Raw genomic sequence first — 126,575 nt, 5'->3', positions numbered from 1 at the left:
TCGGCATTACATATAGGAGGCACTGATACATTCACAATTGTGCAGGCGGATGAATGACGACGTTGCTCCCGTTGTCGCAAAACACGTTTATAGGCAGCTGTTAGGCATGAGAAACGACATTTTGGACCTGGAGACGATCCCATATGCGCCGGACGACGTGGTACAGAAGCTTCGCGAGCATCCCAACTACGGCACTGACGACCGGGCTACGCTCATTCACATGGGTGCATGAGGACGTCTTGAGCTTGGAACATTCAACAACAGTCATAAACGCATATATCCGCCCCGTAGTGATTTGCCAGCGCATAGTAGCGTAAATTTTGTCGCGTGCGTTGTCCCGTACGGGTTCTGTCGGCAAACCCGTAGTCGTTCACGGACGCCACCTTCTCATCTCGGTTCCTCGGTTTCTTGCTGGTGGATGAATGCGCGCACGGCGCTCCGTCCGCGTCTAGCCCGTGCAGGAATATGCAGCTCTCGTTCGTGGTCATGTCGAGTCAACAACGCGGGCGGATTATCTCGAGTCAATCAGATTGAGTCGATAGCCACACAGACAACTGCTAGATCTTCATTGCGTTCCTTCATCTCAAGCTCTAGCAGATCATTCTTCACCACCAGCGCCAGAACGCACGTCGCGACCATGGCATCTTTGGAATCCGTCACCCAATCGCTCTCGGCGCTCTCGATAAAACCGTCCGCATCCGTGTCGCATGTTGAGGCGACGTCCCCGGCTGCGTGGAGAGAGGCCTTGCAGAAGTCGGCCGACGCCCCACAATCTTTTGAGCTGATCAAGACGCTCATCTTCAAACCCAAGACGGCCAAGTCCGCTACCCCGGTTCCTCTGGTCGTCATCGCGAGGGAGGAGACCGAGACCAATTCCGGCGCCTTGGGCAAGAAACTTAGTCTGAAAGAGCTGCGTTTGGCGAGCGAGGATCTCCTTCAAGAATTCTTCTCCCTCGACAAAAACTCCAGTATGTCGCGCTATATTCTCGTTACAGTGGAGGAGGTGCAAATTGACCGATGATATGCACTAGTCTCCCCTCTATCCCTCGACGAAAACACCTTCCCCCGCGTTGTCACTGTGCTCGATGCCTCCCTCGCCTCCTCCTCATCTTTGTTCGCTGTCCACGCCCAGTCCTCATCACAGACGATCTTCCTATCCGGCCAAGACATTGCGTCCTACCTGAAGCATCTCGAGAAAGAAGAGCTTAAATTGCACATCGTTGACTTCGAAGCGCTTAAAGCTGAGACGGGTGTGGCTGCTCCGGCTGCAGCCAAGCCCGCTGCAGCGCAAAAGGAGAAGGAGGACGCGAAGATAGAGGGCGCGGTACAAGTGGCCATCGGCGTCAAGAAAGAGGTTGATTTCCCGGCATGGTATACGAATGTACGTCGTTCAAACAGTTGTGATATAGAATCTATCGCCGATTGTGCACATATAGGTCCTACTCAAAGCCGATATGCTGGATTACTACTCCGTGTCCGGATGCTACATCCTCAAGCCGTGGTCTTACAGCATTTGGGAGATTATCCAAGGTCAGCCGCAAGCGGAAATGCAGTGGTCTATGGATCTTGACCGATTGTATTCGTCAATACATATAGAGTGGTTCAACTCGAAGATTAAGGAGATGGACGTGGAGAACGCGTACTTCCCCATGTTTGTCTCCCAGCGCGTACTCGAACGCGAAAAGGACCACATCGAGGGTTTCAGCCCGGAGGTCGCCTGGGTGACAAGAGCGTAAGTTACATTCTATCACTACTTTGGCATATATTGGACTGTGACTCTCGTTTATATCATCAGTGGCCAGTCGGAATTGGAAGAACCTATAGCCATCCGCCCGACGTCCGAGACCGCAATGTACCCTTGTGAGTGTTCTCAGAACTGGCAGGAAAGTGGATCGTGATCTGATGATTACCAGACTATGCGAAATGGATTAAGAGTCACCGCGATCTCCCCTTGAAGCTCAACCAATGGAACAGCGTCGTCCGCTGGGAGTTCAAGTCTCCTCGTACGTCCACCTTTACCGTTCGGAGATCCCAACCCTGACCGCACGATCAGAGCCCTTCCTCCGCACGCGCGAGTTTCTCTGGCAAGAAGGTCACACCGCTCACCTCACCAAGCCCGAGGCCGACAAAGAGGTGCTCGAAATCCTCGATCTCTACCGGCGCGTGTACGAGGAGCTCCTAGCGGTGCCCGTCATCCCTGGAGTCAAGTCCGAGAAGGAGAAGTTCGCCGGAGGTTTGTACACGACCACTTGCGAGGGCTTCGTGCCCGTCTCTGGACGCGGCATTCAGGGTGCGACGTCGCATTGTCTCGGCCAGAACTTCTCGCGCCCGGAGATGTTCAATATCTTCGTCGAGGATCCGGCAGACCCGGAGGGTAAGCGCAAGACGTACGTCTGGCAGAATTCGTGGGGTCTCAGCACGCGCACGATCGGCGTGATGGTGATGGTGCACGGAGACAACCAGGGTCTGGTGCTCCCGCCACGGGTAGCGAGCGTACAGGCGGTGGTGGTACCGGTGGGTATCACAGCGAAGTTCACGGACGAGCAAAGGGCGGAGATCAACAACGCGTGCGATGCTTTGGCGAAAAAGCTGAAGCAGGTCGGCATCAAGGCGAAGGCGGACCTCAGAGAAGGGTACACCCCGGGATGGAAGTTCAACGAGTGGGAGCAGAAGGTGTGCATATATCCTGGCTGATCATAATAACAGACTCTGACGATAAACTGAACAAGGGTGTGCCACTCCGGCTCGAGATCGGTCCTCAGGATCTCAAAAAGAACTCGACCCTCTCGGTCCGCCGCGACACGGGCGTCAAGACCCCTCTGCCGCTCGACAACATCACGGAATCGGTCCCGAAGCTCCTCGAGACAATCCAGAGTGATATGTTCAGCCGGGCACGGGATACATATCACTCGCGGATCAAGGAGGTCACCAAGTGGGAAGATGTTGTTCCCGCGCTCGACGATAAGTGCGTCGTGGTGATTCCGTGGTGCGAGGAAGAGGCGTGCGAGGACGACATCAAAGAGCGGAGCGGACGTGCGTGAGTACCAGTGTGCGGCTGTCGTAAATAAAACCTGCTTGCTGATTTTGAGGTGATATATCAGTGCCGAGCCAGTGGACGAGCGCGCCCCCTCTGCAGGAGCCAAGTCACTCTGCATTCCCTTCGACCAATCCAAGTGGACCCCGATCAAGCCCGGCGAGACGAAGTGCACGGCGTGCGGTAAGGATGCAAAGCGGTGGACCATGTTTGGAAGGTCCTACTAGACGGCTCTATGATGTGTGTGGTGATTGTGGTGATATCGGTAGTTTACTCCTTTCATATTTTTGTCGTCTATGGGCATCTCTAACTCGATGCATTCTCAAGAGCCTGACCGTGACCTAACGATCCCTTTGTCACCGTCTCATAGTTTCATCCTCTTGTGTGCAATTGCGTTCTCGAACGGCCACACTATCTACGCGCTCAATGCATCGAGCTATGAACTCATACTGGAACGACTTTGAACAGCGACGCGCAACGTCGAGAACATGGACGAACGTAACATGCCCAACGGCTTGGATTTGAATGTGCCAATCGAAGTTGTTGCACCGCATCATCCAGCGCATATGGACCTTCATCGGGATCAAGGAATCCAGATGAGTTGCTGAATAGTTGCTTGTATACCGCGCCAGAGATAATGGACCCGTCGACGTCCCCCGTTGGGCTGATGTAGAATACAGTGTATATCCGGGAATATGTAAAAAGAGACGATGTAATCTGAACACCTCACGCCTTGAGCGCAAGCTGCATGTATCGGCAAGTGTACGTAACCACCGGTAGGGCACCACTAGATTGCAGGGACGTTATCGTCCACTGAGTCGCTGAAGACCTCGTGAGCTAAATTCTGTGATTTCAATTCAGCTAGTTCACTCACCTATAACCCCAGGGCTCGTAAAATGGGCCACGCCAGGTTTGTCCACGATCTGCCAAGGATCGTTTCCGCAGTTCCACGTTTCGAGGGCTTTGGCCGCTTCTTCAACATAAGTCTATCGTGCAGCGCCGAGCGTGGTTCCACGATGGATGCTCGCCAGATTGCGTGTGAACGAATGATCCACGAATCGGTGAGAGAGGGCAAGCTGTCGGCCTTGCTGATGATTTGCTCTCCAGTTGTTGGGCGAGGACAGTTACTCTCTGGCGGTACTCATTGGGGACTTCGTCGAATTGCGATCGTACGTGTAGCGCGTGGGTCCAGAAGGTTGCACGACCCTGAATCTCTACTGCCTGTTCAGGTTGAACAACATACAGTGCGTGGACTGCACCGCCGAGGACCGTACTGTCCGAAGAAAGTGACACGGGATAGTAGGCCAAGCACACCGCAATGGATGTCCAGGAGCGTATTGCAACCTGAGGGGTATGACGATAATACGTCTGGACGATGCAAGGAGCCTCTCATAGGGTAAGCATTGACACCTTCGCGGAGGCAAGGCCGTGGTTTCGTCGCTAACTCGGTGATAGTCTTGTTCAGGTGAACGAGAAAGCTTTCAGCGCATACATGGCTATATCGGTCGTAGCACTCACGGCTGAATTCCGACACCGTCACAAGAAGCTCTAGCTCAAAGATTTACTTGTGCGGGTTTGGTTATCTTGAGCACTAACTCAGGCGCAACTCCAGTGGATATCCCTCAAGGTTGGTTGGTGGTCGCCCGTCCATACGGTGGTAAGGGTTGCCCCATCCCGCATCCTCTTCTATATGTCACCGGAAACAATGCTTGCATTGAGACAATTTCCGAAGGTATCGTGGTGACAAGCCTATATTTCAGCGGTGGTCGTGGTTCGTGGTCAAGGCACGATATAGTCACGGGAACCGAGGAGCCGATCACGTCATTGATTTCAGGCTTACTGGACTCGAAACTCGACAATTGTAAGAGGATCACCAGCTCCCACTTCAAGGTCCAAGATGACTGCAGCTCTCATATTGATTGCGGAAGGTACGGAGGAGATGGAATTGTGAGCAACAAATGATTGCTGTGGATGCAGTCGCGAGCTCGAACTCAACTTTCACCGCATCTTTCTATAGCGTCATCACTTACGATACTCTTGTGCGCGCTGGCGTCCAATGCACGTCTGCCTACGTTGCAGCCGGGCCTGAAACCACTGACACACCGCATGCTACATGCTCGCGAGGCGTCAGGATTGTACCCGATGCGTTCTTCAACGATGATATCGCAAGCGATGCGCTCTCGCGTTTCGACGCAATCGTCGTACCGGGAGGCGCCAAAGGCGCGGAGACGATCAGCGGTAACTCCCGCGTTCAGAGCCTCATCAAAAGTTTCTATGATCAAGGCAAAGTTGTGGGCATGATATGCGCGGGAAGCCTTGCTGCGCTCTCAGCTAAGCTACCGAAGCAACAGATCACTTCCCATCCGAGTGTTCGGTCCAAATTGGAGAAAGGTCCCTTCGTAATTATGAGTCCAGTGTGCCAATTTACTGACAAACTTGCGTTCTCGTCAGAATTTGAGTACTCCGAAGACCCAGTGGCACTTTCCGGAAAACTTGTTACTAGGTGCGTTGTTTTCCGGTATCATTCGTGTTGATCATTATATCTCATTCCTCGACCCTCCACAAACCAGCCGAGGTCCCGGTAAGTTCACCATGCAGTCTTTTTGTCGTCACGGAATTAACGTGATCCCGATATAGGCACCGCCTTCCCATTTGCGTTAACTCTAGCCGAACTGCTCGTCGGCAAATCCAAACGAGACGAGATCTATGGCCCGATGGTGTTTCCACACGGGACTCCATTCTGAGGCTTGAACTCGGATGCCACGAAGCTTGTGATATATTTAGACAGAGCTGGTATCGCGAGCCACGGTGGAGCGAGCTTCATTTCAGCTTGAAGGAGTTTAATGCAACTGACTAGACTATGTATGTCCCAATATACATATGGTTCCAGCGCTGTCAAAGGCCCAACAAACTCAAGCTCTACTGCGGCAGGCATGCCGGCTCTCCGTCTCCCCTTTAACGGTCTCGTCAACAGTCAAAGACGAGAATACGGCTCAAGGCCGCACAATTACTCCACCGACTTAAGCATCCGACGGCATGTCAACGTGTGCACTCCCCCAGAGTACTCAGCAGAACTATTCCTGAACCATGGCTACACCAGTAGCAAATATGGCGCTTTCAGGAAGCAAGTTCTTGTAAATCTTCGTCCTCTCTGTAATCGTTCCGAGGATCGAGTAACCCATGGGAAGAATGCCAGCTCCTGGTCGGACGCTCTGGGTGTGATGTAGCAATGTGTCCGTCGATCTATCCTGCGTTCAGCTCGTTACTGCGAGTATATTCACGCGTTTCACGGTGCCGGAGATAGGCACTGAGCACACGCCCTGGGTCGGAGCTGGCAAAGGCGCATTGAAAGAAGGCGATCTGTACCCCCCCCCCCCCCAAGATGTTCCTAGCGAGCTGTTCGGTGCTTTGAGAGCAATATTAATGCTGTAACATGATCGGGTGTAATCGAGCTCTGCAGGGAGAAGACTTTCAATACAATCGCGGCGAACTGCAATGCTTCGAGAAACACATCCAGATGAGGGACTTTCAAGACCTCTATGTAACGGAGTTAACAACTGTCTACAAGTGCCACATTCATGGCGTACTTATAGCCATGAGAACCTCGATTAGGTCGAGTTCGCCGTGCTCTCGTACTTTTTACTATCGACGATAGTAAGTTGAAGCTCGTGAAATAAGAGGAAGTGCCCACGTCATGGGAGCGAGAGAGGAGGTCAATGAGCCGACCGTGGCAGTAGTGTGGATTGGCATAAAGATAGGATCCGTCTGCTGCAGCTAGATGCGAATTTCATGAGCATCTGACACTATCAATACTTCACAGAACGCAAGCAATCCAGGGACCGAAAGCGCGCGAATACGGAAAGATGAGAGATTCGGATGTAGCACCCTCCGAATCGTACGTACCGTACCGTATCGATTCCATTTATCCACTGATCTCTGCGGCCCAGTTCGCAATGGTCATTATCAAGCGGCCGGAACACCTGCGCCCGCCTTAGCAGCATGGGCAATGCCTCAGTGCCGTTTACTTCTGCCGCAGTCGTCGGTGACAATTTCACCGGGCTGCCAGTGGCGCGGCCGAAGGCTTATCGAGCTCTCCCTTCCCGCACAGACGGAAGGGGAAGGTAACACCGTGGTCAGTGCGCAGCATCGATGAGGATTCGCGAGACTCCACATACCGCATATACGCCTGGCTTGCGTCAGGTCTGAGATATGTCGCTTGAAAGGCATCTGTGCGGCAGCAGACCGTGTGGTTACCCGGATGTAACGCGGACAACGTCGAGCCTTCACGGCAGGCAAGACCCACTCGCTTGCTGAACGGCAAATGCGAGCCAGCTAATAGCAGAGGAAGTAGCGAAGATTAGAACGCCGTCTAATACTTGCGAGGTCTGTGAAAAACCGTGTCCGAAATGCATAAAGTAAGGTGAAAGTTCATTATATGCACAAATTCCACGAGATGGCGCGGTAACTGCTCAGTTCTGTGTTGTGTTATGCACATAGAGCTCCAAGGGTGTGCCGCCGGTCCTGTGTCGATATGATTTACGTGGTCCAGAGCCTCGGCTGGGAACCGTAGCTGAGAAGATAAGAAGCCAGCGTGACTATTTGAGAATATCTTCCAACAATAGTTTGGTTCACATAGCATCCCTCTGTGGTGAAAGATGGCTTAAGCCCCGTCGATGCTACGGGCCGTTAACGGCCCGGGGCCCTCGGCTAGAGCGCACGTTTAAGACGTCTAACAATAAGCAGCGCAGGTTCTAACAGGCGATGGAATACATTAAGACCTATTCTACGTTCTCATCGACAGGAGACACGTACATGGCAGGATATGATCAGAGAAAGATCGGCAGTATTGAAGCATCAGACAAGCTCTGGATCCGGGGACTAGGCTCACGGTGAGCATGTCAACACTATCAGCCTACAACGCCTCGGCCATGATCGCGTCGTACATAAGCACCCAGGAAAGTAATAAGTTAACCACGATTCCCAAATGACGAAGAGTGCTTGGAATTCTAAGTCAAGATGGCGTACATGGGAGGTTTTACGTGCCAGTCAGCCGGTACTCTTCAGTAAGAACTTGACGGTCTCGTTATGGACTGATCTTCCGTCGCGCAGTGATGGAACCGAGTAACAGCAGCCGTTTACTGAAAAGAGATACATATTGTTGCTAGATAAAGTGTAACCCGCAGGCCGAGTGAGAAACGTCGCCGATGTTACTGTGGACGAATTTTGTCAATGATTATTGTTGGGACACAGCCCTAAGACAAGGTTGAAGGCAGCGAGGGACTCGACCCCGTTGTCGACGACGAGCAATGGGAGAAGATCCACGAATGAATGGTAGGGACTGGAATAGCGATCCTGTTTGCATTCGTGATACGTCCGAGAGATATTGCATGAATAGGCGGCGATAACTCCAGGGTCTAGTCCTAGCTGCAACACCCTTCATGGAGACCACACTCAAGCAGAGCGGGTTCTCAGGGCGGAGGAGTGAGAGTGAAAGACTGTTTCGAAGTTTCGAGGCGTTGATTAAGGATGAACATCGTCGGAAATTTCCCATAGACGCAGTTTCGTTGGTACCGTGGCGGCGTAGCATCTCACCTAGGTCCGCACCACCGTTGCCAAGATTGAGCCCTTCAGTGTTTCCAGCGAATCATAGAACAGCGCGATAAGCCCGTGCGTGCGCGAATTAGAATAAGCTGATGCTGCGAGCTTGCCAAGTCGTGATCGACGCGTCTCGTCCGCCACCCTCTTACTTAATCAACACAAGTTACCAGTAGTCGCGTGCTATAACGCCAGATACGGATTTGCGGTCAATTGGTTTACATTATACGTGCAGAGTATAATATAGCATGCACTATATATTCGAGCTGACTCTGGGAGCGCGTTCGGACAGCATGCGGCGACGGGCTAGATGGGCGTGCCCTTCGAGGGACATGGACAGTCAGGTAGCAGACTCCTCCGCCGCTGCTCTGGGTGATGGTGCCGAAGCAGCTTGATTCGAAATTCGCTCCTTCCTTGCTCCCGCAGTGCCTGGTGGGTGTCTGTTCGGGTTCGAAAGGATAGTTTTCGGCTCGAAGGGGACACTGGCAGGGTTCAGATCTGATGCCGAGTTGGGGATCGAGCTCGTGCTCGCCCCGGTTCTCATTCCAGACCCTGAACTGTTCGCATGCCCCCGCCCCGATGGTTCGAAGGGAGCCGCACGACTGGACAGCGTCGACGAAGGCGACGTGGGGAAACCCGAACTAGAGGGGAGTGATGTTGCAGAGGAAGCTCCTGGCCGAGAGATGGAAGCTGATAACGCAATACCCGGCGAACCGCCGTGTGATTGCTCAGGCGCGCCACGTCCCCTAGGTTCCGGGGCGACATGACTCTGCTGCGCACGCGAGACAAAGGTACCTCCGCCAGCGACGGCATGCTTTGAACCTGGAAGGCGTGAATGTGTGGAAGATGAGGATCCGCTCGCAGTGACAGCGGAGGTCGTTGGACGTTGAATAGGCCCCGGGCGATGAGCTGCGCCGGAAGTCCGAGGAAAGTAGGAGGCGGCCGAGGCATGCCCATGGCTTGAATACCGTCCGTGTCGACGAGAAAATGAGGCATGACCGCCGACAGGGGCGCCATGATAGCCCTTAGGCGACTCCAAAGGGTCTGTCGGAGGGTCATGATCTATGTCTCCGCCCGGAACAGCGTAGCTGTAGTCCTCGGCTTCCGTACGCTCTACCTCCATCTCCAACTTCTTCAGCTGTTCCTCTAGATTGCTGATGACCTCGTTCTCCAGCTTCTCCCTCTTACCGTGCAATTTGTCGAGCTTGTTGCCGAGCGTCGTCAGCTCGTTCTTCATCCCATCTGCTTTCTTGCGTCGGCACTTCTCTGACTTGTCCCGTTCCTGTCGTGCCTTGTCCGCCGTCTGCTTCATCTCTTGATACTCCTTCTCCTTCTCCTCCTTTTGCGCTCGCAGATCCGGTAATTGCTTCTCCAGGTCTTTGACGAGATCGTCCGTTTCACGAGTGGCAGAAGTAGCCTGCTTCACGGCTTCCTGTAAAGCAAGGATCTTCTGGCGAGCACGATGTTCTGCAGCCGCCTGCTTTTCGGACGCTCGCTTGAGCGCCTCGATCTCGGCGCGGAGGGCCGCGTCTGCCTTTTGCGCATCCCGACGAGCAGATTTTAGGTTGCCGGTCAGCGTATCACGCTCGTTGACGAGGGCCGTAAGCGTCTGTTGGAGCTGGGAAGTACGTTCTTCGACAGTCACGGGGGGTGCAGGAAGGGGTGATGAACTGCCTGGTGACGGGAGGTCATGGGCGGGTAGAATGTAGTCGACAGTATGCACGTCCGCTTCGCGCAATTCGTTTTCCACATGCGGAGTATCTGCACTAACAATCATGAGTACCACCATTGGCATGCAATTACAGTACGTACGAGCTTCGGTGGTGATCTGTTCCCTGATGTTATCATCTCCCTGAATGAGCGCCAACTCTATGTCGTACTGCCTTCCGGGCATTAGACCATAGATTATGATGATAGCTTCGTCGGCATGCTCGTCCACCCGCATGATGACTCGCTGCCATGGAGCGCCGTTGACATTGATGGATAGGCCTTTCGATAGAGCATCCGCGATGAGCCGCTCGTCGTACTCGTCATCTTCATCAAAGGAGAAATCCGATAGCTCATGTTCAGTCGCGAGTACAAAGACTGCGAGGACAGATGTGATTTCTCGCACTGTCAATGCCAGTCGTGGGACCCAAGGGGGCAGGTGAGAGCCATCAAGGTCGTCCAAGTCCATGAGGGGTGATAGTGGACGATCGTTCTAGAAAATTTCGGACTCTCGATATATTGTAGAGCACAGCGCAGTTGCGCCGCAAGCCTGTTGATGGCGCCTTCATTCCACCAACCGAACAATAAATGCAAGCCAACATACGCACCTCGGGCAGGACTTGGACAACCTGGGGAGGAATATGATGGGGTCACGTGCGTCAAAACCGGCTTGAGACCGCATTCGTCGGCGCGGCTGGTTGACGCTGGAGTCACTAGATGCAACTTGTATGAACACGTTCTCTGTTTGACATGGCGACCACCGGGCTCGACCTCCGTCGAGTACGCACTATGGTCTGTCGATGGGTAAGTTACCCTAGTTCGGATGACTCCTTCCAGAACACGAAACACGGAACTTCTTTGAGGGTGTCGGAGCACGCGTAACCCCGAACGCCCATATCGTTCCTGTAACGGGAACAGAGCAGAAGAGGAACAGAACAGAACCGCGTGCGTCCACTCTATGCGACTCGGAAGATGCAACAACCCACGGCCGATCCCGCGCGAGAGGCCATTGAGTGGCACCATGGCTCTCGGAGGGAACGTTCGTGACCGTTAATCTGTATCATCAGGTTGATTTGATCGCACGAGGTAATTAACAACTCGGGCGCGGGTATGCGCGATCGGCGGAGACCGTCTGGATCATTCGCCGCGTCCATCGAACGAGGATGCGCGTGCTGCATGGGGAGAGCTCGGTGTTCGACAGTCCACGCCCCATTGGGACCCTGAGGATTCTACCGCAACTGGTGAAGCCAACACATCCGAAGGTGCACTCAAGTTCTGATGGACTGCGACATCTGTACCTCGTCGACGCTCGGACCAGGGACGTTGGGTAAAGGAAGGATTTTATGCGCACGAAAATGCAAATCGCTTCCTTCTTCTAGGTACAGCTGGCACATTACGATTTCGAGAGAGAAGGAGGGTCTGACCGCTCTCTAGGATAGGTCACCACTCGCCAATGTTCGGGTAATATGGATATTTCGAGCATCCTACTTAGGATCTTCTCTACGTCGCCACGAATGGCAAGAGACCCGCAAGTGATGGAGGAAATGGAGTTGGAGATGCCAATCACCCGTGGATCTCATGTGAGTCTAAGAAACGGCGAGTGTCTCGCCTGCCCCCATGATTCCCGCACGATAGTATGGCGGAGGAAATGGCGCTGTGGCTTCAACTGCATTGGGGTTATTACTCGTCGTGCATCTTCGACTTTGCCCAAATTTCAGTTTGGCTTGACATCTCCGAACCATGGATTCTCCGAGGCTGGACACGACGTTCGCGCCCGAACAGAACGTCGCATCGGTGACAAGCTCGTAGCAACCTCGATACTCCGTTTATTTTCTGTCAATGCGCATGACGGACTCTTGCCTGGCTGGTCGCTGAGAGGCTGTTTACGGCCATTTATCGGATCACTCTAAACTAACCAGGTATTTTGGATGCCCCTTCTCGAAGCGGAATTACCTCATCGAATGCCAATCACCCTCCCTGTAGACGCGCCAAGCTCAGTGTCCGCATCTGCATCCGTATCAGGCAACCCAGCGCGCCTCGCGCCTCCCTTCTTCGCTTTCCCCAGGTGCATGTCGTCACGCCGCCATCTGGGTCACTAGACTCGCTACCGACATCCCCCCGTTCCAAGATCCAAGTCGTATCGTTGGCTCTGCCCGACGAATCGCCGGGAGTTGGCCTGGCCATCGACTATTTCCTGTTGCCTCAGTTACCTATGAGACGTAAAACAGGGTTCACCGGGTCTGGATGCCCGCAAGTTTGCAACCCAATCAACATGCAATGATAGTCGAATAAATCCTGCTCCAGGTTTCATACGGTGCATGCGGCACGCGACTTCGAACAATACGGCAACACTGAGCATGTGCGCTCCATCGCAGCACGCATCTTGAAGTAGGCACAACCGAGCTATGTTTCGCAGCGATAGCCGGACTGCAAGCTACGCTAACTTTCAGGAGAGCGCCAGAGAGAGCCGAAAATGCGAGCCAAAACGATAGAAAGCATGTGATTTGGTTCCCACGAAGGCCCAAACAGGGCCAAGCACCGTGCCTCGCCAATTGTTCACGATCATCGTCGCGCGGAGCAGGCCGTCTCGGCGACAAACCTTGAACAATAGCGCAACGTCGTGTTTCAGATCGTTGCCGTGCAGCATAATCAAACCATGCCATGTTTGGTTGCGGGAGCAAAACACAAAACAGATTAGCGATACATCGGGGAGGCGGAAGCATGTCGAAAACGGAAATGGGAGGATGCAATGCACAGCCATGGAGGGCAGGTACTTTCCAAGATGAGCCGGTGAAACAGAATGCGCGTGCGTTAGTATTACAGGTGCGATACGGGTTTGCGTTTGTGACGGAGCACGATAGTTCATTTCTTCCAGCGCCCAAGAAACGAAAACGATAAATAAAGTCCGTGCGGGTGTGTGCTCGGCGTTCAGAGGCGCGGGAGGAGCCGGTCCATCCCGACGCCCTGGCCGTACGGGGATAAGCCGCTGGAAGGATCTGTGTCGCGCCGTGTAAAGCGCGATCATGTCTTCGTTGGCGTTCAACGCAGCGACCGAGACGGAGGTGACTCCCCGGCGCAAGCATAACGGGGGATTACGTCTAGCGGAATCTTCTACTTTTGGAAATTGACCGGCTGAGCAGATAGGGGGTGCCAACAAGGAGTTATGCGAAACCATCGGCGTATCAGCCGATCATGCGGAAGCGACGAACGAGTTCCTCGTCTGTTGGGTCCCTGCGTGGACCATTGCTCTGCTGTAGATCTTGCAATGGGACGAGGTTGACTGCGCCGGTGGGAGCGGCGGACCTAGGGCGACATGACGCGGGAGACGCAGAGCCCGAAATCCCGAGACGCGCCGATGCATTGTTGTCCGAGGATAGGGAGGACGTCGAAAGAGAAGGAGATGACTGGGGACTGGGTGGTTCCATTTCCTGTTCCCGGTATGGGTAGCGCGGCGCATACGACCCAGAGCTGTACTGCGCAACCGCCGGAGCACCGGGGTAGGGCTGTATAGCAACATACCCGTTGTGGGTATACCCGGGTGCTACACCGTGGGCATAGGGTACCGGGGCGTTGTAGCCTGCATATCCCGTCGGCATGGAGCTGCCTGGCATAGCATGAGAAGAAGGCCCTGCGATGGGCGCAAATCCGTCTGGACCGGGAACGGGGTCCATTCCACGCGCCTCTGCTCGCCTGCCGCGATTGCCTGCACGGGCGCTCCGGAACCAACCTTCAGGGACTGGAACGTTGCCGATCCTGGGTATGCAGTCGACCGTGTTCAGTGTATCGATGCTCTCCTGAGAGAAGTAGGCCGCTGCGAGACGAAGAGGGTAAGAGCGCAGCGTGACTCGGAGCGGTGCAGGACTGACTGAGATGCCATTTCCTGGTGATGCCCTTTGCGCGGTCGAGGGGAAGCGAGACGTGGACGCTGTACGTCTGTTTGATTAGCTGTTCTCGGGAGCCGGGCGTCGACTGCGAGCGAGCTGGCGTAGCCACGGGTCTCGAGCTGCTTGGCGAGGAGGTCGGCGACGGTGGTTGTCGACGACGGAGCGCCCATCGTGTCGACGGGTCTTGCGTATCCTCGGTGGTATCGGCATCCTTCTCATGGTAGAAGAGGAACTCCTACGTTATCGTCAGAGTCGATCAAGAGATGTAATAAAAATTGATTCACTGACATCACGGACCCTGCTGGGGCCCCAGCTCATCCCGTCGGTCCTAACGTCCGAAATTGTGAGCTTGCAGTGGAGCAGAACGATGATAGGCGCTCACCATCGTTCCATGCCGAGGCCAGTAGCTTCAGAGTTTGCGCCTCGTTCCTCCCACACGTAGACATTGCCGGCAACGATGCCGCTGACCGAGCTATCAGTATGAGGGCAAGGACAGGTCATACGGGGAAGGGACGCACCGTCTCTCCTCGGCGTCGAGCCTCCTCGTCACCATAGGACAGCGACCGAGGGCGACACCATGGAAAATATGCATGGCATCGCGCGTGGAACGAATCCACACCCCGCGCAATGTCGGCTGCTGCTGCATGGATAAATCTGGTGAGGATGAAGGAGGGGGATTCGAAACGGTGACGAGGCAAATGCCGCCTGGGTTATTATAGGTCTCCGTGACGGATACAAAAGGATTGGCCTCCAGGAACAGGTGAGATAGAAGCCGGTGCCGATTTAGCCTTTCATAATTAATCGCTCTGGGACCAAAAGGTTGGAACCGGCCATCCATAGCAAACCTAAACGTAAGCTTCTCGGCAAAATTCTTGAAATACGGAATGAGTGACCGGCGGAAGATGGGTTTTAGTACGGAAGGTCACGCTCCTATCGTCATCGCTCGCTATCCGGGCTGTAGCATGTGGGCGCACTCCGCTTCGTATTCTGTGGGGAATGTGACTTGATATGGCTCGACATTGGCGAACTCTGGATGCCGCTGCTTATGGCAAGAAACGTGAAGGGTTCCCGTTGAGTACGTACAGCCCTCAGATGGGATGCTCGCAGGCTGTCCCGCGGCCGGTGTTGGGAGTGAATTCTTGATGAAAGCAATCAATAGCCTCGTGAGTCGGCGGAAACCTCCATCGCAGCGTCTATCTGAGCCAGATGGAAGTATATGAAATACGCGCAGGCGGGCGGCGGAGATGCGACTTTCGCGTTATACCTTTCAGGTCGATCGCCATGTTGTTCTCCGGGAGAACAAGCACCTGATACGTGTGGTTCGCAGCTCTGTGCCGTTGCCCAAGCGGGAAATGTCGGCAGACATGGCCGTTTCTCCTCCAAAAGGCCGGAAAGGAATCGAGTATGCCAGCCGTTACCTCCGTTCCTGGAATCGCCGCGATCGGGACCTTTTCTAAATCCGCGGCTCTCGACGAGGACGAGCACTGACAGCAACTGGTATGTACGATGCCGTACTCAATCCCGCCCTCTCCCATGGTCCAGCCTTGAGCCCGACTCTCTTCTGAGTCTTCTTGTGTCAAGACCAGTCCATATTCCAACATCGCCGCGCAGCTTCAACGTCGGAATACCGGGAAGATGTCGGCGGCCATTCAAAGGTGTTGTTCGTTGCCGAGACGGGGATGCAAGGTTTCCGGGCCGTGATGAGCATAACAGGGTTAGCCGAATGGCCTCGGCCGAGGCTAAGCATTTGTAATGCCCAAACCCAATCTCACGGGAAGCACATCGGTACCACACAGCTGTTGGCTGTTGGGCCCACGCCTCCTTTCCGATTCCTCTCACTTGACGGCTGACGCTCTGAACACAGCGCTCACGGTGATCCTTACGGGGCATAATGCCCTGCGAAAAACTAAATTGAGTCGGACTCGGTTAAAGCGACTCCCTCGGGGGATAAAGTCTAGCATGAGAAGACACCTCATCTGCACTCCAATCTTTCATCTATCTGGCGTCTGATGTATGATGTTGATCATCAGACTCGTCCAGCAAGAACTTGATTCTCAGGTCACCGATACGAGTAACGCTCCTACTGATCTCATGCCGGTGAAAATCAGACTAGAGTGAAGGTGGGTTAAGTCGCCGGCGTGACCCTGTCGCCCTCAAGCTGAGCTCGCGGAGCCTAGGCGCACGAGTGTGGGATGAACCGCAGTCTTAGGCGCAGACGCAGAGAAAGCCGTATCCCATAAACGGGGGCTTCCCATGGGCGAAGTTAGGCTTTAGAGACACGTTCGGATTCCCTGGCGAACTCAATCAAGCGCCGGAAATTAAACGCAGAGTTCGTTCAGCGCCGCCATTGACCGCCACCTAGGATGGTAGACAGCTTCTGGAGAATTACGATTGGCGAATCGGGACCAAAACCATGGCGGAAGCGGCCTCGTCGGATATGGGCCAGACGCCTTCAGGCGAATGAGGCAGACGCGTTCACACCGCCGTCCCTTTTGAATCGCCGCTGACGTTCCCCGAATCTTGGGGCCGAACGGACAAATTTTGCCGCTGACATAATACATAAACCTTGGGATCGCAGAAGAACCTAAACGGAAGCAGACCTGCCTGGTCTAGAGCTCCGTGCTACCTGCACTTCGGAGACGAGCGGGGCATAATGCATAATTGAAGTATCCATCAGACAGTTGGCGATGAAAGGGGGTTCCTGCACCAATCAGCGGCCGCACATACTTCTTGGGCGTCGAGGTCGACATAGAACGTGTCTCCGCACAACGGAAGTAGTACTGTTGACAAGTCAACGATGGGACAAAGGCGCAATCGTCTGATCTGTAACCCTCACGCACCCCTATGGTAATAGCCGTCACTACTCGCATGAGATTGATTGCAGAGGTCGTCACGCATCTACATTGAGCATTTCATGCTGCAAGGTCGCGCCAATGAACGGTGAGGGTAGAGAGCACTATCGTGCACATGGGGAACGTAAACTGTGGGAGGGCCGAAACTGCAGCCCCTGAAACTTGGACGGGATAACGGGCCCTTACTTGAGGCGAGCCGATTATCCGGCGTACCCGCTCGCGGGTCTGGATGCGTTCAAGATATCACAGAAGAGAGGAGGCGTGGACCCTGAGCGGCGTTCACGGCACAAAAAAGGTGTGAGAAGGGGTGAAAGACCGGTGGAGTCATTATCATGAGTTGCTCACCATCGATTGAGGCTGTCAGCCGTGGGAGGATAGAAAACAGTATCTGTCGACGCCGAAGCCGTGGTATTTCGAGAAGTATACCGTTTCTGTCGTCAGCTGTACACCTTCTGCCGGTGTTCTTCGATTCAACGACTATCGGTTGCATCATCGTGCACATGTTTGGGGACACTCCTGCGGCTTTTCATCGGTGTGGAAGGACGGCCTCGAAACGGAGCGATGTCGGAGGAGAACGATGGCGAAGGGGGTTTCGCCTGCCCAGACGGGCGGATTGCACTCTGCCTTGTTTGGATGATGAACCGCTGATCCTTCAGGAGTCCGAGATACGTTCATTGACCCCACAACTTTTGCGAGTCGACCCCTTTCAGGGTTCTGGAGATGCCGACTTGAAAGTGAAACACCTGCCTGCATGGTGTCACGGAAAACTTATGATCGGGATCTTACGCACCAATGGCATCAACGACAAACGTGTGGTGTCGCAGCCTAGGATCGGCAGTTCATTAGCTCCTTGGAAAGTGATAGAATCTTGACTGGCGTAGCTAGACCGCCATTAGGTCACAAACATGGTGTCATCAACTGTGTGCGAAGGTCATTTGTTGCCGTGACGCTACTTTCCAGAATCATGGGAGAAGGTTCGAATATTTTTGAGCTGGTGAGAAGCTGAGTGAACACAGTTGGGAAGCGCACGAAACAGAGTTCAGCCAAACACGCAAGTCACTGATGGTAACACTCACGCTAGACAACAATCGCTGGTATTCAGACCGCAGTGCGCCAAAGCGAGCCGGTCGCCAGACAAACTGCAGTATCCTGTCAAGGCCGCGCAGGCGCCTAGCGATGCAGCATATTACACAGTGACGATTGGTTCCTCATTCAAGAGCTGTACGTCAACCACTGCGTAGACAGGTTTACTCGCTGGACTGAAATGAGCCAAAAAGAAACAACTTACTCCGTCGAGGAAGCGGATCGGGAAATCGAGCGGTAAAAACTCACTAAACCCCCATTATGCGACGACTATTCCCAGCATCAGTGGAGGTTCTTCAAGGTAACGCTGGCACCGCTATCGCCGGGTAGGGGTATTCGACGGACGTAACGTCAAAGACGTCAGGTCCCGCGAGAAGATATCCGCCAGCTGTTGGTGATCGAGTGCCGCAATATGGCACTGCGCCTGTGACGGCACATGATCATTTAACATACGGACAACGAAGAGCCATAGTCGGTCGGATAGTGCGGTGCCTATTATGCCATGCGAGTAGCTTCACCCCGACGGCACATCGGGTCTGGTGCAGGGTCGTAAGTCGGAGGTAGTGCTAGTATGTTTCGAACAAGTGACGAAGTCTTACCGTAACTCGCTCCCAGACAACCTTGTCAGGTCCCGAATCTCAATTGATAACCTATGGAGCTAAGCAGAGAGAAGATGGTTCGTACTCCGAGAGTTCCATACCTTGCCATATGTATCAACCACGGAGCCGTAGGGGTTAGACCTTCATAGCTAAGTCACTTTCCTGAACGGTGTCAAGATGGGTGACGCGTGTTTTCATGTTTACCCGAGACATGTCAATGAATCTGAGGGCGGGGGGCGAAGACCAGAATGCCGGAACTGAACGAGGCTCTGACACGAACCTCCACATGCCTCATCCGCTTGACAATACACGGTCATGTAGAATCGGGTTGTATTCTTAACTTTATGCGAGTGCACGAGAAGAGATCTAGTGCCAGGTTGAATGGTGAGTGAGTCGGCCTCCGAGACGTCCGCGGACGAGATGAAAGTGTTCCTAAAGAGATGTGATTCAGGCGCGCATCGCGACCAGTAAGGACATGCGGTTTCCAATCCGGTTTGTGACGTTGCGGGCGTTTGCGTGTGGTTCCCGTTCGGGCCTCCTGCGGTCCACTAGACAGAAGCGGTGGTTCCATTTACCGAGGAGCTACGAGGTGCTCGGAGCTAGCCGTCAGCGAGCGGATGTCGATGTCTCGGTGTCGTCTAGCCCTGTGTTGAGAATTCGCAGGAGAGTGCGAAGGACCCTACCTGAGATTATTCATTGCTGAAGGCGGCGTTGTCAGAAGCGGTGTACTCACATGCCACTGGATACAACTCGGACCCTCGCCGACCCTGGTTCAACATAATCCGGTTCGGACGTCTTGTTTGCATGTTTCAGGAGGGCGCATATATCGATGGAAAAGCAAGCCCTTCCTAACTGGAGCCACCCCAGCGTTAATTTGCCGACGATAATCATTCATGCGACATCACCCAAGGCTTCAGCTCCTGCACCGGAAGATTGCTAGCTCTCCGGATCAGAGCTAGCATCATCCCAAGCACAAAAGCGAGCAAAAGCCCACCTCATGGCGTTTGCTACTGATGTTAACCAGGCTGATTGTCGACTTTTGGGTACAACTCCGCGTTGATCACTTTTGATGGTGCTCGTCCAACGCCTACCATGAAACGCGAGGATTGCAGTGCCCGAGCAAGAAGCGGTGCTAAATTTCTCACGCTCTGCCACGTACTACGCTTGCGTCTGGCGGAGACGTGCAGCTCGAACATTCCTCGTTCTTTGTTCTCCCTTCGTTTTCACCATGACCTCCCGCATCTCCATTGCCCGCCCTCAGGGATACACCGCGCCCCCGGCCTACTCGCCAGACCCACTTGGCATGGGCAACTCTCGGCCTTCGTCTGGTTACAGGGCCGCCAACCCCGACGATCCCCTCGAGAAACTCCGGGCGTTTGCTAAGCAAGTGGAGGACTACGTCGAGATATACACGCAACCGTTGAAGCCGCATTTACCAGCCATTGGGCGGTTCTTGATTGTGGTCACATTCCTCGAGGATGCGCTTAGAATTTTGACCCAATGGGGTGACCAACTCTGGTACCTGCAGAGGTGCGTATTCCCTTGGAACTATGCGAAACCAGTTCTAAACTCCCAACAGACATCGCAAATTTCCTTGGGGCATCTCCCATTTCTTCCTACTCATCAACGTCATCGTGAGTTGGCGATGTTGTGCCCTCGTCTGACCGTATTTGTGACACATATACAGACCATGCTTGTCGGATCCGGTGCAGTCATCACGAAGAAACACACAGAACTCGCAGTTGGCGGCCTCTTGGGCGTTGTCATCATCCAAGGCTTCGGCTATGGCCTCATTTTCGATCTTAACTTCTTCCTCCGCAACCTTTCGGTGATCGGTGGACTGTTCATGGTCTTCTCCGACTCGATGGTCAATAGGAACAGGCGATTTGCAGGTCTTCCCACCATTAGCGACTCTGATCGCAGGAAATAGTACGTTGATGTTCTACTTCACAAGTTTACCATGGTGTAACCAAGCCTATCACAGTTTCCTTCTCGCGGGCCGCATTCTCTTGATCTTCCTGTTCCTCGGATTCATTATCCAGGGTCAATGGTCCTTCGTGAGGCTGTTGGTCTCCATCGTCGGACTGGCGGCGTGCGGTATGGTTGCCGTCGGATTCAAGGCAAAGTGGAGCGCAACGTTCCTCGTCTTGGTCCTCAGCGTGTTCAACGTTTTCGCCAACAACTGGTGGAGCGTGCACTCTGCGCACCCGCAGCGCGACTTCCTCAAGTGAGTGACCTCGACCCTCCTGGCTTACATGTAAAGTATACTGATGTGACCTCCCTAGATACGACTTCTTCCAAACTCTGTCCATCGTTGGTGGGCTTATCCTGCTCGTCAATATGGGCCCCGGTGGCTTGTCCGTCGACGAGAAGAAGAAAAACTACTAGGGTGACGGCTGTATATATGTTGGGAGTCTATGGCCTATTCCTTCTGTAATCCTGGTACACCGGTATTCCCGAACCTAGTAGCGAACGGCATCCGTTCGGTCTTGTGGAGGCAGCTACGATGTGGTCGTTCCATACGTGGTTTCCTGCCAGATGTGGCTGAAGCACGGCGCACGCGTACTTACACGACCGTGGAGTCGCTCTGATCCCCGTCCATTCGTTTCATGCTTTTAGTCGTGTGCGGTGCCGATCTTCCCATGCGCGAGGATATAGAGATGCTTGGCGCTGGTGATGAAATTCTCCGAAGGACAATGCCACGCTTTTCGCTCCCTGCGAAATCCTTGTTCGCGCAGCAATTCCATTATCGAATGCTCGAGATACCATTGGGTCCGTGCTTGCGAGCACAAGATCCGATTTTGTGTCCAGGATTTGCACCCGGGCCTCTTCACGCGGCGACACACGACACGCGTAATCTCGCGTGACGCGCAGCCGCGAAAGTCAGTAACGCGCTGAACCTCGTGACCGAACGGTGGGTGAAGGTAAACAACTTACAAGTGGAGTTACTCTCTGACTGCTGCAATATGTCCACCGACGATGACTACGTACTGTCAGACTCAGAGGAATATAGACCCACTAAGAGACGGCGCACGACGAACGGTTTACAACGAACAACACCGAAAACAAAGAAGGCCGCAGCGAGCCACGCAGAATCAACCTCTGACATCGACGCTGCCAGTACACATGGTGTATCACGACATTCTATCAAGTACCCGGAACGTCTGGAAGAAGCACTACTACAATGGTATGGTACTGTGCACGCAGCCCGCGGCATGCCCTGGCGCAAACCTTACAACGCGTCATGGACACCCGAGGAAAAGGCTCAACGCGCCTACGAGGTATTGAACCGCTCTCTGTGTTGTACATATAAGATAAAGCGACATTGAAGGCTTTTATAGGTGTGGATATCGGAAATTATGTTGCAACAAACGCAAGTCGCGACCGTCATACCCTACTACAACAGATGGATGTCGAAGTGCGTAGAGTATACATACTAGCCTGTACAATCACTCACACCAGATTATAGGTTCCCAACAATAAAAGAACTTGTGAGCCCTGTTTTTTTGCGTCTCCGATTGCATGTTCATGTTCTTCAGGCGTCCTCTGACACCGAGACGGTCAATGGTCTCTGGAAGGGCTTGGGCTACTACTCGCGAGCTGCGCGGCTACTTGCAGGCGAGTACGTATCATAACGTAATGCTTGTCTCTGACCTGTCACCACAGGAGCTCAAAAGGTTGTGTCAGAGCTGGGAGGTTTCCTTCCCGACAATGCAAAGGATATGGAAGCCAACGTCCCAGGGATCGGTCGTTACAGCGCCGGTGCCATTTGTTCCATCTCTTACAATGAACGCGTGCCTGTGGTTCGTATCATCGGCAGTATGATACCTTATTTTTTTCTGACCCTTTTCCCAGCTAGACGGCAACGTCCATCGACTTCTATCTCGCGTGTTGGCCTTACACGCACTCCCTAAGGCTAAGACTACCCTTGATATACTATGGGCCGCAGCAACGAGCCTCGTTGAAGTTTCCGAGCGACCCGGGGATCTCAACCAGGCATTGATCGAGTTGGGAAGCACGGTTTGCAAAGTTCGCGATCCGAATTGTCAGGAATGCCCGATCAGAGAGGAATGTGTCGCTTACCAGCAGGAAACGCAGTCACAGGTAAGTAGCTTCGATGTAAGCATAGGCATTCCCCTGAATGTGCTCTTGTCGACAGTATGTGGCTGGCAACTTGATCCCGGACATCGAGGAGCTTTGTAAACTCTGCGAACCTCTGCCTTCGCCTTCAGGAACACCTGTCACGGCGTACCCTATGAAGGCGCAACGGAAGAAAGCTCGAGAAGAAACCGATATCGTTAACGTGATCGAGTGGCGCCCCTATTCAACGCATTCAATACCGGTCGATCGACATTTTCTCTTAGTGAGGCGGCCGGACGGAGGTTCGTGGTGGGCACATCCACTTACAACCCTGAGCTCTGCGTCGAGAAGTTCAACCCCAATTCACTTGCTAGGTTTACTCGGCGGCTTGCACGAGTTTCCAACGATGCCCGATGTGAATCCGAAGATCGCGGGTGATGAGCTGCTCAAGGTGCCTCACACGCTGCTGTGCGACCTTCTCGCCGTGTCTCCACCACCCTTCACGAACCCGAGCCAAGAACACGGCACTGCCGTAGTGGCTGCGGAAGACGGTGTTGCGAACGGTGGCGTGCAGATTACCTCCGTCCGAACTGTCGGGGATGTGATCCATGTGTTCAGCCACATAAGGAAGACCTACCGCGTGCAGTGGGTCATCCTAGAAGGAGGACAGACGCCTCCTGCGCTGAAGAGTACGTCCATCATCGACAGGACGATCAAGCCACGGAAGGGCAATAAGACGGCGGCAAAGGGTAGCGTTGTCAACACGGCAGCGCCAATCAGCCGATGGACGACGCTGGAGCAGGTTTCTGATGCGAAGTACGCCATTACTGTCCTCATGTCCAGGCATGACACTAAGCCTCGGACTCATTACGCAGCGTGGGCACTGGAGTTATGAAGGTGTGGAACTTAACTCGTAAGTTATGGGAGAAAGCGTGAGCACGCCTCAGAAGAGAGCTCACGCACAGAGCTCCTCGAGTACCACCATTCAACGATGTCTGTCGGCATAGACATCAGCCAGGACCATATAGGCGATCCATAGACATTCTTCAGATGGCCTTCCGGTGGATAGTATACCCTCATATACGTATATATCCATTTTGATTGCCTTGAACTCAATATACCAGATCACTAGGTCGCAGAAATGATGTACCATGGATCCCCAACTGCTGACGCGCACTCCGACATCAACTGCAGAAGAAAAGCGCCTACAGTCGGTACTTGCTCGGTCATGTTCGTCCAAAGATGGCGTTCTTGCTCCCGCTCCGAATGCCCTTCCTCCTTTGCGTGCGACCTTTCCGCTCGCTTTCACTCATCTGGTCCCGGCGCCGCTCTTCCTCTCCGCCCCTCTCCAAGCCCGCCCCAAATCTTTCTACGCTCTTCGTTCGCCCTTTGCCCTTCCCCGCTTTCTCAGATATACCTTGGTCTCGCGCGGCCGATGCCGAGGGGACCCAGGTCATTTCCACGTTGCCCGATCCTCCGCCACCGTGCGACGATGATCTGCCTTTTGGCTTGGCTGCCGACTGCCCGCTTCCGCCGCCAGAACGCCGTTGGCCAAATGCAGCGTTCCTGTCTGTGCGGGCACCGCTGTCGGCCTGGGCCCGAAGGGGGACGAACTGCACGTTCGGCTTACGCCGCGCCGAGTGCGGCACTTGCTCCTCAGGCACAGGGAGCTTTGTTCGAGGATCGTCAAAGCCCAGGTCTGCGGAAGGCGGGGTTACCGATAAACCCCATGAGCGGGAATGGTTGGACATACCGCCAGCATCACTGCTATCATCACTTCGAGCGTCTTCGTCGTCGCTTTCGCCAAGGCCGTCGCTTGAAGAGCGGTCGCTCTCTTCTTCCTCTTCCTCAACTGCGGTCTTCATGCGCCGGCTAGCAGCAGATCCCGAAGAGGCCTCAGTCTGGCGGTGGGCCGCCATGGAGGGGTTCATCAGAGCGAACTCTCTCGTCGTCTCATCCACCTGGAACTCAGGATCCTCGAACAGCGCAGTGAAACGCGGGTCGTTGAGCAGCGTCTGCTTGCCGCTCTCCGGCGCAGGCTCGTCCTGGTCGATGACCATCGGCTCATCAGCCCCTTCTGCCGCCGCCGCCTTCGCTTTCAAGCGCTCCAACTTCTTCTCGCGGCGTTTCCTCTCCCGCTCCTCCTCCCTCTTCACGCGTTCAGCGAGCGCCTTATTGACCTTTACGCTCACGTCCTTGCGCGTTCGGATGCGCGTGTCTGCGAGCTTGTCCATCTTCTCCTTGATCTGCTTCTCGCGATGTTCCTCGTACGCGAAAGGATTCGCGATGACGCGGGCGGTGTCGTACAGCTTGAGCGACAAGAAGTAGCCATGCATGTATGGCTTGAGTGCCGGTGTACCAATGAGATGATCCAGACCCAGACTAAAGATCGGAAGAGCTTCAGAAGATCGTGCAACCGCAAGACAAAGCGAACGCACCTCGTGAGTTCCCTCCTCTCGACGAACTTGTAGTCCTCGTAGGCTGTCCGAGTAGTTTGGTCCTCCATCTCTTCCGTGATGTTTTCAAGGAAACTGCACCAACGAGGAGCAGGTCCGAGCTGGGGAATAAAGAACGTGTTCATCTGAATGCCCTCGTTCGCACAAAGCAGGAGACCGCTTCCGGGCACATGGTGGACATCGTTGAGATCGGTTGCAGGGGTTATGGACGTGAAGTTAGTGGAGGGCTATGTACGCGCGTCAGCGTCGGGACGACAGTCAGCTAGATCGAGGCTAAGCTAACCGTATTTCGGTCCCATATTTTGATGACCTTTGTGTCGGCGCTGAGAACAAGGCCGTCGCCGGCCATGCGACTGCCACCCTCAATCCAAGATAACCTCTTGATTGGAAGTCCGTATCCCTGATCCTTCAAAGCAAACGGCAAAGCCGACCGTATGTCGTATAACAAAGTATGTCCTGTGGAAGTTCCGATGGCGTATGACAACCCGTCCGACCTTGACGAGAGCGCCGTTACCGATATCCCATCCGCATCTGCCACGTCATCCAAGCCAGGTAATACTGTAGACCGAGAGCCCCCGAGCCTCTGCCTTGGTAACCGCAGGACGCCAACCCTCGCTCTTGATCGTGGGTCCCAGAACTCGACCGTCGCGTTGGTCTCTGTGCCGAATGCTAATAGTTGATGTGCGGGGTTAATGTCGATGGTGTTTACTCCGGGCACGACCTCTCCACCGTCGCCTTGCAGGTTTATGGGGTTCATGAAGCGGCCTTGCTCAAGGTTGAGGCGGTATACCTCGGAGCCTGACGCAGCAACGTATGCATCACAGGAGGGGAAGTGATACGCTAAAGCGCGGCCGAACCGGGGTATCCTGGTGCGATAGTGAAAGCCGCCCTGGGTATGGAGTTCTAGTGTTCGGTCATTTTGCAAGTGCAAGCTTTTCGTCCAGTCGTCAGACAGGCACTGTCGGAGGACAAGGTGACAAACAGGATCATGCTCAATCAAACCCGGTAAGAACATGGAAGAGCGAGACTCACTCACAATAAAGTCAACGTTTTCCGCGTCCGTATGCCGCTCGAACTTGAGCGTAAGTTGGTCCAGATCCCAGACTTTCATCCGGGGTTTGTACGTTCCCGTCGCAATCGCATGGTGCCCATCCCTCGTCGTCTTTATGCGATTGCTTGCCTCGGGGAACTCAAAGCCTTGGATTAGCTCAATGGTTCCCTCAATATGCTCTCTTCGCGCTTTCTTGCCCTTGCCCTTTGCTGCTCGTTTGCGGGTGAGCCAGTCAGGAAGGGATGAGGACGAGCCGGCCGTCTGGCCGTTAACGGTATAGACCTTGACTGCGGTGGGGTCGGGTACAGCCATCTCGTAGATGTTGCGCTGCAAGTAGGGCTGTAATATATATCACAGAGCCACGGGAGCAGGAGAGTTCAGCAGGCGAGAGATAAAATTAGATCATGCAAATTATTGTCACGTGAAGTACGTTTCCCCGTCTACAGCGAGCAGCGAGCAAACACCGAGGATAGTTATCGAAGCCCGAGGTGCAGACACTGTACTTATCACAAGCTGACTCAGGGTCGGCTGCGAAGCTCCTGCTTTACGGGGAAAATCACCACCTTTTTCGTCGCACTGAGTTCATCGCCTACGTCGGTACGACGGGAGTCTCCTCCTCCGGAGCGAACCAATCGTTTCAGCCAACGATTCACCGGGGCTACAAGTAATGAGCAAGCCGTCTGCTGAAGGTGGTGAGAGGCACTTACCCGAAGTCAGCCTTGCCGCCTAACGACTCAAAGGCGTCACCGATGTAGTTTGTGGGCTTGATACCCTTCTCGAACTCTGATTTCCACCCGGAGAGGATTCCTTGCACGATCTTGATTCCAGCCTTGTAGATGTTCGCGACCGCAATATCGAAACCATCTTGCGGTGCGAACACAAGGTTGTACAGAGCGCTCTCGCCTATTACTTCAGCGTGAGCAGTCGAGAGGGGGGCATATGGCATGCTGATCGTACCAGGATATGGCCGATCAAAGTCAGAGATGGTGCGCATTACTGTTGGTGGTGCTCAGCTTGGCGAGAAATCAGTGAAGCGCACGTGTTGGCAGCTTGCTCACCGATGATGCGACTGAAGTCGACCAAGCCGGCCATCGCACCACGCATCAAGGCTTCCAACGAGGCATTATCCTCCTGGGCAGTCGAGCAGTACACACCAGTACCGTTCGTGATTACCGACGTGTAAATAGCAAATTGTTCGCAGAGAATGTCGCCGCTGAAGTAGACGTCGGATGTTGCGACGTCGCACTCCACCACCGACGGAGGAGAGCTTCCTGCTTTGTAGGATGCGTTGCTAGCATAGTTCGCGCGGTACGCTGCTGCCCCGTTACTGTCGACCAGAGTCGCCTTCCGGGCAAAAGCGACGGCCTAATGTCCACGCATCAGTAGGGATTGAGCAAACTGACCAATGAGACAGACGAACCTTTTTACGCAGAGCATCGTTCACTTCGAAGACCTCCGTTCCGTACCACTCCTGCGGGAACGTGTTCGGCGCATCGGTGTCAAACGCGAAATACCCAGTGCTGAAATTCGACCCAGCCTCTCGGGGGTCGATCTCGTACTGGAGGGCAACCTGAACCGCATAGCGGGCGAACGTGACGCTACCGGTGGTTGTGAGGGTCGGACTGCCGCCCGCGATACCCGCGATGAGGAAATAGGTGGACCTCAGATCAAAATGAGGCGACGTCACGAGCGACATCACCGTACTGGCCGCATTGATCTCTGTATACACAACGTATGATCAGCGTATGTACGAGAGCGAGGGAAAACCTGCAGGCACCTGATTCTCCCGTGGTGAGCTGGCAGATCTCGCCATCCTTCGTGCAGTGCACTTGCGGGAACAGGGGAGAGAAGCCAGGAACGGTGATGTTATGCTCCAGCACGTTGAACTCCGGGATGCCGTACCAAGTTTCACCTTCGGGGCTGAACTACAAGCATCGTGGACCCTGGTCAGAACACTTTCGTCGTCGCTAAAGGACAGATGGGCACACCATGCTGATGATGAACACCTTTGGTTTTATGGGTCCATGGCCGGCTTGCTGCTTCTCTACGCCGTTCGAGAGGCTACCCGATGCTGGTCCGGTCGCGACCAACGTCGCCGCAGCCAATAAAAGCGCACCGAGTCTTGCGAGCATGGCTAAAGTCGATTCAGCGAGTAGTGGGATCCCGATAGAACCACGGGGCACCAAGATCTATCGAGTCCGACTTATATACGCCATGGTCTCCGAGTATCGCCACGGGGCCCTGCCAGAAATTAGCGACATCTCGTACCGTAGGCGGATCAAGCGCACCTCGTGGTTACACTGTTGTATCGCGATAAGCAAACGGAGCAACCATGGTTGGCAACGGCTCCTACGCCGGTCGGAACATGTAGGAAAGAAAGCGATAGCTTCCTTGCGGCGCCAACAAAATCGGCGGAAGTCTATCGGAACGAGCGCTACGGGAAATCCTTTATTGGGTTATGCGCCGCCTTGATATGGATAATGCCACATCCGACGGTGAGAAAAGCGTGGTACGCCATTGATCTGTGGTCTCATGTCATTCTGTTACTCCCATCGGCACCAAGTACCGTGTCAATGTAGTTGCCTCCATCCAAGGCGGCACGAGCGGCCGGACGCTTATGAACTGCCCAGGATCTACGCAGTGGCATTAAGACATCTGAGCTGGATTTGCATTGAATGCTACTGTACAGCAAGCGACTACGGTTTACTCCAGAAGCCCTTAACGATATCACGTCCAGCACACGACTGCAGGCACGATCATTCCATCGTCGGGTCCAGATATATCTCAGGCTCCGTGGCCATACCGTCCTCGTCCACGATGATAAAGCGCAAGTCATACGGTTTGAGCGCTATGGGGATCATCATCGCCCCATCGGCGTCCTGAGCTGTAGCCGTAGAAGAAGGCGTGGGGGTCGATGCCGAGGGTGAGTCGCCGGTGGGTGTCGCGCTCGGCGCCTCCTCGATGACTATGGTTGACGACGCCGAACCCGAGGCTGGGGAAACCGCAGCAGCAGTGGCTACAGCGTAACTGAAAGAGCTTGGGGAGAAGGATTCCGTTGAGGCAGAAATAGGCGTAGCTTCCGCAGTCTCGGCCGGGGAAAACGTGGCCGAGCTGGTATCCGCAGCATAAACAGCCAGCGATTCAATCATGGCGGGGAGCATGTGCTCTGTCTCCGTAGGCGGCGCTGCCTCGAGTGCGATACCCGTGGGTGTCGGGGTCGCAGTCGGGAATGTGGCGCTCATTCCCGAGGTCGGCTGCATCGGCGCTGCGCCCTCGTCTTGCGCAGCAGAGCCCTCGCTTTCGTCCTCCTCCGCCGGATATCCCGCCACCGTCCACGAGTCCGGGCCGACCTTCTTGTAGTTTCCATAGTCGTTCTGGCCGTCGTCTTGCCCCTTGTACCACGTCGGCCTCAGCCTGTCGGTGCTCCGCTGCCACACGAAGATCCGGCTTCGCTGCGCGTTCTCCTCGTCACACTTGTCCAAGACCAGCTGTCCTTGATCCTCGGCGGTTGGGTCGAACGCGGCGCAGAGAGCGGGACCCGGCGCCTGCTGCTCTTGCTCCGCGCCGGAAAAGCTAACGGTCGCCAGCATTTCGTCTTCTTTGAGACCAGACGTGTCGACGGTGGTGTAAGCCGGAGAACCGGGTTGGATCAGGCTAAGGGTCAGTGTCGACCAGCTCGATGGGTCGAACTCGAATTGAGGCTTGCTGTCGGGTGAGATGACGCCAAGCCTTGCCATGAGACCAATGCGGCTGTTGATACCAGCACCCTACGAACGATATGGGTGGGGATCAATTGCTGGTACGAGATCATAAATCAGAATGGAAATACGAACGTAAAGGTCGATGTACCCGGTGATGTTGCCGCTCTCGGGGGAGGAAGGGGCCTCCTGACGAGGGTGGTGCAAGGAACTGTCTACGCCGGGGACAGACGAGTTGTGTAGGTCACGACTCTCCTTATCCTTCTTCGACGACCCTTCTGCCTTCTCCTTCTTATGACCGTGCTCGCCCTTGACGCGCGTCGCGGCTGCCGAGGGACTAGGAGTCTCCTCAGCCGCAGATGAGGACATCGCGGGGACGGAAGGTGGGATGGGTTGAGCAGGGAGACGCTCGGCCTTCTCCTTTATGTCTGGCTCACCGGACGCGCCATCATGCGTTTCATTCGCCACACTCGCGATGGACAGCGAAGACGCCTTGCCGGTTTCCACATGCAGCGCTGCTGCACCTACCCTGGTCCGAGCGGATGCTACTGCGTCTTTAGCTTTAGGTTTGACCGCGGTGGGTGTAGGGGCGCTCATAATCTTGGGGAGTCCAAGAACGCTCGGAGAAGCCGATGCCTTATGAGGCGCTTTCGAGGCCGCGGTTGCTTTCTCGTACACATATTCGGTATGGTGCGTGAGCGTTGTAGCGGAGAAATGGGGGGTTTTGGCGACGCCTTGAGTCTGTTCCGGTTCATCCTCCGCGACAGTTAAGTGACGCGTCGAGGTAGCCTCAAAGGTCGCATGTGCCCGGCGAGTGCTGAATTGCGCTGATTCTTCGTCGTCTTCTGCATCCCATGCATGAGCACCAGATTTCGACTCGTTCTTATCTGAGTGGCGGGCCTGTAGGCCGGGGGAAAGAGGAACGGGCAAAGCGTGCACCAGGGATCCAGAGAGCGTGACTAGGGCGAGTAGGATTTGGAGGCGCATCGTGATTGCCGCTAGCTCAGGTTGTGTAGTTTTGGGATAAGGTTGTTGTATGAAACAGGGAATGACTGGCAAGTTGAGTGGGGGCGACCAGTCGCGAATAGAACTGCGAGATCCGGCCATTCATGTTAGCATTCCCTTGAGGAGCTATGATTCACATAATTACAGACCTGTGAAGAGCAGCGACTAGCGCTGAGATGGGTTGAGAGGAAAGAAAGGATGGAATTGCAGTCAGCAAACGAACTCCGGCTGACCCGCTCCATGGTTGAAGGTTATGACAGTTCGCTGACGGCTTCAGGGTGGCGTGTGCGGCCAGATCCTCGCGATACACGCAGATCTTCCTACTGTTAGACCGATAGTGTATCTGGAGGTAATATCTGTGCACTTGCGTCTCGAACCCCTTCAGGCGTCGTGGTCGCTGCCGGGGAGAATGCAGGCTGGTCAATGGTCATCATATGGTATCGTAGAACTATGGCTGAACACGTAGAATTATGTCGACTGAAGTGATCAGATCACGGATACGCTGTCTTTTGCTACGAGCCTCAGGAATCGTGGCTTTCTCCGGCAGCTATAGGGTGCGCCGCGCACCCATCCGTAGGATGTCCTCGTAATCTCAAGCCGAGTTATCGTCCCTCAAACGTTCGATATGCCTCAGAGTTAGCGAAGCGGGATCCAGTTCATTGGCAGAGATACAGTAGAAGGGACAGTAGTGAGCAGGTTGTATCGTCCAGAGCGCTCAGGAATTCCGCTGTAGGCGATAGCGACTGGCCAGCGGCAGAGTCGGAGTCCTGCGCAGGAGCCCAGTCCGACGGTCACGCTTTACTCACGTGACAATGCATTGATCCAGTGGTCCCATGGACAAGTCTATGGACCATCCGTCATAGTGCTCTCAACCGCTATCAATATTGACTGAGGCTCCTCTGCCACAGAAGGATGACCAAACGTAGAAGAATATCCACTCATTCGGAGACTACCACTCCTGCAGTTGAATCAACGCAGAGGCGGAGAAGGACACGAGTGACAGGTAGACTTGCAGGACTACTCATCCTGCCCCTGGATATCATGGTAGAGGTGAGAGAGCACGTACTGTGACCATGTTCTTGTTTCGCTGATCGTGCCCAAAAGGTTTTTCGGCATCTTGACCCCGTAGATCTGCTACATCTCTCGTGGGCATCCAAGGACTTTCACGCGCTGCTCATGGCGCGCTCTTCCGCCTTCATATGGAAGACCGCATTCGCGAACGTCCCTGGCATGCCGAGCTTGCCGCCCGACATGAATGAGGCGCAGTACGCTCGTCTCGCTTTCGTGCCGTTATGTTCGGTACGTCAACAGTACGCCTTCAGAATCGGACTTCACGCTTACGCACCTCGCAGCTGTGTTGCAAGGCCACGGTACGTAAGATTGACTGGCCTTTGCGATGCCGCATATGTTCGAGCTGTGCTGAGGCCGAGTAGGTGTAATACGTTCCGTGACGATTCACGGTTTACTCACGAGATAACAGGCTCGAGGAGACCGAGGATGACATGTCAGAGGTACCCCACCGACCCCATATTAGTATGTCAATTTGGACTTCGATACCTTCGGCACCGGCTTACATCCTTTTCTACCCCTTGAAGAGAATAATGGCATCAACGTATATGTTGAATCGGCTTATGATGATTACCGCGCGGCGCTCGATGGCCTTCCGACAGATGAAGACAAGAAAGCGTTCAGATCGCAACGCAAGCAAGACGTAAAGATTATACTGGAAGTTCGTAATATGGTTGTCGCTCCTCGGACCCTGATACGAAGGCAGCAATACGCAGCACGCGAGCCTTTGTGAAAAGTGGTCCGAATCTCGCTCGCTAGATCGTACGGCGGAGCTGCGTGAGATCCGCAAGCAGAGGTACAAGGAGTACGTTCTCATGAGCGCGCGCATATATGCGTGTGCGCGGTCGCTCATCAACCTATAGTGTCATTGCAAGACTCACAGACCTGGGATGGGGGGATGAGATCAAGGTGTTGTACCCGGCGGACCTCTTGTGGCAGGACAGCCGCGTGAAGCAAAACCGGAAGCTGACTGACAGAGGTGAGCCGGAAAATGTGCCCCGATATCCATAGAATATAACGCCAACGTCAAACACAGCATGGAACAACATCCGCGATCCCCTTGTGAGAATGATGGAGAAAGCCAGAGATGAGCGCTTGGCTCGTGATCGGAAATCGCTCCTCTCCAAGAGAAGGCTAGTGGCCGGCCAGGCGCTTAACCGCTGGAAGGTTGACTTCCTAGCGAAGCAGGGCAAGCTTCTTCTTTTGCCCGAAGTGGCGGACTTCGTATGCTTCGAAGAGGTACATTCCATTATCAAGGCTCCTGTATCCCAGGAGATCACGATCGAGTCGTTCGCACCCGTTCTGGAAGTCATGTCGGATATCATCCCCCGCTGGCGCCAATCCATCACCAAGCAGCTCATGAAGAAGGTGTATTCCATCATATACGAGACGGAGTATTCGTCCCTTTCACGCGAAGGGAAACTGGAGGCCCTGGACATGACTCTCAAGGAGTGCAAGTTAGCCAAGACCGTTTTCAAATGCCCATGCTGTGAACCGGATGAGGCGGAGAATCCCAACTTCTTCCTCTTCGCTGCGATGGCCGCGATGTTGGGTGCCTATAATGCCGGCGCTACCGATGAATTCTTCGTGACACAGGCGCCGCTCTTCTATCCAGCCGTCCTAGGACACGAGTGCCTGAGGCGCTCCCCGGAATCGTGGTGGGACATGACCATGCACCACAGGATCGAGGAATACCGCTGGACGAAGATCGCGCCGGAACGCCATTGGGACGAATCCGACGACGACTTCGACCCTTATGATGACGAGTGGATGTGCCGCGTCACCTGGACACCGGAAGATTTGGAGCTGGACAGGACGGCGGGGAGACTCGTGACGCGATTACTCGAACAATGCGGCCTGGATCCGGACACGACGACGGCGGAGGAGATGGACAAACTCGATTATCTGTTTTCCTGCGGGAAGTGCGACAAAGTCATGGGGTGGAAGATGACAGTGAGAGCGTTCTGCAAGCTACGGGGAGATAGAAGCTGACCGTGACTCATTCAGATCGCACATCAGCGCAAACACGCGGGCAGTGAGATCAAATGGACTCGCTTGGACGACGAGGAGGCTGAACGTTATCGACGTGCAGAGAGGTAAGAGCGATTCGAAGGACACGTTGCGGATGTCCTAAATGCTGATGATTCTTCCGTTAGACACGTCGACAAGGAACTCGCCGAGTGGAAATGCGTCCATTGCATCGATCTGCCGACAGAAGTCTGCCAGCAAGAGTTGCCTTGCATTCGGCAACATCTGCACGGAAGGTGGGTGTCGCTGATTCTGCCCCTACACCGGATATTCACGTTGATTGACCTACGGATGTTGCAGTCACTCGATCAGAGCGCCAATCGAGGGACGTGATTATTTCCGTGTTCGTAGCCCGCCATATCGTCATCCAGTTGCATACACCTCCGACGGTATGCACGTCGAGAAGACTAGAGCTGGGGTGTTTGTCGAAGAGGAATGTTCAGATGAAGAATAAGGACTCCTGCAAGATGAGGACAATTGATGTTTGAAGGCAGCGGGTCCGACCAAAGCGTAAAGCACACCTACGATAGTATAGCACTCACCTACCTAATAGATACTGCTATCTGTCTACCTACAAGTCGTACATAGTCTGCAAGATATAGTTAAGCCCAAGTCGTCTCATAAGTATCAGATCAGGCCCCTGCGGATTGCAATTGCAACTTGCAAGGCGACAACGTGCGACTCGGACATGAGTATATCGACGTCACGAACACAGCCACGCCAATTCACCGTTCTCTCAGGGTTTGAGCGTCCACCAAGGCGAACAACATCAGCGGCACCGTAACACGCCGATCAGCCATAGACCTCACCATGGACGGCAAGAAAAAACCGGAGCGCGCGAATAGCACTGGTTTGTTCTTGACGGAACCCAAGGCTCGCGGCGCGAACCGTAGCACGAAGGTCGCAGGGAAACTGAAGGTGCTGCCCGATCAACCGACGCCGTCAGGTAGCGTGGTAGCGGCGGGGACCGGGACGGCCCCGCAACAGCCCGCTGTGGTCCATATCCCACCTGGACCGGAGAGTGCACCACCAAGACGCGGTGAAAATGGGAAGGAAGATGAGAGCGAGGACGATGAAGATGACGAGGAGATGGGGGATGAGATGAGCGAGGAGCCCGAAGCCGAGGTACGTCTTATGCGTATATACACGGTGCAGTGGAACTTTAGTTGATAGTGCATGAGGATAGGTGTATAACCAGATTGCGATGATACCTGAGGGCACCGCTCGGCGAGACGCACTTCGTCTCACGAAGAAAAAAGCCAAGTCCCTGCCGCGTGTCACCGCATATGCGACCTGCACGTAAGATATCACTTACTTTCAAAGTCTACGAATTCTGTGACCTGATCGCCCGCACTTCGTACGAACACATGCAGATCTTACCGCTTCCACGACCTGATGAAGTTCTTCCACGCCCGTCAGGCAGCTTATCACACTGCCCCCCGGATTATAGACGAAGTAATCTACACGCCCTACGTCTATGATCCCAGTCCTCCACAATCCTCAAGCGAGCAATCCAATCCGCCTCCTCCTCGGCGTTCAGCCAAGTACTCTAGCGATGGTGGGGTGCAGACCGGCGATCTCCTCGGCATCCCTGAACTGCGGGATGAGGAAGCCGCGTCGGAGCGCGAGCCAGGGGAGACCAACGGCAAGACACATCCCAGCGAGATCGATGTCGGGGCTAGCGCCACCGATGTTGCCACCGCGTCTAATGGAGGCTTGAAAGGAAAACGCAGGCGAGCGCGGAGCTCGAAGTTCACTGTCAAGCCCACCGAAGCCGAAATCTTCATTTTCAAGTACGGTACGGTGGTCATCTGGGGCATGACTGAGGTCCAGGAGAAGCGATTCCTGTCGTCGATGTTCGTCGTTTCTTGCCTGCCTAACAACAGCGCGCATTGACATCGTTGTCTTCTTTTAGCAAGAGATTCGAAGTCGAGAGACTCGCTCCAGACGATATTGAAATGGAAGATTTGAATTATTATTATGCGAATTATTCACGGTACAAAACAGTTCTGTCCTCCCGCTGGACATTAATGTAACGCATCCCTCCAGGATATACAACGACGTGATCACGCTCCGGAAAGGATCGTCATATATGTGCGCGTTAAGATCACTTTCACTGTTTGCATCCCTCACTTATTCGGCGCGTAATTTAGGACCAAACTATCCCTGTCACATGCGTTATCTCAATCAGTCAAAATATCTCTGGTATGTTAATAATCTTGTGTATGGATACGCCTTCAATAATGTCCGATGCAGTTTGAGGCGCTCATCTCGTCGACAATTGAAGAGACAAAAGACATACCCGACCAAATTTCGGAGGCCGGCAAGATTAGGATGCCACACAGAGGTAGGTTCTCCACCTTTGTCTCTTGACGAGCTATAGACTGACCGTACTGATGTCTAGAAATAATGAGGAATATTGGTGAGTTATTCCTCCTGCGGACGAATATCAACTCCGTCGGATCCGTCCTCGACTCTCCTGTGCGTTTTCTTAGCTACACATGTTTTGCACCTTCACTGACGTTGTCTTTCTCGAATGCTTCACGTCCACAGGAAGTTTTTTGGGTAAGGCATAGTCCATACTCATACTCTAGGTTCATAGTCTGCACAAACTGACGAATTCCGTACAGAGTTACCCTGATCTTCAACCACTTTATGATGCTGCCCGCTCGTACCTCGAGATCCCACAACGGATCAATCTGCTCAACTCCCGTGTGGAAGTGTTGCAAGACATGCTCCAGCTGCTGAAGGAATCGGTGTCCTCGCGGCACTCCGAAAGGCTTGAGCAAATTGTCATCGTCCTGATCGCCGTAGAAATTCGTTAGTTCCTTCATCCATGCTCCTATCGCTCGATTGCTGATGATGTCGCGTCAGTTCTCGGAATCATCACTATATTGGTCGATCTCTTTGCATGAGTCGGCACGAGTGTTTGCATATATATACCCTACCTCGACGTTACGCGTAACGGTCACTATCGGAAAACCAAGTGACCATGGATAGGCCGTATCCGTGTACAATATTACATGATTTCCAGAGTGTCAATGTATATACAACAATCCGCCCAACACTTGCTTCCCATCCGCAATCAGCAATACAACAACGGCATCAGAACCGTCCGGCTTCGCTCGTCTTGGACCCTGTACTCCGGCTGCTGATCGTCCGATCGCGTTCCTTCAGTCTCGGTGGAGCCAGTTTGTCCCTGTCCCTCGCTTTCTCCCTGTCCCTGTCCCGCTCCTTCCTGCTCTCCTTGCTCGAGCTCGACTTGTTCTGCCTGAAGCACAGAAACTCGACTGCCGTCGCGCGTCGGGTTTCGGCCAGCGTCCGTTTCACGCCATCAAGGTGTACCTGCAAGTTCTCGTCGCCTGGACGGCGCGAGTATGTCTGCGAGATCTTGTTGTAGATCTCGGAGAGCGTCTTGGCCGCGGAAGGCGTCACGAAGCGCGAGACGGTTTGATGCAGGAACTCGATCTCGAGTGTTGCCTATCCGTGTTTTATTACGACGCAGTAAGCCAAGAGAAGAGAAAGAGAGGACATACCCGAAGCATCCCGCCCATGCCGAACCGCTTGACTTGCTTGAAGCACATTAATGCCTCGTCCGCCATGTCCTCGACGAGGGCGTTGATGATACGCTCGAGCTGCGGAGGCGCTGTGCTGCTGACTTGCGCGTGTACGCTAACAAGATACATGAGGGTTTCGTACATGTACGGTCGGATTTCTATAACCATGGATAAATGATTGTCCAGAATGGCAATATGCAGGAAGGTTACCGGTTGGTTGAGGAGTTTCGTACCAGTCCATGTCGCTGTCGAGAATTCCGCTGCGCACGAGGCCCATTACGATCGCTGCTTTGGGTTTGACATAGCTGTCGAAAAGCGTCTTGTCGAGCTCTTGTACAACAGTCATCAAAGTCTAGAACAGAGTTGAACAACATCGCTGTCGCCATCCGGTGTAATGATCGCACCTCTTTATCGTTGGTCATGGTGATGCCTACTCCGGTTTCGAGTTCGTTCACCATGCTGGGTATCATGACGCGCGAGAGATATTCAAAATTGGAAATCACTAAGAGTAAACGTGTGTTCTGCATGGCATGGCATGGGCATAAGTAACACATTACTGAAGGGCAAGGCCGTATGAAAACGTACCGCGTCAGACAGATCCAATAGCTCCAACGGATTCGTCCCCCCAAGCACAGCACTACCTCTTCCCATCGTTTGTGTCTTCCCTGAAGTAGAAGCCACGCCTACTGCGGGTGACTCGTCCGAGGCCAGGTGCACGAGTCCGTCCAAGAACGCGTACATCGAGTCCAAGAACGCCTTCGTAATCTTGACGACGAACTCTTGCGCGACAGGGTATTGCTTCGCGGGCCCCCTCGACGACGAGGACGTCAGGTCCACCGCACCGGCAAGCTTGAACGCGGATGTGGTGATTTGGCGCTGGAAAAGCTGAATCTGGTTGAGGTAGAGCGTCGTCGAAGGTTCAGACGAGTTTGCCGTCCATGTTTCTAAGTGGTAGAAGATGTTCGCGTCTGCGCCGAATCGTTTGTTATCATTCAGCGAGCACGATAGGCAAGGATAATGGACCGCACCTCGTTGCCACGCCTGCACAAGCACGTCCTCGAATTTCCATCGCGCGCTCTCCAGCAGATTCTTTAACACCGAGCTCGCTTCGTTTCCTAGCTCCATTCCCAGCACCTCGTTGACAGTGTCTTGTATTTCTGCAAGCGCCTTCATCAGGTAATGGCCCGTCGTGATCACGTTCGAGTGTTTGGGTAGGAGCAGCGGCGTGACGCTACTGCCCGCAGAGCGCATGTCCGTCAACACGAAGGCTTCAGAGAGGAGCGAGATGTAGAGCTTGACGATGTCGAGCGCCATGGTCCGTACTTGGTTTGGGCTGCGCCGCGATGTCGACCCAGAGGACTAGTAGTGCGCATGTGAAGGATCACTTCGCGAAAAGAAACAACAGCCTGACCTTCTTCAACTTGCCGTCGAGGAAACCTCTTGAAATTCGCCAAAAGTTGGGGAACGCGGAGAGCATCGCCTCGGAGACGCTCTTGATCAAGTCGATGATCGCCGTCCACACCTCGTGCCCCCCGGATTGTGCTACGTCAAGATCTTAGCTAATGGGAATGAGACGACACAGCGAGAGAAAAGCACCGATAACAGTTTCGGCCTGCTTGGTCTCTGATGCGCTGAGGCATTGCGAGAGTTGTGCGGACAAAAGCGAGCTAAGGATATCGGGCCCACTGATATTTGGTGATGTTTTATCTTTCACCGCTAGATGAGGGCGAGTGTCAGGCATAGTCTCACCAAAGGCAACCAACGCTCACATTCCACCGTTGCAGTGGAGACACGGTAGGCCCTATTCATTTTCTCCAATATGTGCTGGTGTTGGCTGTCCAAGTATGTCCAAGCCGGGTCCTCCGCGGTTTCGAGTTCGAGGAGTATCCTAACCACCAGGCATCAGCGATCTATAACCCTCAAGAACGATAGATTTGACGCGCTCTATGGTCTTCTCCTGTTCCTCGACACTGCGTTTAGGATCCCGTAGTTTGGCGTAAAGCATGGAGCGCATTTCGCTCATGGGCTTTTCGACAGCACCCCAGACTTTGTCTAGGATGCGCTTCTGCTGCTGCTCCGCAGAAGCTTTGTTTTGACCATCCTTCTTGGCGCCTGAGTAAGACGTGTCACGGGTTGCTCTTTGCGCATAAATGGGGTGAGGGCTGTTCACCGATCGGAAGCAGTTGGCCAGGACGTGACTCCAACATGAATTTGCCCTTCTTGTAGTCTCGCAGCGCAGCGTCGTATTTACCCTGTGATCCATGTGATGAGATTCCATCGGACGAAACGAGACAAGTGCGCGAACCATCGCAATCAGCTCGACCAAGGAGCCGGGAAGGTTGAAGAAGAACTTCGATCGCTCGAAAACGCCCAGCGTTGTGCGCAGCTTCTGCGCTTTGGACGCGTTCTCGAGTACAGGGATGAAGACTTGATTCGCCTTTGTCGCAGCATCTGCATCGCGCATCTCGATTCTTCGGTCACGGTCTTGAGCATGGAATGAACAAACTCACGTTTCAGCTCTTCGCGAAGTTGTTTGGACCCGAACTCTGCATCCTCTTTCAAAGGCCCTTCCTTCATCTCAGCATACAGAGCTGGAGAACGTATTGTTGAATGCGGGGCCATGAGAGATGGAGGACAATCGTACCATCAGTGGATGCTTTCACGGCGACGAAACGATCGAAGTTGTCTTCGACGAGGACGCGAATGGCTTCTGAGCGAGCGTCAATGGTGCGTTTGAGATGCTGGATACCGGATGAGAGGTCTTGGTAGCTTGCGTCAGGGTGTATGACGGAGAGGAATTGTTTCGGGTCAAATGATTTTGAGGAGATCAAGGTCGCGGCCTCTGTGCGTTCATGAGCGCGGGTTGCGAGTGATTTCATGCATGGTACTGACTGGTTTGCGTGTCCATGGACTTCAGGCTTCATCGTTCCGTCAATGCACTGGTAGGATACGAGTGATCGAGAGTTACTCACTCGATGACCGCACCCAAGCCTAACGGATCTGCGACTTCTGACTCGCCGCCAGCCGGGCTCATGACGGCGGCATCGTCCAGTTCACGATCAACTTCTTCCCATTTCCTGAACAGGGGCGTATCTGTTGGTACATTGCTCGAAAACGCGATGAGGCTGCCAACCTTACCTAGGGTTCAAGGACGAGAGTTTGTACGTCTTCAGTAGCGTCTCCTCGTCGACATCGAAGTTGAGCTTGCCCATTATACACGGGCAATGGGATTATCGGCCTAGCGGTCTGCGTGGAGTCGGTCACAGGAGGTATCGAGGATCATGGACACCGGGGTGTCTGCGAGATGACCGCAGCGTAGCGGCTCTGCAGCGGTTACCGCAAACGAATTTGATCACGAATTTGACGCGCGCACGTCGCGCTATATAAGACGCGTTGATCGCGTTCGTCTCGCCTTCTCCGCGATCAACCCACCACCTTTGCTATGAGAAAGAAATGGACGTGACCAGGGAGGACCACCAACGCATCTCGATTGATAGCGTGCAAGACTGGAAAGCTATGAAACAGTCCTACAGGTCTGCGGCTCGTGCACAGCTGGATGAATTGCTTGCCACGAGCGCCGATGTCGGGGCTCAACACCGGGAGTTGATGTTGCAACATTTAAACCGAGTGCGTGGCTGAGTTGTATGCTCATATGTACGTCTGTGCTGATAGATGTTGCCTCACCCCGCGTAGTTCGTGGACGATGTTTTCGAGTCCACCAAACCGAACATCCGGGTGAACGGGATGAAGCTAGAGGACGTGCTCGAGGATGAAGAAGGTATGTATGTACTAGGTCACGCCCACACAACAACAACATTCTCTTGGTCTGCTCTGACCACGATATTAGATTCGGAGCCCTTTGACGAGGCGCTTGATCGCCATATATGGTCGCTCGCGGACCAGCGCATGAAATGGCAACAAGAGGTTGCGAACAAACGTCGGACCGTTCCGGGGGAAGTCGCAGAGCTGGTTGACAGCTTGCTCGAGCGCCAACGGTCCGCCGACGCGGAACCGGCGTTGGCGGACGAAGACGTGGCTGTCGACAGCGAGCCCGAGGTTGAGGGTGAACTTGGTTCGTGCGATGCCGTATCGCCGCGTCGCCCAGTTTGACCGAGTACTTGATGCAGGTATTCCTCCTGAAGCCGAGTTTAGATTTAAGTTGACAACTACACTTGCGGGAGAACTGGAACAGGTAGAGAACAATCGTTCGTCCTCGTCAGGGGCATTGCTAACACAAATTTGTGTTCCAGGAACTCCCTCTGCAACGTCAACGATCGGAGCGCGTTCAGGACGTCGCCCGTACGCTACGGAGTCGCAAAGAATGAACTTAGTTGCACCATCACGCATCATCGCCCAAGTTGGCTCTGGACTGCGTATATGGTCTGCGATCGTCGATGTTCGTCCTCTTAACTGGGGTCCATCTACGAGGACTCAGCTCGGTTCGATGCATTCGGGCTCGCTGGTCTCACTTGCACGACATCCGCGCTTCACCATGAGAACGCGATATTCCCGACGTGATACCGCTATCTACTCGCCGATGCATGGTGCCTAGCGCTAACGAAGGCTTGTTACGTTTCTATCACAGTGGCTGTCTCTACCGATAACCCTTCTCCCACCAGTATTCTTGGCGGTTTGATGACGTTCGCGTTGCGACTCGGCTCACGAGCTGATGCATCAACGTGCTTTGAACGATGAGTTGACTTGTCCATGATCTTATCTTCGGCCCATGGCGGCCATAAGCCGTACAGCTGCAGTACGTTCCGCGGCACATGCTCAGTGCCATGAGAAAGCGACACGGCAACATGACGACCCAGCGCGCTGAGACGAATCTGCGCCTTTCCACGCGCACGTCGCAAGAAGGTCAGGGATCGTGATCACTTTAGAGCTTCCTGTTCCAAAGGGGGAAAGTGCATATCCATATCGATACTGGGTCGTATGACGTCATGCTTCGATGCACTGCCGGGCGATGGGCCGAACATCGCTGGCAAACTTCGGTGACCGGCGAGCGTGCAGATAAAATCTTCGGCCTCCTGGAATAATCGGCACCCCGTTTTCTTTATCTGAAACGACCACTACCACCGCCAGCGACATCAGACCACATTCTCAATCGTATATCCAAGATGAAGGGCACTATGAAAGCGCTGTGGTACAACAAGGTTAGTAGATGCTGCGCGATCTGCGTGGCGGCGCGTCTAGATTATGGCTTGGTTATCGGCGCGGTGTGAGCCTATGATCATCGCGAGGGTACTCCGTTGCGAAGGTACTCAAGATCTGGCTCGCGCCGTGTCACGGTTTGGATCGTGCGGAACAGTAAGCTGACGCGCAGATATATAGCCCCAGGACTTCGAAATGAAGGAAGTACCCATCCCGGAGGTGGGCGACGACGATGTGCTCTTGAAAGGTACGAGACCCTCGAAATCCTATGCGACCTGCCCGTTGCTCATCAACCCTTATCTGCCCATAGTGACCTACTGCGGAGTGTGCGGCACCGACGGACACATTCACGACGGCGAGTTCATCGCCAAGTTCCCTCTCATTCCCGGACACGAAGCGGTCGGCACCGTGGTTGAATTCGGCAAGAATGTGAAGGGGTTCGAAATCGGTGACCGATGCGCGGCCGACGTGGGCATTTCGGTGAGTTGCCTCTCCCGCCTCCCATACAGTGCATATACTCACTTAATTCGGCAAATACAGTGCCAAAATTGCTTCTACTGCCGACGAGGGAACGGCTTGCTCTGCGAAAACTTCCATGCGCGTGGTGTGACGATGCAGGGTGGTTTCGCGGAATACATCGCATAGTATGTCGTTGAACTAGACAAATCTGGACGTGCTTCTGATTTCTGTCAAGCCCCCAGAACAAGCTATACAAGATCACGCGGATGACAGATGAGGAGGCGACCCTCTTGGAGCCGGCAGGCAAGTCATCACTCAAATCAACGTTTTACTCGTTCTTGTTCAACCTGTAGTATACAGCATGCGCGATCCACGGCCTTGACAAGCTCAACCCGCCAGTCGGTATCGAGGTCCTGCTCCTAGGTGCCGGTCCGACCGGTTTGATCCTCGCTCAGCTCTTGAAGCTAAACGGTGCCTCGAAGGTGAGCCACATTTAGCGTCCCTGCAACCTCCCCATGCTCAATGAGTACGCCATGTCTAGGTCGTCATCGCCGCGAACAAGGGCATCAAGATGGACCTGGCCAAAGACCTCGAGTGCGCGGACGAGTACATCGAGCTCGACCGGTCTAACCCCGAGCCGCAATGGGAGCAGCTGAAGAAGGACAACCCGTACGGGTTTGACGTCGTTGTCGAGGCGACGGGCGTGGAGAAGCTCGCGAACGACTCGATCAACTATGTGCGTCGTGGTGGTACCCTCATGATCTATGGTGTGTACGAGAACAAGGCGCTCGTGCATTGGCCGCCGAGCAAGATTTTTGGTGACGAGATCACGGTAAGTGGAATCCTAGGAACACGTGTTAGTGAACGTTTGGCTCACCCTTATTGAAATGCAGATCATCGGCTCGTTCTCGCAAACCTTCTGCTTCCCCCGAGCGGTCGCGTATCTCGATAGCGGCAAGATCAAGACGAAGGGCATGGTTACGGACATCTTCAAGCTCGAGGATTACCAGAAGGCGCTCGACAAGATGAACAGCCGTACTGCGCTCAAGATTGCTATCAAGCCTTAAGCGCGGCTTCCTCTGGGAGCAATACCAGGTGTCGAGGGGCTCGCTGTTGTAGAACGATGGCGCTGGAAAAACCTGGACAGAATGTCGTTGGCCAGAATGTAGCTGTAGCACCGTTTACAAGACGATAACTTCATGGGAACCTCGGCCCTAACTCCGAGATACCGCCGCGCACCAAATAATTGTTGGCGCGCCTGTCGCCTACTGACTCTAGTCATCCTGCATCCACCTCTCCATAGCTGTACTACGTCGTGCTTGAGGCTCAGGCCTAGGGTAAATCGTTAGTCCGCCGGCCACAACCCGCCAGGTCGTCTCCGCCAAGACTGATGCACTTGCCGAGAGCGTTGTTCCTCAACTTTTGGCTCCTCTCTGGCTCGAGCCTCGTCACAATTTACGCCCAAGGGTCGGAGTATCATCTGGACATCGACCCGCAAGCCGCCGTCGCGAGCATTTTGATGGCAGGCGGACAGGGAGCAGCTGTACGTGATGCTTAAGATTTCCGACATTCTGTTTTGCGTCTCCAGGGCGCATACATTCATGCACATGTGAACCTTGAACTAATGTTCGACTCTTCTGGATATGTGCAGGTGCCGCTGGATGTGGAGAACTACCCCGTCGCGCCGGCCGAGCTCGAGCTGAAGCAGGTCCACGTGTTCGTCCGTCACGGCGAGCGCACGCCCGTCGGCGTCCGGATGGCGGGACCGCCGGCGTCGATACCGGAGCATTGGATGATGTGTAAGAACGCGAGGAGGTTTAGGGCGGCGGTTGCGGGGTGGGCGCCGAGTGAAGATGCGGAGGTGGCGAGTAATAAGGGTGGGGGGAGGGAGAGGGAGGAGGACGCGTTTTTGAGCATGAAGAAGGTGGTGGAGAGGGCCGACGGGACGAGTGCGGAGGGGGAGTGGTGAGTGGATGAGACGCATGTTTGGGGATAAGTGTATGTTGGGCTGATATGGGTGTTGGTTCAGCTTGTTGGGAGAGTTGACGGATATCGGACGTCAAGTACGTGCTTGTCATTCTCTTGAAGGTGAATTGTATTCTAACCTTCTCTTGCTAGACGACGTATAACTATGGTTCCGCGCTTCGGAAGCTATACGTAGAGAAGTGAGGCGAAGAATACATTCACGCTTACCGGGCTAATCTCCGCTCAAGGCTTGCCTTCCTGCCTGACGTCTTGAAGAGCGAATCGGAGACCTACTTCCGGTGCGTCTACCTCAACGTTCTTGACACAAGGTGTCTAAAGCCGTACTCAGGTCGACGAACATGCCACGAACAATAGAATCCCTCCAGCAGATCATTCATGGATTATACCCTTTACACAAACGCGACGAAGACGTCACTGCGAAGGTGCTGATTCGGTCCGTTGCTCGTCTCCGCCTTTAGTCCTTGATATCGCTGTGTTCACCTGCCTGTCCACCGATCCGGTCGTCCATTAAATATGTTTGCACGGCTCTATTCGCCACCTCTGATGCACCCTCAGGAACGGCAAGGACGAGAACCTCATTGGTAACACGTACGCGTGCAAGCGCTTAGAGGTGTTACTCGCCAGCTTTGCTCATGGTGGGTGACAACCGCGTGCTGCTTGACAAACATATGTTCTGACATAACGGCCCTGTAGCCGCGGCGACCGCGTTCAATCCTGCTCTGCAACGTTTGGACGAAAAGCTGTCAAAATACATTGACGGCCATCCATTCCGGATAGATGGAAAGCCAAGAGCGAGCGGCGTACTGGATACGGTACGAATGGCCATCAAACGGGCGGGGGCATGCGTCTGAACGCGGATATGCTAGGTTCGCGCCGCGGCTGCCAACGGCTTCAAGATACCTCCTGAATTTGAAGAGAAGTCTGTTATCGACATCCTGGTGTGTGCATGCTATCCGATATTGAACGTGAACGGCTGCTCACCTCTATACTAGGAAAAGGCCGTCGTGACTGAATGGTTCGCAGGATGTGAGAAATTATAACGAGCTATCGTTGCCCTTGTTGCTGATACTTGGACTGTCTAGATAAGACGGAGGAGGTCCAACGTCTTGGCATGGGCCGTCTACTATCCGACTTGTCAACGAAGATGCAACATAAAGTAGACAGGCCAGAGGAGGAAACGCCCAAGATTCTCATACACAGCACACATGACACGGCGCTGGCAGGGTTATGCACTACCCTGGACGTTTACGACGAGAAGTGAGTGGTGACCGAGCATCGCTAGGCGCATGCAAGGTATATTGAGCACGCTCTACAGATGGCCGGCTTTTACCGCTGGGATCACCTTTGAGCTATTCCGGAGACGGGAGTCGCCGAATGGTCAATCCTACCTACAGGCGTTCTTGGGCGGTCTCTCGTGGAAACGTCCCGAGAAGTCATTCGATTACTGTAGGTTGTCACGATACCGTCATTCTGCGTCGTGCTAACCCTGAGATCATAGATGTTCGCATGCGGTATCAGAACAAGAACATGATTCTTCCTACCTGCGCAGACGAAGGCAAACATCTTCCCGGTTCTCCCGAACTCTGCACCTTCGAAGCATTCCGGGCCCGTGTCAAAGAACTGACTCCGAAGGACTGGGATATGGAGTGCGCGGCTAGCACCCACAGTGCGTGAGGTTCTAAGTATGTCGAGGGTGCTTGCATGGGTTAGTTCTAGATGCGATACATTGCGGCACCAGTACAATAGATTGCATAGTATACCACGTCCCCGTTATTCCACGATCACGACCATCGCGAGCGTTCCGGAGTCGAGCTCCGGCCTGATCCAGCTCGCACTCGGTCAGCGAAAACGGTGGCGAGACTAATCGTGAGAAACTGCGCGTCGGCACGAAACATTTCATGGAGCGCAACCGCGAGCCGAACTGCGCTCCCTCTCCTCGACCATCCTCTCCTTCCCCTCTACCGAACTCCCCGCCCGTTTACACCATCCACTTGTTTGCGTGGCCATGTCCAAGAGAGTTCGCATCTTTGCTGTCGAGGACGTCGAATTGCACAAGGATCGCGCGAGCTGCTGGGTCACCCGTCATGGCAAGGTGTACGATGTGACCGAGTTCTTGCCGGATCATCCTGGCGGAGACGACTTGATCCTCAAGTACGGCGGCAAGGACGTGGACGAGGTGATGCGTGACGCGTCCGAGCATGAGCACTCGGAATCGGCGTTCGACATGCTGGGCGAGTACTTCATTGGCAGGATAGGGTCCGGGGAGGCAACCGTCAGTGACGGTAAGCTTGCTTTTATACGCGCTGCATTTCGCGGACTCACGAGGCAGCAGACTGGGTCGCGGACGAGAATTTCCATCCTGAGGAAACGGATACCACTGCGGACTATGAGAGGAGTCAATTCCTCGACCTACGGAAACCCCTACTCAAGCAAGTTTGGTACGCGAACTGGAGGTATGCTAACTTATCCCTGACCCTGGATGCAGCTGCATGTAGCTTACGTCATTCTAGCAAACATTATTACCTTCAGCAGGTTCACCAGCCCAGACATCTTTCAGAGCCTGCTCGGTTATTCGGACCAGGCTACCTTGAGGTCCGTTCCTCTCCCAGACCGAACTTGAACAGCAGCTGATCACCATTGATAGGTCTTCACACGAACGAAGTGGTTCGTTGTCCCGCTGTTCTGGGGGCCGATAGCGGGATACCTCTTCGTTCGATCTCTGCTTCAGTGGACAACTCCTCTCCCTCTTTTCAGCACCAACCCCTGGCTGCCCGTTCACCTTCTCTCCTCGATTGGCACGGACTCGATCGCCAAGACGACGCTATGCTTCTTCGCCGGCAACATCATCTGGACGCTCCTGGAGTACACGCTCCACCGGTTCCTGTTCCACATCGACGAGCTCTTACCCGACACGCCAGCGTTCCTCACCCTGCACTTCTTGCTGCACGGTATCCATCACTACCTGCCCATGGACCGCTTGCGGCTCGTGATGCCCCCGACGCTATTTGCCATCCTGCAGGCGCCCTTCACCCGCTTGGCGCATATCCTGTTCCCTCCGGCCATGGCCAACGGTATCATCGCCGGATCATTCACGTTCTGTAAGCCTCGTCACCATCCACGCATTAATGACACTGTGCTGACATCGGAATTTCCCCAGACGTCCTGTACGACTGCATGCACTATGCGCTTCATCACACCCAACTACCGCAATACATGCGGGAGATGAAGAAGTACCACCTTGCGCACCACTACAAGAACTTCGAGCTTGGATTCGGCGTCACCAGTCAGTGAACTTGTCCTCGTGTCCATGGGCCTCATGGCTGATTATATTATAGGCAAAATCTGGGATGTCGTGTTTAACACTGTTCTACCCGTTTAGATACATCGGGATCGTAGTTCGCATGGTGGCACATTGGACGCATGTTCATTCTCTTGCAGGATTTGTCGCCTACGTTATGCATGTTGTAATTATCAATAATTTGGGTGATCGGTACTTGCAGTCTGCGCCATCGTTGGGCTAAAATACAACAACCCTGGGTGGATCTCCGTATTCGGTGCCACGTATTCCGTCTTCGTGAAAGAAAAACGCAAAACGTTCTCTCTGGCGGGGAGTCGAACCCCGCTCTCCCGCGGCCCGTGATTCGGAATGAATGACAGGCGGGTGTACTATCCGATATACTACCAGAGAGTTGGGATGGGGTGCCTTCTTGCATATATCATCTACTCACAAGAAAGAAGCGAGCCCGAACTAGCTGTCTCTACACTCACTGTCTGTTCCCTGGTCTACACCGTGCTATAGCGTCGAGTATGACAATCCAAGCCAGATTGCGCATCCAACACAGCGCAATGGCCACAGCAGTGAGCAGGAATATGAGTGTCGTCGACACGCTGCGCACTGCATCCACGCCCCATTTGTAAATAACAAACCGTCCTCAAGATGTATTCAGAGAACATACCACAGACCCGCCTCGTGCTATTCATCCAGTGCCCACACGCCGGCTCCGCTCCCTTCCTAGACTTTGCCTCCTCTATCGCGCGCCGATATCCTAAAAACAGCTGCTCCATCGCGTCCCCCCACGTCCCCCTCCCCGCCGCCTCTCGCGCCGCATTTGCGCCCATGGTCCGTCTCCACTGCGGGTCGCAGATCAGAAGCATGAGCAGCTCGGCGTACCGCCTTGCCGCGTCCGCGAACTGAGGCGACCACGGGTGAGCGAACAGCGGGCCCCAAGAAGCGGAGGATTGCGGGAGGAGGAGGCCGGTAACGCCGTGCGTGACGAGGTCGCGGGTGCCTTCAACCTCTAGGCCGACAACGGGTAGGCCGGATGTCAGGGCTTCTGAGACGACTTGACCGAAGGTCTCGGTGAAGGAGGGGAAGCAGAAGACGTCTGCAGACGCGTAATGACGTGCTAGGTCTTCTCCGCTTTGATGACCTGTAAAGCAACATACAAGCTGTATTAACCTCATGCGGAGATTACAGGCGGGCAGATCCAAGATTGCGAACGGTAAACCATGGTGACAGCCACGCATACCTGCAAAATGCGCGTCTATACGTCTCTCAGCACAGAATTCTTCGAGGAAGGTACGATAAGGCCCGTGTCCGACGAGAACGAGCTTGTAATTGAGCGATCTCGGCAGAAGCGAGACAGCTGTGAGGAGGAAGAGCAAGTTCTTTTCTCGAGATCTATCATGACATCCACCGGTAAGCGGAGCATTCTTTCACATCAATAAATCAACTCACAGCCTTCCAGCATACATCAGTACCACTTGTTCGTTGGAGATACTCGCGCCGTCCTGAGCTATGTCCTCCATCGAGCCATGGATTCTTCGCTCCCGCGCCCATCGCTCTCTCAACTTCATCGACCGGTGCCTCGCCCCGAACGCACGGCAGTCCGTTCCGCGCGACCAAACTTCAACGTTGGTGAACTTTCTTCCAACGAGCGCGGAGGCCATCGAGGGTGACGGTGCGTATACTGCTTGGCACTTATTGTGAAGCCAGCGCAGCCATAGCCAAGTGAAGTATTCGGAGCATGATAGTGCAAACATGCGGGTATATCTGGGACAAGTCAATGTTATGAACTCGCGGGCTGGTTGTGAGGGCTCACAAGGCCATGTTGGTATGATCTAGTACGAAGTCATCGGTGAAGGCAGTGCGGGGAGACTTCCGAACGCACAGCTTGTGACGAATCCAACCCCGGACTCAGTCCAAGGGCCAACGCCGCCGAAGCCCAGTTCAGCGGCCAGGAGAAACTGCGCCCCGAGGAAGTTCGGGTCCACAAAGTGAATCACGTCCGGTCTCTGGTAGCGAATTCATTATTCAGGCTCTAGCTTCGTTAAGACAGAAAGACAGAAAAATGCGCAAACTCACAAATTCCTTCAGTCGAGAGAAAAAGTATGGTCTGACGAAGCCTAGCTGGAGCTCGGGGTAGAAGAGCAGGGGGACGCCGAAGGTATCAGCTATGGGCTGACCCGCATAAGCGGGCTGGAGATTGACGTGCGTGTTAACCTTTCACTTCCGCGTATTGAAGCGAAGGATGATACCATCTGGGTCTTCGGTACGAATAAGATCGCTTCATGCCCTTCCCGCTGGATGTACTCCAGTAGGCGGGCGATGGTCCGCGTCACGCCGTCGACCTTCGGTAGAAAGTTCTCTGACCAAATGTTTAGCCATAAATGATATTGTACAGTGCAGTCGGGAGTACACACCGGCGACGATGGCAATGCGGAGCTTGTTGCTCTTCTCGCACCGCTGTATGAGAGGAGACACCGGAACGACCTGCTCCTGATGCTGCGCTGGAGAAGGAGCGCCCATCTCGCAGAATGGGCGTGTCAGCAAGTATGGGGGTTCCAGTCCTTCATCTCCGAGCCCGACGCGATGTTATACACGTTTCCCGTGTACAGGCTAACTGCACTCTACCGGTTTGCTCGGCCTTGCTACGACAGCGAGCCGAGAATAGAAAGAGCGGTGGTTTGTGGATCATAGCGCCTTATCGCTGGTTTAGCGCACGTTCGCGGAAAACGTACCACCGATCTTCCGGGAGATGCACGTAATTCGGCCAACCAATGAGTATACATAGCAGGGCGACAGAGACCTCCGGCGTCTAACTCAAAAGCCGCGGAGGAATCGTAGTTCAAGTCCACAACGTGCTGGGCGCGGCCTAGGGTGGTGTTCCTTCATGTCGTGGAAGATATGGTCTAGCCAAGATAGATTCGGTCCGGAAGCCGCACGTGCGTGGCTGCTACTCTACTTACGGGAAGGGCTATTGAGACACCCAACAAACGTGTATGTCTGATATGCCACGTACGTCAGGATTATTTCATACCCCTAGCTCCTTCAGGAGTGAACGTCAACCGACATCGTCACGGTGAACATTGATGTCGTGAGGAAGTATGTAGCTACAGTCGCAAGAGGCGAGCCGAGTGGCAACGGTTCACCGACTCGCACTCCACGCCTATGGCCCCTTTGCGGGACCATATATTCATCCTGACGATGTTCAAGGTAGAGATAAGTTAGCCTGGCGGGTAGGTAGATTCATGGAACAGTTCGAATCCCACTCTCGTCACCACCTGATAGTGATAGTACCCGGCGGTTTGGTTATAAGTTAGAGCTGAATAGCTCGCAAGCTGGCTGGCTGAGAAGGTTGAAGCAAAGCTAGGATGCAGTCTCGTGACCGCGACTCGTCTATCATACAATGCTAACGCTAACGCTGCCGCGATGCTAACAGCATCAGCGACAAGAACTGAACCAGTCGAAGATTGGAGCTTTAATTGGTGACCCAGTTCGCGGAGTTCCATTTGTTCCAGTAGCAGAGCGAGACCGTCCCAGCAAGCCAGATGCTGGAAATAAACGAGAAACGCAATAGAACTGATTCCGCGTCTCTCCACTAGCCATGCCGAAGGCACAAATCGCGAGCGTGAACTGCCACACCGCTGTGAAAAAAGCGGTGCATGTCCACAGGCCCCGCACGGATAAGACGGCAATTGAAGGTCAACCCCGCGACTCGTTGAAAGGCCATCGTGCATGTGCCGAGAACTTTGAGAAGCTGGAAGGTCATTATATGCATATCAGCAAACACCCTAACGCTGACCAGAAGAAGACGTTGATGATCGAGCTTGGCTGGTACTTCATCTCCTGAATTTCATGGGCGGACTTAACCAATAACATGATACATGAGGCGTGCACTGACTATAAGATGTGTTGGTAAAATGTCCACGGTCCTCCTACGACTGATCCGATGGGTATACTTGATCCAGTAGATTTATAACGGCATTGTCAGTTCAGAACGTCAAAACAGACTGCCTGAGTGCATGCATTCCATGAAACCTTAAGCCGGGTGAGCGTCCCGCCCGAAGGGACAATTATCTAGAAAGAATGTTGCGTATGGATATCAATGGCGGACACGCAGAATATGCTGGAATCCCCACCTTTACTGCATCGAGCACCCTCAGGGCATTGGTGACCGAAGATGCATTTCTCTCCAGCTTTACAGGTTCCATCTGCATTTGTCTTTCGTCAGTCACTGTACGACGATGAGCTCATGGGGTCACGCGCACTCTTCGAGAAAAACCTGCATGGACGTCTCTTCATGTCACTGCGCAGGAGCTCTATTTGCCTCTCATTGAGCTCAACGTCATGGTAATATTGGCATTTGTTCCCGACTGGACAATGGCCAAGGAGATAATGTTTACCACAAGGCTTCTCTAGAATAACAATCAGCATAGTTACCAACCATGACGTATTCAGCGGCGTACCCTGCATACGCCCACCCCTGGTAAACGTATAATCATCCGCCCGCGGCACGGGCGACAGCGAGGATTCTGGTACAGGATTCTCTAGCTCCTGTATTGCCCCCGGTCCCAGCATTAGGCGCAGGCCATCGTCAGGCAACGGCGAGAGCGGGTTCTCGGAACCATCGGAGAAGACACTCTCAAGGTCCTCGTCTCCAGCTTCCGCCCGAAATGCGGCTGTGGGCGGCAGTGGCGATGCCTTGAACGATTGCAACCGGTTCCTCGAGCGTGGAGAAAGGATCTTCTGCGGCTCGAACAAACCGTCTACCCGTTCCTCTGGTAATTGCAGGTCTTGAATCTCTGCCGCAATGTCCGAATATCCGGGAAGCATAATGAGTTTGTGACGCAAACCTGCGGTGATGATGGTCCGCAGGTCGGGTGCATAACCGTTATCGTGACAACCTAGATAGATGAAGTGCGGGCTGAGCTGCGGACGAATATAAGGCTGGATCTCAAATGCTCACCTCCAAAGAAGATCATAGGGCAATGAGGAGAGAAAGCATGTTGACGGAGGAGGTCTGAGGGTCCAGCCTAGCATGGCATGATCATGTATTCTCGGAGGTAAGAGACTTACGCTTGATTCTGTGGTCCGCTGCCTCCTTGCCTGTGCCAACGTCGACCATGAAACACCGCGGGTCGGCACGGTTGCAGGCCGCGATGAACGTGTCTACGATCTCATGGGTGAGTTGTAGCGCTCCAGTAAGCCCTCTTTTATTCATCACGCAGTGTACCCATATGTCGCAGTTCGGGTGCTTCTCCTCCGAGCGTCTACGAATCGCATTCAGGAGGCTCTGGATGGCGCCGAAGGCGCCGTTACGTCCCTGCAGTATCGTTTCTCTGGTGAAGATGGCGCCGTCGCCATCTATGAGGCAGACTACTCGGGGTCGGTTGAACTGTCCGCTCATCAGGAGGCGACAGAAGATAACAGGGAAGGTGCACGGCACCTCGGGCTTCTCCGCGATCTTGAGACGCTCCTGGAGTCGCCGGTTCTCCTTCTCCAACTAATGATGACGTTCAGATTCGACCGAGGAGAGGGAGAGGGGTATACAGGGAACCTACTTCTATGATCTTCCGCAACTGTCCGCTCAATATCTCCTTGACCTCGGCAGCATCGCCTGAACATTGAGCGAGATGTCAGCGACGCGAGCGAGAAGTTGTGATCGCTTCGCTTGCCTCTCAATCGTTCCAAGTCTGCGAGCCTACGATGGCAATGTAAATTGTTGGGTAAGGCTCTCCTATACAACAGTTTAATGGATTTCGTACAGTTTGTTCGCGACCCGCAGCTCAGCATCACGGGGAGGAGAACCCTCATCGTCCCCATTGAGAGTTTGCCCGTCACCGTGTCCCATGCTCTACGTGATGGGGGATTATCGTGCTTGTACGGAGTGTTCGTCCTAGCACACCGTCCAGTATGAGGGGAAGCAACGGCAGAGATAGAAGACGCGTTCCGTCGCGTGAACGGCCATTGTTCCCACTGAGGGAAATCAAGGATGAATGTCGTAAAAGTCATCATGCCATATATGACCTGAGCACGAGGTTAGGGTTTGATGGGGAATAGAGGGAGCGCCGCTGAACGTCAGAGAGTACAAGACTCACCCGATAATCTATACTAGAATTATAGAGAGGTCGTTTGGACTAAGAGTTCTTCGAAAGAAACAGCGCCTTTCAACTTGGCCTAATGGGAAACCAAAGGCGCATCCATCCGTTGGGCTGGGATTACAGACAGTTAAGGTGATCGGAGTCCACTTCAGTGCGGTATGAGAGCCATCCAACAGAAGCGTAGCGTCTCGTGGTCAATGGATGGTCACGGTAAAGCAAGAGTCGAACGTCAAGCACCATGCTAAATCGAATTGCGGGAAATCGGTGGGAATATACGACCACGTGATCAATCGGACGTGTTGAACCGCGTTCGACCGCCGGTTGGCGCTCTTGCTTTTCGACAACCATCGGTCACTAGAGACGCTGCCCGCCAACCATGCCGCTCACCCAAGTCAATCCCAACCAGTTTCATATACCCCAGAGTGCACCCAACTCTCCTTTAACGACCAAGACCGCACGACAACCGAAGGGACCGCCCGTAACACCGCAGCGGATCTCGCGGAGTGCGCATCAGCGTGAAAACATCCTCAGGTCGCCGCTAACGCCCGCGAGCACGGCCTCAACCCCGTATCATTATGCGCTGGACGGCGGTAACCGATCCTTTGCGACGGAGTCTTCCAACGCATCTATACTCGTGACGCCTATTCACTCGCAGTCCTTCGCTGGTGTTCGTACGGGATTGAGCGTATCGCCCGAAATCCCATTGGCGGTACACAGGAAGAACAAGAGTATTGCGGATGCAGCCGAGAATTGGCGGACTCGAGCGTCGGAGAACGGCATTAGAGTAGCGAGCGCTGAGTCTCAGTTCGGCGACGACGAAGGTATGTGCATATATGCGCCCAGCAGGCGGATATTGGCTCGTCCTGGGTCTCATTTTTTGGCGCACTTGTAGATGACGAATATGGAAGAACCGAAGGTTGGTATATTCTCCATGACAAGCGCGCACAAGACTCAATATCTCATGCAGGCAATACACATCGCCGTCGCTCCAGCGAAGACCGTGAGTGTCTGGAATTTTTGAAACTCTTCACGCGATATTGATATCTCAATGGCGTTCTGCGCAGAGCTCTTGCCTGCTCCGTTCATGTCGACGCAGAGACGCTGCCGGTCGCATTCAATTTCTCAGACTCAAGCTCCGTCAACGCCAGAATCGTATCGTCCGAAGTCCACCAATGCAAGGCAGGCTATGATAACGAGAACTCCCGATCGCCGTTCGCTATCCACCATTTCAACTCTCAACACCCCGCCTCCAAATGCAACGATCATTAGTAGGCTGAAGCAAAAGGGGATTTCCACAGACCCAGTACCAAGAAAACGTAATCTCACTCAAGTAAGGCTGCACTAAATTGATGGTGTTCATACCATTGATTGTTTCCCAGGTTCCTGCTGCGCACCTTTTCGATATTGATGAAGATGACTTCGGCAGTTCCGTATCATATCATCCGGAGCGCTATTTCGAGCTGGAGTCCGTTGACATGGGATTCGACGACTCTATGACTTCCAATGACGCCGATCCGTTCCATGTCCCCCTCGCTCCCATGATAGAGCCCCAGTTCCAGGACCGTCATCTGGACCCGCGTCTTCATACCTTCTACGATGTTGGTACCCTTGACTTGCAGCATGGCAACGAGGAGCTGCCTGCCCCTCCTCTGGATGAGCCCTCGTGCGCCGTGTGTGGCCTCGAGACGCGCAAGCTGGCGATACTTGACCCCTGCGGGCATGAAGTCTGTTCGGCTTGTTTGACCAGTGCTCTGAACATCGTCGGAGAGAAGGACATGCGGTGCGCCGTTTGTAACGAGGCTGTAGAAAACTTCCACCTCCAAGTGGGCAACACCTCTGGCGACACATCTGGAACCCCAAGCAGCGCTACGTCCACGCCGCCCTCGCGCAGCAGAGCGACTAGCGGGACGCGGAGCAGGGTCCCGAGTGCCAATCATTCCATTCTCCTGCCGAGCGCGTTCGACAAGTCCGCGACATCGGAGAGGAAGGTTAGCAATGGTGGTAGTATATATGACCACGCTTCCCCTGCCCGTGGCGCTATGACTTCCACTCCAGTGATGGGAAGGCAGCTTCGCGGCGGAGAATGCGTAGTCCTTCGGATTGATAATGTCCCATGGGTGAGTTATCTATCGCTCCGCTTGTGATGAGACCGAGTCTGACACGCCAACGCAGGACATCACTCCGCCGCAGATTCGCGCTTGGCTCAAGAACCCTGAGGTTGAGCGCGTCCATGTGCTGCTTGATCGCAAGGGCAAGACGCTCAGTCATGCATATGTGGAGCTTTCCTCCGAAGAAAGCGCCAAGGCTGCCTTGAGGACCGCCCAGAACTCGGTGCTTGGCAAAGGCAAGCGGGCTCGCGGCGTCACCGTGACGAGGACCAGCCAGTCGGAATTGATGAAGGCGGTAAGTTCTCCCCTGCGCGACATCGACTCGTACGGTGACTGACTAGAGGTGCAGCTGTTCCCTGGTTGGCAAGGCCATTTCGACGGGTGCCGACCATCCCTGCAGGGCTTGGCAAATGAGCATATTGTCGCAGCTCTTGAAAACGGGTTGATCTCGGACGGCGAGCTTACCTCGTTAATGCACCTGATCCGTTCGCCAGATGTAAGTCGAAATTCCTTTACTCTGAGCGATACGTTTACGAACAATTCTTAGTCTCACTTCCTCAAAGTGCCATCGCTGCCCTTCCATTCTTTGATTAGCATCCTGGCCAAGTTCCCTGCGGATGTTGACAGCGCGGTTTTCTGGACAGCTGCACTGAGGGACAAACTCCATGAGCTCGCTATCAGTAAGGAGCGAGCCCCGCTTTCGCACCGTAAAGACTGAACCTCCCCGTTACAGCGGCGATTCATATCTTGAACGAACGTGCCCAAGATAACCCCATGTCCGACTACCCCGAGTTGCTATCGGAACTGATCATGACCGCTCTCCGATGCAAGGGTAAGCATATCGTGCTCGCTTTTCGGTCGTGATGCTGACCTATCTTAACAGCGTTCACTCCCCAGCAACTCCAGGAGGTTGTCAACGTGGGCGGGCCGACGACACAGAAGTTGCTCGAATCATCTGATTTGTCCACCAAGCCCGTCCCTGCCGATCCCGCTATCATCGCCGCGTACTCTGCGCCCCGCCATCCTTCTGCTTCGTACGTCGTCTCCTCCAGCCCTGCCCATCAACCGCGCCAGCGCATTCCGAGCGCGCCAGTTCCGTACGCCGTTCCGACCCCCGAACGCCGTTACCGCCAACTATCGCAGTCGCCGGAGATCGCCTATGCACGCGCGCTTCCGCGTGTGGTGCCCGAGCGCCGCTACCCGCAGATCAGCCCCGAGCGCCATTACGTGCACATTAGCCCGGAGCGGCACTTCGTGCCCAATGCGCCCCAGAACGTGCATTACCCGCCGCTTCCTGTGCAGGGCATGGCCATCGACCAGCTTGCGCGCGAGTACGGGGTCGACTCCGGGCTCGTGCAGGCGCTGGCGGAAAGGCTCGAGATGCTGTCTGGTCATTAAGATTCGCACGTTCAGGCTCGCAGCTCCTCTTCTGCAAGATTGTCAGCGCAATTGTTTCCTGTATCATTATCATGGACCTCACAACCCGCTCGGACGGAATCTTTCTTGCACCCACTCAAGCCCCAAAGGCATTTCTCCTCTCGACCTTTCTTTCACCTTCACGCTGTTACGATAACCATCGTCGCTCGGCGAGCGTATAATGCCCTCCATGTTCATCGACGCCGTCCAGAATGTTCTCTTCGCAATGGCTTTCTCCATGCTGTCCCTCTTTCGCTGCGCTTCCCCGCTGTTCGTCGCTGCCCATCGTCGTTATGCTTTCCAGGATCCGAAGACAAGACGCTCGATCGTTTTTCCTTTCCCCCCGCGCCCCCATCCCCCACGCAACGAGACCGTGCACGCATGGATAGAAAAAAGTAACGTGTATTTGTACTCGCGCAGACCGCAACCGATAATACATGTGCGTTGGGCCGTGGCCTAACACGGTATAGCACATGCGCATAGGCATTCACGAGTGCATGGTGTGGGTGAGGTGGGAATGCAACCGGCAGCGAAGCCGCGTGCAGCTGGCTGGCCCAGTGTGGTGTGGCTGCTGACATTCGCCACTGCGCCGGTGTGGATGATCCTACGCATCTGTGGTCGGTTGCGATCAGAGTTAAGTACACTTCTTGTCTGGTGATTCCACGCGATGTCTCCACCCGCAGCAGGGTTTGATGCAGATGCCAGACAAAAGCTTGAAGCTGAAGCGAGCAATTATGTCATACTTAGTCCCCAGGCGGGTTAGGGCAGCCGTTTTATCACATGCGGCGCGTTCAGCCGCAAGCGCCATGATCTTGTTAGGGACTTGCAGAATCCCATGCCTCCGTCCAAGTACGATAGGTGAATCGGTCGTACTACTTACTATCTCGCAACGGCAAGCTGCCGGGAGCGACGACACAGAGGCACGAAAGAGGCTGGAGCCATGGGCGCCGGCAACGAAGAGGCGAGAACACGCGTTCCCCAAAGAAGTGGTGGGCGCCACTACGTCGCCGCCCCAACGTTTCGAATATATAAACTTTCCGGCCGCTGCCTCCCGTTGCTCGTTGGATTTTCCGTTCCCCTCCTTCCTCCCCGACCCCCCTCAAGCACTCGTGTCTAGCGCCGAGCGCATACGACTGGGATGTCTACCGCGGCTTCAGCACCCGCCCCAGCGGCGCGGATCACGCCTCTCCCTGTGGACAAGGCTCAGGACTCGAAGGAGTTTCCGAAGCCGGTCGTGCCTACCGATACTCCGGCCGACATCAACATTCCCGACAACTACGTGGCATACACTCTGAGGTACGCGACCTTGACGTGCTTTGGATCGAAGGCAGATGATAATGTTTCTTTGCAGGAACCAGAAGCCACTCCCTCCCGTCACCTGGGCCAACTGGTACAAGGAGCTCGAGTGGATTTCGGTCCTCGTCCTCACCCTCGTGCCGGCGATGACCATATACGGTGCCCTGTACGTCCCCCTCCAGACGAAGACAGCCATCTTCGCGGTGCTCTATTACTTCGTCACTGGACTCGGCATCACCGCGGGTTACCACCGCCTATGGGCCCATCGCTCTTACAACGCGTCCCTTCCCCTCCAGTACGCGCTTGCGCTTGCGGGTTCCGGTGCAGTCGAGGGTTCCATCAAATGGTGGTCGCGCGGCCATCGCGCGCACCACCGCTACACCGACACCGATCTTGACCCGTACAACGCCCACCGCGGCTTCTTCTGGTCGCATATCGGCTGGATGCTCATCAAGCCGCGGCGCAAGCCCGGCGTCGCCGACATTTCCGATCTGAGCAAGAACCCCGTCGTGCGATGGCAGCACAAGCACTACGTGAAGCTGATCATCGTCATGGGTTTCCTCGTTCCGACGATCATCCCCGGCCTGCTCTGGGGCGACTTCATCGGCGGCTACTTCTTCGCGGGCGCCGCACGGCTGCTCTTCGTCCACCACAGCACCTTCTGCGTCAACTCGCTCGCTCACTGGCTCGGCGAGACGCCGTTCGACGACAAGCATACCCCGCGGGACCACATGATTACCGCGTTCGTCACCATCGGCGAGGGCTACCACAACTTCCACCACCAGTTCCCGATGGACTACCGGAACGCGATCAAGTGGTACCAGTACGACCCCACGAAGTGGTTCATCTGGGTCTGCCACAAGCTCGGGCTCGCGAGCCACCTCAAGCAGTTCCCGGACAACGAAGTGCGCAAGGGGCAGCTGACGATGCAGCTCAAGCGCCTGCGCGAGGTGCAGGAGACGATTACGTGGGCGGCGCCGGAAACCGATCTGCCTGTGATCAGCTGGGAAAGTTTCCAGGACCAAGCGGCGAAGCGGCCGCTCATTCTCATCGCCGGCTTCATCCACGACCTCAGCGATTTCATGGACGAGCACCCCGGTGGACGGCACCTCATCGTCAAGTACATCGGCAAGGATGCCACCACGGCGTTCTTCGGCGGCGTGTACGACCATTCGAACGCGGCGCATAACGTGAGTTTTCGCTGCGCCCCCGATATGTGCGGTGATTCCTGGAGGCTCATCTCCTCTCTTTCTTTGCAGTTGCTCTCGATGAAGCGCGTCGGCATCCTCCACGGCGGCCACCCACACGGCCTCGACGAGAAGACTATCCCGCCCGCCCAACGGCTGCGCATCGCGCGGTACAGCGAGATGGGCAACTACTCGTCCAGCGCGCTTTCCGACGGCGAGGCGGGTCTCCTCGGATAGAGGGGGACTCGTACTCATGTCGTCGTCGTGTGTCGTTGTGTGCTTTTCTGATGCTTTCTGTGTTTCAATCCGGGACTACCGCTCGCGCAATTGTAGATATAGTTAATGAGACAATATAGGTGGTAAAGGGTAGGTGACGTCGCGTCGCGTCGTGCGGCGTTCGCGTTGTAGAGGGGAGTCGTTTATAGACAGACGGTAGCGATCCAATACGAATTTTTATGCCTTTGCATTCAGCACGTTTCGAGTGCTATGAATCGTCCGATGGAGATAAGATGCTGCTACAATTGTACATTCGGGATGTTGTTACTAATACTCGTAAGTGAATGCAGTCGATCAAATCGCCTCCGCAAGTATGTGCTTGAAGTTCGAACCTGCGTTGTGTCGTGCGGTGAGTTTAAGCGCGCTGTAGTTCGCGACAGATTTACTGACTGACCTGACGGACTGTAGACGCGGACGATCTTCCACCCCGAGTCGGCGGTGATCCGCCGGAAATCGCCGATGGTGCGTTCGTGTCCGTCTATGAGCATCATCTAGCCGTGGGCGGAAACGTGAGGGGTGCGCGTCGCGCGCTCGAGATGTCTGTAGAACGTACCTGGAGGTCCATCAAGTACGCCATCGCCGCCGCGTACCCGCCGTTGCCCAACAGGGGCTCCGGTACGGCGGCGCCTTGATCTTCCCCGTCTTCGCCGGTGCCCGCGGTGGAACCCCTGCACGCGTACCGGGGCATGTTCTCCACCACGAGCAGCTTGGTGCGGTGCGGTGTTGACGCGGCGCGGAGGTGCCGGAGGATGGCGGTGGCTTTGGAGGCGGGCCAGTCGTGCAGGACCATGCGGAGGACGAAGAGGGAGGCGTCCGTGTTTTGCGCGGATTGAGGGGCGAAGAAGTCGTGGCCTGTGTGGACGAGGTGGCAGCGGACGTGAGCGAGGTAAGGCGAGAGGGGAGGACGCGGAGTGGCAGGTATTTTTACCTTGGAGGACGACCTGACCGGAAGAGAGCGATTCTGGCATGCGGTCGCCCCAAAACTGTATGGAGCACGTTGTAGCACCGGACTAGCAAGAAATGAAATGCGAGTCGACGCACCTGCTTCGCGGAGCCCTCGATCACGTTTGGCAAGTCCTGCACCACGAGCCGCAAGCTAGGATGGGCCTTCGCGACCGCGAGACTGAGGCTGCCCGCGCCGGCGCCGACGTCGACCACCTTCGCGCCCTCGCCGAGCGACTCCCAGGGAAACCCGCGCAGGATCGAGTCGCCGTGGTCGAGCCGGCTGAGGCCGGTCATGGCGACGTCGAACCGGGCCCGACGGAGCGAGTGCGCCGGGAGGGCGTACCACGAGAAGAGGTCGAGCGGGGTGTCGAACGCGCGGTTGAAAGCGGTTGGGTAGGCGGTTGTGGTGGGGACCGATGCGGTGAGGTGTTCGGGGAGAACGATGGAGACGCGGAAGAACTCGTCGGTGCTGCTCGGTTGGAGTGTTAGCGCGCATGAAAGAGCCATGGGGCGGGGAGGCTCGTACGCGTGCTCGACGAAGGCGGCGAGGCCGCCGGTGCCTTGGTATTTGAGGGCGCGGTCCCTGTTAGAGCGCATGATCACATGAGGAACCTTGAAAACGGCTCTATATCGGGTGCAGGACTGACTGCGAGAACAGCTCGGTGGACGACTTTCCCGTGTCGAGCATGGACGATAGCCTATTGTGCGTCCAGACGTCCGGTTGGATTTCGCGGAAGATGTGGTGCGTCGCTAGCAGGCGGAGGCACCTAGCTGTTCATTGAAGCCCTCAGCTAAATGGCGGCTGCGTTGTGCAGATATGAAACCTACACAGCTTGTCGGAGTCTATCCCATTTTTCTTGGACATATGAGAAGAGGATAGGCCCTATGATATGAGGAGTTCATAGGTAAGTTGGCTCGAAGCATGGCGAATTGTGATAATGGCGTACCTCCGGTCCTGCTTCTCGCAGGAGTTCGGCTACGTTGCCCACAAGCACCGTCTGCAAGACCGACGGGAGGTGGTACTGGAAGGCACACCGCCCTTTCAGCCGGTGCGCCATCTCGTCTGAAGAACGAGCGACTAACCGCGAGAGCGTGCTCCATGATAGCTATGGCCGGTACCTTGCACGCTGCCGCAAGCTGGGCCGCTGCAGAAACAATGAGAGACAGGCTCCGAGCGACATCCGGCTCAGTGCTCCGCTCCTCTGCTGGACTAGACGGATCGAACGGCGCGTCCAAAGAGGGGAATGTAACGTTCGCGCTGGTGTACTGCGCCTCGACGTCGTCTATGGCCGCAGATATGACGGCGAGGAGGCGTCTCAGTGAGCTCGCGGGAGACGTCATGGCCCTACTTGCCGATGTCGCGGCTTGCGATACGCGCGCGGTATCTTGTACATGGCCAGTATGCATTGCGGTGCATAACCCGGGGTTCGCGGCGAATGGAATATCATGGACAGAGTTCGTTCGACGTTAGGCTCGGCGTAAGTGCAACACCAAGAGCGCCGCAGCCAGTGCTTGCAGATCGCGTGCATCTTCTCGCCTGAGGACTAGCGCGGACGGCCCCCATTATCTAGCACGTGCGTCGTGCAATGCGCTCGTCATCTTCCTCACGGCCAAGGGGCCATGAGCAATCCATGCATTGTCCGGAACATTCGACCAACGACAGTCGTTTCGTTGCTGGATAACACCTCTGCTGTGGCTCGTGGGGGAGACGAAATGGTCATCGTACAAACCAGCGGGCCAAGCGCTCGGTACCGGTGTTGCCGTCGGCTGTGGATTTCGCACGCTTGGTTCTTGCTAGTTACGCCACAGGTCCCGGCCCTCCAGGTGTCCGTCCCATTTCTCACACTCAAAGCAGCGGATAATATCGCCCACGCCGGAAACGCAGAAACAAAAAGCCATATGCCCTTGCTCGTCCTTGCACCGTTGCCGTTCCACACCGCAATTCATCCCCTGTACAGCTGCAGAGCAGCGGATCCGGCCGTCCGACATATCTCCGGATGCGGGTTTCATGCAACACGTCCCCGGTCTTAGTCAACGACGCAACCGGCTACTACTAATACATACGATGCGGCCTGATACCCTGGCCAACTTAAACACCCCCGAAACGAGGCATGGCAACCGAAGGCTCATATCGCCCTGACTGGAATTGACCAAAAATGACGGCATCGTTCTGATCTTCCCCCGCTAACGTTAACCGGTTCGACGCGCCGCGATCTGCAGAAACCCGAGCATTTGCAGATCGGACTCCCTCGTTACATACGAGCTCTCGAAACGGAAGCACCGGTTCTCGCCCTGTACCCTCCGTATCGCCGACGCCGTGCCAGCACGCAGGGGGGGTCTCTCCTGCATGTTTCGCTCTAACTCCATCTATCAATGACCTGAGCGGGCTAGGTGGTTCTTCTCGTCCCTGGATTCCCGACGACCGTGTCGTGACATCTGCTGAGAGCCCTAGCGTACGATCGCTCCAAGCTGACGTCGCCCCGTTGCGCCGTACAAACCCCAGCTGCGGCCTTACTTACATGCACTGTTGAGATCCGGGCCCCGCTCCAGGACTAGAATCACACCCAGGACAGCATGACAGACAGAATGAACATGGGAAACCGGCGACCTACCATACGCTGACGCGGTGTGTGAACGAGCCGTACATGTAAAGATCTACTACACTCACGCTTAAATTCCAAATGTGCGAGACAAAAGGCGTTCCAATGTGCACGCATTCCGCGGACGCCTCGCGACCCCGTACCAAATACAGTTTTGTGCATATTGATCAGATGTTTCTTCTATCTAGCCGGATTCGCAAGGGTTGACCGGGAGCGGGAGAAAAGTGAACCAAAACACGACAACAAGAGATGTGCGACATATGACGGATGGGAGATGTAACGGCAACGCGAAAGAAGATGCATGAGATATGGGGAATGTGGACACGATTGAGGAGAGGTATAAATGACGCGACGTTTCATCTATGACAGGACAAAGGGGGATAATCAGACGACATGGCAATATACAAACACTCTTGTGGATGCCGACGACGAGAAGAATCGATGACGAGGGAACGTCCGAGATGACCGATCGAACAACAACAAACGAGGGTACTGAGGCGCTGACGTTCTGGGAAAAGGTTGGCAACGCGCCAGCCCGCCACCGCTCCACTGACGAGAGATTACTAGGCCTAATCCATGAGATAGCTCCTCTTCAGATTATCCCGAATGACGGTGTCTTGCACGTTTTCGAGTATCACAAACGTCGATTTCGTATCCTAGGCCCCTTTCAGCATAATGATCAGCAAGGAGAAAATCAACAACACCTACGGTGACACAAGTCGTATGGCAATAAAACGGCCTCGTCTCCGGCGAGTTTTCCTTGTGCAACGTATGGAATTTTCGCCTCAAATCTAGGGACGGCGAAGTGGGCAAAAGGGGCGCAAGTCAATCCAGGGCTCATGACGTCAGTTCGAGAAAAAGGACCGTGCGCAAAGCACCGTAAGGAAGACAAGGTTTGTGATATATGTATCGAAAACGATGACCGGGGTGCTCACATTTTGACACGCTCTCGAAATCGTTCGGCCGCCCGCCGTACGAGACGACGTAATCCGCGAACCTGATCCCCGCCGCGAGCTTCGCGCGGAGGATGTCCGACTTGTTCAGGAACAGGACCAGGTTGGTATGCGCCAGCAGCGGATTGGTCACGATCGACTTCCAGAGGAGCACCGAGTCTTCCTGCAAAAGAAGGAAACGGGCGCGATCAGAAAACGCGTGTCGCGATGAGAGAGGGCAACGCACTATACGGTTGACACTGTGATCCTCCTCGAGCACCTGATCGAACGCGCTCATAGGAGCAAGAAAGATGATCGCGCTGCCAACAGAAGCACCAAAAATGGGAGATGTCAGATTCAAATCCATAAACAGATCCCGGGGCGATCATCCGAGCTCCAAAACCATAGAAACAGAAGGCGCGAGGGAGGGTGACGAAGCCATAGGCGCTGCTTGTGGCGGTGGGACCCAATATTAATTTCGGAGATGAAGGGGATCAATGTAGGGAAGGAACGAATGAAAGGGAAGGAGGTGGTTACCACACCGCCCACGTCCCCAAAAGCCACCGCGAGGCAATTATAACCGAATTCGTGCACTCACTTCATATCGTCAAAGAACGGTACCCACGCCGCTACACACACGAGCAACGCGCGGAGTTACCGAAATCGCACGTCAGGAGGGCACGTTGACGCAATAGAGTTTATCGAGAGTGCATACCTCGCTGTCGATCGTCAGCTCAGTTAGTCCATACTCGTGTATCAGATAAAACGAAACTTCATAAACGAGGCATGGCGGAAAGGGCGCGTCGTCCCGATATCCGACGGAACGGGAGAGCGGAAGGGTGCGCGAGGTGAACTCACCAGTGATCGATGTCCGCCTACGTCGTACACCCTCCAATCTCGGCCGACGCTGCCGTTCGTGCCGAGCGTGAAGCGGTATTCGGACACGCCAAGCGTCTTGATACGTGCGCGCAGGATGTCATCTGAGTATGCCGCCACGATACAAGCGAGCGTATCAGTACGCGATAGACACCAATGACAGACACCGCGTACCATCCGTCGGAATATAGTCGGGCGCCGTGACGCGCTCTACGCAATCGAGAAAGCTGCCAACGTCAGAAGAAGATACGTTCATCAGTCAAGCGTCACTTTATCGATCGCACATGCGCAACACAGGGCTGTACAGGGTACTCACAAACCGCCCATGTCTTCCAGTTGGACCTGCTTTTCGCGTAGTACACTGCGAATCACCGGATCGCGGTACAGCCGTGACATGTCCTCCGCGCACGCATGAAGAACCGCAGCAGGACCATCTGGGTCCGTATCGTCTCGCGTTATTTCAGATGAAGCGGGGATCGAGGCAGAGGAGACAATGCTTGCGCGGCGACTGCCGCCGTCGTTGACAGTGCTGGTGTTGCTCTCCCAACGGTCATGGTGATGGTCGTGAGTGCTGGGAACAAAGGCTCCGTGCCAGCCGGAACGGGCGTTGACGTTGACACAGATATCACGGGGGTGTTTACTTTGTAACGGGACGAGTCGACCGTCGGGGCGGCCGACCGACGTAGCTGCTGCGCCAAGTAGGGCGGGTTCGGAGAGAGAGGCGTCTACAGACAGCTTTCGAACGAGGAGGGTTTCCACGTGTTGGAGCGGAGAGGAAAGACGCGAGCAGAGATGACGTTGGTGGGGCGTTAATTGCGGTGACGACGAGGGAGCGCTGAGCGTGTCAAGAACGAATCGGACAGAGCGGACAATGTTGAGCTGAATGACAGCACGCCAAGCGGCGCGGTCCGCACGAAATACCTAGCATAGGGGCGTCGGTGAACAAGTCCGAGGTGGAAGTAGGTGGGCGCGGATGTACCTTGGGCGAGTTTTTGAGCTGGAAGTCTGTCGATGCGCTCAGTAATGGTATCGCGTTGTGTGCAAGGATCCGCAGCGGGCGTGCTCACTCTTGAGTGTGGTCGACTTGCCGCTCTCGCTCTGACCTGCGCGACATTACCGAACGAGTTCATATCGCGTCCAGCACCGCCACACGGAGACTTTGGAAAGACGTTGACGCACCGAGCAGGAGGAGCTTGACGGGTTTGCCCCGCTTCTTCTCAGCGGTGCGTTGTCGGTCGAGCTCGGAGTCGATCTGGGCGGAGCGCGCGGCGGCGGCAGCCTCGTGCTGCAACCGCAGCAGCCGCTGTGGCTCGGTCTCGTCCGGCGGAGGCTGCAGGGCCTGCGTGAGCGGGTCGTGGTCGGCCGGGCTGTGTTTGCCCTTGCTTTTGGGTCTTTGTTGCTTCATGCCGGGGTCGTGCTACGGTGACCGAGAGGACAAGACCGAGAAACGAAAGAGAAAGCCGGGGACGCGGGATGGGGCTCGGGGAGACTGGGGAGGAGGGTATAAGGAACACGACGTTAATTAACCATGAGCTTCTGGCGTCGCTGGCGTGCGTCGCGGTGCGGTCGGCACTTGTGCCTAATTGGGCCGGAGGGAGGACTTGAGTCGAGCCTGGCGTTGAGTTTCGATCCGGAGTTTACGTGGCAGGTGCCATCACCCGGTCCACCGACCGTACCCGTTCCACCTCCCCAGCCCCCCAAGCCCGCGTTCCAGCATAATTATGCTGCGTGGACGGGAGCGTCGCTGATGGAACACAATACACGCAGCGTTCCTGCGACTCGGCGGCGTTGATTGGCCTCCCGAAGCCCTATTTTTCGCTCAACTGGACCGCTTCCTCTGGTGTTCTTGGGCAGGGCATCAGGGCGGACGGGTAGGTAACCGGGTTCCCTGGACGTGTACGTCGTGCTCAACGATTGTTCCATGATTCGCATCCCCGGCGGCGTGCCGGCATGGAAGGCGTAGCGGGGTGGGGGCCCTGGCGCTCACAAGCCCTTTGTCCGGGACTGGAATCGGCACACAACTGCAAATGTGAGAGAAGGGTTGGGGAGGCGCGGATGGCGCGCGCGCTTCCCGAACAAATCTATCCTTTCTTGTCCGCCTTTCTCTGATATAACGTCGAAAGCGGTGCAAATTAAACGTTCCTCTGCAGGTCGCCTGGCTTGGCTCCCCTCATCTTGCCAGATCCTGCCCTCGCCCGATATTTCGGCTGTCCAGATCGATATCGGCCGTATATCGAACGATAGGGGTCGTGGCGTTCGATGAGCTGGAATGTTCAGCACGTTGTTGAGAACGGTGGCTTCCGGAGACGATCAGCGCGGGGCACGAGGCTTTCTTGGATATCTAACATCTGTCCGCCGCCGAACATTCTCTCATGCGTGCATATGTTACACGTACAAGATCGTGGTCGCTAAACATCAAGAAGGAGAGACAAAACCAAGGTGCCAGAAAACAGCATTGAATTTGATGACCTCATGACACATGACCAGCTGGATCGTTCGACTCGAAGGCAGGCGTTTCATTTTGCTATCATTAGAGTGTATCTGCAGGTGGTAAAAGTTCTCGGCAGTAGCCAAAGATGTCCGCGGGGAGCCCCGCAAAAAAATGCAGTGCATGGTAAAAGTTCCACCCCACCTCGCCTGTGCTGCAGATACACTCTATTCCTGTGTTCCGCCGCCGCAGATCAGATTGCTACCTCAGGACGTCCAGCCGTCCTCGAGTCGCTGGCAATTCATCGTCAAAACGTGCCGTTATAATGAAAGCCTTCGTTAGACCATACCCCCGGACCGGCATGCGGTAGTAGCGTGCGCCATCCTTTCGGACTCGATCATATGTTGCCCGAAACCCGGACTATGGGCGGCCCGCTCCGGGGCATCCAGGCTTCAGGCTCATTCGCGTATACTTTGCTGCCGCTTCTCGAACGAGAACATTGCCATGGTTTCAGGCCTTGTAGCGGAGAGGTCGCCTCAATCGCAGCAATTTCGAATAGGTACACCTATACAACTCAAAATATTGCTTCGTGTCAAGCGCAACCACCTGTCCGACCGTGCCAATCAATGTCCTCGTGTCTGTCGATAATCTACCGGGCGCAGATTGGGAGCGTGTTGTTCGGATCGGAGGTGTCCTGCGTCGGCTCATGGAGATCCGCCGATTCCCCAGGGAGCAATAGCAAGCATGCCTCACGAACATCGAACATCGCGCGGTACTTTGACATTCGGCGGCAGGCAGATCGGCCTAACTACAGACACTCGTCGACTTGCTTAATGGCGATATCTCTTCCCGACACTCATGCGTCCCGGGTGCAATATCTCACTACTCGATGGCATGCAGATTATTGATCCGACCAGCGCCTTACAGCGACCCATCTGTAAGCGGCGTCCTTGGACCCCTCGTGCTCCGGCATTCAATTTCCCGCGAACGAGCTGTCTCGAACCATCTGCAATATTATTACCACTCGCGAATCGAGCTCACCGCTATGTACGACGCCCCTGCATTACACTCCTCCCGGACCATCCGTCCATGCGTTTCAGGCCTCGCACGTCTACCGTCTATTCAAGGGCATACGGTCGAACGCCACCCGGCATGACGCCGGAGGAGATCGACGCTTGCAGCGACACCAATGCGACGATAAACGCTGATAGCGTTGGTAGGTAGGTAGGTATATTCCCGGCGCGGTCCCAATAGCGGAACAACCGGTTGCCGCACCGCACGTCAATACACACGGTGGGTCCTGGAAGCCGATATGAACGCTCCATGCTCCAGGAGATAGGGATCAGATCGCCCCGCTGTGTGGCCGATCGCGTATAGCTCATTTTCGTCCGAGTGGATATGTATGACCAAGCAGCCTCGCGCCTCTTCTCGTCTCGATCCACCCGCGAGGATGAACGCATTGGTGATGCTCGGGGCGGTGAGTTGAGTTTGTGGGGCTGGGCGAGGGCGATACCATTACAGCTAACCCACGTAATTGGCGCTCTGCTCTCCCTGTGACATACGAGGTTGCTATTGGTATCAATCATCGCCGAACGATCGGTCGCCGACGACATATTTGCTTTACCACGCCCCATCTCATCTCGAAACCTTGTCCTGTACACCGATCGTCCCCGGCGGTAGGCATACCGTCTTCAGGTCTATACACGACTCAAATTCGATGCCCACGGCGAGGTACCTGGCCTTCCGCAGCACGGTCTACGTCACGGGACCGTGCATCCGAGTCGAAGAAAGCCGCAGCGTACGTACAGACTATCTTCAAGGTAATCACGGCGGGAGGGGCAGGGCGGGGCTCCGTCTCAGGCATGTGAATCCGGCGACTACGCCAATCCGGGTCTCGTGCATTCGCTCTAGTCCGCGGGGCGGGATCGATGCAAGATGAACGCTGGTCCTTGCAATGGCTACATTACGAACGCGACCATCACCTGCTGTGGTGTGGTATGATTCTATGTGAAGGACGGCCCTGCTGCTACATAGCGGTCACCGTCATGATCTTGTCAAACTGCGTCATCTCTACGAACCGGCGGTTCCAGCAGTGGTGCGCACAACCTCCGAAATGCTCCGTGGCGCTCGCTCTCGCTGAACGGATGAGGTTGAATTATCGGAAAACGAGTGGGCCACGTCGCGAAGGTAGGTTTTACTACGATGGCTTCAACAGGCAGATAAACTGACCACGGTCTGCACGGCGACCCTGCAGAGCGTGGTGCATGGAGTTGAGCGCCACATTAATCCTTTGTCGGTAAGGACGCAGGAATTTGGAACGGAAGTCCATATGTGGTCGCCTGATGAACGAACCTTGAACTTCGTGCTCGCGTCTTGTCTTGGCCGTCGCGAACGGCCGCCTGTGGTAGAGAAGGCTCGCCATTATCGGCTTTGCTTCCGGATGGCGTCTCGGATGTATGTTATACCAAAGGTCCAAGTTAGGTCCGGGTCGAGAAGTTGCTTCCTCTCCTGCGCGTTCCGGAACCGCGGAACCTGAAGAAGCGAGGGAAATAACAGAAGAAGAATCGGTTGCTGCTCGTAGATGTCTTGATGCAGGACATTGTCTCAGTGAAATAGAAACACGCCCGATGCCTGGTGCCGGTTCATGCCAGTACCGTTCCTACCCGATGGAACAGGCCGACTTCGGTCGTGGGTGGCGCCAAGCGGTCGCTAGAAGGGCCAGCTGACCCGTACGAGTCTGAGAAAGCTTCCCTCGTAGACTTCCTAGATGCCCAGGATAAAGCCCATCTTCTGTTAGCAATATATCAAGACGTAGTTTTGGCGCGGCTCACCTGCTAGACCGCTTTCAGCATACGTTTACGAGCCTTCTTCGATATCGACCTGTTAATGTGGTAGATAGAAGGAGAACTTGCCGAGGGGCGTGTGCGGTTCGGAAAGACGTAACTTCCAGCATTGTAGACGCAGGACTTCCAGCCTGTAGGGTGCGGCGATGACAAGAACATCTTCACCTTCGTAAATCAACGAGGCGGGAATTCATCAACTTCGGACGTCAACGAGTTCAGTAGTATACTCATACTACTACTCGTACCGCGCTGGGTGGATGACAATTCCGAGACACGCGCATGCGCTAGCAAAGAGCAACCTGAAGTTTGAACGCCGTGGAGTCGGGCGAGTTCAAGTGAACATTCCACAGCAATGCAGGGACGTGGTTCTGGTCCAAGGGCGAGGACAGCTCGCGGGCAGCAGCCTCTCCCTATTTGGACGGACGGGAGTTGCCGGATTGTTGTCTCCCGCCATCACAATAGTAATCATCGTCGTGGAACTGCAAGTAGACAAATCCGCCCACCCGAGAGTCGATGGTGCGGCTCAGAAAACGGAAATATCAAGCGCGTCGCGGATTTATCAGTGTTCACATAGACGGGACTACGACCCATGACGGTCGTTGCACGAGTGCAGTACGGAGGCACAAGATCCGATCAGAGGTGTGTGTAGACAAGAACTTGATTCGGAACCCGTACTGATGCAGGAGCACCGCTGCGCAGGTATGACATGCCCGTCGTGTACACGACAGCAATAAGTATGTCGACAAAAATGCTAGAAAGAGACGCAAGATAAACGAACTCGCCTCCGGTTCTACACTGCTTGATCCATGGCCGAGAAAGTAGAACCCAGATTGGAGATTGTACAAGTATACCAGGCACCGGTATCATCGCGGTGAATTACCGCGAGAGGCAAACCTATGCGACCCCTGAAAAAAGAGATCTTGTTCAACAGTCCTCCGGCGCAAGATAAGAAGTGACTCACGATCATTGCCGCTCGCACAACATACTACACGGGCGATCCGGAGATGAAAGCAGCTCATACCAATCCTAAAAAACCTTGGATCTGGAGCTGTAGCTAGGGCTGCGTAGGTATGCCACTGGCGAAGTGAGCGTCAAGCGTCAGTTATCGTGGGAAAACATTACTGCCCCAGTGAGACCAGGGGTCCCCACAGATCGTAGATTCTTTCCCCCAGTAACCCCGCCCAGTTACGAATAACTTTCATCAAGTCTCCCAAGCTTATTGCTGCGTCGACCCAGAACAATGTTGATGCTTCCCTTCATTGTGGCCTCGAGCGCGAAGCTATATATTCCTCCTTGAGCTGGACGCTCCTTTCCCTGGGCAGGCCCTACTTTACGAAACTTCGCGCTAGAACGCCTTGTTGATCCGTCTTCTGGGACTGCGTCGCCGGCCGACCAATACACCGCGTCATGGGTGTATACGGGGATACTGCTTCGATGCTGGGAAGCTCTGTTCAGCTCTACTCTGGGTCTGATGAGGCAGGTGTCTTGGTGAGTGCCCAAGTTCGATACGTTGGTCCGTTCATCTGACCTTGTTCGACACAAGGCCATCGTGGTTTCCAGCGCGCTTTCACTCCTCGTGACGCTGATCATGGCCGTTATGATGACCCCGGTTTGTGTTACGCACTGTGTGGTCTTATGCAAATGCTGACGATCAATTAGGTTTTGCTTCACCGCCCGAAAGGGCCCAGGAGTCATGTCGCTCCTATACTATCGTCACTTATGGCAGCGACCGTGCTCCAGGCGGTTGGTTCACTCATGAACCTTCGTTGGGTGCTCCAAGGGTATGCCGACAACAGCACGTTTTGCAGCGCTCAAGGTTAGGACTTAGTCCACACATGGTTATACCCCGGGTTGACAGAAGGACTCTCAGGTGCATTAAAGAACACGGGGAACGTTGGAATTGCCGTATGGTATGACTGTTCAGCTCGATGTCGATCTGTGCATATATTTGACACCCGTGATTCATCCTAGGTCTTTCCTCACGGCAGCATACTCTTTCGATCGCCTGTTCTTGCGAGATACCTGCACTAGACTTGGAAAATGGCTCCTACTCATCGGAGGATGGACTGCCGTCGCATTTGTTCCTCTCATCGGTCGCGTGGCCATACAGCGCAAATCCAATGGTCCTTACTTCGGTGTATCTGGTCTGTGGTATGTATTAAAACGCAACTTCGTCCGCTTCCAGCTGACACAGAATGCGTTAGGTGTTGGATCACAGATGAATACCCGGTCGAGCGCTTCATGCTCGAGTACTTCATCGTACGATCTCCGTCTTGTTCTATTGCCTATCTCCGATTCCGATCACATTTGGACAGGAATTCCTCTCCGCGGGACTGTCGTTCATCCTCTACATGGCGGTACTCCTGCGCGTGCGCGGCAATCTGGCGCAGAGCAACGGAAAATGGCGCTTGCGCTGGGTGTCCAAGGAAGACGCGTGGCAGCTCGCCATCAGCCGCGACCTCATCGATTCGCTCATGCAAAAAGTCGCTCTGTTCGCTGTTCTGTGCGTATTTATAGCCTTGCATGGCCCGCTATATTCGATCTGACGATCTGGTCTTCTTCAATAGGTTCCCGGTGAGTAAAGTTAACGTATATGGGCGCTGTTGTTGATGCACGAACTGACATCCATCACCAGGTTGCATACGGTATCTTGCTCGTCCCTATCGCGCTCGCTCGCTTCACAGAGTTTGCGGGCAAGGACGTGCCGCTTTGGGCGACGGTGCTGGCTGATATGATCTTCAACTTGACGGGTGAGTGATTCATCTGTCATCTCGTCTGGTCCGCTGCTCCGCCGTGGTCCATCGACCCGGCGCGTTGGCTGGTCGCTTCCGAACGGACGGCACCAATGCCCGATCCTCTGCGTGATCTAGATGACCGAAGAGGCCGGAGCAGCGATGGTCTTGGTGGACCATACATGCGCCTGAGCGCAGCGCTGGGCGCATCCCCCTTTTGATTTCATTATCATACCTCTCCGAAGATCCCTCCGCCCTTATCACTCGCGTCGTTTCGTCGTCGCCCAAGCATCGCCCCGAGCTCCCTCCAATCACCTCGCTAACTCCCCTTCTCACACGTTAGGGGCCGTGGACGCGATCCTGATCCTGGTCTTGCGGCGCAAGCTTCCCGAGATGGCGGCACTGCCTGACCTGAGCACCAAGCGCCAGAAGGTCGACCTCGACGATCCGCTGGGAAAGGTGGGCATCACGCCCTTCTTCGTCCAGCGCCCGACCGGCGGCGATGATCTCGAGCGTATGGTCACCGCGGAGGAGAAGGAACGCGATAGGATGAGCCTCAGTTCTGTCGATATGATGTCTCATCCACCTTTGAAGGCGCGCGATGTCATTTGATGATCACGGGCCTGCAGCCAGTTGCTTTCAGCTGGACCTGTTTGATTGTCGTATCGGAATGTGCTTACGATACCCTTCACTATATTGCGCTGGCGCGTACTTGGCCCATTCATACCCTTGCATTATGGTAATCGACAACGTAAGGTAGATGTCGAGCAGCATGTAAAGTACCGTGTATGTAACTTTGGATAACAGCCGTGTCCTTATAGTTCGTGCGTGATGTCACCGAGACGAGTCTAACAAACATGATACAGGCATAAATAGAAGATAAGTGATGCTTATGATACATACGAATGGGCCGGTGAATGAATGCAGCGCTGAGAGGGTATCGATGGTACTGAAAGCCCAGTGAAAGGAAGAGAACCTGATGGGAAACACCAGAGAAATAACAAATGAAGAAAGCATAGAGCAGCGCCCCAAAGCGGGCACAGCATCAGGCGTCGTTTACCATGCCGTCGGAAGGCGATGGATAGCGTTGCATCTCCCACGCTGGTACTTACGGGATTTCGAGGAAGGTCCGATAGCCATCAAAGTTCGTCGTCTTTACTTCTCCCGCCCGCTCTCATCCTCTTTCGCTCGAACCGGCCACCCCGAGATGGTTGCGCGGGCCAACCCGAACTACACGGCCTCGGCCATACAGAGCACCGCGTTCTCATAGATCGTCTCCACCCGACCGCTCACGCTACGATGGTGCGCGAGAAGCCGGATGCGGTCACGACGCCAGAGAGGCGGATGCCGGAGCAGGAGAGTTGCAGCGCGCGCAAAGCTGTCGAGTCGTCGGTGGGGGTGTAGAGCGCATCATCATCATCCTCGTCGTCGGAGATGGGCTCCTCTTCGTCAGGCACGGCGGTGACGTTGATCTCCTTGATACCGTACTGGGCGAGGACGGCGGCGGGGGAGAAGACGCCCTCGAGCGCCTCGCAGCAGTCGTCGATGTCGTCCTCGTAGCACTTGATCGAGAGGCGCTCCAGGGGCGAGTCGCTGAGCGCGGTGAGCGTCGACTGCAGGGGCGACTCCTCCTCCGGGTGCAGGTTCGCGAGCGGGAACTGCTGCGTGAGGTTGACGGTCTTGAGCGAGGGAAGGCGGGGCTTGGCCGGGGACGCGGGGACCGCGGCCGTCGGAAGCTGGTGCCGCTGTTGCCCGCCGCCGACCAGGCCCAGGACGGCCTCGGGTGCCAACGGGGAGCTGAGCGTGAGCTCGGAGATGGAGACGGAATGCGCGATCGCCGGGTTGGCGAGGACGGCGTGGAGGTGCGATTGGTTCTCGCAGGGGGAGGCGTGCGCGCAGCTGCCGAGGCGCAGGCGCTGCAGCGGACCGTGCACGGGCGCGGAGGCCCACTGTTCGTCGCCGAGGTGGGTGTCTTCGACTGCGAGCGAGACGAGGCGGGGGAGGGAGAGCAGGGACGGCAACGCGAGTCGCGTGTCGGCCGGGGCGAGGATGCCCTCGTCTCCGGCGCAGACGGGGACGCCGGTTCCGACGAGCTCGGGGGCGTACGAGGACGAGCGAGAGATGCGCCGGAGGGAGAGGTGGGTGAGGGACGGCACGGAGAGCGCGATGGAGACCACGAGCCGCTCGCTACTGCATGTGGAGGGTGGCGACGTCAGTACTCTGTTTGCGTGAGCGCGAGGAGGACGGAGATGGGGACGTACATGGGCATCTGGGCCTCGTCGCCCCAGTTGGAGATGCAGAGGCGCCGGAGCTTGTGCAGGCGCGCGAATTGGGGCACGACGCGCGAGGCGAGCGACTTGGAGAGGGTGAGCGAGAGTTCTTCGAGATCGGGGCAGCGGGCGAGCAAGGTGGCCACCGCGTCGGTGCGAGTTGGAACCTCATCGGAGTCGGTTTTGGAGGAGGAGGAGGCGAAGGGGCCTTGGAAGCAGCGTTCGTCGTTCGTAGACTTGGTGCAGATACTGAGGCGCCTGGTGTAGCGGGTGCGATCGGCAGGCACGTTGGCGATGAACGATCGCAGGGACTCGTAACTGGTCAAGCGCAGATCCTATGGCACTGTGAGTCCTCGTTATCGCTTTGGCAGTAGCGGCCGATCGCAGCATACCTTGTACATCGCCGGGATGCACGTCGTGTAGGTCGTAGAGTCTACCCGGGCCAGCGAGTTGACCTCGTTCAGGCCGAGGTAGTCGATCACGGCCAACTTCATCTCCGCTGGGAGCGCAGCCCAAGATACAGCGAGGGTAGAAGACATGGGCGAGGAAGTTCGGTCACTGGGGATGTTACGGCGGTGGCTGAGACGTGTGTCTGTAGGTTCAACGGGGCAGCCTCATGGATGTTTTGTACCAGGCGAGAAGGCCAGGTGGCGTCGCCGGCGGGGGTGGAGAGTATCCGCGGCCCTTGATTGTCGGAATTTCGGTTGGGCTCGAGAGATGATCAGCCTTGGGCGAGCGAAACGTAAGTCGCCGCAGGCTTCGGAGGCAGCCTCCGCCGGCGCTTCCATTCCGCGCCTCGTAGTAGCCTTGCGCACCTGCCCTCTACGTTCGCTGGCAGTCAGCTTCTGCGTCCTGTGCGACCAGAGACATGCCTATTCGCCAGCGTACGCAATACATATCGCAGGCGGCATACGGCAGCCCTTGGTCGCCAATTTCATACGTTCGGTACCTGCCCTTTCGGAGACCCCGAGGGAAACGGAGAGATCGTCTGCACGAGAAATTTCCTGATCTTTTCCACCATCAAGCGTCTTCGAAGGCGCATGGACGACGCACGGATCAGCCTCCCATCCTCTCGTCGTCATCAACATGGCTGCAGCCTGTCCGTCGCGAGTTGCAACCGGTCTGAAAACATCACGCATTCTTTCACGCCTGCGCCGCCTGCCATCCGACCGACACGGGTGTACCTGCGTGCCTGCCTTTGCGGTAGTCCTGAATGTATCCCACCTCTGCCCCTCCAGACAGGGCCCCGACGTGCACCGCGAACGCTGCTAGGCTCGGAACACGCGCGTCGAATCGGAGCGTTACCTCCCCCGGGGCCCCGAGCCTCGTCATGCTCCGGGTCGTCGTCCCACTCTGGCGTTCTGGACTCTGGAGCATTGTTGACGATATCTCAAGACACCGGCCGACGCCGAGCCACACCCCCCGAAGCGCTCACTTTACCCCGCCTTTCACCGCCAAGCGCACCCTCCTATTGGCGCGGACCCGCCCCCATGCATGTCGCCAAAGGGTCCAAGCACCGGTACGCGGCACAGGCCGGGCTAAATTTGGGCGTGCGCGACTGTGCGCCGCTTGATATTCCACCGTGAGCCGGCATCTCAACAGCGGTGCAGGCCACTGTTCCCAGTTACTTACCGGCGAAGACGCCGGAACAAATTCCCCAGAGAGCTCCCAGAGGGGGGTGGCCTGCCAAACACGCCCACGCAGATGCAGATCGCGACCTGGCTTCTCGCAGCTGTGTTCCAGGCGCAAGGCTGTGTACGTATGTACGGGTATCCCCCCCACTTCCCACGTATGCCTGCATACGCGACCGGTGGTTATCGACTGCCGCCGCCGCGAGGGGCAAAGCTCGATCTGCGACTCGTTCGACGATGGACTGACGTTCACACCGGACGGCGTTCAACGTTCAACGTTTCCCCATCCCATCAGCGTGCGCAGGGACGCGCCGACGAGCGCAATTCCCGGGCGCGCACGGAAGTTCCGCGCCCACTCACCCGCTGCCACCGGAGGACGAAGCTGCAGGGAGCGGGACGCCGTCCGCAGCCCCGATGCTCCGTTGGGCAACTCGGTCTCGTCGAGGCCACGCCACTACCATGCTGAACCCTCCTCTCCCCCGTCCGTCCCGCCTGCGCTCCGTGCGTCCGCCTCCGGATTCGTCATCGTATATAGTACGTGTCGGACCCGGAAATAAAGTGACATATCCGATATACTCATCCCGACGTTATCGGTCATCCGTGTTGACTCGAGTAATATGTCTGCGTTCAGTCCCCTTGGGGCGTCTGCTCGCTTGAACGTTTCGCGGCGAAGGATCTATCGAACTGTCTGTTGCGATGCCGCTTTGCGTCGCTCTCCTCCGCGAAACGCGTCTGTCGCCCCTACGCCATCCCATCAGCTGGATACTTTTGCATCAAGGCGTTCAACCCCCCCGTTTGGTCGTGGTGATGGCGAGAACGAAAGGAAGGTCGAAAGCTATCGATCGACTGTGCGATCGAGTCTCCCGGGCTGTGCAACTCCTCTATAGCTTGGAGCAAACGGCGATCTCTGGGCTGGAGGGGTGCTTCATGATTCATCGGCCGAGTGGGGACTACATGGGAATCTTGGTGCTGCCGTTCGTCGCTCGACCAATCACGCAGGGACGTCTCACAAGCGATTTCCGGAAATTTCTGCGCTCTGCAGCCTATGACTAAGGCCTGGATCGAGATACGCACCATTGCCCAATATCTCCGTCGTCGATCCCGTATGAGCGTTGTGTTCCGTTTCATGTCTGGCGTCATTACAGCCGAGTACCGCGACAACGTATGCATGCGCTTACTGCTGCCTGCTCCGTGTACGACGTTTTTGTCTCCCGCCAAAGGAGTGCCGGTGCTATAATATCGCTCAGGGTCACATCACTACAGGGTGCAGATGAGTACAACTACTGCTGAAAAGATGCTACGGTCCAACAGCGCTCTGCGCAGAGTTGACGGAAGATGTACCTAGCATCTGTACCTAGCATCCCGATTCGATGTAGTTCAGTGCGCAGCATTCAGAATCCCTGATATCGCGCGAACATCCTATAGTAATCCGTCTTTCTGTCAAATGACAGTGGTATGGAACGGAACGTAGTCAACCCGATACGGGCGGGGATTAGGATCAGAATTTGGCAGCGCGAGCCGGCGGAGACTGTCGTCATGTTCTTACAAATGGAACACGATTATCCATACACTATACTTTACACAGTTGCTTCAAAGCTTAGTTCAGACAACACGAGTGTGGATATCCGCAAAATATTACGATTAGGGGTACATCGGTAGAATAGCCTACTATATAGATGCGATGATGAATGGGATACAAGTACAGATATGCGCGAGTTTCCGGATGAGATAACCTAATAACAGGGATTCAGACAGCATTGACAAACGGCACATGATAGGTGGGCATTCACGGTCCGCATGTTCCCTCCTTCAGTAAAATCAATGTTTCCGCAGCATCTAGCGTCTCTAGAGCAGCCACAACAAGCATCCTGACGGTGTTCCCGAACGCAGTGGATTTGGACGTAGCAGCAGGGATCGGATTGAAGAAAGGCCGTAACGCCACGGGAAGACTGGCGGAGCCGAATTCCGCCATAACCTTCGACGGTTCGTCGGTCTCGATAGACGTTGCAGACAACGAGGTGGCAGGAGTGAGCGGCGTCATCGAGTTGGACCGGCTTGTCGCCTGCGACGAGACCGACGAACTAGACGCGTTCGACGCGGATTTAAGTCGAGCCGTGGTTCTTGTATCTCTCTGCCGGCGATTTTGGAACCAGACAGTAACCTTCTTCTCCGTCCTGAGCGACATGTTTTAGCATCATTGGAGGCTTCGTGAAATCCAGGACATAAAAGTACCAGCCAATCTCGAACCCGAGTCCCACCTTCTCCTCCGTGGTGGGGTATGGGTTGGCCGCAAAGAATCGCTCTAACTTCTCTGCATGCTCGGGGCTCGCGCGATGGCCTTTTAATGAGTCGCGCGATTGACCTTCGGTCGCCGCCGCGTTCGTGCGGGACGCATGAGCACGAGTCGCTTGTTTCGCGGCGGGGCGACGATTTGCGCGCGGAGCTTGCACCTTCGGCATAACCAAGTAACAAAAGAGATGAAAGAGGTATTTGGGTATAGTGGGAGGCAGGGATGAAACCGCTGGTAGAATGACGGCGCTTTTGTATTGAGGCGCGTATGGTCTCTTTCATCATAGTGAACCCCGCAAAGCCACGAGCCACAATGGGTAGTTTTGTGTTGGCCACAGTCGTAACTATATGGCGACATGGAGATAACGACAAGACCCACCGGACGGTCAAATGTTGCAGCACTCTGAACAAAGTTCATATTCAAGATCTGATACGGCCCTAGTAAACGAATGAAATAGCCAGTCTGAGAGCTGAATCACCGATTTTGAGCCAAGCTGGAGCCGGTCACGGTACCCATGCCAGACCACAAGGCGGCAGTTGGTATGACAGTCGTCAATGGGGGCCATGCACAATCTGACAAGAGGCCAGGGTTAGTTTCTCAACGATTCTTACTATATCATGGGCATTCAGACTTCATTAATACCAGTCAAAGCGTGGCATGAGCTGGTTATTGGGATGACCTGAGAGATTTCCGGGTGACCGTTTGGATGCGCGATGCATTGTAGAATATGCGGTGGCCACGTGTGAGAGCAACGTCGATCCCATAGACCCTTGAGTGTACAAGTTGAAAGCAACATGATCAAGGAACGAGACATTGAGGGAATACCGAGTCGATCAAGTACTTGAACACGTACCCGACCGACCTGCAACTTGGGGGCAGCGGTCGCGGGCGCTAACATAGTGGGGACCCGCAACAATGCGTCGCCGTGTAACAGAGGTCTTGGGTTCACACGCCACAATTACCTTTTGACGACCAAATGTGTGGTTCCAGAGCAATAGCATTATAACACTGGATGGGATCAAGCTAAATAAAATCGAAGATCCTCTAATCGCTACCAGAAGCTCTATAAAATAATTATGAATGATGCACTGAGAGCAAGTTACACGCCTACGCAAGCTAGGCGTGGGACGAGTGTTTCCATCCCCGACATCTGAGGCATCAACCGCCAAAGTTTTGCTGCACCACTGTACCGAATAAAATCATTTCAAAATGCTAAAAATTTGCTTCAAGCAGTTCTCATACGAATGGGCGCGTTAGAGTATTTTCGAACCCCACCGTACCTCCAAAACAGGTGCAAGCAATAGAGGTATCTGGGGGTGGAGAAGTTTGACCAAAAATCTATCGCCCCAAAAGCATTCAGTCTACTTTATACTTCATTTTATCTCTCATATTCATCTCTTCAAAGGTAGATCCTGAGCCTGTGGACATCGGGACCATGTTTCTGAATATTCCGTAGTGAATGTGACGTGGGAACCCAGAGGCTCTAGTGGTACTAGTGCTAGGCTCACGTGACGTCCACTCCTTTCCGCACTGGCCGCGACGCTCCGCGACGACGCGACGGCTTGAGCAATAACGACGCGTCTGTGTCGTTCAGAATCAGAGTCCATGTCCACCGTACGAGTGAATAATGTGGATCTATATCCGCTCTTTCTGATAGAAACACTGGCTAACAGTGTGCCAAAACATGGCAAATACACCTACGCGGCCTGATTCGGAATCGCCTCCCCCTCCCGGACCTAAACCCATACAACGCCTCCATGAGACGCTCATCAACCGTATAGCAGCGGGCGAGGTGCTTTGCTCTGTCGCTGTCAGAGATGATCTTTTGCCGACCCATTCTACCAGATTATACAACGGCCAGCATCGGCGCTCAAGGAGCTGCTGGAGAATTCGCTCGACGCAGGGTCGACTTCCATTAAGATCACAGTGAAAGATGGGGGAATGAAGCTCCTACAGATACAAGATAATGGACATGGAATTCGCGTATGTTCGCTTCTTCCTCTTCCTTCTCCAATAATGCTGGTTGCACTAAATGACTACCTACTCGTGTAGAAAACAGACCTGCCCATCCTTGCCGAACGATTCACGACCTCGAAGTTGCAGACCTTTTCGGACTTGTCCGGGTTGACGACTTACGGGTTTCGAGGCGAGGCGCTCGCCTCCGTATCACATGTAGCGCATCTCTCGGTGGTCACCAAGACGAAGGAAGACAGCTGTGCGTGGAAGTACGACTTTGCCCTTCGTTTCTTAACCTGAAGCCGCTCGTTCAACATCCGCTTTGCCTATCACCTTCCAAGTTATTGTTATTCATTTGTTTCATCCCTCTAACATGATTCACAGGGCTTATTATTCCGATGGTGTCCTAGTACCTCCCAAGCCCAACTTGACACCTGACCCAAAGCCATGTGCGGGAACAGACGGAACAGTCATAACTGTAATATGTTCATCCCTTTACTGCGCATTTTAGTTCCTTATTGTGTTGTCAATCTCTCAGGTCGAGAATTTGTTCTACAATACTCCTACCCGTCTCGCCGCGCTTCGTAGCTCTTCAGAAGAATACGGCCGCATATTGGACGTAGTGACCCGTTACGCCGTGCACAATCCGCATGTTGCATTTACCTGCAAGAAGGTATGTTTCATGTACTTTATATCTCCTCGAACTGGTCATTGATACTGCATTCAGGTGGGAACATCTAGTCCGGACGTATCAACACCCTCTGGGTCAACAACCATGGGGACCATCCGCTTGCTTTACGGACACACAGTCGCTCGCGAGCTTCTGCATGTACCGGTAGCTGCTCCTCCAAAGATGCCCAACGCCAAGAAGCGCAAGCGTCTGGCCGATGAGACAGGTGCTGTCGCGTCAAGCAAAGACAAGGGCAAACAGCGCCAGACCGAACCGGAAGATATGGTTATGGACGAGCTGGAAGGCGGCACCGAGGAGCAGAGTCGAGCGGCGGAAGAGAAGGGACTGGGTGTCGAGCCTGCAACATGGACGGCTGAGGCGTACATCTCGAGCACGAATTACCACGCGAAGAAGACTACGTTTTTATTGTTCATCAACCGTAAGCATATCATTTACTTGTGAAACTCTTGACTCGCTCAACGCCATCATCAGATCGGCTCGTCGATTCTTCGCGCATACGGCGAGCCCTGGAAGGTATTTACAATGGTATACTGCCGAAGGGCACATGCCCGTGGATCTACCTCAGGTTCGTTCACCCTAGACGCTTTCCCCGCTCTTATACCCGCGCGTTCATTCGGCTCACGATTCATCATCACTAGTCTGCAACTCGATCCCCGCACAGTAGACGTGAACGTGCATCCAACCAAACGTGAGGTGCACTTCCTCGACGAAGAGGCGATCACGTCGCGCGTGGCGGACGCGTGCAGCGAGATGCTCGTCAAGAAGAACGAGAGCCGGACATTTACATACCAAACAACGCTCAGTCTAGCACCCTCGGCAGCAGTAGGACGGAAGGAGAATAGCAAAACGCAAGAGGAGCAGGAGGACGGGGTGGACGAGGAGGATGATGAAGTCGACGAGCTAGATGCAAGTCAACACCCGCAACCATCCAGTGAGCCGCCACCCAATCTCATGTCCACCGGATGGTTGGTAATCAGTCTGATCACCATAGCTTCGACGGCCGCAAAGAAAAAGGTGGCTTCGCAACACAAAATCCGCACATCGATGCAAGACCGAACTCTCGACTCCATGTTCTCCGTAGCTGGCCCAAGTCAGCCTCCGTCAACACACCTTACCAAGACGCGGAGCCAATACCATAGAGGGGATGAAGGTGATGATGCCATCGATGTAGACGCGGACCAGCCTCCTTCTACTGCACCAACACCCACCGCGACCGTTCATAGACGGCACGAGATTAAGGAAACGGAGTGCTGGCTCTCATCAATCGCGGCGCTACGTCAAGCTGTTCAGAAGGATCGGCACAATCGTAAGTTTCTACGTCCAATGCGTCTTATCCTCTTCTCATTGGTCGTACCGATCTCAGTGCTCACGGAGATCCTTTGCGCGCCTGTCTTCGTCGGCATCGTCGACCTCGACAAGTGCCTTTCGCTCATCCAGCACGCGAAGTGCTTGTACCTCGTGAACCATGCTGCGCTCGCCGAAGAGCTTTTCTATCAGCTGGGCTTACGCCAGTTCGGCGGATACGGGCGCATGCGACTCGAGCCCGCGCCCGATCTACGCGCGTTGATCCAGATTGGGATCGAGGTTGAAGATACGAGCAAGAGCAAGTTGAGCAAACCAGAGCTTGTGGAGGTGTGTAGCGTTGAATGTTGGGGCCAACACGTCGAATCGCCGCTGATTTTGTGACATAGCGTATTGCGGATTCGATCATCGCGAGGCGTGAAATGCTCGGGGAGTACTTCGCCTTCAACATCAGTGCAGATGGCCACGTCGAAACTTTGCCCTTGTTGTTGCGAGGATACACGCCCAACTTGGATAGGTTGCCGATGTTCCTCATGCGACTTGGGCCTCAGGCACGTTGATGTCCCCATGTATTGAACTGTGTCTGATTGGTCAATGCAGGTGGACTGGTCCGACGAGATGATGTGCTTTGATACATTCCTACGGGAGCTAGCCTATTTCTACACTTCCGAACCCTTGGGACCGACCGCCGGCCCTGGGACCGCCGAGAATGAATCACCCGAAATGCAGGCCGCACGCTGGCAGATAGAGCACGTTCTGTTCCCCGCCATGCGTTACATGGTAGCACCCAAGAAGCTGCTTGAGCGGGACGTCCTTCAAGTCGCGAGCCTTCCCGAGCTGTATCACGTTTTCGAGCGTTGCTAGTCATGATTGCACCGGGATGAGTATGCTACGAATTACATGGTTCCTTCCTTAATAAGATCTCTATGTTAGTTTGATACAGTGCGTAGATATAATCAGATAGCGTCGAAAGCGTAGCGGAGAGGAGATGAACGGTCATGCAGGAGAATAGCGGCCCGACAGCTTGTCGAACTCGAAAAGGTCAGAGGACTCGGACTCGCTGCCGGATTCGTGCTCGGAGGAAGAACTATAATACATCGATCCTACCCGGAAGACGTCGACGAATGGTGTCTGCGGAATGCTCGGGCCGTCCGTAGATTTGGCCAATATGGCAGCAACTCGAGCCTCAAGCCGCTGGTTCGGTACGGCATCGGTGCGGGGCCTCGCGAATGAATCCCGGCGTTGGAAGAAGCTGCTGAGCTCGTGAAGGTCGCTAACCAGCTCGCCTAGATCGTCGCGCTCCTCTTCTGCATCGTATGTTGCAAATATGTCGTCCTCGGGCTCGAAATCGATGGCAGAGGGCCGAGATTGAGGCTGAGATTCATTGAACACTGCTAGGACGTCGTGGCGACACATGGCCTTAGCTTGCTCGGGTTTGGCGACACTCCACCCTGACTCCGCTGGTAGACCGAAAACCTCACCTAGAGGTTCCGGTCGAGGGAGCTGTCCATTTGCGTGTATGCTCATGCGGAGAACATGCTTAGCAGCTGGTCCGCCCGAGATGGTGAACGGTTCCTCGAGCACCTCCAAAGCTAAGTCAGCCAAGTCGGTCTCGAGCAGTCGCAACAACGGCATCAGCATCTCCGAGCCCGCGAGATCGATACGGTGTAACTTGAACAGCGCCTTGAGGATCTGTAGAGTGTGCAGACGAAGCCATCGTTCTCTATTCAGCAGCAAGCCAAGTAATAGAGTAACGACCTCCGGCCACTGGTTGGCATAGTGTTCTCGCAAACAGCTCACGGAGGATCGCAAGAAGTCGTCCTTTGTCCTAAAGCGCGCCTTGGCGAAGGACGTCATGATGCGACCAAGGCTGGAGCGCTCCTCTTGCTCAGCTAGATCTGCTATGTCCATGGCGAACTCCTTCAACCGTTCTGCATTGTCTTCCTCGGCCATGGCGTGCGCGCACCATGGCAGAGCGAGCACGTATAGATCCCGCAGGCGACCATCCGAGTCATCGATTAGGCGTTTGTCATAGACCTTGGCAAGGCGCTGCAGAACCTGCATCGACGCCATCAAGGTCTCCGAAGATCGCAAGCCAGGAAGAATGAGAGGTTGCAGACCGCTGGGTCCGACCCAGTCTGCGGGTCGATGGGACAAAATCACGTCTGTTGTGGTGGAGTCACCTAGATCCAGTCGCTGTAACAAGGTGCCGACAAACGCCAACGAAAGCGAGAATTCACTTTCCACCGACGTCAACAAGCAGGCGCAACCACCCCAGAAGCTTTGAGGCAAGAATGACAGCTCAAGCGTCTCCGATATAGCCATGGACGTGAAGATCAGGATCATCTCGGCGGTGTACACTTGAATCGGCTCTTCGGAATCTGATATAGTCGTAGACAGTCGGCCGAGAAGGACAGCTAGATTATGCTTGGTCATAGGCGGAGCCAAAGCACGGTAGATCTGCAACGACCTCAACGCGATGATCCTCGTGGGGCATGTGGTACCCCATTGCGCTGCCAAGGTCCCCCATTCGTGCGCTAGTCTTGGATGCAGAGGGCATAGTAACGCCAGGACTTGTGAAGACAACTTCCGCATCTTCTCCACGACCTTCGATGCTGGTTCGTCCTCCTTCCACAGGCGTGCCTGGAGTTGCTCCTCCATCTCCAGGATGCTTAGCTTGACCTGCTGATACGATGCGTGCGTAGAGCGATCGGGTATCTCATTGTATCCAGGGGCCCATGACCGCAGAACTTGAAGCAGCATACGTCGGGCGTGGTCTTGGACGAAGGGTATGCGATGATCCAGATGAGTGAAGATCACATGCAGAAGCACCGGAAGCTGGGGCTGCATCTCCCACTGTCGCTCAACAGCTACGTCGGATAGGAATAAGAAGGCGAACTGTGCCTGGCCGAGAGCGAAGCGCTGCTGCTCAGGAAATAGGCTATCGAGGACAATCCAGAGATCTTGATCTTCGGATTGTGGGAAGGCTAGTTTGTGCTCCAGGTTTGGCAAAAGCCTATCGGGTCCGATCAAGCTACAGATGTCCTCGAATATGGAAGGGCCAATCGCACTCTCGCAAAGTGAAGCCACTATCTTTGCGGCCGCGCGGATAAAACCTTGATAGTTAACTTTCGGTGCCTGTTCAAGGAGGAATCGAATAGTTGCATGGCCGTTATACTGATGCGGAGGGTCGACGAGTCGACACCATAGGGTACGAATTTGCTCCGGAAAGGAGTCACCGTAGCGCACGGTCAGGGCCATTAGGTGATAGAGGGCGAATTGACCTTCACGGGATATAATGGATTTGTCCTCGTCCATGAGGTTGATGTGTGAGCACCAGAACTCCAAGCACTGCAAGAGATGCAAGGCCAATTTGTCAGACGATCCGTCACAGATCCGAGGCATCCAGTCTGTGAACTGAACAAGTACACTGTGGGATTGTCCCGGGTGTTCATTCGCGAGGAGATCGGAAACGTGTCGGCAAGCGTGGAGATATATACTGGGAGATGAGCTTCCGATTGCCACTTCGAATTGTCCCATCGAAATCATTCCCGAATGTTGCTCGTGCAGAGCCTCAAGCATTCTGAACGCTTGTTGGCGTACCTCCACGAGGGGATGGCAAAGGTTGGACAACCCGAGGATGACGATTTGGCCGAAGGAAAAGGGATGCATGTCGGCAGTGCATATGACTTCGGCTACGACCTCGAAGAATCGACCGTTACTCGTCCCTAGACCACTAGCAGTCACGAACGCCCGCTTCAAGGCTTCGTCAGTGAGAGCGGGATCGGAAGATCCATGGATGAGCAACAGCCTCAGGGCCTTCCTGTATATATATCTTGTATGAGGATAGAGTATGTCAATGAAGTAACCCTCACTCACTTGCCAAGCGCCTGTATCGATTCTGTGAAAGAAGCAAGGATTGACATCAGGCGGTCCAAGGTGGTCGAAGCTTGAAGGGGCTTCAAGAAATCGCGAGAGCTGCTATCCGTAGGCGAACCAGACGACATATCAGGAGGAAAGTAAGCCTTATGCTGTATGACGTTATGTTAGCTTGCATTGAGGGTGGGTGGGAGGTTACATACGCAGAGGGCCGCCAAGGCTCCAACCGCAGCATTTGAGAGGCGACGAGTCTCCGTCTGAAAGCGTTCAATATTTTCCCGTTGTGATACCTCGGCCCGGGCAGCGTCCATCTGCATCGTCACTAAGCGCTGTTTTACGACCGCAGATTGTGCCCCGAATTGACACCATTCTTCGCATAGCCGATAGAGCGACAAGTGCATGTTGGGAGGGATGAATCGATCAGAATCCATGAGGGTAGCTAGGCCGTCAAACACCTGTTCGACAATGCCACAGAAATACCTTCGTAGGCGCTGCAGTTCTGCCCATTCCCGAACTTCGGGGTGCGAGAGGAACGACTGGGTGTAGCGCACGAACTTGAGGACATGGGTGAGCGCGACCTGTCTTTGAGCGGATCGCTGACTTTGAAGGTGGTGAGCTGTGAGATAATATACTCGCGCAACTGCAGTGTAGAACTGTTCCTGTCTGCGGGTGCGACCAATGAGGGTGGGCAAAGCGGACTTGGTTCTTGCATCATCGTAGAAGTTGCGACCCGCAAGAGCATTAAGGTCCTCGAGGAGTTGAGAGTATGCAGCAGCCGGCAAGGATCCGATGCAAACAGCCGCAGCGCTACGGAAGATGGTGTACTCGCTTTCGAGGAATGGGACCATGTAACGATACATGCCACGGCATGTTGTCATCGCATCCCTGTCGATGGCCGATGTCGATGGCGCACGCGAATGTTCTCGGGGTGTTCCAGGAGCAGGCGTTCTGACCTCGTTCACAGTGGCGGTGATCGCAAGGAGCTTGACCCAAAAGGCCCACTGCTCTATCGAAGGCGCGTAATCTTGAACGACACGGACGTCGCTGATTGCACCTGGCGCCCGACTGGCGGACACCGGAGAGCCTCGATGGGGAAGATTGCATAGGTGAGCCATGGCTGGATGCAATTTGGTGACAGATGCGACAAGCGTTTCCCGAAAAAGGCTCAATGCTGGCTCTTGATGTATATTGCAAATCTCCACCAGTCGAGCAAACGTAAATTTCCATATCTGCCTGTCGAGGCGATCGCTGCTTTCAGCCAAACGGAGGATCATGTCGTCCTGTGGTGCCTCTCGAAGATTTTGCAGGCGCTTGAGCGTGTCTCGCCCGACGAGTTCATCAAAACCTTGCAAGATACGTAATTGGACTTCATCGGAGCCACGCAGCATCTCCAAGAGATCAGATTGGGGCCTGTCCACGGATGCAGCGATATGGGAATCAAGAGACAGCGCCAGACGCAGCATCCTGACTCCGGCAGAAGCGACGCTGGGGGTGTCATGGGCGGTGAGGAATAAACCACCGGCTTGCATTTCGTCCAGACGAAGGATCATTGCATCCTTCTCGTGATTTGGGAGAGAATCGAATGGTCGCTTGACGATCTCCGCAATCCATCCATCGAAGAGGCTGATCCAAAGATTGCGCAACCTCCCGCTTTCGCAAACCAGACGCAACCCCGTTGATTCCTGTAAGATCTGTGCCGATCCAAAGAGGAACTCGAAGAACTTCGCCAACGTCATCCTGGCGTGCTCTGTGTCGCCCATGAGACGGCGCAGTGCTTGAGAAGCAACGTCCGCAACGCTGGGCTCCACGTGTACCATGCCACGCAAAAGCATATCCAGCGCCTCTTCTATTGGGAGAGAGGAGTGGAGTAACCTAGGCCAAGAACGAAAGCATGTCTCGAGCATGATGATTTGTGGGACGAATTGGGCGTGATACATGACGCTGCCTTCAGGATGTCTCCGGACAATATAGTTGTGGGCCTCCTCGTAAGAGACAGTTGATGCCGCCAGCGAGTACTGCTCGTCGAACAGGCACATCTTCCCGATTGCGTTGGCGCAATGAACAGCGATGGTAGTCAGCGCAGGCCCCAGTCGGCTCAGAAGGTCGGGAATGCCTTGCTTCGATGTGATGAGCGCCTCCGACGGATAGTCCGAAGAGGTAGGGTAGTCCTCCCAGGCTGCCAACTCCGACATGTCCCATCTTGACGGCCAAGTTGGCGTAGCTTCCTCACGCTCGATGCGATGCAGAGTCAGCAGGATCGCTTGCACGGCTACGGACAGCCTCTCCGCCGACACAGTTGCCCCAATATTGGTCATGTTCGCGGAGCGAAGAGCATTCTCTTGCATGAGCTCCAACACAAACTCTGTGCCATACTCGAAATGGCGGGAGAGAACGAAATGCACAATAAAGACGAGAGGCTCGAGATGGTCATCGGCCGGGAAGATTGCTAGTTTGTTGGACGGGAAGAAATGGGTGAGGATGTTTTCGAGCTTGGAGGTAGCGGTTGATGACGGCTCGTGGCATCGGTATAGGTAGGTCCATATCAGACGCATGATACCATTCATCGCGATCATTCGAAATGGCTTCTCCTGTGAGAATAGCGTGCGTCAACGACAATTAATGCGGCTACGCAACTTCAGGCTAACCTTAACCCTAACGATGCTGAGGTCAAAGCAAGATATCCAGTTGCGAAGGAAGTACTCGGAGGGAGCCATGCACAGGCTTGCGATTGCAAGCGGGTACGCCACTTGCCAATACCTCGGCTTCGACATCATGTCTTTGGCTTTGGGATATATGACCTCGATTGCCTTCGCCCATAACGGATGGTTTACTTCAGCCTGAGCTGTCTGCAAACCGGATTGTGATCAGTCTCGTTTGATCTGAATGCATCAGATTTGTAATATCGCACCTTGCCCATGGGGTGTAGCAATCTGACGAGAACCTCGGCAAACGCGGTCTTAAGGCGAGCGCCATGGGCGTGCTCGAAAGACCTGGAGAACGTCTCCATGAATTCGGCCCCATCCTCAAACGCTTCCGGCGGGTACACCTGTAGCAAGTGAGATACATCCGTGGTTTCTCGGTGATAAACCGCTAAGCCACCCACCTTGATCTGTATGTACTTAAGCCCCCGCACAAGGTTCTCGTACCGTAGATCTACATCCTTGGATATCTGTCCGGCGGCTATAGGGGCTAACTGCGACAGGAACAGGTCCGTCACCGCCATAAACCTTCACACGCAGAAGTCAGAAAGACTGACGGCAACGAGAATGAACGACGCTGACCTGACTTTCGCAATCTCCCCCAACAATCGTGCATATATCTCCTCATTCTGTCTCAGATTCATCGAGCTCGCAAGGGACCTCATGTCCGCATCGACGTAGGCCCTGAATGTGCTCCGCGCGAGCGTCACGGCTGTTGTCTCGTCTAAGGCTGTCGCGCCCTTGCCCTCTTTTCCCCCAGAGATCGCCTGCATTATGGAGATCAACGCTTGCGTCATGATGTACACAGAAACCATTGTCTTCCTCTCCAGTAACAAAGCAGGAACGTCCATACGAGCGCGGGAAGGTGTGCTGGTGGCGGGCACACCACGGGTGAGGGGCGGCGACTGGCTGGCGTGCAGTCGAACCAGCTCAGGCGAAACGGGCTCAGACTCCTGCGAGTTTCGCCAGCGATAGATCGAGTCGATCACAGGTTTGGGCGACTTCTGCGCCACCTTGCCTAAGGAGCGCAAGATGTCGTCGAATTTGGGATCGATGCCAGGCCCAATAGTCTCTGCCATCAGCGGCTCCGCATCCTGAGCGAGTGTTGTTAGCTACATGGAGATGTTGCTGACAAATGACGTACAAGAGGCTGACGAAGGAACGCGTCAACTTTGATCTCCACGGCCGTAGCGAACCGTATAAATATAGCATGGAACGCCCACTCGGACGGAGTCTTCGGATCCAAAACGACCTTGTCGCTTGGTTGGCTGAAAGAACCATAATCTCGCGCGCCTTCTGGCATCGGTGGCACCGGCGGTGGAGACACGGCGCGCGAATACCCAAACCCATGTCCGTGATCGCTACCACCATCTGAACCGTGAAACAAGCTTCCGGACTGCGAGTGCTGAGGCCGGAACGACTGCGTCTTCTGCTTCGAAATAGATGATCGCCCGAACTTGTAAGAGCTGGGCGTGGAAGGGCGTGCGCCGTCAGTAGAGGGTCTGCGACCTCCTGCAGATTTGAATGGGTTCTTCAGGGCGGGATAGGAGGTGTGATCTAGCGCAGGAACGGGAGGCGTATCCGAGGGTGTGGTGTTCTTATTGCTCTTGAACGCGTTCCGAAGTGACGCAAACGACGACTTCTTCGTCACCCCCGTCGAGTTCTGTGAAGCATGTCCAAAAGGGCGCGAGGAGGACTTAGTGGCTAAGGAAGGAGTCGTTGGTGGATAGCCGATGGAACCGGGCCCGATGATGGAGCCAGGTCCGATGTTGGACGCGCCGCCAGAGATAGCAGAGTCCTCCGAAGCTGCGGAATCGTTGCGACTGTGAAAGTACCCTCTATCTTGCCGCTCGGAAAAGGGCATCGGTGTCAACGATGACGGGGAATCGGCGCCCGATGCTGTTGCACCGAAGCCACCGAATCCACCAGGCCCAAATCCACCGCCGCCGAAACCCCCTGAGCCAGCACCGAACCCGCCGTTACCGAAGCCTCCGCCGCCGCCTCCGAATCCACCCGCATTTGTTGTAGAGCCACCGAATGCAAAACCATCGTCCTCTCCTAGGTCTTCAGATATTATCGGCCAATAAGCGATCCGTTTATGCAGACGAACGTCTGGACTCACCTGGGATAGTGATTTGAAACCCGTCCGAGCCCATAGCAGCCGAATTGAAGCGCTCTGCGACTTCTACGCCAGCCTCCTTCAGCTACCGGATGGTTGCCAACGCCGTAAGATAACGATGCTCGGGTGCTGGAACAGTTGGACAGTTTTGAAGACTGCACCGGTATGCACAGCAACCAATTGAAGATGAAACGAAAACAAATATCGATGCTAAGGCCGCCGGAGAGTGCTCAAAAGTCTCGAGCTGTCGTCACAAGCATACACCCGAAGGAGAAACAGCCAAAGAAACCTGAAAAGTTGAAGTCAACCGGCAAGCGGAGGCGGTCGCCGTCGTGAAGGTCAATGAGTATGGCTGTGTACGGCGCTTACACGCGAAAGCGCTCGTCGAGGTAGGTCACCGTCGAGGTTCGCAGCGGCCGCGCGATTTGCCATCGTGAAGTGCACCACTACTGCTGATTTCGACGCAGAAGACTTTTACTACATGGCAACTGCAGCAACCAGCTCATACTCTCAAACCTCGTCGATATCATTTACTGGCAACACATCGACTCCATCGAACGAACACTGGAAGATGGCCCCTGGGCTCACCCAGGACAAATACCGCGGCGCAGTCGTGGAGGATCTGCAACTGCCTCCCGCATTTGCATTGCCATACGACGAGGCCATCTCTCGCGCTCTCGAACTTGCATACGAGCGGGACTTCTCACATATCCCGTACGTCATCAACGTTTGATAGCGCAATCGGGACATGCTCTAATCGAGCAACTGCTCCTTGCTCTCTTATAGGGTGCTAGACAGCAACAGGAAGCCATTGGGATACATTGACGTGGCCGCCTTGAAGGATAAATGGCAAACGGGTGGTGCCGATCCGGTATGATGCATCTTCGTCGTCGCATCACATCAACGTCGACTAACTGTTCGGCAGAGCGATAAAGTTATCGCACATATGACGAAGTTTAAACGCACTCGCTCGCACCCTTATACCGTCATCACGCCAGATACACCGCTTTCGGAACTAGAGACCTTCTTGCAAAATAACTTATTCGCTCTAGGTTCGTGGCTGCTACGTTTGTATGCATCTTTCCTTCGTCGACTCATGTTCTTGCCATCCCAGTCACTGACTACGACCGCAAATTTGTTCTTGGCTTGGCTACCGCCGCTGATCTGGAGGTTCGTCGTCATCGTTCCCCGGCCGACTTATTTTCTGAACGTTAGCGTTACACAGAACTTCGTCACCAGACGCGGAAGCGGCTACTAATCGTACTGTCCCCATCTCATTTTTACGCGTTGATTTCTATCGATCACTGGGATATATTATACGGGCTTACGGACTGATAATATTCAGTGTTCGCCTCAACGCTGAACACTTACGCACCGCAATGTCATATCGCATATCTAACACATTCACTTGTAACAGAATTGCCAATGAAAATACTGATGCATTCGGGTTGAGTGACTGCCTGAATCTGAATGTCCGACGGTCTGTTAAGGTGCCTTGCTGGTTCTCGTAAGCCTACTTCCGTCTGCCATGTCATCTAGCGCTCACTTGTCTTTCTCAAGTACGGACATGTTCCTCGTTGTCAACGGCATGACTGTCCTTGGGGCATTGTCGCCGTGCCTCATGAGCCTTGTGTCTCGCCGATTCATATGGTTGGCCAGATCGTGCCCACGGTCACGAAGGACCCCCGCCCATACGCCCCTACAAAGAGGCGCAGGGGTGGCCCTTGCCCGATTGGCGTTCCTGCCATTTCCTAACTACCACGACAAAGAAGACGTATATAAACCCAACGAATCAAGCTCAGCCCGCCACACATCCCTCACATCCCTCACATCCCACCCGAGCTCAATCTTTCGCATTTACCACCTCTCTTCCTATATTCCTTCCTACACTACACGTCATTAAATTATCCAATGGTTGTCACTCGCTCTGCGAGCCGGCTTAGCGAGGTCTCCAAGACCGAGATTTCTGCTCCCAACGGAACGCGCACGTCAAACTCCGGGACTAACACTCCCGCCACCGACTCGCAGCAATCGAATAGAAGAGGTGATAGACTGAACACGGACGACGGGGACAACATGGTGGTAGACGCTCTAGATAATTGCCGTCCAGCCGCCGGTATCAGTACGCCTAAGAGCAAGGACACGGTCGGAAAGGCGACAAAGCCAGCCCGGACGGCCAAAGCCCATAACAAGGCGGCGACGACGGTGGCCAGAAAAACGGGAGCCAAAAACAGGGCAAAGCAAGCCGCAGTGGCGAACACTCGAAAGACAAAGCAATTGACCCGAGCAGCCTCAAAAGGATCGAATGAAGACATCCCGGTACGACCTATCCGTACTTGTCCCCAGTCGACAGTAACTGCATGTCTCGCGTTCGAGCCACTGACTATACCTACAAGATGCAACTTGACGATACTACCGACCCTGCCGACGCAAGTGGCGTAAACGACCATGCCGCTGCACCTTCTGGCCCTTTGACAGACCTGACGAATCAGAGTCAGATCGCGGAAGCGCCGGTTGCGTCCTTCTTTTCGCTCAGTGGAAACCTCCATCTTACCCCCGAGTTACCAGAACGATCTGACACCTGAGTGGGATTGTTGCCTGCCGCCTAAATATCGGCACAAGGATCTGCGTAGGGAGCTTTACCAAACCCTCCGCAAAGAATATCAGTGGCCCCTCTCGAACGAAGCGCCGCTCACCGAAAACCAGTTGCCTTCTTTTGACGAAGATGAATTGCCACTGGTGTTTTCTATGCCAGACTGTGTGCAAACTGCACCCGCCGCAACCGAATCCGCCGCCGAGATCGTGGTCGCTGCATAAGTGACTCGATGCCACCACATGGTTCATACGCCCTCCGGCGACTGGTTGACCGTCGAAACCATGTCGCAGTAAATTGGCACTGGACTCCAGCGAGTGACCAACCTCATTTCATACCGCACCCCCTCTTCTATCGGAACTGAAATAATATTCCTCGCTTCTTACATTTCTGTACGCTCTCCCCGCTATCATACGTGCTATCTTCCCGTGTTATGTATCTATCACCGATGATCTCGAATTCTGTTATACTCAATTGTAGATTGTATTTCTACAGGCAAGCAGCGGGGACCTTTTGAACTTCGAAAATCATTACAGTCCCGATCAGCACCTCCAGATGAGTTCAGAAGTGTTCGCAACTCACGTTTGTAATGTAGTCGACGGACCTCAACAGCCGCCAGCATTCGCAATCTGAATCCAGGTTTCGCATATCGCATATGGGGCACAACGTCTCGTATGTACGCGCCAAGGTCGCCCCGATCTCAGCAGATGCACAAGTGACCGTTGTATCTGCACTCGGCGAGTGATCGCTGACGAAGTCTTTATTATATTATGGCTTTCCTGTATTATACAGTCATGACAATGTTACCAATAAGCGATAATTGCTGGGCATAAAATACGATGATGAATGAACGAAAATGCATGGAGGGTCGTTACGAATTAAAAGAAAAAAAGAGGGGATGTCATTAAGTAGTGAGTCTTTCCGGAGAGTGGAGGCTACCGCCCCCGACCCCAGGTAGTCGGGATGCCTTGCCGTCGTTTATCTCTTCCGGACCTGGAAGCATTGTTCGCGAACAGGTATCGTTCTTCTTCTTCGTCGTCTTCGCCGCCCGGTGTCCTCCGCAGCCCTCTACCCGTCCAAATACCGTCTTCATCCACGTCTGCGTCCGGTTGGTCCCGCCTGGTTGCGGTATCGTACACGGACACCTTTCGCGGGCCGGGAAGGCGCAAGCTTTGACTCCGTTCGAACTGCAGGTGTCGGCGCAAGCTGCGAATTGACTGTTGTCTCTTGGGAGGCACAAGAATTCGCGCGAGGTCAAGCTCTCCCTCGTCATCGTCGTCATCATCCTCCAGATCATTCGAGGCGTCCACCGACGGCCTACCACCATGCTTCGTCCAGATGTCGCCTTCGGTATGCGTGTCCGCAAGGACGGGTAGATCGTGCCCGTGATCGATCTTGCGTTTCCCGGAGCTACCTCGTCTCCCTCTGAGGCTCCCTCCACCGATCGCACGGGAAAGTCCCGTTTTGGGCCTCGCTCGTGACGCCGACCTGGATCCTGGAGCACTCCGACACACCACTACCGCGGCCGTGACCTTCCCGGGCGAGTTGTGGACACGCTGCATGAGCAACGTCTGCGGCGGCGCGAAGGGTCGTCGGTTCGTGCCATCCGAGAGGGCGGCGACGCGATGAGGTACCGGTGTTTTCGAGCGAACCGGACCGCCGATGTGACCTTGTTCGGGAGCGCCGAGCACCGCACGCGCGACGGTCTCGAGCCAGCCCCGCGGCAGTGGCGGTTGCTCGTCTCCTCCATGGTCTCTTTGCGCCAGATTCGAGCGACGTCTACGGATATTCGGGGCCGATGCGATATGACGGAGATACACATGAGCTTGAGAGGCATCAGCGTATGTGCGCGCGTTGGGATGTGCTGGGCGGGGCCGGACGGATTGAGAGGAGCTCGCTAGGCTCTCCGGTTCAGGCCAGGCAGCGTCGCGAGGCGATCCCTTGAATGATGAGGTGTTTGCTTCCGATTTGTGACCAGCTAACTCTTGAGTTGGCGAAACGCGAGGCTTGGCGGATCCAAAAACGCCCGAATCCGGAAGGGATTGTTTGCGGATCGATGGACTGGTCGTAGGCGAGTCCGCAAGAGGAGACGGTTTGTGGTCATGCTCTGCCTTCGAGTCGTCCGTTGTGGCCGCGGCTCCGGGAATAAAACCCGCCAGAAAGCCTACCACGGCGCCCACTCCGCTCTGCACCGCATTCCTCGATGCCTCTCCGGTCTGAGATTCAGACCTCTGTGCGGCCATGCGCTCCGCGTGGGGCGTCACAACTCGGGTTTCTTTGTAGCCCGCCTCTCGGAGAAGGTCTTCTAGGCGCTCATACGTCTTGGATGTTCCCCTGCGATGCAAAGGCACGCGCGAGGAATCGCGTGCGAGATCCGTGGGGTAGCGTCGACCGCGAACGGGCGTTGATGGACGAGAGGGCGAACCTAGGTTCAGCGGTGCGGGTTTCGTGTTTCCTCTCGGAGTCATCGAACCTGACCCCGAGGCATTGTCCGTTGCCAACTTGAAAAACCCATAAGCAACCCGACGAGGTGGTTTGAACTTGATGTGCGTACCGTGTGATCATGTGCTTTGCGGTCTCCGGACATTTTCGCATCGAGTCGGACGATCTGACCAGAATACGAGGGACTGCAAGGAAGGCCAAGACGAGAGAGTCTGCTCAGGTTGCGATCATGGCCGGCGTCATGAATTCGTCTGGGGTAACGGTTGTGGCTGAATACCACCGCGGAAAGCCGGTCATGTGACCAGCGCGTGGGGTGGCCAATGGTGGTCGCAGAGATGCCGCAGGCCACCGTGCTGTGTGCCATCTCCTTCCTGACGCCCGCAGCGTGCGGCCTGGCAACAAGCTTGATGACCTCGGTGCTAGTCAACGGCCATGTACACAGCGTGAAATACCTGCAGCTTTGAGCCTCTTGGCAGGGCATATGTAAGTCAAAAAATCCAACGACCTCACAGGATAGCATCCGAGTACCGAGTAAGTTGATATCCTCCATGATGAAAATAAGACGGCCAGAAAATCGCTTCTTTGGGCAGACACCATCGATGGACGACTCTAGCTTTCTTGTACTGTACTCGGCAGATTTAATATTCAGCCGCCCACTCGCGCCCGTGTGAACGGTTTGCAAGATGATAAACATTCTTCCATACTCGACTCCTGGACGAACTACAACGTATCCTGCTTGCTACCGTGAATCCCTCTCATCAATGTTTCATCCACCCCATTTATCTTGTTTAGCAGGTCTTCAGGGCGCACACAAGACTTCAAAAGCTATAGCCTCTGTCAGCGACGCGCCCGATATACGTGATTGCGGATACATACATGCATTCGGCGCAATCAGGTTCTCCATCAAAAAACCCGCAAGTTCTACAGCCGCATCTCCCCATGCAGATGCTCTCCCTCGGTCCAAGGGCGGCTGACAGTCCGTCGCGTTCTGCGGGTATGGCCATAGCTCCGATGCCAAGCCAGAGGAGGACGGTGGCGATGGAAAGAATCTGGGTGCGCATCGCGTTCGCTTCCTCTACGACTGGAGGGGAAACAAAGGATGGGCGAGATGGTCTCAATTACCCTGTCGGTCGCGCTTTTATTCAGCGCCAATGTCTTACACCGCCCACACGGGGATCATATGCGCCTTGTGCGCCGGTGTTATCTTGACATTGCCCTGACATGACCAGGGAACGCAAAGGTCAGGCGCATCCGCACAACCCACGCCTATCGGTTGGCGATGGCGCACGCCGACAAGCCGTCCCTTGCGTTTCACCCATGCATGTGCGCATTCCGCTTCACAAGGATTTTTCAGTTCTGCAGTTCGGCCAGATGACTGCTTGAATTACGCTATATACAATAACAGGGATAGCAGATGCACAATACAACGAAGGCCTACAATTCCATTCTGTCTTCCTCCCAGCCCGGATTCTTCTGCAGGATCACGAAGCCTTCCAGCACAGGCGCGAAAGGAATAAACTCCTCCGTGGCCAGTTCCGCTCGTTCCGTTGTCCCGATTCGCACGGGTGTCGTGTGTGTCTGGAAGCCGGATATTGTGCGTGGCTTGCCCGCTTGGCCAACGACGTCGACGGCCTAGGGAAACCGTCAGTAAATAGCAGAGATCACAGGTCTCATCAGCGTACCTGTCCAACCCGCACAGTCACAGCCTTGTTCTCAAGGTTCTCGTCGAGCGTGATCAGCATTCTTGGGTACATCGCCGGGGTGAGGAAGTACAACATCCAGTGGCACTTGTCAAGGATGACTGAACGAAGATCGCCATTAGCGAATGCCAAGCACTAATACCTCGGCTCACTTACAAGCTTTCGCGTCCGTGAACGCTGTTATTGTTGCCAGCAAGCCGGCCACGGCAGTCCGGCTCATGACGCTGCGGTCAGAGAAGAAGGGGTTGATGCCTATCGTGCCCTTGCCCATATGCACCAGTCCCTGGGCAATCCGAACCATGAAGAGGCAGTCCGGCTCCTTGTAGTAGTAGCCGGCGAGCTGTCGGAGCATCTGCGCTAGTCTGGCGTTATTCGTGCCGGCGCCGACAAGACCCATCGCAAATATCGCGTTGAGTGCCACAGCCAAATCGTTGTCGTGGCTGTACTTCGAAAGGGTGTCGAGGATAGGGAGTTGCGGGTTCGACGCACTGACGAGCCCGAGGGCGAGCGGGACGGCTTTCCGGATGACGGGCTCGCCATAGTGCATGAGGTGGTTAAACTGTCTGAGAGACATTTCCGCTCCAATATCTTCGCCCATCGCGACCAATGCGATGCCGATGACGGCGAAGGCCTGATAGGTGTCGTCGACTGGTGCTTCCTCCTTGGCCTCCTCCTCATCCTTCTTCTCGTCCTTCTTCTCATCCTTCTTCTCGCCCTTCTTGGTGTCGATGTGCTCGTCGCAATGGTGCAGCATTGCTTGAACCTTGAGCACGTTACCAGTACCAGCGAACGAGCAGATGTCGACGAGAATGAGGGCCTGCTTCGCCACGGGATGTTCAATCGCCTTCAGCGTCTCGATAGTGGCGTCCGAGGCGTCCTGCATGCCTGGGAATACACGAAAGCAACCGTCAGCGCGAGGGCCATCTTCGAATCCGGCCAACATACCAAGGTAAAGGAGAGCCAGACCAAGGGCCATGAACCTCGCCCACTTGTCGTCCAGCTGCTTGTCCTCCCTCTCCATCAACGTCTGCAGGATAGTCCCGGCAATCTCACCATTCGCGCTGCCGACGAAGATGAAGCCCAGCGCAAGCGCAGCCTGGCTGGCAATCTCCATCGAAAGCCCCTCATCGCTGACCAGGGATACAAGCAGCGACAGCAGGTCTTCCCGATGTGAGCCGGAGTATGCAAGGCCGAGGCCGGTAATCGCAGCCGTCCTCAGCGGTACGGACTTATTCTCGATGTGCTCGCCGAGAAGCGCAAGGGCAGCGTCCGCTTCTGAGCGGACACCGGTGTGGAGGATGCCGGTGGCAAGAAACGCGCCTGCCTAATCCAATGTCAGAGTCACGTATAGTCCGCACGCATGTTCTGTACCTTGATGTACTCTTCCGAAGAGTACGTGTACTTGTCCACTTGACTAAGGCCGACATCCGGATCCCAAAGTAGACTAAGGCCTAGACTAGCTGCAGCGCTGAACATGCCGTGTTCTTTGTTCTTGTAGACCCAGCTGTTTCCTTCCTCCGCTTCGGCCATGAGCTTGTCGTTACCGAATCCAGCGTTGACAAACGCGTTGACGAAAGTGCCCGCAAGATTAGCCCTTGCGGAGTCCACATTCTGCGTAGCGCCCGCCCCTGAGGATGGTCAGGAATATTCCAACAAGGTAGCGTTCCATGCTTACTGGTGTTTTCTAGGTGTGACTTATATACGTCTTCCAAACTCTTCGGCTCCTCTACGCCGACTTCCTTGCCGAATGCCTTGAAGTGCGTGCTTAGCCGACTGTTGCTCAAACACTCGAGCAAATCGTCCGGGAGCTCGTCTTGGAAGTCGGCCGCATCGTCCTCCTCGGCTGATGGGGGCCGTAACCACTCGATCGGAATCTGCGCGCGCGCAAGGATGAACGCTAACTGGCGTTTCATGAGTCTGAGCGCGATATCGTCAGCCAGGTCAACTAAAGAGCAGCCGAAGCGTAACGCACGGATTTCCGGGCGCGTTGAAGTCGTCCCGAATGAGCTCCTGATCGTTCAGTCGGATGGCGAGGGTGAGCGCTTCAGGGAATTTCTGGTGCTGGATGTAGATCTTGTGTGCGGTGCGGAGGAAGGCAACGTCGTCGGGAGGAGGGAGGAGATTGACACAGCTATGTATAGGTAAGATCGACGCCTTGCAATGTCATACATAGGTACATACCGGACCATGTATGCACATACCCGCCCGTATGTGTTCTCGTCGACCAGTTCCGCTATGCGGTCTACAATCTCCAACTCCTCCAATAGGTCGACAGCATCCGGTTCGGCATTGTGTCCAAGTAAGAAGGTAGCACATTGTAACGCCAAGGCATGTAGTTCTTCTATGGTCCCGAGTACCTTGGTAGCGTCTTGCTTCTCCTCCAACCGGTCAATATACTCTTCACCCAGCTCAGCCGCTAGATGCCGAACATACTCGTGCCCCCAGGAGCCAGGGTCGGAGAGGGACGACGTTGAAGGGAGAAGGGAAGCTGAGAGAAGGCGATAGCGGAGCGTTCCCCGTGGTTGGGTGTCGGAGTAGGTCATGGCCAGGACGGAGAGTATGTCCGCAAAGAGGCTCTGTAATAGAGAGATGGTAAGACGGGCGTTACGGTCCTGCATACGCATCCTTACCTTGTCTTCAGACGCAGGCCATGAATCGTACAGAGCTTGTAAATCTGGATAATGTGGCCGGAGGAATTTGAGTGGTTTCGGCACGGACGTCATTGACGAGGTCGATGTTCGTATTAATGTTCGTAGCGTCTCCAGTGCTGGGCGATACAGATCCGTGTTTGGCTCCTACAAGTGGTTCAGCGGGACAACATCACGCAAGTCGAGAGTGAGCACACCTTCAATCGTTCCACCAGCATCTCAAGCTCTCCCTTCAGCTGGAGATCCTCATCCGACTGTAGCAGGCTATGGTCAAATCCTATTCCTGACTAGATCGCGTGTACAGGACGCACCAACTCCTGCTCCTCCTTGGCGTCGCCATTGGGTTTGGAAGGACCGTCCTTAGGATCTTTGGTTTCTTTCTTCTTAGGGTCCTTAGCGGGCACCGCAATCGAAGCAACCGGTTTTTCTGCCATAGGGAACGAGGAGAGGATGAGATGAACACAACAAGTAGCGGACCGATGCGCGCAAGCGCGGTACGCGTCAGCTTCAGCTTATCCACGCGTCGCTTTCAGACATTCTTCCCACGCTCACTTTGCTCGATCACTGTCCTGTTCGCGCTCGAACTTATCGAACTTCGCGGCGTTTGACCCCGACTCGAGACACAAGCTGAAGGGAGAAATCGCCTAGAAGTCGAAGCCATAGCATTCCTATGTTACAGATGGTACAGGTACTATATTCCCATATGTATCCACGTCGCCCATCGGCTTGGATGTGCGCCTTCAGCACGCAGGTTACGGACAGCGGCATCCAAGGCGCGTGGTATCGCCTCATAATCAAGATGGTTGGATGGGCTCGCAATGAGCTCGCGGTAGACATGCTCCGCTATCTTCGGACCGTCGGCATCGTTCATAGACCTGTCCTCCAGATTAGCACAAGCCAACTGGACGATAAGCAAGAGACGATCTACCAGAGCGTCCCGACCACGCTGCGAAATCCGATGAACATCATCACCGCCGCCAGATGCATCGTCTCGTCAGGCAGCTTTTTGTCGCCCATGGCCGATTCGCAAGCGCTCAAGAAAGCCAATGACGCATTGGGCACCTTCAGCTCCATCAGCTTCGATAACCTAAGCATGCCGTCCTTCAACATGAAACCGCTGCTCAGAGGGTCATCCTCGTCCTGCCGCCCGTGACAAGCGAGGTGGAGGATCGATGTAGAAGGCAACATCTCGACCACCTTTTGGAAAGTCGCTTCGCCAACCTCAGGGCGAAGCACCTCCGCAGTTGGCAGAATACTGACCAATCGGTCGATTTCCTCTATCGTATTCGGCAGAGGAGCGTGCCCGGGGGCTGAGGGTTCGGCGACCAAGAGCACTGACATGTCCGGTCCATCCGGCCGAATGGAAGGTGGATTGCGCTGAGCGCTGAGAAGTGCCGTGATGGTGGGTGTATAGGACGAAATGAGGTAGTCGGAGGCGCATTCTGGGTTGGCTTGGTGATACAATCCAGCGGCATGCACTGGAAGGAATGCGGTGGGTCCCGTGAGACACCACCAGACACGCGGACGCGCGGCAAGATCCCCTGGCTTTTGCGCAAAGTGAGCGCGCCGATGCTGATGAGTGACAGAGCGCGGGCGTACCTTCAACCCCAGCGCCTCGACGACCGGGTGGACTATGAGGGTCCACAATACCGAAAGCACCTCCTCGTGCGTGTAGAGTGGCGGATATCGTTGAATACGAAACTTGCGCAGTTTTCTGGTCTCTCCACCATCGTCGCCAGGCAGGGACCAGCTGCGAGCATGCTCGTTGCACGTGTGCAGAGAGGTGGAGACCCGCTCGAGCGCTGCGAGGTCGGCGCCCGGCAGCGGCAACGCCTGCACATCCTCTGACGCATGTCTGATGATAAGCGCGTGCGCAGACCTTTCGTCCGCGACTAAAACGACGATTGGTCCAGCCCGTGTTGCTTCCTGAAGCCTCGACATTGGCAAGGCACGGAGAAAGTGCTCGAAGCCAGGGGTCTTGCGGGCCTCCCCCACCAGGCGATCGAACTCGGACGTGAGCTGTCGCCTTCGGCTCATCATGCTGTCGTCTTCCGTATGATCCACGTCGATCTTGCTCGAAATGTCCGTGAGCTGTTCGACGAGTGCATTAGGCAAACCCTCCATTTGCTGTCTGGATGTGAGCGCTCGGCTCCAAAAAACCGCCCTTCCCTGCTCGAGCAGCTCGATGGCCGTGCGGGGCTGGTTACGGAAGATAGCGTGCTTAGCCGCATCGCGTGCGAGACCGGGGCACTGTCGGAGAGCATCCAAGCGCCACTTCAGATTCGCCCCAAAGAGGACAATACGAGGCAGCAAACTCAAGGCGCGCCCGAATGCCTTCGAACGCACATCCGGATCGGCATCCGTGGAGCTAGAGCACCACTCCAGCGCGTATCGCAGACGAATATGCGGGGGTGTGCTTGATTCGCCAACGACATCCGCGAAACGGCTCATGGCAAGGTGAAGATCCTCTGCGCGACGCCGAAGCTGCCAAAGGCATGCATAATCGGAGGCCAATCCTGCCACCAATGCGGAACGAGTGGAATGGGTGATGGGAACGAGCTCGAGAGCTTCTCGATGGAGCTCTAGAGCTTTCTCGGCATGAGAGGGTTCGCAGAAATGCTCTGCGAGTAAGCGGAGTGTGGCGGACAGAACATTGAGCAGCTCGCCGCGGCGAATGTGTTGAGTCGGTATTCGGGCCAGCTCCCCGCGGCCCAAAGCCAGAGCCTCGTGGAGATCGCCGACGTTGAACGTTCGCACGTAGCGAGCTTGCAGAGCCTCAACGGCGATCTTCACCATGCCCAGCGTGTACGTCCAGTCCTTCTCCCCGATCACGGGGATGCAACGGCGGTAATAGTCGATGGCGTGGTCAATGTCCTCCACTTCCCCATGTCGACGGAAATTTAGTAAGCGCACAGACGCAGCCAATTCCATGTACGGAATTTCCCCCGGCCTCACTGCACCGGACGAGGGCACGCATGTCTCCGCGAGCTTAAGAGCTTCCGCGAGGTCTTCCGTTCGCTCTGTCAACCGATAACGAGAAAGCAAAGCCTCCGATAGATTGTGCAACAGAGGTCGGTTGGCGTTGGCCTCAGCGTTACAAGCCTGAACGACGTCCCGTCCGACCTTGATCTGCTCATCGAGCAATTCTGGGTCTCCCGTCTGGGAAAATGCCTCCGAAAGCGCGGCTGTCAGTCCTGTTGCGCTGGACGGGAAGAAGATATGTGATGAGGGACAGATAATGAAAGCCTGCCTCGAGATCATGAGTATCTCTTTCAGGATGCAAGGGCTTCTCGCGTGTTCTGCGCGTTTCCGCAGGATAAAGGACAACGACCTCAGGCAGTGAGATTGGTAGGGATGTCGTATTTTCAACGCAAGATCGCACGTATAATGGACTGATCGTAAGGTCTCGGGGCGGGAAGCCGGGTCGGATATGACATACGTCATAGCCAGTGCCCAAGCTTGTGCGATGAGGGAGAGCGCGTGGTCTTTGTGTCCCTGAGGAGACAGTGCAACGGCTTCCCGCGCTGCTTCGAGTGCGGGGAAACACTCTTGTGTCGTCGCCGCGGCTTTGACTTTAGAGAGGGACAAATACGCCAACGTTCTTGGCCGCAATGGGTCTTCTGGCGGGCGAAGCTCGGACGCTTCCAGGAGTGCATCGACCGCGTTTCTTGAGTCGGTCACTTCACTGTGCCTCCGCGCTATAGAACGAGTGTAGAGAGCGACCCCAAGGCCATGCAAGGAGGGGGCTAAATTCAGGTTACTCTGGCGGCGGGACTTCAGGGATCTGTTGTGCAGGAAAATCGCCTCCAGAATGTCATGTTTGTTGGTGGAGAGCTCATATCGAGCGCGAAGCGCTTCGCCCAGCCCATCAAGGATCGCGACGTAGGAAGGCGCATCGAACGGACACGATGCGAGAAGGTCGCGAAACAGCTTTATAGCTTCTTCAACGGCATCCGGGTTTTCGGAGATGGCATGGCACTCCAGCAGATCGCAGGCGAGTTCCTGTCCGTCCGCCACGGGGATGTGGTCGCGCCCGTCGCTGCCAGACTGGCCGACCCGCTCCCGAAGCTCCGCCATTCGCTCCCCGAGCTTGCGAAGCATCGCCTCACAGATGTGCGCAGACTCCTCGGGCGAAAAGACGGGCTCGCCCGTGCCTCCACATTCACCGCCTGTGTTCGTCATCAACATGAAGCGTCGCAGCGGCGTGTGACTGGGTGATCGCACCTCTTTCCTCGGTGGTGCGGTCCATTCTGCGGTTGCCAGTACTGGTGGTCGAGTCCGTCGCACAGTTCATGATAGTGAAGTGAGCGGCGAGGATGCGCCCCACACGCTCGCAACCATCTGGACGGAGAGTTCATGCGGTCAGCTACCCAGGGAGGGCAGATGATATCCGGATCCTCTTCGCGACATTGTCCGGCGCCCACGGGGTTCTTCGAGTTCCCGGTGGCTGAACGTCATCTATACACGGCAATGGGAGATTCTCGGCAAGGTCCCCATCGTCTCACGGGATGTCAATAGCTGCAGAATCCACTTCAATCAAGGCAGATCCAACGGCATGTCGCAAGGAGAAGATGGTCCGCAGTCTTCGACTGTGCCGCTGGCACGCAACTAAGTAACGGATATATGACTGGTTTTGTCGTCAGCAAGCACTGACCTATCAGAAGGGTCTAACCGATTGGACAACGCAGCCCGCTATCGCATGGATTACACGGTAATCGATGAGGCTAAGACGTCGGACGACAGGAAGACGGTACACTATAGTACTGCCAAAAGTACAGACAAGTCATTGGATTGCCATTGACTTACTGCGCACGTGACTGCCGGCGACTCAGATTTGGCCGACTCTCGCGCCCTTGGCCGTCCTTGTGCTCGACGCTCATACAGAAATCAAGCTGGGACCGAGCGGACGATCATCCATCATCGGTCAACGTAACAACAGCCATACATATCATTGCTGGTATGTATCCCACGTTCAGATAGGATCCTTAAAGTTAGCGCTGGCTTCAATATCCCACAGATTCACATCAGGGACTTCTCTGATTCCGGTCATGTCGTGCAGGCGGTCAGTCGCTATCAAGCTCTCTCATGCTATAGTTTATGCCGACGCCTCTACGTATGGCACTCGGACGGCTCTAGGAGCGATCGCGCCCGATTCATTGGCTGCCACGTTGGCGCCGTAGCCATTCGAGGATGTTCTCATGGTTGTTGCCCGTACGCCACCACACCCAAGGGAATCGAAGAGAACGAGCGCTATAGTTATCCGTCCGGCGGTAGCAGCCCTACTGCCGCCATCTCATCCGCTCCGAGTCGGCCATCATATACGTGCCGCAACAGGTACAGACCGAAATACGTCTGCCTAGGCTGCAGACGGACGTGGAAGCCGGCCATCGTTGAGGGTAACGAATACCAGATCGACGAATGGTGCGACTCTTGGCTCGTGCGCAAAGAAGGCACAGCGCAGCGCATCTCGGACGAAGTCTACGCTCGACGCGACGCCATTTCCAGAGACGCCGCCGATGGTTACGCCCGCGATCGCGCGTGCTGGGAGCGGCTCCATTCATACCGGGCGGACTCTGCTAGCTTCACGGAGAAACAAATCGCCATCGCGAGAGAACACGACCCGGAGATGTGGTGGACTTCTCTGAACGTGTTGCGTTGTTCTACATGTGGGACGAATGGGACGCGCGTGGGCCCGGCGTTTCGAGCTCCCAAGCAGAAGGACACCAAGGGCTGGGACCGCGCGAGGGCGCTGTTGGGCCAAGGAGAGGCGTTCTCATTCTGTATGACGCCCGACGAGGAAGCGGAGTTGACGAAGGAGGCCGCGAGGGTTCAGTCGCGGCTGAAAGATGAGAGTTGGTTGGCAGAAAAGGAGCGGCGCTTGGTCGCACTGGGACTCATAGGTATCCTATCCTGAACGAAGTTGTATTTATTGAGGATATAAGAAACAATGAGGGGTGTATTACATCTGCGCTGGTGACAAGTCCCAAGATGGCCGTCCACAACGTAGTGATAGAACAGTATGAACAACGTGCTGTACAAGACAGCGAAGTGAGTATATACGCGACAGAGTGTGCTTTGCATGGATGACGGGCATGCGACATAGGTGTGGTGTGGTGGCCATTGGGTGTTGGCAAGAAAGCTCCGAAAGCGACGCGCCACGAGAAAACATGGTGAGGTAGTCTGTAATGATTATGATTGCACAGGACTGGCCGATGAACATGCGTGAATGGAAGCGGGGGTCGATGAACAGATGCGTGGATGCGGCGGCTGCGGGCGTAGGTGTAGCGTACAATGCGGTGCATGACGGGGCATAGTGTTAAGGGATGATAAATAAGGGTACCTGCGTAAAGGAGCGTCTGCTGGCGTCGGGGGAGCGACGAGGTCCTCCTGAGCGTCCGTCCAAACGGCGTCTTTCAGTCGTCGGCCTCTCCTAAGAGCTCGGCAGTGCGAGCGTGCGCCTCAGCGATGGCGAGCTCCTCGCGGGTTTCACGAGCCATCTCGCGAAGTGCCGGCAGATCCGCGTAGAGGTCGACCTTGGCACCCTCACCCCATTGGCCGACTGCCCATTTCCGGACGAAGTCACTAGCCTACGAAGCAGAGAAAGGATACACGATTAACCACCAGCAGAAGCCACATCAAACAAAAGAACCACCTTCATGTATTTGCGCGACGCGTACTTCTTGAAGAATGATTCATGTACAACAGGTTTGAGTATGTAGTTCAGCATGATGTTTGCTGTTGGGATGAGTGCCTCCTCGGGGTACGACGAGTAGTGCGCGAGATTCGGTGTCTAAGGATGGAAGATAAGCGTCGATGAACAAGGTATGCCAGGGCCACTTACCCATTCTTCCCTTCCGAGGATCAGCCGCGCGAGCCAGATCGAGGCAGCGGCAAGAAGAGAGGGCGGTGCAGGCAACAACCGCCACTCCAAGCACGAAATCTCGAGCAGGTACTTGCCAACGGTCCGCGCCTGAACATCGTAGTTGTCCGCCTTGCTGATACGACGGAGGAAATGCATGGGATTAGGGTAACTGAGATCCCAGTCGATGGTCTTCAGGATATATTTCTCCGCCTGCAGTATTTCGTTCTCGGTGTAGGTAGAGTCGGCGCAGTAGAGGAAGTTCGATGCAGAGGGGGCAACGACCTCCTCGACCTTCGCCGCGATGAACATGCAGACGATGCCGACGAGCTGAAGTTTTTGTAGAGACACTACTCGCGCAGACAGGAAGCGATCGATGATGTTGACCGCGAGGAAGAGAGTCTCCGGAAGGAGGCGGAAGCGGAAGTGGACCTGGATGAGCCAGTCCGTGAGGATGCCCCGCATCTTCCATGCGAGTTCCTTCTGAGAGTCCATGTAATGGGGACTAGGCATGGTTTTTTGCTACAAAGAGATGAGTCGAAAAAGGTAGCCGCGTCAAGGGAGAACATTACCTCGACCTCCTTGAGGTACGCGAAGATCTCGGCGACGTACTCGCTGACCATCTGAGGATCGTCTGCGTCTTCGGCATCGAGATCGTCCCAGCCCTGATCCCAGTCCTCGACCTCCCCCGCAACCTCCTCAGCTTCCTCGGCCACGTTCTCCGTCAGTTGCGCCTCGGTTTCCCGGAGTTCCTCGTCACCAGCCTCCGAGGACGTCCTCCGCTTCTTGTACGCGCGGAGATCCTCCTCGTCTGCTTCGGCCTTGGCAGCCGCAGCCGCCCGTAACGACGCTCGTCGCTCATTGGTTGCCCGCAAAGATGATAGTCGTGCCTTCGAAGTTGAAGGATGCATGTCGACTTCCATCTCCTCGACGATTTCGGCCAGGACCTCCCGTTTGACCACGGCATGATCAGTCGCTACGGTGATCGCGCTCGCAGCAGCGGCTCGTGTGGTCCTACGAGAAGCGGGTGCATGTCCACTGAGAGTCCTGAGAGCGGTGCGAGCGGTGCCGGTGGACGGTGGTGCGACAGTCGTCTGCGAAGTAGTCGCGGTCTTCTTCAACACGACGCCGTCAAAGACGGCTTTACCCTTCGTTGCAGATTCCTTGGTCGACGCCGGCTTGGGTTTGTTGGGTCCGCCGACCTCGGCGAGGGCCTCGCGCTTGCGCTTCTGCGCGGCGGCATCACCGTTCTCCTTCAGCTTGGTCGACGCCGACGCCTTGGCTCGCGACGCCGCCGTCGCGCCTGTCGCGCGGGTGGTGCCTGCGGTGTTCGTGGATGATGATGATGGGGGTTTCGCGCGGGGAGCGGTGCGTCCAGGACGGGCGGTCGCGTTTTCGTTATCTTTGAGTGCGCTCGCGCGTGTTACGCGCGTTGTACGCCGCGTCTGCAAAAACAATGAGTGCACAAGAACTCATCGGACGGCAGCGGGAAGTCGTACCGGTATCGAGGACATCACCGCTATAGAGATATTAGGGTATGTCCAGGATATCTAGTGTGATGAAGAGACGATGGTAGAAGGAAGGCTGGCGGTGAGCGGTGACGCCGGTTTTGGTTTGGTGTCAACCACAAACAACGCACAAACAAGGACATCGCGCTCAGTCATGTGATCTTACAATCGCGTAACGTGAAACACGCGTTGGACGCGTTGGACCTGCTCCCTCCGTGCATCCCTTCGCAAGGAATGCCATCATCTCCCCTCCGTACGATTTCTGAAGGCTCTCGGACGCGACCATGATTATATATAAGCGGATCTTTCTACGCAATGTGCGCACAGCCTTGTTTGCCACCGTTCAACGCCTCGCGCACTGCACGTGTTTGACTCGTCTGCCCAGGACTAAGGTTAGGGTCATCAAACGCACCCTTTACGCGCGTATTCGCGATGGCGATGCAAACATTCTGCAAAGCTATACTGCTGCATGCGAACAGCGTGCACAAAACTCTGCCAATGAGTAGTACAACCTTGACAGTGCGGAGTCAATCAGATTCAGTCCCGGACCCGAGTCAATCACTCCGTATATACAGCGAAGTCTGATTGGAAGGAGCCTTCGCATACGCCCTTCCCCCGTTGTATACCCATGGCCCGCCGTACGGCCAAGCAGTCTCAGCAAGCCTCCGCGTCCGGGTCTACAAACAAGCCTGCCCCCGCCAAGCAAGCTACGTCAGACCCCAGCAGCTATCCCAAGCAGTCGGGGAACTGGCTCAAGCACAACCACCTCTGCTTCGGCGGGAAGAATCGCCAGTCGGACCCCAATGCCAATTTCCTGTCCAACTTCTATCCTGCGCCGTTCGAGCTAGACGGGATCCAGCATTATCACGTCGAGGGCGCATTCCAGGCAGCCAAGTATTTGGATTTGTCTGAGGAGGGCAGGAGCCCGACTTACGCCCGACGGATCGCCGAGACCAAGGATCCCGCGGAGGCCAAGAGGTTGGGCCGGCAGAAGCGGTTGAGCGCGGAGGACGTGAAGACGTGGCAGGAGGGAGGCGCCGAGGCAGCAATGAGGAAGGCGATCGCCGCCAAGTTCGCTCAGGGGTCCGAGCTGGCGGCCAAGTTGCTCGACACGGGCGACAGGGTGTTGGTCGAGGCGACGAGGGACAAGTTGTGGGGCGCAGTCAAGGGTGTCGGGAAGAACAAGCTGGGCGTGATTTTGATGGAACGCAGGGCACAACTGGCGGAAAAGCAGAGGGAGGATGTCGATGCCAGGAGCGCCGCTCAGGAATAAACCGTGCTATTGTCGCGATCACAGACGGGATTCGGCCCCGTGCCTGCGCCGCGTGAGCACAGGAGATTGTTCATAGTCCGTAGGCGCCTCCTGTAGGTCTATCAAAGTATTTAGATTCAGCAGTCTTCGGGGGAGGGGGGGTGGATCATTATTGGTACTCGCCATGTGTCGATCTATCTCGCGAAGACCACACAGCTCACCCTTGTGGGCAATAACATTCGAGCAGAGGGTGCACGACTCGAAATTTGTGTATGGTTGCATTCGATAGCATGATAAAGCAGTCATTTTCCTAGTTCCATCACGTACTGTAGGACTCAGCATACGATTCTCAGTACAGGCAGGGTGCAGCACATCATGGACGAGAGCAAAAGCGTGGACCCACGGAGGGCGAATTCTGCTCCCGAACTTCGCTCATGTTTATGAACACGTCGAACAGCCGGCACAGGGCAAACGACCCAAGACGGCGCCAAATCTCGGTCGGACACTCTAGAGTCTTCCATTCGAGAGATGTGAGCTGTTAGACGGGCTCATCAGTAGGTTCAACTTGTGAGCTTGCAGTTGCCACTGTGACGCATGCCAGTGACGAGGTCGCATGCTGTTTCATCACTGTCTTTCCTTTTCCTTGTCATATCATTGCACCGAGCTGGTAACGTCGGGTACTCTACATATAAGATCTATCAACATAACTGTGATGTTACCTTGAAACCCGAGGCTTGCGGCTTGTCACCTGCCCCACTAGTACTGTCGTATGTCTTCCTGTCAGGACAATGAACGCGCCACCGTAGGTCTTTCTCTTGATCTACCACCTAGTTTCCACGGATTTCACCGGCGCTTCAACCAACATAATCTGCAACGACGCGTAGCTGGCTCTGGCAGCAATAATGGAAGGTATGAGCCCGTCTCGCTGCTCGCGTATATACGCGAAGAATGAGCTGTTCAACTTGACAATGCCCGCGTACATAGCCTTTCGCGCTCCGGATCGGTCGTGTAATCCTTACATGTCAGCCCACAATCCGGTATTGCGATCGCGTATCCATTCCTGAGCTGGTGTGGACAGGCAACCGGAGAGAAACCCGGCCATTGCCAAGGCGCCATATCGACGCTTGCAGGATCTCAAAGGCGAAGATATCATGAGAGCGTGCTGGCAAGTCATCGGCTGTACGTCGCGACTCATACAGTACTTCGTGCGGGCCCTCTGACGACATCCGCGGCAGGCCATTTTTTGCTGGCAGACAGTCCGGTGAAGATTCTCCACCGCAACATTAGCCTCCACAATCTGATGTACAGGAGGGACGAAAATGGGAACGCCTACGGTGTGCTCCTCGACTTCGATCAAGCCCGACTTGATGGGCCGGGGGGATATATGCTGCTCTTGGCGCTGGAGCTGATGATGAACGGACGGCTCGAGAGTGAATCCAGTTGATGTTTGGCATGTTAGAATGCTTGGTCTCCGATGGCGTGTCGGCGCGGGCGGAAAGCACATCTGTGAGCCCTACGGCTTGAAACCTGTGCTTGATCTCGCCTGACCTTGCCGCGTTGGTTCAAAACTTGTAGGAACTTGCAACGACGTTCGCACGACGTTTCCAGAGCGGTCGTATGGTTGCATGGAACGAGTTCGAACCGAGGTACCGAAGGATATCTCCTTGAAGTCAGACGACAATGACACGAAAGAGTTTGGTACCGCATGTATGTTAGTGTACAATGATAGCGTAGAGCCACAAGCGATCGTAAACATCACTCGTCCCGTTCACCGTAGTACACGGCGGCATCACCAGCCCAACTCCTCCACCGCTCGCACATACCGTTCCCAGCTCCCGTCGCGCTTCTCTCTCCCATTTCGCCCGGCGATGCCCGCCCACTCCCACAGCGCGCGCGCCGCCCTCCGCACCACCGCGTCCACGTGCAGCCCCCCATACACCTCCTCCGCGCGCACGTCCACGCCCTCCGCGCGCATGCGCTCCACCAGCCTCCTCACGTCGTCCGCGAACAGCTCGCCATCCGAGTACTGCACCCACACCGTCACCCCTCTTCGCGTCCCCTCCCCGGTCGGCGTGGATCGCGACAGGAGATGGGCGAACGCGCCCGACCGGGGCGGCGCGAGCGCGGGGGAGAAGTACGGCGAGCCGGCGAGCTCTTCCGGCGGAAAGTGGCGCGCGAGCGCGGGGGCCGTACGCTTGCGGTAGTGCGGCAGGCGGAAGTCGGTCTCGATCTCGGGATGGTCGAATCGCGCCATGTTGCACGCGGGCTGCCCAAGACACAAGATGAAAACGATACGGCGTCAGCTGCAGGTTCCGGGACGACACGATCAAAACACAGAACAAAACGGAGAGGGGGACCCACAGATATGAGCGCCGCTGCGCCTACCATGCCGAGGTCCAACCCCGGCTTTTCGCCTTCGGGTTGGGCCACGTCCCCGAGGAAGCGCATGAGCGCGAGCCCGACGAACGCGCCCGCGCTCTCGCCGGTGACCAGGATGTCCTTCGGCGCGAAACCGAGGCGGACGAGGTGGAGGTAACCCGCGAGCGCGTCGAGGAGCTGCGCGGGGAAGGCGGACGCGGGCGTGATGGCGGAGCGGTAAGTCACGGCGAGAACGCGGAGCGAGGTGGCGAGCGCGAGTCCGTACGCGACCGGGCTCGTCATGGGCTGTAGAATGGCGCGTCAGCCCGGTCGAGACGGGGGCCCAAAAGGCGGGGACGGAAACGTTACGTGTATACCCCCGCCTGTGAGGTACATGATCACTCTCTCTCCGTCCCGGGCTTCGCCGTTCGGAACCGTGGTGTCGTCCTCTTTCGTGACCCAGAACCCGGGAACGTCGATCGCCCTGACCAATGGCCGGCCTTCGTTGGCAATGCCCCTCCGCACATCCTCGCCGACCTTGTCGATTTTGATGGGGACGACGCGCGTACCCCGCCCTACTATTCGGTGAGCGAGCTTGCGGGGCGCCCACGCTCTGTCGTCGAACTGGGGCGCCTGGTGGTCCGGCACCGTCGTGGGCGACGCGTCTGCAGCGGGCACGCGGAGGAGCGCGAAGAAGAGCCGGCCGGAGGAGGCGGCGAGGTCGAGAAGAAGAGACCATGCGGGATGGGGTGGGCCGCGGGTGTAGTGGCGGAAGGTGCGCCAGAAGAGGTAGGGCGGGAGGACGAGGAAGAAGAGGAGGAAGATGAGGAGGTGCGTCGGTGAATGTGTACGAGTAGCCATATTCGCGGTTGGAGTGTATGACCGACGATTATTATATCGCGCATCGTCTATGCAGGGCAGCGGTGGAGCGCCGCGGTTGACAGCGACTCCAATGACTGCATGTTCAGCTCGAGCTCAGATCAAGTCGAGGTACCCAGCACGGTAATAATGCAAGTACGGTGGAGAGCCCGCGCTTTCAGTGACCGTTCAGTCTCTCACAGCTCATCTACGTCCTCTCCCCATGGACCCCGTGTGCAACGAACTCGCAGAACACCTCGTCCGCCAAGTACAGACGTGAGAGGTCCTGTCGCCCAGGATGTGTGCCAGAACATCCCGCTCAGCACCCGTGCACCTCCAGCATCCCGACTGACCGGCGATGGCTCGTCGGCGTCGCCGGCGTCCCCGCCTCGGGCAAGTCCACGATCGCGCGGCGGATAGTAGATCGTGCAAACGCGCTGCTCGCCGCGAGTGCGTCCGGAGTGCAGACCGAAGCCGTCATGGTCGGATTGGACGGTGAGCAGCGCGGTCGACGGATCATCTCGCGACGAGCTGGACGGCACACAGGATGGCATCTGACGCGGGCGCAGCTCGACGCGTTCCCCGACCCGAAGCTGGCACACGATAGGCGCGGTGCTCACTGGACGTTCGACGGCACGGGCTACCTCGCCTTCGTGCGCTCGCTCCGCGCACCCATCGCCCCCGCCGCGGCCCCGATCCTCGCGCCTTCCTTCGACCACGCGCTGAAGGACCCCTCGCCCGACTCGGTCGTGATCCTGCCGAGGCACCGGATCGTGGTTATCGAAGGCCTGTACACGTTCATGGACGTGGAGCCGTGGGCGGAGGCGGGCAGGCTGCTGGACGAGCGATGGTGGGTCGCGGTCGGCGCAGAGGCCGCTAGGGAGCGCCTTGTGAAGCGACACGTCGTGAGCGGCGTCGCCAAGGACCTCGAGGAGGCGCATTGGCGGGCGCGCGAGAACGACGAGCCGAGTACGCGTTCTGCCTTTACCTACCTTCGTTCGCGCCGAATATGTCGTGCTGACGCTGCCCGTAGACGGCCGATTCGTCTTTGACCACCTTTTGCCACCCACACGGACGATTACGAGCGTGGACGATCCGGAGCTTGTGCATGTTTAGGCCTCCACGAAGATCGCGCTCACAATTGGCGCTATAGTGTACGCTCAGACTTTGGCGGGAGCGGTTTATTGTGTCAGTTCGGACCCGTGAACGACGTCGCGTCGGGTCTGAAACCCTGTTTATCATCTCACCCTGTATATATAAAGTCCCTTTACGAGTACGAGTACGGATTGTCCAGTGCGAATGTGCGATGACTTGCGATCAAGTACGTACGACGGACATGGTCGTTATCCGCAGCTGGTGGAATATCCCAGGCGGCCCAGGCGCTCCCGCCTCGGCTACCGGCAGCACCACCCTTTCCCAGTTTCTCCGCCATATCGAATTACTCGCCCGCCGACGACGACACCGACGCTCTCTGTTCCTCCTCGCACGTCTCTGCGTCCGCCTCGTTCATTATCTACGGTCTTTACGCCGGCACCTCATGCTCGGCTCGACGGTATACGACACCATCGCTACGAGCGCCGCGTCTGCCTCTACTTCCACGTCCAAACCTGCAACCACCAGTGGTAGCAGTCGACCACGTCCTCTGAAACTCACCCCGAGTCCGACCTCGGCCACCGCGCCTCGGCCTCTTCAACTCGCGACGAATGCACGCCCGCCGACTCCGTCCTCTTCGACTGTCGCACCCGGCACCTCCGCCTCCGCCGGCGGCAGCGGAAGCATCCCCGGCTCGCCGGCCGCGCGCAGCCCGAAACGCACGCCGCATGCCCCTTCAAGACGACAGTCGTCGATCGCGTACTTCAGCCCGGACGGCCCGGGCGCGGTGGAGCGCGTGCGGTCGCCCGTGACTCTGGCGGCGGACGGCGGTGGCGGGCTGGGGAGGAGCCATTCGCTCGGTGGGAGGAGCGGCGCCGCTGGAGAAGGGCGGATACCCAACGCGCGGGTGCGGCCAAAGTCGACGCTCGGGCTCGAAGGGTTGGACGGCAAGGAGGAGAGGGCGCCGTTGACGCTCGCCGAGAAGTGCGTTCCCTTTTTTTTTTCTTCTCTGTCGTTCCGTGCTGAACTGGTTTAACGTTATATGATACAGGCACGCGGATCTACTGTCGTTCATCGCGCAGAAGGAGGCACGCTGTATGGAGCTACGGACCCAGCTCGCGACGCACGAGGCCGAGCTCGCCGAGCTCAAGCGCAAGTGGGAGCGGATCGTCCACCGCGGTTTCGACCGCGCCTACGCCTCGTCTCCCTCCGCCGGATCTAACATAGCCTCATCTTCCGCTAATGGCTCATCCCCGCGGGACAGCCAGCCGAGCGTGGACCTGTCGCTCAACATGGGCGGACTGAAGGAGGGTGTGCAAGGCGTCGGGCGGATGCTCGCCGGCCTTGCGGATCTGTCTGCCGCGTCTCCCAAAAGTCCCGCGTCCGTGCAACCGCGGTCGCCACTGAACCCACACCTGCGCTCGCTGTCTACGGCGGCAAGATCATCGCATGCGTCGACGTCAAGCATCTCGACGGCAGCGACGATGACGACGAACTACTCAGCGGGCACGAGGCTGTCACAAGGGTCCAACTCGTCTCTCACAAGCTTCGAGGAACAGCACGAGGACTTACACGAACACGACGAAGAGAAGGAGAAGGAGCAGGGACAGGAACAAGACGACTGGAACTGGGCGGAAGTGGGCGCCACGACGCCAACGTCGGCGCTCGACTCGCGGGCGGCCAAGCTGCAGCGGCGCAAGTCGCGCGACAGGCCGCCGTCCATCTCGGATTCGATCACGACGACGACTCTCCTGGGTTCATTACCCACTCCCGATACACCTTCCGCCACCGTGTCTCAGCCGGCGCCCAAGTCGCCACCGCGGATACGGCGGAGCGCCACCTCACCCTCTCCCGCATCCCCTTCCTCCGTCGCCCCTGCGTTTGCCACCCTCGGCGCCGCGTTCGAGCAGCCCGTGTCGGCGTGGGTGGGCACCGTCGGACGCACGCTCGAACGGGAAAAGAACCGGAACCTGAAGCGCGCCTCGGTGCTCTTGAGCGACGTGGGCCAGAGCCTTTTCGCCGCGCTGGCGTCTCCCCCCGCGCCGTCGACGACGCCAGGTGGCGAGAAGCTGCGGCGATCGCCCGCGCCGTCGACGGCGTCGCTCCTGGACGAGGACGACGGGAACTCGTTAGGCGGGGAGGTGATGACGCCGGACACCACGCTCGGCGTGCTCAACACGAAAGCACCCGTCCTGCTCACGCCTGCTGCTGCGCACACGACGACCACGGCCACTGCGGCGTCAGGCCAGGCCAAAGATGACCTGGACGAGTGGAATTGGTAGTTCCGCACGGGCCACGCGGCTACCGAGCCTTGCCCTCCGCCCTCGGCGCCAATCTGAAACGTCGTCGGGCGCTGTGAAACGCGGGGCCCACCGTTGGTGGTTGCCGGCGTCATGACCATCAAGATCTATGGCGGGTGGCGCTGTGTCATAAGAGTCATAGTTAAAACCTGCTTTTATACGCTTCCGGATCCGCTATTCTTACACCCCACCCCGATCACGATCTTTTAGTATGTAGTAACCCCAATTGTCCCTTCGCTTTTGGATGCGATTCGTTATCGTTAGTAGTCTCTGGAAGACGGCGCTGACAATAGGAAGCTTCAGGGTTGTGTACGACGCTAGATTCGTGCTGATGACGACTGGACGGAAGGAATGTTTGCTCTGTCATTTGCTTCCGCATGGGGCACCTTCAATCAACAAGGTCCCCGTGGGCCCTTTTGAACAGCTTTTGGTGGGAACTTTCTGCCGACGCTCGCGCCGTCTCCGCTGCGGGCGCCATCGCCGGACAGAAAAAAAAAATGCGTATCACCAAATGATGTTTAGGCGTCGCGGCGCAGGCGATGAGTTGGGTTCGGCAGGTTTGTAATTTGGTGAGCAAGAGTCGAAAGCTGAGATGAGGATGTGTGGCGCAGCGGCTGGCTTTGCCAGTGCCACCATCCCTGCAACTCGTCCTTTTGTCCCTCGTGGTGTGGTCCCGACTGCATTGTCTTCGTCGATGTGGCACCTCTCGTTGAACCTATAAGACCTGCTCGTCCACGCTCGTCGCCGCCGGATTTTGTTGCCAGGCCGGCGACTGCACCCACACAGCCCGCGCCCAGCCCCCAAGACATCCGATTAGCCCACCTGGTGCCCCACCGCGCGTATACATCCCCGGGAGCAGTGAGTGTCGCGAGAAACTCATACATATATCAACGGGCCGATCACTGAGCAAGCCCTTCGCCAGCTTCATGTTCAGCGTCGCTCAACACCAGCAGGCTGCCGCCGCCGCCTTCGCCGCGCAGGCCCACAACCGACCTCCCCCGGGCCCCTGGACGACCTCCTCCTCTGCCGCCGCCGCAGGATGGCACGCCCCCGTACCCTTCAACGGCCCCCCGCCGATGCCTTCCGGCGTGAGCATCTCCCAGCAGGCCTGGATGGCCGGGCATTGGGTGCAGAACCCCAAATTCCCCCCTCAGCCGATGGCGAGCGCCTCCCAGTTCGCAGCCGCCGCTGCCCAGCAGAACATGATGGCCGCCGCCGCTCAGCAGCAGCAGATGGCGTGGGCCCCCTGGCAGTGGCCCGGCATGCCGCAAGCCCAGCAGCAGAGCTTCAACCCGTACAAGCGCGTGCCGAAGCAGCCCGACCCGTCCTATTGGGCGACGGAGCTGAAAGAGAACGGACTCGGATTGACGGGGATGGACATCAAGTGAGTCGTCGATCGTCGCTTCTTCCTTCCGTCGTGCCCCACCTCGCCGGGGTCGTGGGGGAAGGAGGGAGAGGTATAGATAGAGCGAGTTTCTAACGCTGCGCCAAAAGGAACGAATCCAAGGACGATCAGTTCAAGAACGCACCCCCGACGCCGTGGCTGTGGGCGCCCAGGGACCTCGCGCTCGACGCCGGCCCGTCCTCGTCCGCCGATCGCCCCCAACAATCCCAATCGCAACGTACCAGGGGGCCCGATCCGACCGCGGGCGGCGCCACCCGCCCCTCGCCCGACCGCAATTCCGGCTCGTCTGGCTACTCTTCCCTACACGAAGACATCCGCAAGCGCGCGGCCGAGTATCCGCGCACGAGCAACAAGGGTGAACCGCTCTCCCGCCACGGCTCGAACGATTCCGGCTATCACTCCGCATCTGCATCCGCCTCTGCCTCGAGACACAACTCGTCCTCCAGCCTCGGCGCTCCGTTGAAGCATGCCTCGCAGGACTCCGGCTACTTCTCCTCTGCCTCCGCCTCCGCCTCCGCCGGCCCATCGTCCGCATCATCGTCCCGCCGCCCATCGCAGAACGACCCGCCCGACCGCGAGCGTCACCGCCGCACGTCCTCGCGCCTGCAGCACAGCAGCAGCGCTGCCCCCGCCGCCATCTACCGCGATCCGCCGCCTGCGAGCCGGCCCCCACCTGCTCCGGAACCCGAGCCCGAGCCCGAGCCCTTTACGTCCAAGCAAGAGCTCCAGCCGACGTTCTCCCCCAAGGTCGTCCGCACGCCGAATCACTATCTGTCCGGGACTACGCCTAGGCCGGACGAGCGCCGGCGCGCGGAGACCGCGCCCGCGCCGATCTACTCTTCGCCGCCCCATCAGAGCCATCAGAGCCAGACCCCGTCCCGACGCGCGAGCCACGAGCATAGCAGCCGCACGCCCAGCCGCACGCGCACGATGCCCGAGGCGGAGATGGTCATCCCGCCCCGCCCGGCCGACTGGGAAGAGCGCCATTTGGCGCCCGCCGCTGCCGCCGCTGCTTCCCGATCACATTCCGCCTCCGCGTCTCGGTCGCACTCGCGCTCGCAATCGGCAAGCACTTCACCCGCGCGTACGCCGACGTCTGCGACGTCGACGACGTTCAGCACGCTCAGCCAGCTCACCGAAGAGCCGAGCGGTTTCGACAATTTCGCGAGTCTGCTCAGCCCGTTGCTCGTGGACCACTCTGTTGACAGGGACAGGGACAGGGATCGCGATCGGGAGAGGGAGAGGGCCCGCGAGCGGAAGAGGGATCGCACGCGGGAGCGGCGCGAGGTGTCGCCTACCCCTGTGTCTGCGCACAGATCGCAGGCGAGCATCTCGTCGTCCGCGCAAGCGCAAGGCCACCAGCACCATGCGCGCTCGCTCGGACGGAGCCAGACGTACCCTGTCGTCGCGCCCACCGGGACATACCCAGAGATGCCGCCCCTTCAGTCGGCGTCCTCGCTCACCCAACAACAAGCCCAAGCCTATACATCCTCGTCCCATCGCCACCACCAACACCAGCACGCGGTTGCCCCAATTTCGTCATCGTCCGCAGCCGCAGCACGCTCCGCGTCGACGCCCTACCCCCGATCGTCGCCGCACAACCCGCTCCCCGACCCGCCCAAGCCGTCCGACATCGTGCACGGCTCAAGGCCGACCGTCTCCGCGTCCTCGCAAGCGTACACCTACCCCAGCGCCATCAGTGCCTCCAACTCGACTTCCTCCTCCTCCTCTTCCTCGTCCACCGTCACCGTCACCCGATCCACCCCGACCCGCCGCGCCACCACCCAAAGGGACCCGCGCGGCCGGCGACGCGGCTTCTGGAACCGCCGCGGCGACCACCTCACGGCGGACATGTGCATCGTCTACGCCCCGCCCGATCGTAAGTACCCGCCCGAGCTGGCCGACTACCCGCACGAGCGCGATGGCTTCGAGGACGAGTACGGGATGTTCATTCAATGGGATCAGAATCGGCCCGAGTTGCCGGACAGCCTCCCGCGCATGGGCCGTCTGCCGCTGCGGCCGTACGAATCGGTGAGTAGTGCGCCCCGGTGACGCTCCCGCGAGTCCGCATGCATGCTGAACGCCCTTGTTTAGTTCGTGACATATTGCCCGTGAAGCGATTGGAAGAGAGAGACGATGATGATACCCCATGATGCCGATATCCGCAACGCACTCTTATATATTTTTTGGGTGTTGGATCGGCGGAGATTTGTTCGTTGGCTCATATTCTACCACGTGGTTCTTGATTTGTGGTTCCTCGAGTTTTCTGATTGTGTTATTGACTCACAGTTGTGTAGCTACCGGTATTGTCGATTGAATACATGCTCGTGCTAATCTTTTCGGCTCGAGGGATGGCATCAATGTACAATATACTGAAAGGGCGTACAAGAGGTAGCACAACATAGTATGGCTCGTCTATAGGGCGACATAACAGAACTAATGCACATACTGATAACATATAGCTGTTTTCCCGAAATACAGAGTCCCTGGAAGCCCCGCCTTCCCGATATCTTACACGCGATCGCAGACACATCTTACATCTCCTCCAACCCAATACCGCCATGAGCTTCTCGCATGTGTCCGTAGATCTCACGATCGTCTGGGAACGTTTTCAGGCAGACCCAGCAGATATGGGTTCTGCACGCGGCACACGTTATATGGTTGCAGCCCGCGACGCGCTCGATATGTGCGCTGCAGCGGGGGCAGGGCTTGACGTCGTGCGCCGCAACCCACTCTTTGAAAAGCGGCTCCTGATGCTGCGCGCGCTCTTCGCAGCGCATGTTGTCGTGGCACTCGGTGCGGCAGTACGTGCATATCCGGTTCAAGCAGGTCGGACACTGGCGCGTCGTGTTCTTCGGCCCGGGGCGGTACACCTCCGGGCAGTCTGGGGTCGGGCAGAACTGAAGTTCGTCGGGGTGCGAACGGATGTAGGCGAGGAATGAGCGCCGGGTGGCATCCTCGAACTCGCGCGGGTTGAGGAGCTGCTGCATGAGGCGAAGTGGGATTTCCCGCTGGCACTTCGCGTCATCCCCCAAGCAGGTCAAGGGCCACGACTGAACGGATGCCGAAGTGAGGTAGCCGTGGACGCACGATCGACAGTATCGGTGGCCGCAGGCGAGGACGACAGCATTTTCGGTCGGGCCGAAGCATACGGAGCAGCTGGTTTTCTCCGTGCGCATCCGCAGCGGGTACCGACGCTCCGCGTGATCTATGATATCGCGAGCAAGGCCATATGCCGTGCTGCCCCCGCGGACATGAAGCACTTTCCGGACCCTATCCAGGTTGACGTTCTCTTGACCGAGGGCATGCTGCAGTCTCCGCAGATCCGATGAGAAGAACAAACCAATTAAACGCCCGGAAAGGGGGAACGTATGGCGCGACTGTCCTTGTAGGTGCTCGACCTTTGCGATGATGTAGTCCGCAATGACTTTTCTGCCGGCAGAGGGTCCAAAGAGCTTGATCAACCTGTGGTGCTTATCACGCTGCAAGAGCACCGACGGTTGCTGATGGCGAAGAAAGCCCAGAAAACGGTGGCAGGTGGGATATAGAAAGAAGTCGTCCCATACGGTTGCCCCGTCCTTGTGAACAACCTCTCCGCGTAGGAGCTGTTCTACGCGCGATCTGTATACACGGAAAATGGGCAGGCCTGGCGCGATGAGTTCAATGGTAGTCTCCGGGGCTTCACCTTCTTGATTAAGCACCCGTACATTCCCACCGGCGCCCACCAAGTCGGATTCCAGGGAGCAAAGGTCGTCGTAAAGAATGTTATATGTGGCTTTTGGTATTCGGAACGACACGGAGTGCATATGATGGGAGATTATGGAGACATTGCCGAGAGACTTGAATTTTCGACCGCTCATGATATCAGCCAGACTGTGCGCGGCCGCCGCTGAAGAGCAGGTGATAGTTGCACGAACGATGCCGTGGCGATCTGGACTCATGTCCATGTCGAAAGCCAGTAGATCCGCTTGCGGGATACTTCGCTCCACGAATGCACGGACCTCTCGTACAGCAACATGAAGGGCATATTTCGGTTTTTCAATCATGAATCCTTCTGTCTTGCCGATGAACTTCCGCTTCGTCATCACCGATTGACGAGGGATGTTCTCGAGGCGCACGGTGCAAACCCCCAAGGACGGCAACCCGGTGTGGATATACGACTTCATGATCCTCCCGTCGAGTTCCTGATCGTTGGTCGCTACGATGATGTTATCCGCCTCTTCCTGTGTTGCGTAGCCTGCATAACCAATGAGCTTTGGTGCGTCCCAACTCAACACAACCGTGGAGTCGTGAATGAGTCCCTGGCCAATGGAAACTCCCGAGGGTATCTGTGCAGAAAGTACGCGTCCAAACATTGCGGAACCATCCAGAGCCGACATAGCCTGAACGGCACGGGCATGATGGGTGTACGCCACGTATGCGAGCATACTGTCGCGCTTCATCGAGAGATCGTCCTTGAAATCAACATCAAGAACGTGACCGAAAAGCTTGACAGCAGCGAAGAAATCCGTCCTCGATATGGAAGTAGGAATATTGCTCAGAACAACACGAGTGCAACTCTCGTGTTCGATTTGGACACGATTCACAGCAAGACCATCCCCGTACGTCACCCGCGCGCCGAATTGAGTGATGGTGAGTGACGCACAGCGTTTGTGCGGCCGCAGCGCGAGTTCTCGCTCGTTGCTGTTGGCATCGATTGAACCCCGAAATGTCGGCTTGCTTGTCTCCCCAAAGTCATGCTGACATGACATGGGCCTGTCCTGAGGGGTAGCGGCGGGCTGTCTATAATTTCCATGGGGATATTTGCACGCATCGCCGCGAGAGCAGCCGCCACGGAGCCAAGCCCAGCAAACACTGCGCGGCAGCTGCTCGGGGGTGAAATCCAACGCGTCTTCAGGATTGTCGTCGCGTTCCAAACCGGCGTCTCCGCTGCGAGGGTGATTGTTACTGTCGCTGAATTCATTCGAGAATTTCAGCGGTTGGAACCGTTTGTCGCTGAGAATCTCTACAGCCGGGGAAGTGTTGCTGACCTGATTTTGCAGGCAAAATAAGACGACGAAAAATCAAGAATGGCCGAGTGGTATACACACATTTTCCACAGGCTGCTCATCGTCGTGCCAGTAGCAGCATTCTGCACCTCTCCAGCACCTCCCACGAGCATAATCCCGGCATATTTCTTTGGGTTTGGTACCAAAACGCCTTGGCGCGGTCTGAGCTGCTGCCATCCTCGGAGGAGTTGATCGCTACAGTGGGAACGCGTCATCGCTTCGTTTCAGTGAAAAAGTTCATTTGACTCATACCCCGGATTCGATCGGCGGAACCGAAGCAACCGGTGAGCTGAGACTATTCTGGTAAGGAATTCGTACCACAAACTCGGAATCTGACGCGGGCATGGGGATGATGTCGGTTCCGAAGCCCCCCGCTGAAGCGCAATCGGATGGGTCATGGTCTGGACAAAAACGTTGATGGCTGGTGAGCAGTGGAAATTGTGGTTCATCTTGCTGGTCATCTTCGCTGAATTCATCTTGCCAGCCAAGGTATGCCCAAGTGGAGTCAGTGCTTGTAGTTGGTGTGGGAGGGAACGGATCGGGTGACGCGGATCTGTCGGAATCGCTCGACGAGCTTGAGAGCGAGGAAGATCCAGAACTGGTGGGTACCACGTGTACCTGAGGAATCGAAGCTAACGGCGGCGAGTTTCGTCTCGTACGTTTTTTGCGCGGGTGGCGTTTTGTGCTGCCTTGTTTAACTCCCGTATCTCCATCCACAGTCGGGACGTCCAGTATGACGGAGCTCTGTGGATGCGACGGGAGTTCACAAGGAGCACAAAGATCATCCTCTTGACACTCCTCGCTTGCTAGGTGGATCCTGCGACAGCGATGTTGTCCCCTGCATCGTCCTGCGAGAAACTTCCGGCATATTTCTGCTGACCGGGGCGTCTATTGCGCATATATGAGACACATCCTAATGATGTTTCCTCGTGTCTACCTTTACTTCCGGGGGCTCGCTTTTTCGGCTATTCGCTGACTTCTGCCTGAATTTGTCTCCGGAAGTGCCCGTATCGTCGCTGCCCTTAACGTTCCCACGTCGAGCTGTATTCGCCCGTACCATCGTCGATGAGAGAAGAGATCTTTTGAGTAGTATGGGAGATCAAGCACAAGGTCTTGCTTGTGGCATGAACGTTTGAACCGGTGGTAGACTCAACGGTCCTAGTGCATGGCGGAGGACCGAGGTCAAGGGCGTGCTATGTCATAAGCGCCGTCTGCCATCGGCGTGACGCCGGAGCCGGAGTTGGAGGATAGCCACGTGTTATTGGATCACGAGGTAAACCAGTTGCAAAATGGATCCGAGAAAGGCAGGTTTATCCTCGTACAAGTTGTACAATCAGGTTTCAGTCTGTTCTCGCA

The 126,575-nt window shown here is 55.7% G+C and overlaps 37 protein-coding genes and 1 non-coding gene across 38 annotated transcripts; 18 read left to right on the top strand and 20 right to left on the bottom strand.

Annotated features, from left to right (window-relative positions):
* Nucleotides 1–637: 637 nt before the first annotated feature.
* PUNSTDRAFT_67403 (prolyl-tRNA synthetase) lies at nt 638–3,261 on the top strand (the record flags this gene model as incomplete). Its single annotated transcript, XM_007383495.1, has 9 exons — nt 638–968; nt 1,032–1,381; nt 1,437–1,530; nt 1,597–1,732; nt 1,796–1,860; nt 1,914–2,003; nt 2,054–2,673; nt 2,730–3,037; nt 3,102–3,261. 9 exons carry the CDS (start codon nt 638–640, stop codon nt 3,259–3,261), a joined length of 2,154 nt encoding a protein of 717 aa, XP_007383557.1.
* A 1,652-nt stretch (nt 3,262–4,913) lies between these two features.
* PUNSTDRAFT_52328 (DJ-1) lies at nt 4,914–5,939 on the top strand. The gene is made up of 5 exons (XM_007383494.1): nt 4,914–4,981; nt 5,052–5,425; nt 5,486–5,537; nt 5,605–5,615; nt 5,672–5,939. Exons 1-5 carry the CDS (start codon nt 4,932–4,934, stop codon nt 5,776–5,778), a joined length of 594 nt encoding a protein of 197 aa, XP_007383556.1. The 5' UTR covers nt 4,914–4,931; the 3' UTR covers nt 5,779–5,939.
* A 2,888-nt stretch (nt 5,940–8,827) lies between these two features.
* On the bottom strand, nt 8,828–10,805 carry PUNSTDRAFT_143559 (uncharacterized protein; the record flags this gene model as incomplete). The annotated part of the gene is made up of 2 exons (XM_007383493.1): nt 8,828–10,390; nt 10,442–10,805. 2 exons carry the CDS (start codon nt 10,803–10,805, stop codon nt 8,970–8,972), a joined length of 1,785 nt encoding a protein of 594 aa, XP_007383555.1. The 3' UTR covers nt 8,828–8,969.
* A 2,223-nt stretch (nt 10,806–13,028) lies between these two features.
* Nucleotides 13,029–14,883, bottom strand: PUNSTDRAFT_102371 (uncharacterized protein). Its single transcript, XM_007383492.1, has 5 exons — nt 14,739–14,883; nt 14,603–14,683; nt 14,509–14,548; nt 14,203–14,455; nt 13,029–14,147 (listed from the first exon to the last, which is right to left on the bottom strand). The coding sequence occupies exons 1-5, from the start codon at nt 14,864–14,866 to the stop codon at nt 13,519–13,521; spliced, it is 1,131 nt and encodes a 376-aa protein (XP_007383554.1). The 5' UTR covers nt 14,867–14,883; the 3' UTR covers nt 13,029–13,518.
* Nucleotides 14,884–19,140: 4,257 nt separating this feature from the next.
* PUNSTDRAFT_52324 (uncharacterized protein) lies at nt 19,141–19,823 on the bottom strand. Its single transcript, XM_007383491.1, has 3 exons — nt 19,749–19,823; nt 19,488–19,690; nt 19,141–19,398 (listed from the first exon to the last, which is right to left on the bottom strand). Exons 2-3 carry the CDS (start codon nt 19,643–19,645, stop codon nt 19,326–19,328), a joined length of 231 nt encoding a protein of 76 aa, XP_007383553.1. The 5' UTR covers nt 19,646–19,690; nt 19,749–19,823; the 3' UTR covers nt 19,141–19,325.
* A 159-nt stretch (nt 19,824–19,982) lies between these two features.
* PUNSTDRAFT_102369 (SURF4-domain-containing protein) lies at nt 19,983–21,442 on the top strand (the record flags this gene model as incomplete). Its single annotated transcript, XM_007383490.1, has 5 exons — nt 19,983–20,284; nt 20,334–20,388; nt 20,442–20,683; nt 20,739–20,981; nt 21,040–21,442. The coding sequence occupies 5 exons, from the start codon at nt 19,983–19,985 to the stop codon at nt 21,140–21,142; spliced, it is 945 nt and encodes a 314-aa protein (XP_007383552.1). The 3' UTR covers nt 21,143–21,442.
* A 278-nt stretch (nt 21,443–21,720) lies between these two features.
* On the top strand, nt 21,721–23,770 carry PUNSTDRAFT_102366 (DNA glycosylase; the record flags this gene model as incomplete). Its single annotated transcript, XM_007383489.1, has 9 exons — nt 21,721–22,035; nt 22,096–22,172; nt 22,224–22,245; nt 22,294–22,372; nt 22,421–22,557; nt 22,610–22,873; nt 22,914–23,136; nt 23,209–23,650; nt 23,710–23,770. 9 exons carry the CDS (start codon nt 21,721–21,723, stop codon nt 23,768–23,770), a joined length of 1,620 nt encoding a protein of 539 aa, XP_007383551.1.
* Nucleotides 23,771–24,060: 290 nt separating this feature from the next.
* PUNSTDRAFT_113481 (uncharacterized protein) lies at nt 24,061–26,653 on the bottom strand (the record flags this gene model as incomplete). Its single annotated transcript, XM_007383488.1, has 5 exons — nt 24,061–24,533; nt 24,588–25,216; nt 25,273–25,517; nt 25,574–26,248; nt 26,327–26,653. 5 exons carry the CDS (start codon nt 26,651–26,653, stop codon nt 24,061–24,063), a joined length of 2,349 nt encoding a protein of 782 aa, XP_007383550.1.
* A 61-nt stretch (nt 26,654–26,714) lies between these two features.
* PUNSTDRAFT_86916 (NUP-domain-containing protein) lies at nt 26,715–28,507 on the bottom strand. The gene is made up of 7 exons (XM_007383487.1): nt 28,330–28,507; nt 28,119–28,266; nt 27,762–28,060; nt 27,400–27,706; nt 27,299–27,337; nt 27,049–27,244; nt 26,715–26,999 (listed from the first exon to the last, which is right to left on the bottom strand). The coding sequence occupies exons 1-7, from the start codon at nt 28,471–28,473 to the stop codon at nt 26,924–26,926; spliced, it is 1,209 nt and encodes a 402-aa protein (XP_007383549.1). The 5' UTR covers nt 28,474–28,507; the 3' UTR covers nt 26,715–26,923.
* A 496-nt stretch (nt 28,508–29,003) lies between these two features.
* Nucleotides 29,004–31,788, bottom strand: PUNSTDRAFT_126102 (uncharacterized protein). The gene is made up of 3 exons (XM_007383486.1): nt 31,194–31,788; nt 30,175–31,129; nt 29,004–30,108 (listed from the first exon to the last, which is right to left on the bottom strand). Exons 2-3 carry the CDS (start codon nt 31,024–31,026, stop codon nt 29,098–29,100), a joined length of 1,863 nt encoding a protein of 620 aa, XP_007383548.1. The 5' UTR covers nt 31,027–31,129; nt 31,194–31,788; the 3' UTR covers nt 29,004–29,097.
* Nucleotides 31,789–32,085: 297 nt separating this feature from the next.
* On the top strand, nt 32,086–34,747 carry PUNSTDRAFT_143553 (uncharacterized protein; the record flags this gene model as incomplete). The annotated part of the gene is made up of 11 exons (XM_007383485.1): nt 32,086–32,094; nt 32,149–32,343; nt 32,397–32,473; nt 32,525–32,577; nt 32,640–32,773; nt 32,829–32,917; nt 32,976–33,091; nt 33,149–34,065; nt 34,120–34,208; nt 34,269–34,376; nt 34,441–34,747. 11 exons carry the CDS (start codon nt 32,086–32,088, stop codon nt 34,592–34,594), a joined length of 1,941 nt encoding a protein of 646 aa, XP_007383547.1. The 3' UTR covers nt 34,595–34,747.
* Nucleotides 34,748–34,913: 166 nt separating this feature from the next.
* Nucleotides 34,914–40,909, bottom strand: PUNSTDRAFT_143551 (uncharacterized protein; the record flags this gene model as incomplete). The annotated part of the gene is made up of 27 exons (XM_007383484.1): nt 34,914–35,265; nt 35,327–35,439; nt 35,514–35,996; nt 36,056–36,136; nt 36,190–36,234; nt 36,294–36,345; nt 36,397–36,487; nt 36,545–36,621; nt 36,694–36,705; nt 36,771–36,960; nt 37,015–37,620; nt 37,677–37,855; nt 37,908–38,049; nt 38,102–38,218; nt 38,283–38,665; nt 38,726–39,056; nt 39,109–39,239; nt 39,294–39,413; nt 39,467–39,585; nt 39,641–39,809; nt 39,868–39,949; nt 40,003–40,148; nt 40,208–40,288; nt 40,342–40,539; nt 40,590–40,615; nt 40,670–40,774; nt 40,836–40,909. 17 exons carry the CDS (start codon nt 40,907–40,909, stop codon nt 37,246–37,248), a joined length of 2,778 nt encoding a protein of 925 aa, XP_007383546.1. The 3' UTR covers nt 34,914–35,265; nt 35,327–35,439; nt 35,514–35,996; nt 36,056–36,136; nt 36,190–36,234; nt 36,294–36,345; nt 36,397–36,487; nt 36,545–36,621; nt 36,694–36,705; nt 36,771–36,960; nt 37,015–37,245.
* Nucleotides 40,910–41,121: 212 nt separating this feature from the next.
* On the top strand, nt 41,122–42,308 carry PUNSTDRAFT_120406 (uncharacterized protein). The gene is made up of 5 exons (XM_007383483.1): nt 41,122–41,324; nt 41,391–41,475; nt 41,545–41,769; nt 41,825–41,889; nt 41,948–42,308. Exons 1-5 carry the CDS (start codon nt 41,151–41,153, stop codon nt 42,020–42,022), a joined length of 624 nt encoding a protein of 207 aa, XP_007383545.1. The 5' UTR covers nt 41,122–41,150; the 3' UTR covers nt 42,023–42,308.
* A 408-nt stretch (nt 42,309–42,716) lies between these two features.
* Nucleotides 42,717–45,850, top strand: PUNSTDRAFT_52317 (NADP+-dependent D-mannitol dehydrogenase). The gene is made up of 12 exons (XM_007383482.1): nt 42,717–42,853; nt 43,032–43,098; nt 43,162–43,331; nt 43,392–43,495; nt 43,546–43,613; nt 43,671–43,792; nt 43,852–44,142; nt 44,204–45,275; nt 45,340–45,373; nt 45,429–45,475; nt 45,524–45,574; nt 45,625–45,850. The coding sequence occupies exons 1-8, from the start codon at nt 42,818–42,820 to the stop codon at nt 44,375–44,377; spliced, it is 1,032 nt and encodes a 343-aa protein (XP_007383544.1). The 5' UTR covers nt 42,717–42,817; the 3' UTR covers nt 44,378–45,275; nt 45,340–45,373; nt 45,429–45,475; nt 45,524–45,574; nt 45,625–45,850.
* Nucleotides 45,851–47,301: 1,451 nt separating this feature from the next.
* Nucleotides 47,302–48,829, top strand: PUNSTDRAFT_102352 (oxidoreductase; the record flags this gene model as incomplete). Its single annotated transcript, XM_007383481.1, has 6 exons — nt 47,302–47,578; nt 47,626–47,749; nt 47,807–47,888; nt 47,941–48,394; nt 48,454–48,579; nt 48,632–48,829. 6 exons carry the CDS (start codon nt 47,302–47,304, stop codon nt 48,673–48,675), a joined length of 1,107 nt encoding a protein of 368 aa, XP_007383543.1. The 3' UTR covers nt 48,676–48,829.
* A 64-nt stretch (nt 48,830–48,893) lies between these two features.
* PUNSTDRAFT_t57 lies at nt 48,894–48,984 on the bottom strand. The gene has a single exon. It is a non-coding gene; the product is annotated as a tRNA-Asp (tRNA).
* Nucleotides 48,985–49,060: 76 nt separating this feature from the next.
* On the bottom strand, nt 49,061–51,440 carry PUNSTDRAFT_143547 (UDP-Glycosyltransferase/glycogen phosphorylase; the record flags this gene model as incomplete). The annotated part of the gene is made up of 6 exons (XM_007383480.1): nt 51,000–51,440; nt 50,835–50,944; nt 50,662–50,775; nt 50,468–50,591; nt 49,253–49,726; nt 49,061–49,191 (listed from the first exon to the last, which is right to left on the bottom strand). Exons 1-6 carry the CDS (start codon nt 51,103–51,105, stop codon nt 49,061–49,063), a joined length of 1,059 nt encoding a protein of 352 aa, XP_007383542.1. The 5' UTR covers nt 51,106–51,440.
* A 1,029-nt stretch (nt 51,441–52,469) lies between these two features.
* On the bottom strand, nt 52,470–54,541 carry PUNSTDRAFT_52310 (uncharacterized protein). Its single transcript, XM_007383479.1, has 10 exons — nt 54,345–54,541; nt 54,255–54,280; nt 54,141–54,196; nt 54,026–54,082; nt 53,656–53,974; nt 53,546–53,599; nt 53,046–53,483; nt 52,848–52,994; nt 52,719–52,790; nt 52,470–52,656 (listed from the first exon to the last, which is right to left on the bottom strand). Exons 1-10 carry the CDS (start codon nt 54,428–54,430, stop codon nt 52,619–52,621), a joined length of 1,293 nt encoding a protein of 430 aa, XP_007383541.1. The 5' UTR covers nt 54,431–54,541; the 3' UTR covers nt 52,470–52,618.
* A 515-nt stretch (nt 54,542–55,056) lies between these two features.
* Nucleotides 55,057–58,547, top strand: PUNSTDRAFT_143545 (uncharacterized protein; the record flags this gene model as incomplete). Its single annotated transcript, XM_007383478.1, has 10 exons — nt 55,057–55,501; nt 55,573–55,596; nt 55,648–55,680; nt 55,745–56,010; nt 56,060–56,797; nt 56,853–57,083; nt 57,138–57,284; nt 57,336–57,468; nt 57,522–57,620; nt 57,672–58,547. 10 exons carry the CDS (start codon nt 55,057–55,059, stop codon nt 58,184–58,186), a joined length of 2,631 nt encoding a protein of 876 aa, XP_007383540.1. The 3' UTR covers nt 58,187–58,547.
* Nucleotides 58,548–59,267: 720 nt separating this feature from the next.
* PUNSTDRAFT_52308 (delta9-fatty acid desaturase) lies at nt 59,268–61,159 on the top strand. Its single transcript, XM_007383477.1, has 3 exons — nt 59,268–59,500; nt 59,556–60,690; nt 60,760–61,159. Exons 1-3 carry the CDS (start codon nt 59,343–59,345, stop codon nt 60,922–60,924), a joined length of 1,458 nt encoding a protein of 485 aa, XP_007383539.1. The 5' UTR covers nt 59,268–59,342; the 3' UTR covers nt 60,925–61,159.
* Nucleotides 61,160–61,202: 43 nt separating this feature from the next.
* Nucleotides 61,203–61,949, bottom strand: PUNSTDRAFT_67511 (uncharacterized protein; the record flags this gene model as incomplete). The annotated part of the gene is made up of 3 exons (XM_007383476.1): nt 61,203–61,454; nt 61,517–61,815; nt 61,892–61,949. Coding segments are annotated over 3 exons (609 nt in total), but the record flags the coding sequence as incomplete, so codon positions are not given.
* Nucleotides 61,950–64,894: 2,945 nt separating this feature from the next.
* On the bottom strand, nt 64,895–67,721 carry PUNSTDRAFT_102347 (G-alpha-domain-containing protein; the record flags this gene model as incomplete). Its single annotated transcript, XM_007383475.1, has 10 exons — nt 64,895–65,164; nt 65,217–65,299; nt 65,444–65,624; nt 65,688–65,760; nt 66,039–66,073; nt 66,299–66,420; nt 66,491–66,543; nt 66,633–66,765; nt 66,865–67,237; nt 67,467–67,721. 10 exons carry the CDS (start codon nt 67,719–67,721, stop codon nt 65,078–65,080), a joined length of 1,395 nt encoding a protein of 464 aa, XP_007383537.1. The 3' UTR covers nt 64,895–65,077.
* A 5,273-nt stretch (nt 67,722–72,994) lies between these two features.
* PUNSTDRAFT_134015 (uncharacterized protein) lies at nt 72,995–74,931 on the top strand (the record flags this gene model as incomplete). The annotated part of the gene is made up of 10 exons (XM_007383474.1): nt 72,995–73,075; nt 73,131–73,196; nt 73,247–73,403; nt 73,458–73,497; nt 73,559–73,738; nt 73,792–73,846; nt 73,903–74,090; nt 74,155–74,161; nt 74,223–74,337; nt 74,663–74,931. 10 exons carry the CDS (start codon nt 72,995–72,997, stop codon nt 74,929–74,931), a joined length of 1,158 nt encoding a protein of 385 aa, XP_007383536.1.
* A 677-nt stretch (nt 74,932–75,608) lies between these two features.
* PUNSTDRAFT_113463 (uncharacterized protein) lies at nt 75,609–77,128 on the bottom strand (the record flags this gene model as incomplete). Its single annotated transcript, XM_007383473.1, has 3 exons — nt 75,609–76,509; nt 76,581–76,924; nt 76,982–77,128. The coding sequence occupies 3 exons, from the start codon at nt 77,126–77,128 to the stop codon at nt 75,609–75,611; spliced, it is 1,392 nt and encodes a 463-aa protein (XP_007383535.1).
* Nucleotides 77,129–80,006: 2,878 nt separating this feature from the next.
* PUNSTDRAFT_134013 (uncharacterized protein) lies at nt 80,007–80,679 on the bottom strand (the record flags this gene model as incomplete). Its single annotated transcript, XM_007383472.1, has 2 exons — nt 80,007–80,394; nt 80,453–80,679. 2 exons carry the CDS (start codon nt 80,677–80,679, stop codon nt 80,007–80,009), a joined length of 615 nt encoding a protein of 204 aa, XP_007383534.1.
* Nucleotides 80,680–82,194: 1,515 nt separating this feature from the next.
* On the top strand, nt 82,195–85,323 carry PUNSTDRAFT_113462 (DNA mismatch repair protein MutL; the record flags this gene model as incomplete). Its single annotated transcript, XM_007383471.1, has 11 exons — nt 82,195–82,302; nt 82,356–82,493; nt 82,563–82,735; nt 82,851–82,944; nt 83,005–83,139; nt 83,194–83,575; nt 83,629–83,722; nt 83,796–84,463; nt 84,521–84,789; nt 84,849–85,010; nt 85,060–85,323. 11 exons carry the CDS (start codon nt 82,195–82,197, stop codon nt 85,321–85,323), a joined length of 2,487 nt encoding a protein of 828 aa, XP_007383533.1.
* PUNSTDRAFT_86898 (uncharacterized protein) lies at nt 85,323–92,901 on the bottom strand (the record flags this gene model as incomplete). Its single annotated transcript, XM_007383470.1, has 8 exons — nt 85,323–88,282; nt 88,339–88,490; nt 88,542–90,926; nt 90,984–91,184; nt 91,247–91,384; nt 91,442–91,565; nt 91,620–92,131; nt 92,182–92,901. 8 exons carry the CDS (start codon nt 92,899–92,901, stop codon nt 85,456–85,458), a joined length of 7,059 nt encoding a protein of 2,352 aa, XP_007383532.1. The 3' UTR covers nt 85,323–85,455.
* An 826-nt stretch (nt 92,902–93,727) lies between these two features.
* Nucleotides 93,728–94,414, top strand: PUNSTDRAFT_67870 (uncharacterized protein; the record flags this gene model as incomplete). Its single annotated transcript, XM_007383469.1, has 5 exons — nt 93,728–93,870; nt 93,943–94,027; nt 94,082–94,208; nt 94,271–94,326; nt 94,382–94,414. 5 exons carry the CDS (start codon nt 93,728–93,730, stop codon nt 94,412–94,414), a joined length of 444 nt encoding a protein of 147 aa, XP_007383531.1.
* Nucleotides 94,415–96,576: 2,162 nt separating this feature from the next.
* PUNSTDRAFT_143538 (uncharacterized protein) lies at nt 96,577–98,414 on the bottom strand. The gene is made up of 2 exons (XM_007383468.1): nt 98,304–98,414; nt 96,577–98,250 (listed from the first exon to the last, which is right to left on the bottom strand). Exons 1-2 carry the CDS (start codon nt 98,334–98,336, stop codon nt 96,685–96,687), a joined length of 1,599 nt encoding a protein of 532 aa, XP_007383530.1. The 5' UTR covers nt 98,337–98,414; the 3' UTR covers nt 96,577–96,684.
* A 1,128-nt stretch (nt 98,415–99,542) lies between these two features.
* Nucleotides 99,543–103,003, bottom strand: PUNSTDRAFT_52303 (26S proteasome regulatory complex non-ATPase subcomplex Rpn1 subunit). Its single transcript, XM_007383467.1, has 11 exons — nt 102,851–103,003; nt 102,737–102,793; nt 102,522–102,686; nt 102,073–102,467; nt 101,864–102,022; nt 101,567–101,808; nt 101,263–101,519; nt 100,837–101,215; nt 100,048–100,776; nt 99,874–99,992; nt 99,543–99,823 (listed from the first exon to the last, which is right to left on the bottom strand). The coding sequence occupies exons 1-11, from the start codon at nt 102,971–102,973 to the stop codon at nt 99,626–99,628; spliced, it is 2,823 nt and encodes a 940-aa protein (XP_007383529.1). The 5' UTR covers nt 102,974–103,003; the 3' UTR covers nt 99,543–99,625.
* A 188-nt stretch (nt 103,004–103,191) lies between these two features.
* On the bottom strand, nt 103,192–106,887 carry PUNSTDRAFT_143536 (uncharacterized protein). The gene is made up of 4 exons (XM_007383466.1): nt 106,764–106,887; nt 104,139–106,708; nt 103,468–104,084; nt 103,192–103,414 (listed from the first exon to the last, which is right to left on the bottom strand). The coding sequence occupies exons 1-4, from the start codon at nt 106,831–106,833 to the stop codon at nt 103,231–103,233; spliced, it is 3,441 nt and encodes a 1,146-aa protein (XP_007383528.1). The 5' UTR covers nt 106,834–106,887; the 3' UTR covers nt 103,192–103,230.
* Nucleotides 106,888–107,420: 533 nt separating this feature from the next.
* Nucleotides 107,421–108,494, top strand: PUNSTDRAFT_143535 (uncharacterized protein). The gene is made up of 3 exons (XM_007383465.1): nt 107,421–107,496; nt 107,557–107,601; nt 107,676–108,494. Exons 2-3 carry the CDS (start codon nt 107,588–107,590, stop codon nt 108,451–108,453), a joined length of 792 nt encoding a protein of 263 aa, XP_007383527.1. The 5' UTR covers nt 107,421–107,496; nt 107,557–107,587; the 3' UTR covers nt 108,454–108,494.
* A 157-nt stretch (nt 108,495–108,651) lies between these two features.
* PUNSTDRAFT_102332 (A/B/D/E cyclin) lies at nt 108,652–110,719 on the bottom strand. Its single transcript, XM_007383464.1, has 4 exons — nt 109,971–110,719; nt 109,381–109,920; nt 109,192–109,329; nt 108,652–109,126 (listed from the first exon to the last, which is right to left on the bottom strand). Exons 1-4 carry the CDS (start codon nt 110,319–110,321, stop codon nt 108,953–108,955), a joined length of 1,203 nt encoding a protein of 400 aa, XP_007383526.1. The 5' UTR covers nt 110,322–110,719; the 3' UTR covers nt 108,652–108,952.
* An 815-nt stretch (nt 110,720–111,534) lies between these two features.
* On the top strand, nt 111,535–112,179 carry PUNSTDRAFT_134004 (DUF1768-domain-containing protein; the record flags this gene model as incomplete). Its single annotated transcript, XM_007383463.1, has 1 exon — nt 111,535–112,179. One exon carries the CDS (start codon nt 111,535–111,537, stop codon nt 112,177–112,179), a length of 645 nt encoding a protein of 214 aa, XP_007383525.1.
* Nucleotides 112,180–115,597: 3,418 nt separating this feature from the next.
* On the top strand, nt 115,598–116,689 carry PUNSTDRAFT_86885 (P-loop containing nucleoside triphosphate hydrolase protein; the record flags this gene model as incomplete). Its single annotated transcript, XM_007383462.1, has 4 exons — nt 115,598–115,650; nt 115,715–115,869; nt 115,921–116,343; nt 116,408–116,689. 4 exons carry the CDS (start codon nt 115,598–115,600, stop codon nt 116,488–116,490), a joined length of 714 nt encoding a protein of 237 aa, XP_007383524.1. The 3' UTR covers nt 116,491–116,689.
* Nucleotides 116,690–116,822: 133 nt separating this feature from the next.
* PUNSTDRAFT_120390 (uncharacterized protein) lies at nt 116,823–119,507 on the top strand. Its single transcript, XM_007383461.1, has 2 exons — nt 116,823–117,450; nt 117,518–119,507. Exons 1-2 carry the CDS (start codon nt 116,912–116,914, stop codon nt 118,746–118,748), a joined length of 1,770 nt encoding a protein of 589 aa, XP_007383523.1. The 5' UTR covers nt 116,823–116,911; the 3' UTR covers nt 118,749–119,507.
* A 181-nt stretch (nt 119,508–119,688) lies between these two features.
* PUNSTDRAFT_143531 (uncharacterized protein) lies at nt 119,689–122,490 on the top strand. The gene is made up of 3 exons (XM_007383460.1): nt 119,689–120,150; nt 120,261–122,202; nt 122,266–122,490. Exons 1-3 carry the CDS (start codon nt 119,693–119,695, stop codon nt 122,284–122,286), a joined length of 2,421 nt encoding a protein of 806 aa, XP_007383522.1. The 5' UTR covers nt 119,689–119,692; the 3' UTR covers nt 122,287–122,490.
* A 36-nt stretch (nt 122,491–122,526) lies between these two features.
* Nucleotides 122,527–125,396, bottom strand: PUNSTDRAFT_143530 (uncharacterized protein; the record flags this gene model as incomplete). The annotated part of the gene is made up of 2 exons (XM_007383459.1): nt 122,527–125,201; nt 125,262–125,396. The coding sequence occupies 2 exons, from the start codon at nt 125,394–125,396 to the stop codon at nt 122,706–122,708; spliced, it is 2,631 nt and encodes an 876-aa protein (XP_007383521.1). The 3' UTR covers nt 122,527–122,705.
* Between the last annotated feature and the right edge of the window lie 1,179 nt (nt 125,397–126,575).

The sequence above is a fragment of the Punctularia strigosozonata genome (assembly GCF_000264995.1).
Source record: "Punctularia strigosozonata HHB-11173 SS5 unplaced genomic scaffold PUNSTscaffold_6, whole genome shotgun sequence".
Taxonomy (NCBI): Eukaryota; Fungi; Basidiomycota; class Agaricomycetes; order Corticiales; family Punctulariaceae; genus Punctularia; species Punctularia strigosozonata.
This window is presented reverse-complemented; position numbering and strand designations above follow the sequence as displayed.

What these genes read in the sequence shown, in the direction of transcription:
- PUNSTDRAFT_52303 (XM_007383467.1), bottom strand. Translation starts at nt 102,973, where the DNA reads ATGGCAGAAAAACCGGTTGCTTCGATTGCGGTGCCCGCTAAGGACCCT. An exon ending in CTTCGGAAGAGTACATCAAG is followed by an intron (nt 101,216 to 101,262) that starts GTACAGAACATG and finishes ACATTGGATTAG; the next exon opens with GCAGGCGCGTTTCTTGCCAC. An exon ending in TCTGGCTCTCCTTTACCTTG is followed by an intron (nt 100,777 to 100,836) that starts GTATGTTGGCCG and finishes GTGTATTCCCAG; the next exon opens with GCATGCAGGACGCCTCGGAC.
- PUNSTDRAFT_143536 (XM_007383466.1), bottom strand. Translation starts at nt 106,833, where the DNA reads ATGAACTGTGCGACGGACTCGACCACCAGTACTGGCAACCGCAGAATG. An exon ending in CCGCACCACCGAGGAAAGAG is followed by an intron (nt 106,709 to 106,763) that starts GTGCGATCACCC and finishes TGACGAACACAG; the next exon opens with GCGGTGAATGTGGAGGCACG. An exon ending in AGCGTGGTCGGGACGCTCTG is followed by an intron (nt 103,415 to 103,467) that starts GTAGATCGTCTC and finishes TCTGGAGGACAG; the next exon opens with GTCTATGAACGATGCCGACG.
- PUNSTDRAFT_52324 (XM_007383491.1), bottom strand. Translation starts at nt 19,645, where the DNA reads ATGATTATCGTCGGCAAATTAACGCTGGGGTGGCTCCAGTTAGGAAGG. An exon ending in CGAGTTGTATCCAGTGGCAT is followed by an intron (nt 19,399 to 19,487) that starts GTGAGTACACCG and finishes TTCTCAACACAG; the next exon opens with GGCTAGACGACACCGAGACA.
- PUNSTDRAFT_52308 (XM_007383477.1), top strand. Translation starts at nt 59,343, where the DNA reads ATGTCTACCGCGGCTTCAGCACCCGCCCCAGCGGCGCGGATCACGCCT. An exon ending in TACGTGGCATACACTCTGAG is followed by an intron (nt 59,501 to 59,555) that starts GTACGCGACCTT and finishes GTTTCTTTGCAG; the next exon opens with GAACCAGAAGCCACTCCCTC. An exon ending in ATTCGAACGCGGCGCATAAC is followed by an intron (nt 60,691 to 60,759) that starts GTGAGTTTTCGC and finishes CTTTCTTTGCAG; the next exon opens with TTGCTCTCGATGAAGCGCGT.
- PUNSTDRAFT_102332 (XM_007383464.1), bottom strand. Translation starts at nt 110,321, where the DNA reads ATGGAAGTCGACATGCATCCTTCAACTTCGAAGGCACGACTATCATCT. An exon ending in TCCTCGGAAGGGAAGAATGG is followed by an intron (nt 109,330 to 109,380) that starts GTAAGTGGCCCT and finishes TTCCATCCTTAG; the next exon opens with ACACCGAATCTCGCGCACTA. An exon ending in CGTCGCGCAAATACATGAAG is followed by an intron (nt 109,127 to 109,191) that starts GTGGTTCTTTTG and finishes TCTGCTTCGTAG; the next exon opens with GCTAGTGACTTCGTCCGGAA.
- PUNSTDRAFT_143538 (XM_007383468.1), bottom strand. Translation starts at nt 98,336, where the DNA reads ATGTCCGGAGACCGCAAAGCACATGATCACACG. An exon ending in GCAAAGCACATGATCACACG is followed by an intron (nt 98,251 to 98,303) that starts GTACGCACATCA and finishes GGGTTTTTCAAG; the next exon opens with TTGGCAACGGACAATGCCTC.
- PUNSTDRAFT_120406 (XM_007383483.1), top strand. Translation starts at nt 41,151, where the DNA reads ATGGACGTGACCAGGGAGGACCACCAACGCATCTCGATTGATAGCGTG. An exon ending in CGTGCTCGAGGATGAAGAAG is followed by an intron (nt 41,476 to 41,544) that starts GTATGTATGTAC and finishes CCACGATATTAG; the next exon opens with ATTCGGAGCCCTTTGACGAG. An exon ending in CGAGGTTGAGGGTGAACTTG is followed by an intron (nt 41,770 to 41,824) that starts GTTCGTGCGATG and finishes TACTTGATGCAG; the next exon opens with GTATTCCTCCTGAAGCCGAG.
- PUNSTDRAFT_52317 (XM_007383482.1), top strand. Translation starts at nt 42,818, where the DNA reads ATGAAGGGCACTATGAAAGCGCTGTGGTACAACAAG. An exon ending in CGACGATGTGCTCTTGAAAG is followed by an intron (nt 43,099 to 43,161) that starts GTACGAGACCCT and finishes ATCTGCCCATAG; the next exon opens with TGACCTACTGCGGAGTGTGC. An exon ending in AGCTAAACGGTGCCTCGAAG is followed by an intron (nt 43,793 to 43,851) that starts GTGAGCCACATT and finishes CGCCATGTCTAG; the next exon opens with GTCGTCATCGCCGCGAACAA.
- PUNSTDRAFT_102371 (XM_007383492.1), bottom strand. Translation starts at nt 14,866, where the DNA reads ATGCAGCAGCAGCCGACATTGCGCGGGGTGTGGATTCGTTCCACGCGC. An exon ending in CTCGACGCCGAGGAGAGACG is followed by an intron (nt 14,684 to 14,738) that starts GTGCGTCCCTTC and finishes TAGCTCGGTCAG; the next exon opens with CGGCATCGTTGCCGGCAATG. An exon ending in GGCCTCGGCATGGAACGATG is followed by an intron (nt 14,549 to 14,602) that starts GTGAGCGCCTAT and finishes TTCGGACGTTAG; the next exon opens with GACCGACGGGATGAGCTGGG.
- PUNSTDRAFT_120390 (XM_007383461.1), top strand. Translation starts at nt 116,912, where the DNA reads ATGCTCGGCTCGACGGTATACGACACCATCGCTACGAGCGCCGCGTCT. An exon ending in CCGTTGACGCTCGCCGAGAA is followed by an intron (nt 117,451 to 117,517) that starts GTGCGTTCCCTT and finishes TATATGATACAG; the next exon opens with GCACGCGGATCTACTGTCGT.
- PUNSTDRAFT_86916 (XM_007383487.1), bottom strand. Translation starts at nt 28,473, where the DNA reads ATGCTCGCAAGACTCGGTGCGCTTTTATTGGCTGCGGCGACGTTGGTC. An exon ending in AGGTGTTCATCATCAGCATG is followed by an intron (nt 28,267 to 28,329) that starts GTGTGCCCATCT and finishes CGATGCTTGTAG; the next exon opens with TTCAGCCCCGAAGGTGAAAC. An exon ending in CTTTGATCGGCCATATCCTG is followed by an intron (nt 27,245 to 27,298) that starts GTACGATCAGCA and finishes CTGAAGTAATAG; the next exon opens with GCGAGAGCGCTCTGTACAAC.
- PUNSTDRAFT_143531 (XM_007383460.1), top strand. Translation starts at nt 119,693, where the DNA reads ATGTTCAGCGTCGCTCAACACCAGCAGGCTGCCGCCGCCGCCTTCGCC. An exon ending in TTGACGGGGATGGACATCAA is followed by an intron (nt 120,151 to 120,260) that starts GTGAGTCGTCGA and finishes CTGCGCCAAAAG; the next exon opens with GAACGAATCCAAGGACGATC. An exon ending in CGCTGCGGCCGTACGAATCG is followed by an intron (nt 122,203 to 122,265) that starts GTGAGTAGTGCG and finishes GCCCTTGTTTAG; the next exon opens with TTCGTGACATATTGCCCGTG.
- PUNSTDRAFT_52310 (XM_007383479.1), bottom strand. Translation starts at nt 54,430, where the DNA reads ATGGGACACGGTGACGGGCAAACTCTCAATGGGGACGATGAGGGTTCT. An exon ending in AGCGGACCACAGAATCAAGC is followed by an intron (nt 53,600 to 53,655) that starts GTAAGTCTCTTA and finishes CTGGACCCTCAG; the next exon opens with ACCTCCTCCGTCAACATGCT. An exon ending in CAGGGGTGGGCGTATGCAGG is followed by an intron (nt 52,995 to 53,045) that starts GTACGCCGCTGA and finishes TTGTTATTCTAG; the next exon opens with AGAAGCCTTGTGGTAAACAT.
- PUNSTDRAFT_52328 (XM_007383494.1), top strand. Translation starts at nt 4,932, where the DNA reads ATGACTGCAGCTCTCATATTGATTGCGGAAGGTACGGAGGAGATGGAA. An exon ending in GGTACGGAGGAGATGGAATT is followed by an intron (nt 4,982 to 5,051) that starts GTGAGCAACAAA and finishes ATCTTTCTATAG; the next exon opens with CGTCATCACTTACGATACTC. An exon ending in TCGGTCCAAATTGGAGAAAG is followed by an intron (nt 5,426 to 5,485) that starts GTCCCTTCGTAA and finishes CGTTCTCGTCAG; the next exon opens with AATTTGAGTACTCCGAAGAC.
- PUNSTDRAFT_126102 (XM_007383486.1), bottom strand. Translation starts at nt 31,026, where the DNA reads ATGCGCCTCCAAATCCTACTCGCCCTAGTCACGCTCTCTGGATCCCTG. An exon ending in CCGGGTACATCGACCTTTAC is followed by an intron (nt 30,109 to 30,174) that starts GTTCGTATTTCC and finishes TATCGTTCGTAG; the next exon opens with GGTGCTGGTATCAACAGCCG.